Source organism: Manis pentadactyla, chromosome 15 (assembly GCF_030020395.1).
Source record: "Manis pentadactyla isolate mManPen7 chromosome 15, mManPen7.hap1, whole genome shotgun sequence".
Classification (NCBI taxonomy): Eukaryota; Metazoa; Chordata; class Mammalia; order Pholidota; family Manidae; genus Manis; species Manis pentadactyla.
This window is the reverse complement of record NC_080033.1, coordinates 79,795,231-79,922,699: the sequence shown is the minus strand read 5'-3', so window position 1 is coordinate 79,922,699 and position 127,469 is coordinate 79,795,231. Positions and strand designations below refer to the sequence as shown.

The 127,469-nt window shown below is 52.5% G+C and overlaps 3 protein-coding genes and 1 long non-coding RNA gene across 9 annotated transcripts; 3 read left to right on the top strand and 1 right to left on the bottom strand.

Moving 5' to 3' along the window:
* Window positions 1-15,125: 15,125 nt before the first annotated feature.
* On the top strand, window positions 15,126-21,622 carry LOC130681026 (uncharacterized). The gene is made up of 3 exons (XR_008994069.1): window positions 15,126-15,376; window positions 19,503-19,980; window positions 21,503-21,622. It is a non-coding gene; the product is annotated as an uncharacterized LOC130681026 (long non-coding RNA).
* A 542-nt stretch (window positions 21,623-22,164) lies between these two features.
* On the top strand, window positions 22,165-31,658 carry CIBAR2 (CBY1 interacting BAR domain containing 2). Its single transcript, XM_036924156.2, has 9 exons — window positions 22,165-22,336; window positions 23,331-23,565; window positions 25,211-25,279; window positions 25,378-25,479; window positions 25,606-25,611; window positions 26,436-26,540; window positions 29,096-29,209; window positions 30,417-30,518; window positions 31,330-31,658. Exons 1-9 carry the CDS (start codon window positions 22,317-22,319, stop codon window positions 31,441-31,443), a joined length of 867 nt encoding a protein of 288 aa, XP_036780051.2. The 5' UTR covers window positions 22,165-22,316; the 3' UTR covers window positions 31,444-31,658.
* Window positions 31,659-34,636: 2,978 nt separating this feature from the next.
* On the bottom strand, window positions 34,637-87,277 carry KIAA0513 (KIAA0513 ortholog). 2 transcript variants are annotated; one of them, XM_057493142.1, is made up of 13 exons: window positions 87,134-87,277; window positions 56,929-57,422; window positions 54,950-55,049; window positions 53,407-53,480; window positions 50,759-50,829; window positions 49,099-49,306; window positions 48,232-48,272; window positions 47,702-47,780; window positions 45,789-45,866; window positions 44,541-44,570; window positions 41,514-41,594; window positions 40,953-41,047; window positions 34,637-39,912 (listed from the first exon to the last, which is right to left on the bottom strand). In XM_057493142.1, exons 2-13 carry the CDS (start codon window positions 57,255-57,257, stop codon window positions 39,863-39,865), a joined length of 1,236 nt encoding a protein of 411 aa, XP_057349125.1. In that variant the 5' UTR covers window positions 57,258-57,422; window positions 87,134-87,277; the 3' UTR covers window positions 34,637-39,862. The 2 variants fall into 2 exon arrangements, with proteins under 2 accessions (XP_057349125.1, XP_057349126.1); XM_057493143.1 differs by lacking the exon at window positions 44,541-44,570.
* Window positions 87,278-87,391: 114 nt separating this feature from the next.
* Window positions 87,392-117,273, top strand: ZDHHC7 (zinc finger DHHC-type palmitoyltransferase 7). Of its 5 annotated transcripts, XM_036924155.2 has the most exons (10): window positions 87,392-88,075; window positions 88,169-88,280; window positions 88,394-88,490; window positions 102,384-102,469; window positions 106,019-106,350; window positions 112,808-112,932; window positions 113,031-113,127; window positions 113,595-113,676; window positions 114,432-114,562; window positions 115,236-117,273. In XM_036924155.2, the coding sequence occupies exons 5-10, from the start codon at window positions 106,036-106,038 to the stop codon at window positions 115,410-115,412; spliced, it is 927 nt and encodes a 308-aa protein (XP_036780050.1). In that variant the 5' UTR covers window positions 87,392-88,075; window positions 88,169-88,280; window positions 88,394-88,490; window positions 102,384-102,469; window positions 106,019-106,035; the 3' UTR covers window positions 115,413-117,273. The 5 variants fall into 5 exon arrangements, 4 of the variants coding, with proteins under 4 accessions (XP_036780050.1, XP_036780049.1, XP_057349127.1 ...); XM_036924154.2 differs by lacking the exon at window positions 88,394-88,490; XR_005032431.2 differs by lacking the exons at window positions 87,392-88,075; window positions 88,169-88,280; window positions 88,394-88,490 and adding an exon at window positions 90,772-91,467 and having other exon boundaries at window positions 115,236-115,625; window positions 116,850-117,273.
* Window positions 117,274-127,469: the final 10,196 nt, after the last annotated feature.

The window sequence follows — 127,469 nt, the reverse complement described above, 5'->3', positions numbered from 1 at the left end:
CAATGTGGTCTAGCCACACATTGGAATATTATTCACTCATAAAAAGGAATGAAGAACAGCATGGATGAACCTTGACAGCATCATGCTGAGTGAAAGCAGCCGGTCACAAGACCACATGATGCACGATTCCATCCATGTGAAATGCCCAGAACAGGTAAATCCCTAGAGACAGAAAGTAGACTCGTGGTAGCTCAGAGTGTGGATCTGGAGCAAAATGGGGCGTGCCTGTGGGAACGGAATACGGCCTTTTTCTCTAGTGGATGAAGATGTCCTGGGATTAGGTAGTGGAGATGGTTGCACAATCTGTGGATAAACTAAAAACATTGTATAAAAACATAAAAAACATTACAGGGATGAATTATATGGTACGTGAGTTATACCTCAATGACACTGTTACAAAGCAATGACACTGTTAAAAAGCAGACCAGCTTGTAGCCAAGTTCCCTACACTGCTTCCACGGCCACGCGCTGCTCCGTCACTGTGCCACGTCCTCTTTGCAGACATACGAAGCTCTGGGCCGGGCCTGACGCGCAGCAGGCGCTGAGAAAGACCTGGGGCTTTTCTTCCCCTGCCCTCCGCCGCAGAGCGCATGGCCCCTGCGGTCTGCCCAGCACACCAGACACACCCTCATCGTCCGCACGTGTGTTCTTTCATGCTGGTGACCCCTCAGTGGGGCGTGCTGCCAGCAGACAGCCCATGTGTCACCCCTCAGGGTCAGCCACACCCAAGGGTAGGCCCTTCTCAGGCAGCCTTTGACCCATCAGCTCAGGTGCATAAAGGCCCCACCATCTCAGCCCAGCTGGGGACAACACTGAGGTTCACCCCAGCTCTCCAGCTCCTGGGGGGCTGACTGAGGCTGCAGGGAAGCTCTCTGCCTCCTGCCCAGAGCCCCCCTCCACCCACAGTGCTGCTCACAGGGCACCCCAACAAACACCCATGATACTGGCCTCTCCCTGAGTCGGCTTCCCAGAGGGCTGGTGTCTAGCTCGTGGAAGGCAGGCTGCCGCTCCGTGTCCTCCAGGGCACAGGAGGGCCCCGCCACGAAGGACGGTGGGCCCTCAGAGACAGCCGTGTGGAGCTTGAGGAGATCTGACGTGGTGCAGTGGTTTCCAAACACATACACGGACGCACAGGAGTTACTTTAGGGACCAGGTTAGAAGAGACTCCCAGGACTGTGGGAATCTCTCCAAGACAGACAATCCTGTTTCTTCAATAAATACACCATAACGAAGCAGAGAGGGAGAGGGAGAGAGAGACAGACAGAGACAGACAGGGAGAGAGATGGAGGGAGAAGGAGGGAAATGGGGGAGAGAGACAGAGGGAAAGAGGGAGTTAGAAAGAAAAGGAGGAGATACCTAGATATTAAAGAGTCTGTATGTTACATGTATGTCGAATTAACCCTTCACAGGGTGGACCTCATTTGGATCCTGCTCCACACAAATCCTGGGGCTGGTGGAGGGATGGGGTTAAGGATGGAAACAAATGGTGCACATTTTTGTTTCCTAAATGGAGAGGCTGCGTAGAGCCTGCTCTCCCAGGAAAAGGCCCCCAGCGGATGACAGGTTGATGATGACTTAGATGGGCTCATTAACGCTTAAGTTATACTTACAGGGTGACCGCAAGGAGCCTCATAAATATCAGTGGGGCTAATTCCCGTAATCTGTGTTTCTCCTTCCATTTTGCCCGTTTCTCTAAACACTGCCTTTTATGACCAAGAGGCCGTGTCATCAGCCAGCCTCGACTGCAGCTCCCAGAGCACCTCACAGCCAGGTCTTTAATTGTTTTAAATATTTGGAAGGTTTTTTAAAAGCTAGATTATTCATGCAATAGCTTCAATGGTCAGTTATATCATACATTTTCCTCTTTTAATTAAAAACCCTTGTTCCTACTACACTCAAAGCAGGAAAAGATGCCAATGCCCCAGGTTTGGCAATGCTCCTTCAGGAGGTGGGCCAGGTGAGCTGGATGCAGGAAGGCCAGCCCCATGCCACCACAGAGCACTAGACCCAGGGACAGGTATGGAACAGCAGAGTCCCAGGACCCACAAGACAGGAATGTCCTCCCTGAAGCCAATTCTCACCTCTTAGCGTGACGTGTCACACAGACTGACCAGACCAGAGCTGGCATTTTGCTGACTGCACATGGGGTCTCTGACTTCTCCTGGTTTAGCCTGCTGTTCTTGTCCTCCAGGGCCACCAGCTGTCCAGGCCACCATCACCTCTGCTTGAACAATTACAACTGGCTCCTCCCTACCCCCTCTGTCTCCCCTTGTGCTCTCCTAAGACCTGGAGATTGTCTTCTAAAATGTGAGCCAAATCATGACACTTGCCTGCTTAAACCTGTGGGGTGATTTCCCCATTGCTCTCAGAACAAAGCCCAAAGTCCAGGCCATGTCCCATAGGACCCCAGCAGTCAGGCCCTGCAGACCTCCTTTCAGATCCTAGAACCCGCCAAGCTCTTCCTGCCACAGGGCCTTTGCACATGTTGCTCCTGCTACCCGGAACACTCTTTCCACTTCTCACAAGTCTGGACCCTGTCTTCCTGCCCAGTCCAGGTTGGAGGAGCCCCCACTCTAAAGCAGGCTGACTTGAGCTCAAGGGTTCCAGTGCCTGGTTTACTTACAGAGCCACCCTAATTCTAATTACTCCTGTTTACTTACTTGATATTGTTTTATTCCTAACACTCTGCTGAAATGAAGGAGGCAGGGACATTTTGTCTTGCACAGTGTTATAATCCAGACACCCAGCATGCACCAAAGGGTTCAGTCACTCTTTGTGAAATAAATGCATAAATGAATGAAGGGTGCAGAGGATGCTCCTGGCTGAGCCTCAGAGACTCTGAGAGCCTAGTGCCCCCTCCAGGCTTCTCTGCTGCTCTGGGCTTTGAGGAGACTAGGGACCAGCAGCCCCCGCCCCTGCCACCCTAAGGCCACACAGTCTGTCCTGGTGAGGTTTCTGATTTGCAGAAGAGTTGACACTTTTTAACAAAACAAACATGACATCAGGTGACATCAAGTGTTGGTTGGAAGCGCTCTGATAGCTACTGGAGGGAACCACAGACAGATGGATTGACAGACAGATGGCCAGGTGAGTGAGGGGCTGTCCAGCGTCCAGCCAGCAGGGCTGGAGGGTCTGTGTCTGCGGCTGGAAGGCTCCTAGGAAACACCACCTCGTTCGTGGCTCTGCAGAGGCCTGTGAAGTGCTCGGCACTGCGGTCCACCTTGGAAGCAAGTGTCTGTGTTCCTGGAGCATCAGGGCAGCTCTGGGCCAGGAGCTGAAGGCTGCAGGGTCATCTCTCTCTTTTTAAAGGGGAAGGGGATGCAGCGCCTGATGCAGGGGGTGGGGAAGGCCAGAGCCGCCCACCCGGGCATCCCTAGAAGCAGGAACACTAGGCTTGTTTAAATGCTCTTTGTTCGGGCCCTTGCCTCCTGCCGGGTTTCAGAGACGGGTCTTAAGGGTGTGCTCTCCAAATGGGAAAGTGGAGAGTGAGAAGGAGAGGGCAGAGGGGAGGGGAGAGAGGAGGAAGGAGGGAGGGCAGGGGAGGGGGAGGGGAGGGCAGGGGGAGGGGAGGGGAGAATAAAGGAAGGAAGAAGCAGGGAAGGAGAGAAGGAAGACAAGAGAGAGAGGAAGGCAGGCAGGCATTGCAGAGAAGTCCCCACTCTCGCTCCCTAATCAGAGAAGCCCTGCCACCCCCTGTCCCAAAACCACCCCAAAGGCCCCTCTCTGGATTTGGCAGGCCAGGCTTGCTGCTGGGACCCCACCCTGGGCCCAGGGCGTCCCCTCCCTCCTGGACAAGGCCGGTTACACAACCGCCCCCTGGACGCCAGCCAGGAGCCGCTGGTCACATGGGGCGGCTTCGCGGGAGGGGCGGGCGGGAGGCGCTTCCCAGACTCGGGCTGTCGCCACCGCTGCCCGCCCCCGCCCCCGTTAGCTTGGCCCGGAGTCAGCTCTCAGCGCGCTGGCTCGACCGGACGATCCGAGAGTGTTCCCAGATGTGCACTGCGTAATAGAAAGGCGAACTGGGTCCCGTCAGCCGCAGGAAACTCCAGGAGGGCGACCCCCAGCCGGGCAGATGTTTGCAACGTGTGCTCCAGCTGCAGGCAAGGGAGGCTGGGGCACCATGGCAGCCCGGCTGCCGCTCACGGGGTGTCACCGCACCCCCTTCTCCTTGGACACCTGGCAGAGGGACACATGGGGGTCCCGGTGCCAGCAGGTCCTGGAGCCCTACCCAGCGGGCTCATCTCACTCCGCCTCGGACTTGCCCGGAGTGTGGACATCTGGCATTGGGTTTGCCCCGCACCCCCCACGCCCTGCCCTGTGGAACAGCAGCCCTGAGCTTGGGGAATGGGCTTGGGGGCCCAGACCCTGAGGTTCTGGGAACAGGGGCCAATCACAGTATTTTGCCCTTGCTCCTAGGCAACAGAGGAGAGCAGTGACCCAGTCCTGGCCAATCACATTTTGCCATTCTCCCAGCCACTGTGATTGGTGTAAGGTTGGGCATGTGACCCAAACAGGACCAATCAAAGTCCTTCCCTGAGATTTCTCTGGGTGTACCGAGGTGGAGGGAAGTGCCACCCTGAATTCACACCCTGCAAGAAGCAAGGCTGGGAGGAGATTCGTGGTCGCCTGAACTGCTCCACACACAGGGAGGTTGGGTCCAGAGCTCAGACGGAGGGGGGAGCAGAGCGTGCTGACAGGGCAGGTGGGCTCCGAAGGGCTCTCAGCAGTGCTGTTTCCAGTTCTGGGGGCTGCTGGCGTCTGCTGGCTCCTGGGCCAGAGCTGCTGGTGCACACGGAGTAGAGGAGCCCTACCGGGTGATCCGCTGACCTTGAGCCTCGGAGCACTGTGACATCACAGCCACTGGAAGGGGGTACACAGCAGGCAGGGGGCGGAGAGGGACCACTTCCCTGGGGTCCCGTGGCAGAGGCGTGTTTTGACTTTAAAATGCGGGCTGAGGCCTGGCAGAGCGGCTTAGATGGCTGTGGACAGTGGAGAAGCTAAATGAGGGCAGGCCTGAGTGGCCAGTTTGGGTCGGGAAGTGGGGCCAAACCGAGGCCCAGCCCTGGAGGAGATGGAGGATTCTTTCCCTTAAGCCCCAAACGGACCTTCTGGGATGGCCTGAAACTGCTTCCTTTCTTTCTAATGTGCATGGGCACCAACAGGCACTTTGATCCCATCACAACAGCTTCTCTCCTCCTCACAGTCACCCCAAGAGGTAGGACTTATGTTTTGCTCACTTTCCAGAGGAGGACACAGTGGGTCAGAGTGGTGATGTAGCTGCCCAGGACCATGACAGCTGATGGCTGACGGGACTGAGGCCGAGACCCAGCTCTCCTGACCCCTGGGCCGGGGCTCTTTCCCCAGCAGCGCAGCTTCCACCGACAGGGCTCAGCGGGGCGGCTGGGGGCCAGCCACACCCCCAGGCCCTGGGGACCCTCTTCTCTCCCCCTCTCTTGGGTGACTCATGAAAGCCCCAGTCTCACGGCTTGATGGCAGTCCTTGCCTCCCTCCTCGTCCCTTCTTCCGCCGCCCCTCCTGCCCCCACCTTCTCCCTGACAACCAGGCTCCGAGAAGACATCTGTCCACCAGGCGGAGGAGGTAACACGTGCACGCGCGCGCGTACACACACACACACACACACACACACACACACACACACACACACCCCAAGATCTGTAGCAGAGAAAGTACAGAAGGGAAGAGTACAACCACCTCTAAGTCTCCCCTCTAAGAACCACAATTTGGGCAAAGTCGGCGTGACCCCCTGGGCGGCTCAGGGTGTCTGTTTGGATGCTCCTGGAGCCCAGAGGTGAGAGGGGTGGGGGTGGACTGCAGAACGTTCTGTCTGACTTCAGCCTGGTCCCGGGCATTCCCACCGGGCGTGAGAGGCACAGATGCAGCCCAAGCGAGAGGGCTGAGGCCTGCTGAGCCCTGGGGTTTGCGGAGCCCCTGCAAGGCAGGATGGCGCGGTGGTTAGTCACTTCCTGTTTGGAGGACGATATACCTGGGCTGGAACCTTGCCTGCCCCTGTAGACTTAGTGTGTGACCTGGTCCAGCCAGCCCCTGAGCCTCAGTTTCCCTACCAGTGAAGTGGGGATCATGATGCTTCCCTGTCCAAGGGCTGCTGAGCAAAGCCTGAGCGAGTGTGTGTGGAGGGCACCCCCAGCCAGCTCGGACACAGATGAGCACCCCTGCCCCAAAACCCAGCCCCGCTGAGGGTGGTAAGTGAGTCAGGTGCACAGAGCCATAGACGCCACCACCCCGCTCTCCCCTCATTGCTCTGTCTCCTCCTGGGGGGCTGAGGCCTCCAGGCCCATGTCCCAGGGGAACAGCCCTGAAAAGCTGGGGTGGTGGCAGGCAGAGAACAGAGCAGCCAACCAGCAGGGTGGGGGCCCAGAAGAGAAGGGGCGGCCACAGGAAAGGTGTGGCCGGAACCCCCGGAGCCGGCAGCTGGGAGGAAGGAGTCGCCAGGTGGGCCCCACCCTCAGCAGGCAGCGCCAGGCGGGCAGAAGGCCAGAGCGCTTGGCAGGACTGTTCCAGTCTCCGGAGACCCCGGGATGTCCTTCGGGTTTGAGGGCCAAGCATTGTCCCTGATTACAAGAGGTTCTGGCTGGTGACTTTCACACGGTTCATTGTGTCCTGGGGCCTGTGGGAACTGGCTCCTATTCCCATGGCTCAGTGGGGTTTCAGATTGTGGGGCCCCATCCCCAAGCTCAGCGCTTCTTTGCAATACAGATGAGGAGGGAGGGGAAGGGAGGGAGGGTGTAGCTTTCATTCCGACGATGGCTCATTCAGTCTGCGTTAGTGACTGCCCGCCGTGTGCCAGCCCTGTGCTAGCAGAGAGCGACGGGAACCGTACGGAACCCCCACGTCCTCTATTCCTGCCTTTCTGACTCATCAGTGCCCTTTATCTTTAGTGCTTAGAAGTTGTGGGGGGCCAGGGGTGGGGCAAATCACAAGCCAATTGGTCCATGGCCTGAGCGTAGCTGGTACCCAGGCTTAGAAAGGCAGCTCAGATTCCAAATCTGCTTATTCATCAGGGCTGCTGTGTTCAGCCGTTCAGGTTGTGCACTGCACAAGGTGCCACATCCAAGGGGATGCTGTGCATACTGTGAATAGCTTTAGTATTTAAAAAAAACAGTTTTGGATTTTTATTATAGCTTTACTGATGTGAAAGATGGGCTATCTGCATGTGGGTTATGGCAGTTTCCTGTCAGATGGCAATAAAGGGCCTTGATCTAACAAAATTGGTGTAATGCCAATTACTTTAATTTTTCCTGATGGTTGTTATGAAAATTCCCCGTGATTTTGCATTCAACAGTTTATACAGAATGTCTTCACATTTGGTCTACTGTTCTTACTGAGAAAAATAATAGTAAGACCTAAGAATATTTCCTGGGGAAAGAGGCAGCTCTTTCCGAAGAGCTTGGGCCTGACCGTCCACCTCTCTGAGCCCCAGTGTCCACATCTGTCTTATGGGCAAAGTGGACCATCCCTGGCAGGGTGTACTGAGGAGGCAGGGGCATTTTGGAGGCCTGTGGTACACAGTAGGTGCTCAGCAGGTAGTAATGTGCTCACTCTCCTCTGACATGCCACCCTCCTGGAAGTTTGCTCTGCAAAGTGGAGGCAACTTGCTGCCTCAGTTTACCTACCCAAGGGGCAGAGGCAGCTCTGCCCATGAGCATCAGTTGGGGAGGGACGCCCTGCCTCTATAGAGCCCTGTTTCCGCCTGACCTGACATTCTTGCTGCTGAGTTTCTCTAAATTTGGTCCTGCTCAGACTCCCGCCCCTGTTTCCTGCCCCCCACCCCTGCCGCCACCCCTCCATGCTGGCCGCCAAAGGGGCTGCCCTTGATGGGGGCCCTCCCCAGAGCACCCAGAAGCTACCCAAAGAGGAAATCCTCTTCCTCCTCTTGCAGGCTGGAAGCTGTAGAATGTTTCATTCGGAATTTTTTGGCTTCCACGTTGCAGAATGTTCTAGCCTTGACAGCCACTGGCCCCCCTTCACTCTTGGCTGGCAATTCTTTGGCCAAAGATGTGCTGGGACTTTACGTCCCTTCCTCCTCACTCCCGTTCTATGTTTGTTGCAAGCAAAACAAAATATGCCAGGGAACCCAGAAGAACTGACCAGAAATTACCCCAACAGCTGATCCTTGCCCAAACTAGAGCTCTGGACAGCAAGAACATGACAGTCTGTGGCCCCCAACACAACGAAGGGTAGGTGAATGGGGAAATCCAAAGGGCCAGATCTGAGCCTGCGTTGGCCTTTGAAAAGAAAAACCAGCTCTTATTCATTTAGCTCCCAACCCTCCCTTCTTGGCAGCAGAATAATTAAATATTCATGCATTTTCTCCTTCCCCTAAGAAAGTGATAAGTCAGATTTCTGCACACACATAGAAAAAGTGCCCCAAGGCGAGGGGTTGGAGCCAAATTTCAGTTGAAGACAAAGCCTCCACTTCAATTTACGAATGAAAACACCCTTCACCTTCACTGCTGTGAATTTCCTAGATACACACGGTCAAGACAATCTGAGAATTATGAGGCTCCGGGACCAATTAGGGCTGTTTGTGTTGACGTAAAGTCTGGGGGAATTTTTTTCTTCCCCTTGCAAGTATTTATGATACTGACAGATGCAACAGGAAAAAAAAAATCCCAGAACAGGAATAAGCCTTGTGGGGCCACGTGGGTAAAGGTTCAATATGAAAATCAGGGCCTGGTTTTGTTTAAGCCTCCAGATCTGTCTGTGCCCTGGTTCGGCCACTGCCAGTGTGAGGACAGGGAAGGAGAGCAATGATTACACACCTACTGTGTGCCTTCTCAGGCATGTTACAAAGAGTAGGCAGTTGAAGTCACCCAAAAAATCCTGAGGGCAAGGGTGAGGTCTTCATCCCATTTTACAGATAAGGAAACGGAGGTCTCAGGCAACAAAGTAATTTTCTCACTGTGGCAAGGCCAGGGAGCGGGATTTGAATGCTGACTTTTCTAGCTACAGAGATTAGCACACAGTTCAGAATTCCTTTCTATTTTGGTCCTACTGTGTGCAAAGCGCAGTGGGGTGAAGGGATGTCCCATGAGTGGCCATAAGCAGGAGGCAAAGTCTGGCACCCTTGGTGATCTTTCCCAGAAACAAGCCTCTGCAGGGCAGGAGGGAAGTTTAGGGGGGCAACGGAAGGGGTGAAAGGTTCTGATCAGGCTCAGTGTCTGGCCCTCGTAAGGATGAAGTCCCTGCCCCACTGCCCTCACAAAGCTGCCCGGAGAGGGTGTTTTTAATGTGTGTGCTTAATGTACCTGCAACCTCCCCCCAAACAGGCATTTATTCAGCACCTACTACGCACATGGGGACAGAAACATGGTGTCCACATGGCCTCCATGCTGGGCCTGGAGTGCTGGGCGAGCACATATCCCTCTGACCCTGGTGTCCCATCTGGAAAATGGGGACAATGAGAGGGACCCCTGGCAGGGTTGTTGTGAGGACTTCCTGAGCTGAGGCAGCAAGGATCCTGTGGGTTTATGCAGCCAGAGGCCTGGGTTCAAATCCTGCTTCTGTCACTTGTGTGATCTCAGGCCCATGACTTACCCGCTTTGCCTAATCTGGAAAATGGGCTGGTAATAGTGGCTACGTCGTGGGGCTGTTGTGAGGGTTAAAAGTGTTTATAATTTGTTATAATTTATAAATGGTACATACACATTTTATGCATTTTTCTGTATATGTTACATTTCATAATATAAAGACTGTGTGTGATGGCGGGGAGGGGCATTGCACCCAAAATCCCTCAGCGTAAGCCAGGCATGTAGTGAATGGTCGGGAAATCTGAGCATTGTTATTATCGTCATCCTGCAGGTCAGTGGGAACCATGGAGAGTGTCAGAGTGAGGGGGGCACACTTCTGTGTGCAAAGTTCTGTTTTAGGTATATTTGAAATGAAGAAACAGGAGCCCAGGGCACATGGCCTGGTGGCTGGAGCCTGGCATTCTCACAGTGAACAACCTGCCCAACGGTACCCAACAGGTCAGGAAGAAAGCATGGGCTGTGATGAGGGCCTCCAGCTTTGAGTTTCTGTGCCTGTGGCTCAGCCCCCTCTCCCGCCGCAGAGCGGGCAGCCTGGGCCTGGGAGCCCACACAGCAGATGGAAGGCTCCCCGGCTGGCATGTGTGTGGGGGTGGCTGCAGCGACTTCCTGTGCCCCAATCCCAGCTCGCGCGCTCCCTGACCACATTTTTCCACCTCACTTTTTTCCTTGTAACGTGCTCGCATGTCTTCAGATCTAGATTGTTTTGTGAATGGAATGTAATTTGAGAGCCAGGCGGGAAAGCCCCAGTGAGACGGAGCAGATGGAGAAGGTGCCCCTCTCCACGTGAAAGGCAAGCCGAGCGGCAGCCCGGTGGCCAAGGCAGCCGATGGGGTGGACGATGAGATGGACGGGGCCAGGTGGGGAAGGTCAAGGCGCCAGCGAGGCCAACACAGGAGAGGCCAGGACTCCCCCCTCCCAACTCCTGCTGCGCAGCGGCCCCTCCAGCCGCGTTTTCTGGGCTCTATGCTGACCAAACTCCAGAGCAGGGCCACCCACAGGGAATCCAGCCTCTGCCCAGGACGGGGCACCTGGGGGCTCTGGCCTCTTTTACAAAGGGTCTGGTGACCTCCAGAGGCCCACCCTGCAGTCTCAGCCCGGTCCCTGGCATTACGTAGCACTAACTCATTCATTCATTTGTTCAGAAAGTATTCATTTTGTGCTTACCATGTGCCAGAGAGTGCATACGGGCTTGGCTGTCAGCGGGCCCCAAACCCTGCTCGCATGGGCTGGTGGCGGAAAGCAGCCAGCACGTGATTCTGACTGTTAGCACTGGTGAGCAGTTCTCTGCATGCGCCAAACACTTTGCCTGTTACATTGTTCAGTCCTTGCAGCAGCTCTAGGAGAATATTATCACTGCTCATTTTACAGGTGAGAAAATTGAGGCCCAGAGAGATTCAACAACTTGCGCAAGAACAGAGCCAACAGGTTGGACAGGTCATGTTGACCCCGGTCCGTGCCTAACCACTGCACCAGCTACAGGCAGGGCTCAGGATCCCTGGGCTCCCTGGTGTGGGGAGACCTGGGGCAGGGGAGAACTCCTGGCCTCTCGTAGCAGGCAGGCAGGACCTGCTTTGAAAGAAGGCCAAGCTCCTGCTAGGGTTGCATCCTTCCCAACACAAATGTGAAAAGAGCATGAATTTGGGGGAAATCACAAAACTTCTCAAGGCTCCTGCCTTCACAAACTGAGGATAATAACTCTCACCTAGGGGTGAGTGAGAGGATTAAACAAAGTTCATTGTAGGTTAAGTGCTCAGTACGGTTTCTGGCATATAGTAAATGTTCAGTAACTGCTGCTTGTACAATGAACAACCTGCCCAACAGTACCTGCCCTCTGTTCCCTGTCACTAAAAGGCTATGTGTTTAAACTGAGAAGGACCAGCAAGGGCTGACTTTGAAGGGCAAAGGATTTAGATGGTGTTTAGGACCCCCCCCTCCATAAAGAAGCAAAGAGGGGGTGTCCCAGACCTGCTTGTTGCTTCTAACATGCCTGTCTTTGTTGAGCACTTACTGGGCTCAAAATGTACCAGCACCTTCCCTGGAGAGCCCAGGCCACAGAAATAACCCCCATCAAGAAGATATGAAAGAAGGAGCCACAGCTACTGGCTTTAAAAGCTTGGAAAGTTTAAAAGGAATGAATATTGTTTGTACTTTCCAGGCCCTTGAAAGACTGAAACCCCTATATCCCCACCCTTCATTCCTTTTTATGGCTAAATAATATCCCGTTGTATGGGTAGACCCAATTTTGTTTATTCACTCATCTGCCAATAGATATTTGGGTTGTTCCCATTTTTTGGTTCTTATGAATAGTACTGCTCTGAACACCTGAGCACAAGTTTCGGTGTGGATGCTTCCACTTGTCTCGGGCAGATACCCAGGGATGGAACGGCTGTGCCACATGGTGATTCTACGCTTCATCTTCTGAGGAACTGCCAGGCTGTTTGCCAGGGCAGCCGCCCCAGTTTCCATTCCCACCAGCAGGGCGCGTGGGTTCTGGTTCCTCTGCATCTTTGTCAGCACTTGTTATTGTCTGTCTTTTTGATTCTAGCCCTTCCAGAGGGGACGTGGCTTCTCTCTGCTCTTAACTTCCTCTTCCACCAGATCTTCTGAGCATAGATAGTCCTTACCACACACAGAACTGCTATACTCCTGTTTTGGGGCTCCCTCTGGACCAGAAGTCAGGGTGCACCTGTCTTATTCACTGTGGGTCCACGTCCCAGAGCACTTGCTCGATAAAAATTGCACCAAATGAATGAATGGCTTTCTGACAATCCTAAAGCATCGGTGTGTTAACACAAGTCCTGAGAGTATAGTGATTTGAGTCCTAAAGATTTTTTATCATTGAGAAGTCCAAAGAACCGTACCAGCATTGGTATTCTGCGGAAATTTCCCAGTTCTCATCGAGTTCTCTGACAACTGTCACTTCAGGCCCCACAGCGGTGCACATCATCCTCAAAGTGACCTCCCCAGGGGGGACTTGGTCTCGGGGGTGGGGGCAGGGGCAGGGAGCTTTGCAGGGCCCCGGGTGGCGGTTTCTCCTCCTGGATGGTGCCTGGCCTGGCTGGGGCCCAGCCCCCTGCCTTGGCCTCTGAGGTGACCATCTCCACCGAATGTGGTGGGCTGTCAATTCATCAGGGCGGATGTGCCGAGGCTTCCCTGAGAGAGAGGAAATCCGAGCGCTCAAGCACTTACTGTTTAAAGAAACAAGTTCTGCACAGCCCAGAGGACACTGCTGAGCTGTCCTTGTGGAATCAGGGGAGGTCACCCTTTGTTCCCCCTGACAGAGGCGGCTTGGATGGTGGCTGCGGGCTTCAGTGGAGCCCTGAAGTCAGCAGAGTTTATCTGGGGTGCCTTCCCACTTCCCTCACTCACGCTCCCCATCCTCCACTCCCTGCTGGGAAACTCCTAGTCCGAGCCCAGCGTCTCCAGGCTCCAGGACCAGGAATGAAAGGGGTCATCACACAGGGATCCCCTGCTCGGCACAGCCCCTGCCGGAGAGCCGTGCTACCGGTCTCCCTCCTGCAAGGAAGGAGGATGTCTCACTATTCCCATTTTAAAGATGAGGACACAGAGGCCTGCTATAGGTCACAACTCGTCCACAGTTGCACAGCTGGGACTTGCGCCATGCAGTTTGTGGTAATTCCCAAAACATGGGCTGGGGACAGTGAGCAATAGGCCAAACTTATCAGGAGCTCCAAACAGGAGCAAAGTGAAGACCTCAAGTGTTCAGAATATGTCTGTCGGGGTGGCTGTCCCCTCTGCTGGGGACACGTCTCTGTGTGTGTGTGTGTGTGTGTGTGTGTGTGTGTGTGTGTGTGTGTGTGTGTGTGTGTGTTACAGAATTCTTCCTTTGAATGAAATGCTATGAGAGGGAGACCTCTGTTTTGGGGGGCTTTTCAAAAATGTTTCTGACTTGACCAAATAAAAAGTTATCGAGTCTGCATTGGTTTCCCCCATATTACTATCGTTTAATCTTCCTGGTTGGTGAGATCACGATGCAGTGTGGAAGGAAAGCACAGACTCCGGCCCCAGCTCTGAGTAACTCGGGCACAGAGCACAAGCCATCCTGTACCTCAGTTTCCCTGTTTGGAGGCCTGGGGTAAAGGTGCGCACGTTGCCCATCCCAGGGAGCCGCATGCTGTTGGTGCTCCTCCTGCCTCCTTTGAAGCCTGCGGCCCAGGGACACTGGGCAGAATGGGTGGTGAGAACCATGAGCTCCAGGTCAGAAAGCAGGAGGGGGTCGCCGCGCCGTGACTTGCTCCTGGGCCATTTCTGTCCTGTGTGAGTGTGTGAGACGCAGCAGATGGCGGCTCCCAGCTTTTGGATGTCATAGGTTAGTAATTCTTCTTTTTCCTCATTTTTGGGGATGAACATAGGGTTGCCAACTTTTTGTTTTGCCAAGGACATTTTAAACATTATCACTTACAACCACTGCCACTTTGCACGAAACGAGAGACATGTGACCACCACAGGCCAAGGAAGCCAGCAGTCTTAGAATTTTTTAGAAAATGGGATCATCCCCACATTGTGAGTACATTGTTGCATTTCCCAAGTCTTTCCCTGTTTGTTTGGTTTGCATTGTAGAAATGCCAACCAGGCCTGCTTTAGTGTGTGGCCGGCATCTGGGGACCCCTGGGCTGGGCCTGCCTGCAGTGGCATCCAACCCACAGCCAGTGGGTTGTGCAGACGTGGCTGGAGAAAGCCTGGGACTACTGCTTGGTGCTGGTTTCCACGGGCTGGGGATGCCCTGGGGATTCCATTCTACTGAGGAAATGGGCCCCAAACTGCTGGGCCAAAAGTGCTCGTGGAGATGGTTCCCCACCCTAAAGGTGCCCCAAGCTTCCAGAAAGGCTGGCTGCGTGGCTGTTGCACTATTAGAAATTTCACTTCACCCCCTGGCTCTTGGTTCCTTACAACTCAATGTGTTCCACGCTAAAATACCTGCTGGTAAACACAGGGTTGCTTCTTCCCCAGATGTGACCCCAGTGCCTAGGAGATTGTTGGGAACAGAGTGCACTTAATAAATATTTGCTCAGTAATTGACCACATCCAAATCCATGTATGCTCACGGAATATTATACAGCCATTAAAAATGAGGTTGCTGTTGATAACAAACACAAATGGTAGTTGAATCTAGATGGTTAGGTGTACAGATTATATTGTCCTGTTTTCCCATTGTTCTCTATATTTGAAATATTTCTTAATAAAAAAGAAAAATAACAAAAATTATACCAATGCAAACTTTAGAGGAAATGATGTAGTGATGCCTGTAATACACAGAAATTATGAAATTGTACAAATTATTTACCAAAGAGATTGTAAAGACATGTCTCCAAATGTTAATGGAGATCTCTGGGTGTGGATTATGGACTTTTCCCCCTGCACTTCCTACCCGTGTTTCTGGAGTTTCTATAATTAGGAAAAAATGCTTTGTAAAAAATATGAGTAAGATGTGTCTGAGGGTTTTACTTTCCCCACCACCCCTCCCTTTATCTCTTTCCGGGGGAGCTAATCACTCCTAAATCATTTTCTCTTTGCCTGGGAGGGAACAGGGTTTTCCTGTTCCATGGAAATGTTTGTGCTGCTGAGAGTCCAACAGAAGAGAAAAGAGAGGCCCCTTCACCTTCATGTGGAACTGGGGCTGGGCTCCAGGCGTGGGGCTTCCAGGGCCAGCGCCGAGCTGTGAGTGGAGGCCTTTCTGCTCCTCTGGAAGTTGGACAGGCGTCAGAGTGCAGGACCCTCCGGGGTGTGGGAACGAGCCCCATGGCACCAGTGACAGGAGGACAGCGGACCTACCCTCTCATTATAAGGTAAGAACCTGAGGTTCAGAGAGGGGAAGTGACCTGGCCAAGGTCACACAGCAGTAGCAGCAGGCAGGACTTGCCCTGTTGCACCTGGGCCTCCCCGCCAGGCCCCTTCTCACCCTGTCCAGGGCCCCCCCCCACACAGCGCTGTGGGATTTCTCTCTGGCGGGCCTGGGGAGCAGCTCCTCCAACCCCTTCCCGACTTCCTGAATCACCCAGTTCTGAAATCATCCCTGAGCTTTCCAAGACAAACATATTTTGGTTTTTCTTTCTTTCCTTCTGCTCATTTGAAGAAATCTGAGAGCCCTTTCTAATTATTTGGTCAAGACTCCAGATAGGCAGTGAGGCATGCTGCAAACACCATCCTGAGCCCATGGGACCTGAGGCCACTGCTGGCCTCCTGAAAGATGGGACACTGTGCTTGTCACTGGTGCTTGGTCAGCACGTGGTCCCTGAGTTCTAGGGAACACAGGGTGTTTGCCAAGTTCCCAAGATCCCTGACCTTGAGCCTCTGTCAGAAAAGACAGAGGGAATCTACATCAAGCCCCCAAGGCTGAGGCATTAACGGCTGTGTCAGCTGACTCCATGGGGAGTTGGTAGACATGGCCCAGCCAGAAATAGGGCCCTGTAGCCTAGACTACATTTCCCAGCCTCCCTTGCAACTTGGTGTGGTCATGTGGCTAAGTTCTGGCCAGTGACATGAGAGCACAATGACATGTGGCATGCCCTTCTTTGCTCCTCCCTTCTTCTTACTGACTAGATGGTAGATATGATGGCTAGAGTTCCAGCAGCCATTTTGGACCATGAGGCAACCTAGGAGTAGAAGAAGATCAAGATAGGAGAAAGTGAGGTCCTACCAGCAAGGAACCACACACAAATAAGAAATAAATTTTCATTTTCTTAATGCCATGATTATTTGGGGTTTCCTTTTACTTGTGGCCAATACTATTCCTAAATGATGCACCACTTTTGGTAGGGGGATGGAGTTGCAGTCATTTGCAGAGGGGCTGTAGCTGACCTGCTTGTGTGTGAGTGGCTGGGGCAAGCTCTGAGATGAGCCCAATAATTATTATGCATAATAATAATTGTACCATGTCAAACAATTAGCCTAGTGTCTGGCACGGAATAAGAGCCCAATAAATGTTAGCAACTATATTGTCATTATAGGTGATCAAACCATATACCCTAGAACAGGAATACAAAAGACTGTCCAGGGTGAGAAGGAGGAGCCCAGGTAGATGAGGCATTTGAACATGTTCTTAAAGACGGGACTCAGAGCAAGACGGGAAAAGCAGTGACATCAGCAGGTGCTGTGACAAAGTGCTTCGTGGACATTCTTTCACACACTGGCTCTGGAACCCAGCGGAGCAGACACATTCCATTCTCTTTCTATGGGGAAGCGGGTAGCTGCTTCCCCGAGGAACCCAGCAGAGCCAGACTTGGACTTGGACATGGGCCCCACAGTCCTCCCCAAGGGTCTCTGGGCTGAGAATCGTGGCCCCGTTACCGGGTGGAGCAGGAGCTGGGCTGCCCGGGAAAGCGCCAGGGGTCTGGTCTGGAGCTTTAGGTCCCATGCCCAAGAGCGGGGAGCAAGGCCAGCGAGGGCATGTGGCCTCCACCACCAGCATCCCCCTGGGCGGTAGCCCCTGTGAGCCCTCTGGCCCTCCAGGCTCTGCATCACTTCACTGTCCTTGGCCAGCCCTGGGGAGGGGGTGAACGGCCAGGTCTTAAAGTAAAAAAGAGTTTCCTGTGGCCGCTATAGCAAATTAGGGGCTTGAAACAACACATGTTTGTTATCTCCTGTCCTGGAGGTCAGAGGTCAGAGCAGGAGGCCATGTCTGGGGGTGTGAAGGGTGGGCCCCCACCTCCCAGGGGCTGCCCCTCATGGGGACTTGGACTCCGCTTCGTTCTGCATTGCTATTTGCCGACTCAAGGTCTGGTGGTTAGGAAAGCACACCATGCTGTCTGCTTTCCAGCCATGCCCCTCCCTGGGCTGACCTGGTGCCCCAGCGCAGGCCCACCTAGGACGGGGCCGCTTCCCGGGGTCGGGACCACCCAAGCACCCTTACCAACCAGGACCCAGCTGGGGCTCTGCCTAACCGCAGGCCCCCCGGGGCCTCTCAGCATGTCCCCCAAGCCAGTCTCGTAATCGGGAAAGATGCCTTAGCCCAGCAGGGCTGCAAAGCCTTACCAGCTGGGGGGTCCACAGACCTGAATCCAGCCACCTTCCTGAGTCCACAAACTAGCCTGTGGCTTCAGGCAGAATGTGAAATGTCAGCCCAGTGTGATGTGGCTGCTAAAAAAAAATAAAGGTGATTGACTCTTCAGCTCCACTAAAAATGTCCTTGGATCTGAGCCCAGCAAGGTCAGACCCCATGGGGGGACTGGAGACCCTTTGGGTGCTGTGCCCAGTTGGCCCTTACAGCCCCGCCCCTCCCAGGACTACCATGGCCAGACACTGAGGATCCCTGCTCGGCACCGTGTCATTCCCCCCACCGCCAAGGTAACCCTGTGAGGGTGATGATTAATGTTCCCACTTCACAGATGAGGAAACCTAGGCTCAGAGTGGGTTCCTGGCCTGGCCTGTGGCCCAGCTAGGAGGAGGCATGCTGGCCAGAAGCCTGTGTAGGGATGCGTCCCCAGCAGCAGCCCGGGGCTGGGGGAGAGGGTTGATGCTTGCAAGCCCTAACCATGGACGGAGGAGGGACTGAATCCAGATCTCAGGTTCACCAGTGCTCTGCAGAGGGAGCTGGAAATGACATCATGTGGGAAAAAGTAAAGAAAACAGGGGGTTTAGCCCAGGAAGAAGCAGTGCAGGGAGGACAGCTCACCGAACAGAGGTAGGACCCAGGACACCTGAGTGCTCCTGCCCAGCTGGGAAGCACGGACCAAGGCCCCAGGAAACCCTGGCAGGCCGATGTGCGGAGACATTCCCCAGAGCAATTGTCCCGGAGTCCACAAAAATGTCAGACTCACGCCAGAAAAGACAGCAGGTGACCCTGGATTGGATCCTGGAGCAGCAGAAAATGATCGGTTTGCTTATTTACTAAGATGACATTACTGCGACAAGTGTGAAATCTGAATCAAGCCTGTAGATTAGATGATAGACTATAATATGCAACAGCATTAATTTTCTGACTTTGATATCTGTACAAGAGGCCAGCTCTGCCCTTAGGAAACATACCAGAAACTATTTGGGCAAAGGCACATCAGCCATGCAACTTGCTCTCCAGAGGTTTAGAAAATAAAATACATATATGGAAAGAGAGTAAGACAAATCCAGTAAAACGCTAACAACTGGGGATCTGGGGGAAGGAATGCTTGTATTATTTCTGTGGGACTAAAACTATGCCAAAAAACAAAGTTACAGCACAGAGAGGAAAATCGGTGGCCTGAAAGGAAAAAGCCAGAGGAATTCCCACTTCAAGGAGACTATTACTCGGCAGGAATCACAGTATGTTCCCAGTCGGCGGACAAGCCAGCTTCGGGGTCATGAGGGGGACCGCGGGGGACCCACGAGTTTCCAGAGAGGCTGTCGGATGCCCACACTTCACCTGGGATAGTTTCCCGGTGTGGCGTCACGTGAGGTCTCGCAGGGGTGTCCTTCCTCTCGGGAGGTGCACGCAGGATTTTGGGCAACACATCAGGATGTTTGCATCTCTCATGTGGTTTGCAGACACACGTTTATACGGGAGAGAGCGCCTGTGTGCTCCGCACGGGGCTGCACAGGGGCGCCTGCAGGTTTTCTCCAGGATACAGACCTGCTGGCCCCGCAGCCAAGGGCAGTGACGGGGCCGGGGCCGGGGCGGGGGCTCCCTCCGCATCCCCGACCCGGGTTCGCGGCTGTTCCCTCTCTGGCCACAAGATGTCTCTGTGGGGCCCGGCTCCAAGGCAGCTTGCATTCTTTAAAGCGCCTTAACGTTGCTAAGGTGTGAACCGAGCCTTTGTCCTTTCTGGCCGTCCGGGGCTCGGCCTCCCTCGGGGGTTCGGGCAGTCGTCCCGGGTGGGGCTTGCTCCCGTGGAGTCGCGCGGCCGGCCGGGCCCTCCCGCGGGGGCGGTCCCCATTACGGGGTCTCTGCTGCCCTCTGGTGGCCGTTGCCTGCAACGCAGACCCCACCTCCTTGCGTTGCAGGCAGCCCCTCCTTGTCCTGGCAGAGACGAGGTCTCCAGAGAAGCTGACCCAGCTGGCTAGATGGGGTCTGTTTGAAGGAATTGGCTCATGCGACTGTGGGGGCCAGCGAGCCTGCAACCCACGGCGGGCAGGGGCAGATGCAGTGGAAGGAGGCTCTTCATCTCCGGGAAACCTCACTTTTGCGCGGAGGTCTTCACCTGATCGGGTGAGGCCCACCGCATCTAGAGGGGCACGTCCTCCTGCACTTAGGGCCGACTGACTGTAGACGCTGCCTGCATGTGCCAGATGCTTTCCCAGCAACACCCAGACGCCTGTTTGAGGAAATGGCTGGATACTACTGGGCAAAGGAACAGACAGAAACCCACCCACAGGAGTTGGCTAACTGAAAAGACCACATTCTAAAGTGAAATTTCATGTCTCGAATTATGTTGTCCTGCCCACTTCCAACTCCTGCTCTTGAAAGAAAACCCACCCTTTGGTAAGAAAAAGAGTCTGTTATGGCTTCTATTATGGGAGCAGAGAGTGTGGTAAAGCCACTTAGAAGCCACAAGTTCTTCTAAGAAGGGGAGTGGAAGCAAACGGGGGCCAGGGCGCTGCTCCGTAAGGGGAGGCTTGCTTGTGTTGAAGCTGATGGGAAGGACATGGAGGGGCAGAGATGGGGTGCTTATTGGCCAAGGACCTGAGAAGGCGCCGAGTAGGGGACCCGGTGCGCCAGGGCCGCGGAGCCTCAGCGGGAGGGTGCCTCCACCCCACGGGCACCTCCCAGCACAGGAGCAACTCAGTGAGGCTTGTGCATGAGAACTAGCCTCCCAGTGGGGTGATCCAAAGTACACGGCGCAGTCCCTCCCCCCCGGGGCTGGCCTCTCAGCTGGGAGGCTGACCCACCACTTCAGGGAGAGACGAGAGGAAACAGCGCAGGGGGGTGGGGGGTGGGACTGCGACGTCCAGGAGGGGACAGGTGTGAACTCAGATGGCCCAGAGACCGTGCAGGCCAGCCAGCCCCTGCGGGGACAGAGGGGACCCAGGAGGCCAGCGGAGCTGCACAGGTCCCTCTTGGGCCCGGGGTGAGTGGGCTGGGCAGCCATACAAAATGACCAAAGCTTGTGTGAAGCGATGAGGTGAATTCCCTCAGCTCTGGAGCCAGAGGTACAAACTTGGGGTGTCCTTCCCGCCCCTCAGCTCCTGTGTTGGCCTCCCGCCCCTGCAGTCACACGGCTGCCATCCTTGGGCACAGCTGCTCCCTCTTCTTACGACACCAGAGCCCACCCTACTCCAGAGTGACTCACCTCCGCTAACTCTAGCTGCAGGGACCCGATTTCCAAATATGGTCACTTTCTGAGATGCTGGGGGGACATTCGGTGGGGACAATCCAACTCAGTGCGGCCCCTGGGAACACAGGGAGCCGAGAAGGGGAGAGGGATCTGACCCACAGCACCGCACGGGGCAGGGGTACAGGAGCCCCCCACCCTGCCCGGCATCAGACGGGAACAGCTGAGGCATGGCCAGCCAAGCCTCGGAGGACTGGTCGGAGCCGCGGCGCGGGGCGTCAGGGGAGGTGGTGCGCCCCCAGACGGATGGTGGCAGGAATAAGCTGAGTGAAGTCTGCATCGCTCAGGGCCCACAGAGAACAGAGGGCGCAGAGCAGTGTGTGGGCGGCAGGCAGCTGGCACAGGACAGAGGGGCACCCAGGGCCAGCCCTGGACGGCAGGGTGCTCACACCTGCCATAGTCACCTATCCCAAGGACTCGGGGTGGGTGTCTGGCCTGCCTCGTCTCTTTATCCTTACACCAGGGACGTAGTTCTCCTACAGATGAGGCAAGGAGATAGTGTCAGAATCCCTTCTGATAGGGGAGGAGACCCGCCCAGAGAGGTCAGGTGACTTGCCCAAGGTCACACTGCAGGGCTGGGGGCTGGGATTTGAACCTGTGTTTAACTGACTCTAAAGTCGCCGCTTTTATATACACTTTGTAGTAAAGGTTCTTCCTTACGCCAACCTCCAGGCTCATACAAAGGAACCAGCTGACTAGCGAGTCCCGCTGGGGCCGCGGTCACGACTTGCTGCCGCTCTTACCTCGCGCCCCCTGCCTGTCCCACCAAAGCTCGCATCACTGCTGCTGTTACTTTCGTATTTCTTTGCTTTCTGTGAGATACATGTGCATGGAGACGCACAGATCTTACAGTCAATGGTGTATGATGTCCTTTAGGACAGTTTTCTTTGTGCTGGTAGTTTCTTCTGTGTTATCTGCATTTTCTTACTTTTCTAACAATGAGCAGTTACTGTTTTTATAAGAAGAGGAAAAGAAAATGACAAACACATGAAGGATATGTTTTTGGGCTGGTGCCTGGTCCGCTCCATTCAGCCACAAGGCTTGAGGAGCCCCCAGATTTACTCTGGGCTTCTTCACACACCTGAGAAACCAGCCCCGGGGGGAAGGGCGCCAGCTGCCTCCCTGTGGGCAGGAAGGGGCAGGGCCCAGGCCAGCCGCCCAAAACTCAGGCCCTGCTGCCTCCTGCAGAACCCGGACACAGCCCGGTCCCACGGAGCCTCCCTCTTCAAAGGGCCTCTCTGAGATACCCCTAAGCAGGCTGGGTGAGGCCGCCTGACCCTCTGGGGAGAGGTTGCCAGGCAACCAGCCGAGGCTCCGCCTAGGGTGGCTGTGGATGGCCACGTTGCCTGGCAACCAGGTAGCTGTGTCCCTTGAGCTGGGTCCACACAGCTGCGCCCAGCCCTGCCTGGCTTCTCCCGGGCCTGCGGGACCCCTGGGGCCCTATTCTTATTCCCAGACACCAGGACAGCTGGTGCCTCTGGTCACAATGAATGCTGTTCTCTTCAGGTGAGTGGCCCTGCCCTGGCTCCAGCTGGGAGGGAGGGACTGCGGGGTTTGGGGGCAGCTGGGACTGCTGGGGCTGGGGTTGTGGTAAGGTGTGCCCCCCCTCCCAACCCACCTCACCTCAAGGTCAAGGGAAGACAGAGCTCCAGAACCTGACCTCTGTTTCTCCAGCATTTATTGCCCACAGCTCTGGGGTAGCCAAATTCACAGGGTCCATCCCCTCCTCCCGTCACTCACCTCCACCTGGCAAACCCCTCTTCCTGCTTCAAAGTCCCACCAGATATCACCCCTTCTGTAGAATCGTCCCCGTCCCCTCTGCTGATCCTGTCACTGTGTTCTCGCTGCTCGCCTGTCCTTTACCTGTTTATTCTGATGCCTGGTGATTTGTCCAGACCCACGGGGTGTACAACACAGAGCCAGCCCTCCCGCAGACCAGGGGCCTCAGTCAATGGTAACGCGTCCATCATGGCTCATCAGCTGTAACAGATGCCTGCACACTGCCGGGCGTGGAACTGTTTCAGGCACAGCGTCTGTGGGAACTCTGTACTTTCCACCAGTTTTTCTGTAAACCTAAGACTGGTCCCCAAAAACGTTCCTTAATGCTTTAAAAAGCTTCAGGATTTGGAGAAGGGAAAGAATTCAATGGCTTGGAGAAAACACTGAAGTGGGGATTTCAGAGGAAAGAGGTCACGGCAGCTAGGGGTGGCTGGAATACAGGTTAACCCTGCCAGGAAGATAAAAGCTCGGCTAACGGGCCCCAGGGAGGGGAGTTCAAACACTCGCTTGCTTTCCTGCCGGGCCACTGACAGCCATGTGTCCAGCTGGTCTGCCCAATGGGCTGACACTGGACAGTGGACATTATCCTGGGGACCAGGCGCCTGGCATGGTGCTCAGCACCCAGGAGGAGAGTGGGAGGGGGGTGCCCCCGCATCACTGGCTCTCCTGACCTGGTGGGCGTCCCTGCCCGGAACGGCCCCTCAGGTCCCCACCTCCCCAGGGACAGCCAGGTGAGGGTGATGGAAGACACCGTGACCAACGCTGAGAAGTACTTCGGCCAGTTCTGCTCGGTGCTGGCAGCCTACACCCGCAAGACGGCCCGGCTTCGGGACAAGGCCGACCAGCTGGTCAAACAGCTCATTGGCTTTGCCAACACCGAGAACCCTGAGATGCGGGCCACCATGAGGAGCTTCGCGGAGGACCTGGCCAAAGTGCAGGACTACCGGCAGGCCGAGGTGGGTAGGGCCGCCCAGGACCTGGGCCCCATTGCTGGGCTCCGGTCTGAGGGTTGGAGGCGCCCTATGGGTTCACAGCCAGTGGACGTGTCTCCTCCCCAAAAGGTGTCCTCAGCGGGCGGACACAACACCCCATTCCCTCCCAGGTCAGGCCTCCGTTTACAAGACTGAGAGCCTGGAGCCGTGCAGAGCTGGACAAGGGGCAAGCAGACCCAGGACGCTGGTCCCCAGGGCCACAGCTGCAGGCTCCCTGCGTCCTAGGCCGCAGGCAGTGCCCAGGGCCCAGAGAACAATGGTCGGGGGGTGAGGGCACAGAGACTGCAGGTGCTAGAATTCACAGTAAAATTCTGCCCCAGAAAAATCCCCTGTGACTTAGAGAACAGGGCAGCTTTCCTTCTGAGTACACGTGAGGCCAGCCGGGCTGCAGCGAGGTCGTGGTGCCCCAGTGAGAGACAGCAAGCCGGGCAGAAGCCCCGTACCCGTGCAGCCCGGCAGACACAGCGCAGCCCACACAGCGCGGGTTCCCAAGACAGGGGATACCTTGTCCTCGGGTAAGGGGGCTTGGCAGCACCGTTTGTCACCCAGGACTTCCCGATACCCTCGTGACTGGGCGGCTGCCTGTGTCAGCTCATCATCTTTACCCAAAGGCAAATGAAACTTGTATCTCCTGGTGAGCAGGTAGCTACAGCTTGGAGCCAGGCCCCCGGGGGGTGCTGTCTTCCCTGGCGTTAACATTCCGCATAGACGACTGCCATTGCCCGCTTGTAAACCCAGCAAGAAGCTTGTTTAGCTTTTAAAGAGATTTACATACATCCCAAAGGGACAGAGGAAGGACTTACAATCTCACGGTTTCTAAACGAAAATGCTGTAGGGAGAGGATGAGGAAGTCCCTTTTCCTTTTGGAACCTGGGAAAATTAATATTTTTTTAGCTTTGTGTTCACCCTAACAGGGTCCTAAGCCTTAATGAAGGGGAAGGAAGGGGCTCTGTGGGGATTCCAGCTGCCCTGGCCCATCTGGATTTTCAGGGGACCCCTAATGTCAAGGCACCAGCATCAACTGGAAACTTGTTAGAAATGCAGAATCTCAGGCCCACCCTGGACCACTGAACCTGAGCCTCTGAGAGGATGGCCGGTGGTCAGGGTGCTAAGGAGCCCCTGGGAGGACTCTTATGCCTGGCACTTAGGCATTGGCCAGGGTGTGAGGCGTGTCCACCCCCGCCGACCCTGCCGTGTCCTTGGGGGCTGCACGGTGCAGCTGGCTCTGAATCCCACGTTTTTCTGTGTCCTTCATGGGTCTACCTAGCCTCCCCAATGAGGCCCTAATGCGTTTTGGCAAAATGAAATAGCCATGGGTTGTAATGAACTGTCTCAAAACCCTGATGGGTAGGCCATTCTGCCCATCCTACAGATGAGAAGACGAGGTTTAGCAAGATGAGATGCAGTGCCTGAGCCTTGGGAGGTAGAGCCCTGAGCCCAGGTGGGCACTAAGGGAAGCGGGAGGGTGTCTCGTGCTTCCCCCTGGCCCTTGGCCCCACTGCACAGCTCTGGGTGTGCGGACCACACTCTGTAATGCGGGCTGGAGGCCGAGCAGCCTCCAAACACCTCCCTGGTGCCTGGTTCTCTGCACGTCTGTGACCCCCCCCAGGTGGAGAGGCTGGAGACCAAGGTCGTCAACCCCCTGAAACTCTACAGGGTGCAGATAAAGCAGACGCGGGTGAGCGAGGGGACTGTGCTGCAGGGGTGCACTAGAAAGGGGAGGCGGCGTTCGGGTCTGGCCACGTTGGGTCCCCAATACGCTTCTCTTTCCTTTAGGCTGAGATCAAGAAATTCAAGCATGTCCGGAAAAACGAAATCAAACAACTGGAAAAGCTGGAGAAACTGAGACAGAAGTCGCCTTCGGATAGGCGAATGATCGTATCCTTCCCTGGAAGTCAGGCCCGGGCTGCTGGGCCGGGGCGGCCCTTTGTTGAGGGTGCCCTCCGGGTAGGGGCGGCAGGGGCCCCCAAGGGGTTGCTGGATCCTTAACAGCACCTTTCTCAGTCCCAGGTGAGTGGCCCACGTCTGTCTGGGGGAGGTAGACTTGCACGCAGGTGAGGAATGACCGCACAAAATGTCAAGGTGAGCTTTGTCCTGGGCAGGTGTGAGCAGGCCCTGAGCTTAGGGTGGCCAGAGGTTCAGGGAAAGCAGTTGGTTGGGGGTCAGGAGACCTGGGCTCTTCCCATCATCAACACTCTTCAGCAAGCCAGCGAGTCACTGCCCTCCGAGGCCCCATTTCCTTATCAGGGTTACCTATTTAACGATCACATGAGCCGGACGCTTCTAACCCCATTGTCTAGATGAGGACACAGGCTGGGAAAGGTGACTTGCCCAAGGTCACACAGGTTAGGGGCAAACCTAACTCTGAGGGTGTCTGACTTTAAAATGCAGTGTCTTTGTGCGCCTGGGGTAGAGTCAGGTCACATAAATGTCGATCAAAGGAACCAGTGAATTAGTTAATTACCTAAGACATTCCGCACAGAAACTAATTATCATGAATGTAGAAGCCCTGTTAGAAGGACAGCTCAATGGATGCCCACTGTTTAAGTCTTACAACAACCCTGCATGGCAGGTCTTATTACCGTGCCATTTACAGACAAGGAAGTTGAGGCTCAGAGAGGCCAAGTGACTTGCCCAAGGTCACACAGCTAGTAAGCAGGCCTGTCTGAGCAGCACCGGCCCCTTCTACTCGGCTATTTCTTCAATGACCAAATTATCAAGAGATGCCATGAGGCAGGGAACTGGCCCAGAAGTACGAGAAGGAACTGAGAAGGATCCAGAATGGTGTCTAAAGGCCAGAACCACCCCACGACACCTTCCATCTCTGGGGCCAGGCGGAGACCAGTGTCCAGAGGGCCTCAGTGGATGCCAGCCGCACCACCCACCAGTTGGAGGAGACGGTGGATGCCTTCCAGAAGCAGAAGCTGAAGGACCTACAGGTGGGGGCGTTGGGCCCTGTGTTGGAAGTGTTCGTGCACACGTGTGTCTGTGTGTTTGCATGTGTGCGCATGTATACTGTGTGCATGTATGAGTGTGTGTGTGAGCTTGTGCCCTCGTGGCTCTGGGGCCCGGGCTCCCAGGACAGTTAATCCTGGCTAACCTTGGCCTGTCGGGTAAGAGGGCTGCTACTCAGCCGTCCACCCGGAAGCCAGCACTGGCAGACTTGCCCCTCAACAGCCTGGCCCAGCTGCCCACCAGGAGACCTTGGCAGACTTCGCCCCCACCCCCGCCCCTTCCCCTCCATGCCAGGATTTGCCCTGACTTCCTACTTCCCTCTGTGAAGCCCTAAACACCCTTCTCTGGGGCAGGCATGGGCAGCTTCGTCCTTCCACCTGGACCCCACCCAATGCACCCCAGAATCCTAGGCCCCGACCCCAGCCAATCATAGAGATCCTCCATACCCAGTCTTCCAAACTGCAGCCCCAGAAATCTCACAAAAGGCAGCTGCAATCTGTCACTCCTGGATTTAGTACCCTCCTGAGGCTTCCCCTGTTCTAAAGGTAAAGGTGCCAAGGCCCAGAGGTACCCCAGCCTTGGCTTGGATGCCCACCCCAAACTCAAGGGCTCCAACCCCTTCACACCTCAGGACCTTTGCACATACCGTGCCCTCTGTCCTTCCTCTTCGTGGAGTTAACACCTCATCCTTCATCAGGACTTGCCTGGGCCCCCAGCTCATCAGCCCCAGTGAACTTTCTGCTCAGCTCCCTCTGGGGGTGGAGTCAGTGTATCTTTAATTCACTCATTAATCTAAGAAATGCTGAATACACACCTACTGTGTGCCAGGCACTGGGCCTGGAGCTGGGACTCCACAGCCAGAAAAGCCAGACTCCTGCCCTCAGGGGGCTGACGCCTTGGGGGAGACTGTGAAGCGCACCATTCAGCAGGCATGGAAGGCTGTCCCGCCTCCCACACTGACATGGACACCTGGGCAGACCTGCCTGTGTCCCCTGCTGGGTGGCCAGGCCTGCCTCTAGCAGTTCTCAGTAAATATCTGGGGAGTGAATTAGTGCACAGGTGAGCGAAATAGCGGTGGTTACAGCTCAGGCATCCATGCTGCGGGCAGGACCCAAACCACCTGCGGCCTGTGATGAAGCACCTGATGTTTATGAGGGCGGAAAGCAGGTGGCGGGGTGGGGCGCCGGCCAGGAAAAGCCTAGGACCAGATCCTTGGCCTCCGCGGCCAGGGGCCAGCGGAAGGATGCAGTTTCAAACGGGCATCCTTTAAACCTCTGGGATTAAGTTTGTAAGAGATGCTTATTCAAACCATCCCCTAAAAAGCCCTTCAAATTTTGAAAGATAAAAACCAGAACTTGAAAACATGATTACCACCACATGGCGTTAGGTTGCATTTCTAACACAATGACCGTCTTTACAACGTCGCTCTCTGACTCCTGTAAACAAGGAAATGCCTTCCCACAGGGGCCACATACCTGAGCACGCCTCGGAAGTCACCTGCAGGGCCTTCCTCAGTGCAGACCACGGAGCCACAGGCCCACCCTGGAGCCCCATCCAGTGGGTCTGGGTGGGCTGGAGAACTCACACTGCGGACCAGCTTGGGGTGGGGCTGGTGCCGCACGGGGCGCATGGATGGGGGACAGCTGCGCCGGCTGAGTCTCGTAGGGCTCTGTGACCTGGGCCTACCCTTGTCCCTCTGTGCAGATGAAGAAACGGGCTCAGGATAAGTCATTTCCTTGGGGTCACTTGCCAGCAAATGGCAGGAGGCAGCCTGCCCCTGCCTGTGGACTGGCAGCTGGGAGCACCTCTGGCTCTCGGGTGCGGGGACAGGAGGCAGGTATTCCCAGCAGTCTGAGCCCTCTGCCCTTTTCTCTCCTGGGCTGACTTGGAGGCGGCCTCCCCCCAGCAGCCGCATCCCGTGACCTGTGACGTGCTGTTTCCAAACTGCAGGCTCCTCCCCCGTGCACTGAGCTTTCATCCTGCTGGGCCCACCGCAAAGCAGCGCTTAGTAGGGCCGGGCATGGCGTAGTAGGAAGTCTGCAAGAGCTTGCTGAGCTGAGCGGAGCCCTCTAATCAAGAGAAACCGGCCTCTCTTGTCTCATTCCACTTTGACAAGGTGGCTTGGGCTGTGGGCCCAGCGATGTCTACTGGCAGCCCCCACATCCCTCCTGGGAGACCCACTTGCAGCCCCTGGGTGGCAGGGGCTGAAGATTTTGTAGCCATCACCTGTAAACGCCTATCCTCGGGGTGAGGGGGCAAAGGCTGCACAGATGAGCCCAGGGGCAGCCGAGGGAAGGAGCCTCAGATTCCTCGCGGAGACGCAAGCCCTCCACATTTCTGCAACGATCCCTGTGGGAGGCAGCCTTTGAATGGGAATGTATTTATCTGCTCACACAAAAATAAACTAGAAGTAACACTGACCTAGACCTGTCCCCAGGAGGACAGAACACCCCCGCCCCCAGTTCGTCCATGTCGTGGGGACCCCAGGCCTCTCCCTCTGATAGTCTTAGTTATGTGATTTGCGCTTCTCTCCCCACAGAAAATTTTTTTGGACTTTGTAACCATTGAGATGATCTTCCATGCCAAAGCAGTGGAGGTGTATTCCAGTGCCTTCCAGGCCCTGGAGAACTACGACTTGGACAGAGACCTGGAGGTAGGTCCCAAACGCCTCCTTTTCTGTCAGTGGTGGTTTGTTGGCAACATTTTGCAATTTTTATAATTTTGAAGACTTTTAAATATCTGTCCCCAGGTGCCTAACCTAGAGGTGGGGAATTTCCCCAACGCTGTTATCTGGAACATCAATGGGTTTATGGTCACTTGGGCGTTTAAACCAACAATCAACAGGGACAAAAGGCATCTGCAGACAGACGCCCGCTGCAGGTTGGGCGTAGAGGGAGGGCTTGCTATCCGCCTCCGGCCTGATTAAAATCTAGCCTGAGCTGAGTCATCTGAGCTGGGTGGAACCTCAGCTGCTCCCACGATTGCCTCCTGTGGTTCTGGGGCCCCGCAGCTCACAGTGGGGTCTGACTTTGGTTTTCAGCTGCTCAGTAGCTGGGGCGGGCGGTGCTTCAAAGGTTTCCTCACTCACATCTGGTAGGTGGTGGCTGTCATCCTCGTACAGGACAGGCCACGGGATTTGCAGAGTCTGGTGCAAGATAAAACTGCGGACCCTTTGTTCAACATTACCAAGGATTTCCAGATGGCACTGGCAGAGTACCGCACCATGCATGGGGCCCTCCTGAGCTTGGGGGCCCTGGGTGACTTCAGGAGCCACACACTCACAAAGCCTGTCCTCGGTGGGGTCCGTAGCCCCAACACCTACCTGTGGCCTCTCCCTGTGGCATGGGCTTCCTCGTGGCGTGGTGGCTGGTCCAAGAGCAAGCATCTTGAGACAAAGCCAGGTGGAAATTGTGTCACCTTTTATGACCTACCCTTAAAAGTAGGTTAGTGTTATTCTGCAGCTGCCTATTCCTTAGGAGTGAGTTGGTAGGGCCGCATTCAAGGGGAGGAGAATTATATTCCAGCTCCGGAGGGGAGACCTGTGAGAGGGCACACCTTGGTGGGCGAGCGTTAAAATCGCCGTCTATGGTTAAATGCCGATCGGATGGGCAATATTCCATAATATCCTCTGGTGGGGGAGCGTGATCTCTGATTTCCCAGGGTGACTGTGGATGTGTTGCTTAGCCTCTCTGGGCCTCAGTTTCCCCATCTAAAAGACGGTATGGTAATGCCCGCCTACCTGGCTGCTGCAGATTACATGGAATCACAAGCAGATGCCCCCAGGCAGGACCTGGTGCGGGTGGGGTCCCCGTGGAGCTAGCTGGGCACCGGCCCCTCACCTCACCGTCTCTCCTTGGCAGGATTTCAGAGCGAAGATGCATGGGGTCTATGAGCACAGTGACGCTCGGCTGCTCACGGACAACTTCCTGTCTCAGGCGGCCCCGTGGTCCTTCGCTGGCCAGGTGAGCCCTGGGGGCAGGGCCATTCTGCCTGTGACAGAGTGAAGTGTCAGGGTGCGGGGCAGGCTGTTTGAGAACCGGGATGTAAAGGAAGCAGGGCCCGGGACGGGGAGAGCTGCCCTAGGGTCTGACCTGGACTTGCTGCAAGTGGAATCAGTAAAATGCTAAGGGCTTTGTGGCTGCCCCACGCGCTGAGCGCCCCCTAGAGGCCTCTGGACTGTGTCCACCTGAGGAGCAGAGGGCCCTGGACTGTCCACTCCTGCTGCCCAGGGCCCGGGCCTGTGGGGTTCAGAAGTCAGGGTTTCTCAGACTTCAGGGAACCGATATGGTGCCTACATTACCTGTTACCTTGGGCCTAGCAGGGCCTGTAATCAGGCACATTGCTGTTCTGCAGGGAAACCTTCGAGGGTGCAGCCAAGCAGGCCAAGTAAAGGCTGTATTCAGCCTCATGCCAACCAGGGTAAGGTTAGTCACCCGGTGAGTGGGCATGGGGGCTGTGCCCCAGTGTGTGGAGGGGCAGGGGGTGTCCCATAGCTTTCTGCATAAGTCTCTCTAAAGTCAGAGGAGGCAGTACTGCCCCTCAGCCAGACTGCAGGGGTCCAAACCCACATCTCCCAAGCTGTGTGCCCTTGGGAAAGTTCCTGAGCCTCTCTGTGCTGTACAGGCCTCACCTGCGAAAGTGGGCTATTAATAGTATCCCCTTGTGGGGCTGTGGTGAGTCCTGGGTGAACAAACCCACACAATGCACTTAGAGAACCCTCAGCACTTGTCACCACTGTTATTTTTCTTGGCGCTGCTGCGTGGCGATGCTTAGGGCGCTCAGAGCACCACCCGGAGCCAGGGGCAGGAGGAGGGGAGCGTGGACGACTCTGCCGGGGAGGACCCCGTGGAGGACCTCAGGGGCCAGGGGCCAGGGCTCCATCAGTAGGACAGGACCTCCCCCATCGGGAGACTGACACTGGGTGCTTGGGCTCTGTGTCCCCCCAGTCCCCAGTGAATCACATGTCCTCTGAGCTCCAGTTTCCTCATCTGTACAGATGCTCAATAAATGCAAAGTGCTCATACCCTGAGTTGTGCTGGGCCTCACCTTCCACCTTAGGACTTGCGGGCTCGGCCGTTCATGCTGAGAACTTGGTCAAGGGTGAGCCTCCCAGGGCTGCAGAAACCAAGGACCACAACCCGGGGGAGGCCGAAAACCACAGAAATGTCTGGGGTTCTGGAGGCCTGCAGTCTGAAATCGAGGTGCTGGCAGGGGGGCCCCTGCTGAGGCTTCTCCCGGCTTCTGGTGGTCGCTGCCATCTTTGGGGATCCTTGGCTTGTGGACCAGTCGCTGTTATCTCCATCCTCCCGGGGCGCTGTCCCTGTGTGCGTCCAAATCCCCTCGTGTTGTGAGGACACAGCCGACTTGGCGTGGGGCCCACCCTATCCAGCATGACCTCACGCTAACTAATCACAGCTGTACAGACTATTCCCAAATACAGCTGCACTCCAGAGCCCTGGGGGCTGGGGGGACATGAGTCACCCCAGAACACACGGACGAGATGTGCCAGCATGAGATCATTGCATGGTTTGTATCACCCACAGTGATTTGTACTACCCCAAATCCAGCTCTGTGGCACCTCCTCAGGGAAGCCCACCCTGATTCTACCATGAGGACACTCACTCCAAATGTAACTAAAACATTTTTCCTACATAATTGACAAAATAACATCAGATTATATTGTATATAGACATTACCTCTTACACACTTATGCTAGAAACACTTATATGCATATGTTCCTGTGCATGCACACACACAAGTGTACCAATCCGACAGTTTCTGAAAAATGACCTTGCTCATTCATCTTGTGGTGTCTGGCACACAGTAAGCTGATGGTGTGAGGGGCCTCCCACCTTCCCTCTGGCCCCTGTGCACGAGGAGACCACCTGTCCCAATTCCAGGGTGGACAGCGGGCTGAGCCTTCCACGTTACCATGTCTTGGGAAGCGGCCCCAAACTTCAGAGCTTCTCTCTCTTCAGGCCTCCAGGAGGTGGGGTGGGCAGGGGCCGAGGGCTGCTGGCTTTCTGGTCCCTCTGAGCCTTGGGTCAGACTTCGTTGCTCCCCACGTGTCCCTTGCTGTGTCTCTCCTGGTCGCCTGGGGCAACCCCCCTCATCACGTCCTGGGGCAGTCTGAGCAGGTTCTGTGCAGGAGGGAAGAGAATACTTCCTGGGGCATTAACAAGTGACTTCAGGAGTAGGAGCCTTGTCCCAAGCGTGGGAAGAGGGGTTTGGGAGTGGTTCTGGCGAGAGCCTGGGGTGCTGCGGCCGGACGAGGTCAGAGGGCAGTGAGGGGAAGAAGCCGCCACTCGCCGTGTTCCAGGAGCTTTGATACAACTTAAAAGGAAAATTAAAAAACTTAATGGTTTACATTACTTTTATATTTAGGGTTGTGAAATTCTTAAAATTATTTTTATTTATTTATTTATTTATTTATTATTTTGGTATCGTGAATCTACAATTACATGAAGAACATTACGTTTCCTAGGCTCCCCCCTTCACCAAGTCCCCCCCATGTACCCCTTCACAGTCACTGTCCATCAGCATAGTAAGATGCTGTAGAATCACTACTTCTCTGTGTTGCACAGCCTGCCCCGTACCCCCCCCAATATTATACATGCTAATCGTGATGTCCCCTTTCTTTTTCCTGCCCTTATCCCTCCCTTCCCTCCCCTCCTCCCCAGTCCCTTTCCCTTTGGTAACTATTAGTCCATTCTTGGGTTCCGTGATTCTGCTGCTGTTTTGTTGCTTCAGTTTTTCTTTGCTCTTATACTCCACAGATGAGTGAAATCATTTGGTACTTATTTTTCTCCGCCTGGCTTATTTCACTGAGCATAATATTAGGGTTATGAATTTGAATAATGCTTTTTAAATGTACTGCTCTAAAATTTAGACAAGTTTCATCCTTTTTCTTTTTCTCTTTACCGGGTAGGAACCTTCCTGCAGCTACACGTTCGCAGGCTGACTCCCTCTTTGGGAAAAGGAGGGACTAGCCTGGACTGGGATGCACGGGCCTGCCCTTTGCAAAGCACGTGTGCACCGCCCCTGACTTTTGTGGGAACTGTGTGGGTGGGACAGGTGACATTTCCCTTCCCATTTCACAGGTGAAGAAACCGAGGCTCAAAGAACGATGGGGCAGAAGACTTACTTAGTAGGTTAGTGGGGAGGTGGAACAGGGGTCCCTACTGCCTTCAGAGGGGTCCTCCCCCTCCTGGGAGCTGCCTGCATATCTACCTGTTGCTGGTCAAAAAGCACCAGAGGAAAAGTCCACTGTGACAGTCGGGCTGGCAGCATCCACCACCCAGGCCAGCCCCCGACATCTGGCTAAAAGGCGGTGGTGGTTTCCACACTGGGCGGGAGACCCAGGAACCTGGCCATCAGGCCCCCACCCACCAAGCCACAGGGAGCTGACCCCACCTATCTCAGGTGGCCAGTGGCTGGTGGGGCATCCTGGGAGCCTGTCCCGGGGACCCTTGGGCCAAGCCCACAGCTGTTTGGTGGCCCGTGGGTACAGAGAACTCTCCTCAGGCCCTGTACTGCTCCTCAGCCTTGCCTCCCCATCTGTCTAGGCGGAGAGTTAGGACGCACGCCCTGACTTACAATCAGAGACCAAACATGTCGCAAAATGCGTCTGCTGAGCCAGGTTGGCAAGGACTGATAAAGACGTCCCATTTGTGTCATAGAGGAGCTGGGACCAGCGTCCACTCACAGATCCCCCCAGGCTCCCAAACGCAAGAGACGAGGCAGCCTGGGCAAGAAGCAATGGTCAGGGTTCCAGCTGGAAGGCACTGGCCACGTCCTGGAGGCCTGGGCTCGGATCCAGGGCAGGGCGCGGCCGCTGCGTGCACTCACCTGCCCAGGGGCCTCGGCCACCCCGCGGCTCTGCAGCATTCGGGGGACAGCCCCCTTTCCAGCGTTTCCCATGAGCCACACTCACGTGTGGACAGAACTCACCCAGCCTAAATGGGGAGGGCAACGTGACACCAGAAAAAAACGCTGTTTCTTCAAAGTCACTGGTGTCACTGAGAACACTAGATTCCATCAGAGGCGCTCGTGGATATGTGAGAACAAAGATTAGGCAGACTGACTTTTAGAAGATAATTTATTTCAGTTCCCACCTTCTGACAATCTGAGGTGCAACACATAGGCATATTTTTTTTTTCTTCACAGGAAACAGCTTTGATTTTAGCACTGTTCTGAGATCTTCAACCTTGAAACTTTCTCAACCTTAAAATATAGTTGGTAGGACATCAAACACACAAAAAATGGGACGCAAATTGCATAACAGTAACACGTAAAATGCCTGCGTCACTGAGTTCTACTTTTGGGTGAAAAGGCGATGTTGGGATGTGGCAAGTTTAGAGACCAACGGGGTGAAAGAAGAGACGGGGATGCACATGCGTAAGCTGTCGCTGAGGCCCCGGGGGAAGCCACGGTTCTTAACAAAGGCGCAGACTGACCGTATTTAAACATGTTTCCGTCTTTTAAGAGGCTCTATGCCTGCTTGAGTTTCTAGCATTTCAAATGTCTTTCTCAAGGTGTCCACGGGAAGGAGCAGCCCCAGGCTCGCTCTGGACCTCATGGCAGGGGAACCAGGCCAAGCTGCCCCGAGCTCAGCAAGGAGGCTGGGACTCATCTGTCCAGAGCGCCCGTGGGAATGGCCCCTGCTGGGCACGTTCCCTTTTCATGCACGTCCTGGGAGACCAAGGACGAAGCAGGCACAGCCCCCACGTCTTGGGCTGGATCAGGGGGCCATCGGAAGGAGTCCTCTTCCTGGCTCAAGGGCAAGCCCACCACGGGGGGCTCTGGGAAGCTGTGGGAGGCAGGGGCTCTGGCCTGACCTGGCCTTGTCAAAGCCTGGCGTCTGCAGGAGAAGCCGGGACCTGAGCTCCCCTCCAGCTGCACAGACGTCCTGTGGGAGGCGTGTGCGTGGAGATGAAGGGAAGATGGTCAAAGTCAGACTGTCCTGACTCCCTCGGGGAGGTGATGAGTTTTCCCTTTCCCACGGTAACCAGGAACCTGCCCCACACGCATCTCAGGGACGCACGACTCCCCCAGACACAGTGAGGGGTGGGGATCTACTCCCAAGTTCTGGCCGGCCCGGGGAACGCAGGCCAGTGCCAGGTTACCCAGGGAACAGAGCAGGCCAGCCCCACGAGGCGTTTCAGTCCCTCCTGAGCAGCAGACCCAGAGGCCCAGGGACAGGGAGGGAGCTGGAGGTGCGGGAGGCCACGCCGAGCGCAGCCTTAGTACCGAGGGCGGTCACCGGAAGCGAACGATCGGGAAATGATGCATCCACTCGCTGTCTGGAGGACCAACGCGTTGCTGCTCTTGGCCCCATAGTGACAAGGCGGTACCGGGACAGACGCAGGGCCTGTGGGGCTTAGGTAAGCCCCTGCTCTGTCCAGGGTCTGAACACTGCACATCAGTCAATCAGGGGCACTTCTAGCCGACACAATTCCCCTTTACAGTGAAACTCAGCTGAAAGCTTTTCGATTGAAATTCATCCCCGAGAACCATAAAAAGGAGTAAGTGACTTACAGGCAACCTGGAGGGACAGCTGAAGACGTGAGAGCAACGCTTCAGGAGAACTAAGAGGCTGGGGGTGGGGCAGTGAGAACCACCCCCGGAGTTGAGGGGCGGGGGGACCCCCACCCAGCAGCCCCATCAGGGTTGAGGAACAGGAGAGAGCCCGGGACCCCGGTGGGGCAGGAGGAGGTGCTCCACTCCTCTCCCCGAGGCCGGGCTAGCCCCTGCCCCCTCCCTCTGGACGAGGGACCCTTTTCCCCAGGCGCCCCACTGTTCTGGGCGAAGGACCCTCCCCCGACTGCCCACTGGTCTAGAGTTTTGGACAATTTGGTAATTGAGCTGATCTGACCACACGAGTCTACCTGGACGCTCCCTAATGAAAGGGCTGCCTGAGGAGGCTCGATGGCCTGGCTCACAGCCCCGGGGTCTGGTTACACTCCCCCGGCAGGATGAAACCTCTCGCTCATGCCTGTGTGCAAGGGGCTCTGCTTCCTACACCTGGGGTCTGGACACCACGTGTGACAAGGTGACCCACGCACAACAGTCCATGGAACAGCAACCCTCAAGGCTGCCAGCTGCTCTCTGTGGGGACGGCTCCACAGTCTAGCTGGGCGTGGAGCAGCGGGGCCCACTGGTCGCCGCTCCCGGGAGGGGGGCTCTGTCCTGAGCTCCACTGGGGCTCCCCGGCCGGCCTGAGCATCCCGGGTCCTCACTGTGGGCAGAGCTCAGGGACTGCCCTTTTTCTCAGTCCACCTTTTGGTAACTTCAGAGTTTCTTAGCCTCCTTTTTTCTTTTGGCAATAGGAAAATCATCGTTCACTCCACTACACTGTACAACTCACTCAGAGCAGCAGCATTCAGTCCTCCTGCCTTTGGTTAGAGGCACACACACATGCGCGTGCAGCGGACGTGATCTGAATATTAACATGGCCCCTCTCAACATCTACTAATACTGCTAAAATTATAACAAAGCCTAAAACATACAAAGCTGCATCTCAACATCGCCCTGTTTTCGGAGGAAGCTTTTCAGAGAAGCCACTGTCTCTTGCTCATTGTGATTCACACGGTCCCCGGAGGCTGGCCAGCCAGAGCCTGCAGAGCCCCTACCTGCTAACAGCAGGCCTCCAAAGCCCACCTCTGGATACTCGGTGCTGGGACTGGAGGCTGTCCTCGGACCCCATCGCAGGCCTCGTGCCAGAGTCTAAGGGCCCTGTATTCTCAGATGGGCTCTCGGGGCTTCTGCAGCAAAGAGCCCCATTGTGTACACCGGACACCTCCCCGTGCGAGCACCTCTGAGCGCGTGTCCTGTGTCTGCTCACCACCGGAGGCCCCCACATGTCCGCTCTGCCCCAGCCCGGAGGGGAGAGGGGGTGCTACAGGGAGAGGAAACCTCAGGGAGGCAAACTACCAGCCTTCCTCCAGGGGCTCAGTGCCCCTCCAGGTGCCGCTGGCCGGGTCCCTCCAGCACGAACCACCAGATGCAGAGTGGCCTGGGCCACTGCGGCATCCAGCCACCACTCGGGGTGCGCGGGGGCAGCCTCTGGTGCCCCCCGTGCGGCTCTGCAGGACAGGCAGCCTGCCTGGGGTCAGTTTTCTCCCCTCCTGGGAGCCAGACGGATAAATGTGAGGAGCAGGCGGGCCAACCCAAAGCCACCTCTACTCCACCTTCACCTCTAATTCAAGTGGCCTATGGGAGAAAAATATTTCAAGATCACTTTTGAAGTTAAAGTGCTTGGAAAAGCCCAACGAAGTCAAAGCCGTTTCCTTCCAAAGGCTGGGTGGCCCTGCCTGTGCCCCCACCCCAGGGGACAGTGCTGCCTCCCCTTCCAGAGCCCTGGAGGGCCTCAGAATCCACTTCTCTTCCTCCAGGAAGCAGACCGAATCAAACTTCTATACAAACACCTTATATACACACAGGTAAGTCTTCTGGGCACCTCAGAATAAAGTCTTGATGCACTTCAACTAACCACTGGGGGCTGACTAGCCAAGCCACGGAGGACACAGAGGGGCCTGGACAATGCGAGCTGGGGTGCTGACCTCAGAGAGGGAAGCTGGTTTCAGGGGGGGAGGTGCTGTCCGAAGGAGGCACTAGGGAGGGGCCCCCACACCTGTTAACCCGAAACGCATTCTGCGGAGACATGCACGGTCGCTGGGCCCAGCGGCAGCCTCCAGGCCCCTGAGCTGCCCCCGCATGTGACAAACTGGCCACACGGCTGGGCTTTCTTTAGTGCCACCGCCAGCCAGGCTGGCATCACACGCCCGCACGCACACTCCGTGCTCCTGTGGGCGGGCCTTTCACCGCAGCAAGCTCAGGTCCCGCATCTCCTCTCATGAGCACCAAGACGAGCCTTCTGGAGCTTAGCCCATGGACTTCCCAGCGAAGTGCCCCACGAGGGGAGCCCCGCAAGCCCTGGCTGGATGCATGACTCTCAGGCACGTATTTGTAAGTGCTCAAGAGGAGACAGGAACCTGACGCGGCTAGAGCTGGCGGGGAGAGAGGGAAAGGGTGGGGGCGCGGGAGAAAGCAGAGGCCCCCGGGCCCACTCCAGGGTCAGCGCCCTAAAGCGACCTGCGGAGACGAGGGAAGGGGGCTGACGGGAAACAGCCACACAGTGGAGCTGGCATGCTGGAGGTTCCTGGTCTGCCCGCAGTCCTCTGGGCCTGGTAAGTGCCTGGTACCAAACCTGGGAGAAGAACCGCGGTTCCCAGGCCTGGACAAGACGAAGGGGTACCTGTGGTCTGCAGGGGGGAGGTCGATCACCTGGGCCCAGGAAGGTGTGGGCACCCACTGCTCCGAGGCCACTCTGCCAACGAGCCTCACCAACTGCCACCGGAAGCCGCCCCTGCCCGGCTGCCCATAAAACTGGCACTTTCTCATTTGAAGTATACGGCGGCCCTGTCTGCTTTCCAAAAGGGTGGCTGTCCTGCAGCTCCTGAGGGAACTCCTCTGTGCCTCCTTGCGGGGCAGACAGCCCCGAGGTCCTCCAGGGCCCCAAGTGGCAGAATGTTCTCTGCTCCAGAGGGAAGCTGTCAGCGGACCAGGAACATTCCGGACGCCTGACCCAGCCACCTGGGTGCTGGTGACGCCTGTACAAGGCTCAGACCCTGCGCCGCCTCCAGGATGCCCACAGCCCCCGGGGGCTGGGCCCCCTGCAGCCAGCAAGAGTGCAGTTCTCGCCCCCTCCCTAAAACAGGACATGTCTCTCACCTCAAGGTTCCTGTGGCCCCAGTTCCCAACACATGGAGGGGGACCCAGGGAAGGGCCGGCACCAGCCAGGGACTGACATGGAGGCCCACCGCCCTGCTGCAGGAGCCCCAGCTGCGAAAGCACCCATCCCCCACCTGAAGAGGAGGGCCCCCCAGACTGTCGGCCATGACAGCCCCATGTCACTGCCCTTACCAGAATCCCATGCCCACCCCCCGCTCCAGGAGGCTGCAGTGAGCACCGCCCTCGGCCTGGCCTTGCCCTGGTGTCCTCCTCTGCCCTCTCAGTCCATGTCACAGGCCGGACACTCAGGGGTGTGGACAGTCACCTCGGTCTTAGCCATGTAATCCCAGGGACACTTCGCCACATGGGTGGGGGAGCAGACACAGGCAGAGGGAGGCAGGGACGACAGGCAACCGGGTTCTTCTAACCGCTAGTTCTAGGGCAGTGTGGAGCGGCTCTGGGTGCTGCCGATGTCATGCAGGGTCATCAGGTGGGGTGACAGCCGGTTGCTGGCTCGGGAGAGCGGCGTGCACCCCAGTCCTCCTGGGGAGTGCCTTGGGTGACCTCCCACGGCCTACTCAATGGCCATCTGCTCAATGTGGTCGCTCAGCAGCTTGTATTGCTCTGGAAGAGGAAACAACATTATTTCTGGGGGGACATACTGTGACAAAGGCAGTCCTGCTCTTCTCGTTTGGGCACTGACAGAACAGGGCTCCCCAGGAGTGGTGAGTGGAGCCTTCTGAAGGCGGGCGGTGACAGAGCCCTGGTCCGCCGGTGGGCTGCATGTCAGGCACAAACATGCTTGGGCTCCTTGGAACCAGGTGCATCTTCTTGTGGAAATGGTGCTGCAGGGGCGGCCGTGGGTCCCCCAGGAAGCCTAGGGGAGGCACGGTGGGGGCAGATGAACCACGTCACAGGAGCCAGGCCTTGGTCCTGGAGATCACGCAGGGCCACATGGCAGGTGAAGGACAGTGTCCTTGCCTTTTGCTGGCATGTGGGGCGGGTGGCGACACTCTGAGATTGTCCAGGGAGCCACTAACCTTCTCCTGCCTCCTGAGGCCCCTCCTCTGGGCCCCCTTTAATTCTGTGCAGGATGGAGGTTTTTTTGTTTTTGTTTTTTTTAAGAATATTGGTCAATCCAAACATATGTCTAAGCCAAAGGCTTTTTAGGACCCAAGGAAGAGCTATTTTGGGGCAAACGGATGATATGTACGGGCTGGCTCTAGTAACACATCAGGGGAGCCGATGCCAGTTACAAGTTGACATTCTAGAAAAACCTCCAGATCGCTTCTCTAGCTCCCCTCCCGCCTGCCCCATGTACAGAAACAAAGGTGGGCCGGGTGGTGGCCATTGAGAAGCAGGGGCAACTTGCCATTAGAGGTTGACTAATTTCAAGGTCAAAGTCAGCACCAAGTTACAGCTTTAGGTCTGCCCTGTTTGTAAACACTGAGCTGCAAGCTGCCCCCAGCCCACGCCTGGCAGAAAGGGATTTCCGAATGGAATGAGAAGTGCCCGGGCATTCAAGTAGGTGGGAAGGGAGGAGGGGCGAGCGACCAGAGAGCTGTCACGTTTCTAATTAGAGTAGGGACAGTCCTTCCAGGGGGCGGGAAATTCTCGGACACAGAGCCCTCGTTCCTAAAGGCCCACCCCTGGGTGCTCCTCACCTTCGTCCAGGTTGCCGATCACCGCCTGCTTCTTCAGAAAGTCACTGCACAGCTTCTTGTTCAGTCCAAACGCCAGCATGTTGTGAGTGAAGGTGCTGGAAGGAAAGACAGCCATGAGCCACGCCTCCCCTGCACCCCTGGGGAAAGGGGCCCCACGCCTGTTCCTGCTGGAGGCTCAGCTCCTCACCTGCCTGTTAGAAAAGTAAAATAAACTGTGCCCTCAGCGGCCAGCCAGCACCTCAGTGTGAACCTGCCCGCTGCCAGGCATGGTGTTAGGAGGCGGGTTAATTAGGAACCGGAATGCAGGCCGGCTGTAGTCACGCGTATGCTCCCAGAGGCACAGACGAGGCCCTCGCCAAGCCCCCGCGGGAGGCTCTCCTCCAGCAGCCCCCTCTCTCCGAGTCCAGGCGTCTGTCTCGGGGCCTCCCCCTGCCCTGCTTTCCCATCCGCGGGTGACTCGGTATGGGGATCAGGGCCTTCTGGCCTGGCAGAGGCAGGGGCCTGGCATGTGCCCACCGCCTTCCAGCCCACGAGGGGCGGGGCAGGTGGACTGGCTCTCACCCCAGCTGCCCAAAGGTGATGTTCTCATTGAACCGCAGGCTGTCGCTCCGCTCCTCCGGAGTCATGTGGCACCACTTCTCCCTGCGGGCAGAGGAGGTGACAGAGAGGGCCTCAGAGTGCGGGCGCGGCCCCCGCCACGCACCCCTCGCCTGCTCTCATCTATAGGTGCTGCCTCGCGGGCACAGAGAGGGCAACTCCAGGGGAGAGCTGTTTGCTCTGCTTCACACAGCACCTGCCCAAGGGGCCCAACATACAAACTCATTTACCCACCCTTCCTGAAATGAAGTGATCCCAAGCTCAGAAGCTCTCTACTGACCCGGAGATGCTGTGTGCTTAGTGGTGACCCAGAACATTCTCTGGGAGACAAGAACGCCATGCCCCGTATCCTTCTCCGGGGTTCCAGGATGGGAGGTCATGGTCCTGTCTCACGGGCAGAGGGACCAGCAGACAGGGAAGGGTCCTGCCAGCATCCTGGGGGTGGTGGTTGTCCCGTAGGGGTGGGCGCCGTGAGCCCCACACCAAGGCTCCCAGACTGGTGCTGCATCTCCAGGCCTCACTGGCTTTGTGGGGGGTCTGCCCAGTTGGGCCAACCGCAGGGGGCAGTGTCTACAGGCCCTCAAGGCCAGGAGGCCCAGTGAACGGGGGAGGGTGGAAGTGCTCTGACAGCCATGCTGTCCTGCCAGGTGGCGTCTCGGCTCTGCTGAGTAATTTTCTTCCCCTTCCTCACAGCCAAGCTTACACTCCATGCGCCTCCCAAGAGCACATGGACAAGACTCGTGCTCACCCCGTGACCCCAAGCACAAAGCCTCTAACAATTCGCAGAAACCCAGTGAGAAAGCACTTTGGTCTATGTGTGGCTTCACGGTGAGACTGTGGAGAAGGAATCTGTCAGCCCCTGTGCAGAAACCCCGGGCAGCAGGGGGCCTGGGTGGGGGGGTAACTCCATCCCCGAGTGAAAGCTGTCCCCACCGGCTGTCTCCTCCTCACGGCAGGGCGCCCTCGTCCCACGGGGACCTGCGCGGACGCAGCCCCCGCCCTCTCCACGTCTGTCCAGGCAGAGGGCGGCCTGTGGAGCAGATGCACACGCTGAGGAGCTCCCTGTGCCTGTTCCCCGTGGGAACTAAACTCCGGGTGGCGAGTCTGACCAGGACAAGGTCAAGAGGAAGATCAAAGAGAAGGGAGAGAAGAGAGGCATGAGGGCGAGCAGTCAGGATGACGGAGAAGCTGAAGGAGGAGCAACACACCCAAGAACAGCAGCTCCCGCTCCCTCCGGGCCCGGGGCCCACGGCAGAGGTGACAGGACACCCACCAGGACACGCAGAACGTGCTTTCGGGTACCGTGCGAATCCTGTCCCGTTCTCTCCCACCTCCTGCCCCCGGGGGCCACCGCGGAGGTGGTCCAGGCACAGAAATCCCGACCCCCAGGCCCGCTGTGCACCGCTGTGTGGGTCGTGGGCTCCCGCAGAGGGATGCCATGTGCCACACAGCAGCCCAGACCCCCCCTGCTCCTGACCCGACAAGGGGGGGCCCCCCTGGGGGGCCCCCCCGATCCTTTGTGCTGCGGCAGGACTAAAATTGGGACATTTAACCTGACGTCTGAAGAAAGAGGTAGAAGGACATTAGCGATAAGTGCACCAGGTGACGCCTATGATCAGATCACTTCCTTAGGACTGCTTTCAACACCCAATCCCGGTCAGGTCTAAGAACACAGGGCAGAAAGTGTGTTTAAATCGCCACAGTGGGAATTTGGATGAAACCAACAGCTTGCAGAACAGGAAGCCTTCCGAAATGGGCACATTTCTGCCTCTGAGAACAGAGGCTGCTAATAGCATTGTCAGCAGTTTACTGGAGAGAATAATGTTGGGGTCACAGGTTGCCCAGGGACCTAGCCAGCCCTCCGGCCCTCAATCTCAAAGCTGCACCTGCCCTCTTCTGGGGGAGGCCGAGGGCATGAGGGGCTGTCCTGGGAGCAGGCTGGAGACATGCACGGTCAGACCACGGTCACGCTCCGGGTGAGGAGGCCCAGAGGCTGGCTTCCCCCGCTGGCTCAGCACTGACTGGCTTGGAGGAGGCCATGAGGCTCCAGCCCTCTCACGCCTTGGCTGCAGGGCTAAGAGGCCTCGCTCCAGGAAGACTGGTTCATCGCCCCCACCCAGACTGTGGGAGCTTGAGGGCTTTTTATTGAAGGAGGTGTCCGTTAGGCCTAGATGCTCCTTTTAAAGCCATAAACAACTGTGTAAGAAACAAGCTTTCTCATTAAACAATAAGTACTAAACATATATCCCTGATTAAAGGAAGTATGCTTGGGGAAACTTCCACTGGAAAAAATCATTGCATAGGAACTATATTTTGAAGAGGCAGCCCTTCAACTCTAAAAATACATCACAACAGGTATCTAACAAATACAGAGTTCAAGCAATTACAGTCAGACCCCAGGGTGGGCTCACAGCTAACAGCCCTGTCCTGGCCTGGGCCTTCCTCTCCAGAGGACCGTTGGCCACACACAGCTCCACATCCCACAGGGCCCGGCGGGCCTTTCTCCGGGACTGCCCCGACCTGTGCGGCCCGTGAGGTCGGCCAGACCCCGCCCACTCTGAGAGTGACCGCGGAGACCGATCCTCTGCACCCCCACAGCTTCTGAGCCCGGGGCTCCCTGCTGAGTGCGAAACACGCAACCTCGCTTGGTCTGCTCAGAAGGCACCCGCAGGCCAGAGGAGAGCTGGCCCGCTCCCATCAGAGCTGGCTTTCTGGGCCGCTGCTCTCTCCTCTCTGAACCTGCACTGGGCCTTCTGGGAGGTCTGGGTGCTGCCTGTGTCTCCTATTCCTGGGTGCCCTGTCCTTGGTCAGCTCCCCCATCACCAGCCTTCCCAGCGCTGGGCTGGCTTCCCGGGGACGCCCCCTCCACGGGCAGCCCCTGCTGGGCTCTGACCCCTGCGGCGGCAGCCAGAGCGTGCGACCCCCGCCCTGAGGGGGTCCTGGCCGGGACACCCGGCGCGGTAACATGAACAGAGTCACGTGGACACACACCTCTTCTTCTCCTCCTCTCCAGCATCCCCTCTGGAGCGGCAGCAGAAACAGGTAAACAGAGGAACATGTCAAAGTCATGCAAGATATGTGGATGGAAAAAAGAGAACAAGCACAGAAGGTGGGTTATTACGGCAGAAACGGAGGACAGAGAGAGACAGGGTGTTCCAGGCAATGACTGCCTGGAGCCAGGGGGCAGAGCAGCAAGAGGAAACCCCAGTGGCCTGCCAGCACCTCAGCACTGCGCTCCTTCCCGCTTCCTGGCAGTGCACAGACTCCTCTCTGAGAACCCCTGGGGACAGTTTCAGCGTCTCTATCCCCACATGCTCCCTCTGCCTCCCCAGGAAATGGAGCCACAGCAACTTTTGGGGGTTTGAGGCAGGGCTTCTTGCCCCCATTAGGGTCAGCAGCCTCCTGAGAAAGAAAGACTTGAGGCTTCTGCAGCACCAGTGGACCAAAGGCCTCAAGAGCAGGCGTCTGCTCCCTCCCCTGCGGCAGAAAGGTGAAGGCGTCTCCCCAGTATTAGGGAAGGGGGGGATTCACTTTACTAACAAGGAGACGGTCAGAGACTTCAAAGTCCCATGACTGGAGGGGCTGCTGAGGGGCCCAGGACTGGGATAGCTGTGGACCTTCCCACCCGGCCGCTGGACACAGTGAGGGACAACCTCAGCTCCTTGTGGCCCGAGGAGAACGGAGCTCAGCCCCCGGGCATCAGTGCCGACCCCCCCGGGTCATGGAGTGGTTTGCAAAGGGGTGCTCTGAAGGGCAAGACTACCCTCAGGGGGCTGGAGAGCTCTGTTCAGGCTGCGGGCCAGAGCAGGAAGCTGACAGCCGCAACTGCATTTCCCCAGCCGTTAGCTCTCGAGGGCAGAGTCTGGGGTGCAGCCAGCCCTATGCCCCAGGGCCCTGTTGCAATGGTTTGTGCTCAGGATTCTGGGTCCTTAGGCAACTGGCAGAGTGGGGCTGAGGGGTTCTGATGGCTTCATTCAGCGGGAATTGGCTTTGAGGAGGATCAGGCCAAGTCATGCCAGAGCCCCAGGGCAGAAAGCGCTCATGCAAGCTCAGTACCACCCGCCCAGAGCTGTGCGCACCCAGGACCCTCCAGGCAGCTTGTGGGGCACGGGGCGAAGGCGCTGACGAGGCACAGATGCTCTGCCTCAGCACTCTTCTGCTCCCCGCTTTAGAAACAGGAAGACAGAGCCATTCCCTGGTCCTCTTCCCAGGCAAAGTGGGTCCGGACTTAGCTCCTACCTAGTCGTGGGAGACCGCTTTCTCCTCTCACAGTGGACAGCATCAAAAAAGGCGGCGTTCCAGAACCTCAGTGTGTGCCTGTGAAACAGAGACGCGCATAAGCTCTCTCCAGAAGGCGGGGCAGACAGGCCCGGCAGATGAAGAGGGAGAGTCCCCGTTGCCACTCAATGCTTCTAAAAAGCCTCGGAGGGGCAGAGCTGAGAAGGAAAATGAGCATGTGCCTTTATTCTACATCAGGAGTCCCTGGGGCCCCCAGCAACACATCCCCCCGGGATGAAAGAGCAAAGCACGGTGAGGGCAGGCACGAGGACGAGGGGGGACTGGCTGCATCCTGCATTCACCAGGCCAAAGCTGAAGTCCCACCTGCAGGATGCGGACGAAGGCCGTTTTCTGCTTCTCTGACTCCCATTAAGGAAGCAGGCGGTTTGGGAGACTGGCTTTCTAGAACAGGGTCTAGTAACTTGAATGGGGACCTGGAAGGAACAGGCCTCAGCACAGCAAATACATTCAGATGGACACACATGTAAGAAACAGTCTTGAAGACCAGGAGCCAGCAAGCTGTGGTGTGCAGGCCAAGCCCAGCCCTGCCTGTTCATGTACACCAAGTTCTAGGGGCGCACAGCCATGCCCACTCACTCACGCACTGTCTATGGCGGCTTCTGCACCACAACACAGCTGAGCGGTCGCCTACAAAGCCTCAAGTATCCCATCGCCTGGCCCCTCATGAAGGTTTGCTGTGCCCTGCGGCAGACGGCGAGACAGCAGCCAAGTCAAGGCCCAGCGGGCTGAGCTAAGTCCCTGGGCAGGTGTGACCCGGCTGCCGGCCTCCCCTCCTCCCTGCTCTACGTGAACCTGGCTGGGCTCAGGTGGGGCCTCCTTGTGGAAACTTCTGGGCAGGTCTGGCCCAGTCCTCCCTGGCCTCGTTGCTCACACAGCCTTTGTTTCGCTGTGGCCAAGTCCTCCATGGCTGGAGCGGGATCCTCTATAGGAGAGCAGGTCTGATACCATCTGGGCTCCAGATGGAGCACGTGGCCTGCTTGTAAATAGACTATGGTGATGGAGAGGCTTGGGGGCATTACAAGCGGTCATCCAGAGATACTGGGCAGGGTGTCCCCAGACCGCTGGTTTCTCACTTCAACCATGACCTTCTTTCATATACTGTGTATGTAATAGCTTTACTGGCATATAATTCACATACCGTAAGATTCAGTTTTTTAAAGCATATAATTCAGGGTTTTTGGTGTAGATTCAGTGTTGTGCAACCATCACTACTATTTCCAGAACATTCCCACCTACATTAGGAGTGACTCCCCATCCCCTACTTCCCTCAGCCTCTGGCAGCCCTTTAATCTACTCTGTCTCTAGGGATTTTCTATGCTGACCCTTCATATGAATGGGATCCTACATTGTGTGGGCTTTTGTGTCAGCTCTTCCCCTCCGTGCAATGTTCTCAGGGTGCCCATGCCACAGTGTACCAGGGCTTCACCCTTTTATATGGCAGACTAACATGCCATGATGTGGAGAAACCCCTGCTGTGTGTCCACATGTCAAATGCCCACACAGATGGACATTCAGGCTGCTTCACCGCTAGGCTCTCATGAGTGAGACTGTCATGAGCATAAATGCACCAGTTTTTGCTTGGCTGGCACCTGCTTTTGTGTCTCTTGCATGTGTCCTAGCAGCGGGGTTGCTGGGCCCAAGGGTGAGCCTGTTTGACCTTTTGAGGATGTTTTCCCAAGTGGCTGCCCTCTCTGACAATCCCTGCAGCCACATATGAGGATTCCAGTTTCTCTGCATCTCCCCGACACTTGCTCTGTCTTACTTTGGCTATCCTAGTGGACATGAGTGACCTTCGTTTCTGATGGAGATGAAGGTGTGGCACCTGCCGCCCTGCGGACATGAGGTGGCCTTACCAGATTGGCTGCTGCTTCAGGTGCGTGTACAGGTAGATCTTCTCTCCTTTCCTCTCCTCCTCGGGGCTGCACACAGTCACTGCAGGAGGGGGAGAAAGGCTGAGCGTGGGTGGCTCTGGTGGCACCCACATGTTGGGAAATGCCACAGCGAGGGGCCTGGCTACCACTGCTTCTCCCGACAGGTCATGAACGTGCAGGTGAACCTCCGGGATAGCTGTTCTGCCACCCATGGCCAGTACTGAGGCTTCTCACACCTGGCGCCGAGGACTCCTTCTGAGGAGGGGTCCCTGGAATGGCTCCCTGCCCTGTGCTTCCTCACTTAACTGCCCGGGGGTAAGGAGTTTAGCTCCTGCCTCTTGTCCTGAGAGAAGTGGTTTTCCAGGGAAATTCAGTAACAATCACTGGCTGAGTTGAGAGCAACTTGGACGGCCCGAAGCAGCCTCCCGTGCTAGAGGGGAGTCCGGCCCCAGTGTGGCGGGCTGGCCTAAGGGTCGCGAAGCTGGGCCTGTGGGGTCTCTGGAGGCACTCACCTGTCTTCTGCGGCTTCTCCCTGGGCTTGTTCTCATCCTCCCTTGGGGGACAGAAACCACAGCAGTGAGAACACAACCCCCCACCAAAGAAACCGTTTCACCCGCTGACACGGGATGGGGTCGCAAACCAGTATGTATATTTAACTTGCTTTTCTCTGAAAAGATTGTGTTAAATCAATGCTCCATCTGCCAAATGAGGAGATGCGGTGTTTAGGCTTTCTTGCGCGTGTCCTGTGAATCCCAAACTGTCTGGGCCAGAAAAGGAATAAGGCCAAGTCACTGTTGTAACCAAGCCACAGGAGGCGAAGGTGAGGCCACAGGGTGGCCGGCACAGACACAGGGGCCCAGGGCTCTCTCTTGCTGATGTGTCCTGTCTTGGCGGAAGTCTTGGCTTTGAGACCCATTCTAAGACGTCCAGCCCCCGAGGCCCCATTTCCGTGGGAGAAGTGCTGTCCTGGGGCAGGGCTTCCCCTGCGCCTTCCTTCCCTCCATGAACACGGACTCTGACCAGTTAAGAGTGAGCCGGGGGAGGCTGTGTGAGTTCCCTCCTGCCCACTGAACATGTCCATACGCCCATCAGTCCAGGGGACACAGACCCACAGAAGATACCCCGCATATCAGCAAACAGAACAGCGTTTGAAACCATAGAAAACTCAGGGGCGGTGGGGACGGCAGGGAGTCAAGCTGGGCCGGTAGCTGTGCTCCTCGGGAGAGCTCCCGGCCCCAGAGATCGCCGCGGGCGGACAGATTCCTCCTCGGCAGGCCAGGCCTCCGCGTCACCCCCACGTGCAGGCTTACTGGACCCTCTGACGTTTGTCACCCCTGCCTCCCATCCCCACAGAGGGACGCACACCAGGCGACACTTACTCGTTTTTCCTGACCAGGGGTCCCTTCAGCTTGGTCTCCAGGCCTTCGAAGAAGCCCTTGACATTCTCTGTCTTGGCTGACGTGTTCTTCAGCAGCCGCTCCGCTATGTCCTTCTTCTCTGCTAACCAGCTGTTGGCGGACTTCAGGTAGGAGTCAATGCTCCCTGCAGGCTTCTCCTTGGACTCCGAGGGGAGCAGGTGCGGCTTACCTGGGAGGGGATGAGAGTGGGAACCAGGATTGGCTGGTGCAGCAGAACCAGAGGGCGGCTGAGTGCGGTGGTGGCTCTGGTGCAGGGCCACCTTGTCCCACAGTTGCCGGACACAGGCGTGGAGGCGAAGGGCTCAGTGATGCCCAGGAGACGAGGCCTGGGCTTTCCCTCCCAGGGCTGCTGCCAGGCACCTACTGTGTACAGGAGGTCAGCCCAGGGCCACAAGGGACTAAAGAGGGGGCAGCCGGGACCCAGCCCTGAGGAAGCACTGCGTCCAGAGGCAGACGAGCCCGCCCACACAGTGAGACCCCGAGGTCCAAAGCAGCGACTTTGGCGGTGGAGGCCACGGGCTAGATGGAGACAGAAGAGTCTTTCCTCACGGTGGGAGGAGGCGCAGATTCCACATGGGCCTCCTGGCCCCTGGACTGGGGAGACGAGGGCCTCCCAGGGCGAGGAGCAGAGTGGAGGCAGCAGGCATCCCCCTCCTGAGGGGAGGGGATGGGCCTTCAGGCCAGGGTGCTGAGTGTTCCCCACTAATCTCAGCTGCTCTGTGCACGGATCTGACTCAGACAAGCAGTGGCTAAATATTCTTTGAGGAAGAGCCACAGACTGAACGAGAGGTTCCCACCTGACCCAAAGGCAGTGGATGACAAGCTCCACATGAAGGTCCTGCCCAACGGTGGTCTGGTCATGAGCTACGGCAGTCGGATCAGCCGTTGCCAGTGGAAGTGAGGGGCAGGAGAGGACGGAGCAGAGTGTAGATGACCGGGATGCACCCCAAGAGCGAGCCCATGCGGCGGCACCAGGGAGGGCGTAAAGGGAGCCCGCTTAGCACCGCCCTGACCCAGCTCTAGTCCACGTCCCAGAACCTTCTTCTTACGGTGGCCTGAACAAAGGAACTTAACCCAAGGAGCCCCCCAGCTCCAGCATACCAGAGAGTTCCGGTGCAAGGGGACAGGAGAGCTGCGGGGATCTCAGGACGGGAGCGTCTGTGTCCCCCTGACAGCACCTGCAGCCCTCACCCGGGACGCCCGGCGGCCCAGGCCCAAGGCTGCTTCGCCCCCACGCTCTTGTCCATAGCCAGTCTGTGTCATATTTTGCTCAAATATGATGTCCTCAAAACTGATGTCCTCACATTGGCAATTCCTGTGTCTGCCAGGAAATGTCCCGACTAATGCACTTACTTCCTCATTTCCTAACAGCTGGGCAGTTTCCTTCGCCCTGTGGACAGCCGGCCTCCTGACCCACGGCGTGGACCACGTCATCCCCTCCTCCTGCTCGGAGGAGCTCACTCCCTGCTCACTCCTTCCCTACCATCGGCCCCCCTTGTTTTCTCTACACCTCACGACTTTGTCTTTCATCAGCAAGAAATCCTCATTTGATGCCATTTTATAAGGTGACACATCTTGAGTTTCCAAGTTTGCCCTCTACGCAGCCATGCCCGAGGCTCACCGATGTGGTAGTAGGTGAAGCACATGGTCATGAGGCTCTTGGCAGGCCCGAAGTCATCCATCTGATGGCACCTGTAACGAGAAGCAAGGTGAGCGCGCTGAACCGTCGTTCCACCCAGTGTTCTCCCTGCAAGTTCCTGAAACAAGACCAGAATACTCTGTAAACATGTCTAAATGAGCTCTTTCCTCCCCAGATGCTATGTAGGAGAAGCAACAAAAATAATCCCCATTGGTCCAATTAGGTAGGTCACCCACAGGCACTCAGCCAGGGACCAGGTCGGATCCTGGCAAGAAGGAGCACGTGGCCCATCAGCCTGGCCTCCTTCTCTTCCAAGGGGAAACAGCCAAGGCTTAGGAAACCAGTACTAGAGGCAGGAGCGGGGCCAGGACTGGAAGTCAGGCTGCTTGGCCCTCTTGCCCGTGCTTCTCAGGAATAAGCAGTTAGATGATACCCTATAGTCAGTGGTTTTCCAGACTTGAGCGACACTGGAATGACCCTGAGGATGTGTTAAGCTGTGGATTGCTGCCCCCCATGCCTAGGAGTCTCTGATTCAGTAGGCTTGGGGCAGGGCTTGAGGATGGGACTGCCTCGTGCAGTGATGTTCAGACGCTCCTGGCCTGGGGACAGCACGTTGAGGACCACTGGGACTATGAACATTTACCTGCCCCATTTCACTTGCTGAAAATCAAGTTAAATTAGTTTCACGCCAGAACTTTTTATATACTCAAAAATGTTCTACAAATGTACAGGGTTATGCTTACTACATTATATAAACTATATTAAAATTTTGAGATACACATAGAGCCAGTCAATTTAGCAAACAAAAAAAGGGGAAAAACATCAAAAAGAGGGCCCGTCTGACACTGGGGTCTGTTCTGTCACAGCTGCAGTGACGCCTCTGGCAGGGGCGTGCAAAGAAGACGACGAAGAAGAATCCCAGGGCCACCACGGGGCACGAGGCAGACCACTCGGGTGCATTTACACGGCAGGATGCCACACAGCCATTACAAATGCAGAAGTGTATGCAAATGTAGTGCCTTTTTCGGAAAAAACAGGTATTTGCTGGTCTATGCCTCATGCCCGCAGTTATCACAGGAGATGGGCAGAGGGAGAGAGTGGGGTCAGGAAGGGCACTTCCTTCCCTTCTAGGCTTCGTGCCTTTCTCTCCTGGTCCCTTATGTACTTTTCTTTGCTGTTTAGGTTTTAGCCTTGGACAAATATTACTTACAAAAAAAAAAAAAAAAGTCAACAGAAATTATTCAGACAGTGGGATTAGGGCTGTACTTATTTTTTAATTAAAAACAATCTAATAACTGTATTAAGCTAAAAACCCTAATAAACTACTTGCAAAGTTTTTTTCTAATAAATGCCTAAAAAATATTAGAAAGCTTTTTTTTGTTTGTTTTTTTACAAGCATACAAAAATATATACGCTCCCATTCAAAGTGATGGGAAGATTTTGCGTTCTGGCAGGGCTGGAACTTGAATTTAATTTTCCCCACCAGTTTCATTTATTTAAGGAAAAATTCAAAGAAAATGGAGAATTAGATGAGCCTGTTACCCTGTGGGATGGGTACAATCTATGCAAAACTCATGAAAATTCCTGCAGACGCAAACATCTGGAAGTTGAAGTGTTCACAATGCCTGGTCCGCCTGCTCCTGGCACCCCTGCTGCACCCCTGCTGCACCCCGGGATCCCGTGCCCTCCCCCAGGGACGGTTTTCCACCCCTCCACCCTTGCCAGCTCTGAGACCTGGATCCCACGGAGGCACGTCCTGGACTTGGGATATTCTGAGCAAATCAGGAAAAACAGGGATCCCTCGGGGGCTTTTCCTCTAGCACATGTGCATGTTCACAGGGGAACAGAGAAAAATGGGGGGACATCAAGACATGGGAGTGAAGGGTGAAGAGGGCAGCTGCACCTCTGAAAAGGAGGCGGAGGAGGAAAAGGAGAGGAGCAGTTCTCAGGCCTGGAAGGACAAAATGGACCGGGGATCTGGGGAAGTGGCCGTGCTACAGGCCACAGTGAGGTGACAGGGGTGCAGATCACTGCCAGACGGGCATCCCCAAGGCAGAGATGCTGCCTGTCCCAACACTTTGGAGGGCGTGCCGCCTGCTCTGATTCGAGTCCAAGATGTATGAGATGGCTGGCAGTCCCAGAGCCCTGCACGTCCACCGCCACATAGAGGCGGAGGGGCCCTTCCCACCACCCCACGCGGTCCACACGGCTCTCTGTGACGGAAGGCTCCGGCAGGGCCTCATTAGTACCCGGGGCAGGCTAGCGCTGCCCGACCGCATCATTAAGTGGGTGGTTACCTAGTACTTTACAATAGGAAATCAAGAAGACTCCAGCTCTGCTGCGGAAGGCGGGCAGGGTCAGCCGCATGTAATGACAGCCTGTCCCCACGAGCCGCGGAGAGGACTTACTCACACCCAGCTGCGGCCTCTCATCTCCGCTGCCGGGTAAGGACCACTACCTCCCTCCCGACACCTGCTGGTCACGACTTCCCCGTTTAGCAGGAGCTGCGGGTGTCTGAACAATTGCAGCTGGTGACTCGTGTGACTGTTACTCACAACTGGATTATTACAGGGAGGGAGAGGGCGGGCAGATAAGTCAGGACGAAGGCTCTGAGCAGCGGCGCTACTTACTCGAATAGGACCACCGCAAAAGACTGCACCAGGCGGTAGAAGGTCGGCTCTGAGACGCACTTGGAGTTGCAGCGCTGTCCAGGAAGAGGGCGGACATGTCATGGGGCAGCCAGGGGGGCAGAGGAGCCCTGCAGCTCAGAGAGGCTGTGGGCCTACCGCGCTGAGCGCCCCCAGATGCAGCTGAGGGACAAGCCCAGGTCGGTGCCAGCCTCCCCTGCTCTGCAGGAATCGGGACCCAGGGCACGGTGCTGGCAGCCGCACACAGCTGTCACTGAGTGGACAGCAAGCAGACATTTCCAGGTTTTAAAAACTAGGGACTTCACACATCGCCCACAGAGCACAGCAGTATGGAGGGCGACCCCCAAAGTAACAACACTGCCTATTTCTGAGTCATAGACTTATGGGGAGTTTTTCCACTTTTGTTTACCTGAATTTCCTAATTTTTTGTTGAAGCATACATCATTTGTGATAAAAAAAATACTTTTGAAACTAAGAACTTAAGCCACTTGACAGACAGAAAAAGAACCTCCTGGATATTTATTAAACTTTCTTTTTCTGAATTTACACAGCTGTCGCTGTCTTGAATATAATGTTTCTACAAAAACTGAGTATTGTGGATTTTTTAATAAAAATATGCATGGACATAGCCCACATGCTTGCTTTAAAAAAATTAACTTCTCTGATGCAGCAGTCCAGTTTGAAAAAGACAGATGCACCCCTATGTTTATCACAGCATTATTTACAATAGCCAAGAATTGGAAGCAACCTAAGTGTCCATCAGTAGATGAATGGATAAAGAAGAGGTGGTACATACACACTATGGAATATTATTCAGCCGTAAGAAGAAAACAAAGCCTACCACCATTTGTAACAACACAGATGGAGAAAGAGGGTGTTATGCTCAGTGAAAAAAGCCAGGTGGAGAAAGACAAGTATCCAATGATTTCACTCCTCTGTGAGGTATGTGAACAAAGGAAAAACGGGAAGGAACAAAATAGCAGCAGACTCACAGAACCCAAGAATGGACTAACAGTTACCAAAGGGAAAGGGACTGGGCAGGGTGGGTGGGAAGGGAGGGATAGGGCGGGGAAAAAGAAAGGGGGTATTCCGATTAGCATGTATAATGTGGGGGGCACGGGGAGGGCTGTGCAACACAGAGAAGACAAGTAGTGGTTCTACAGCATCTTACTACGCTGATGGACAGTGACTGAAATGGGGTGTGTGTGTGGGACTTGGTGAAGGGGGGAGTCTAGTAACCATAATGCTCTTCGTGTAATTGTAGATTAATGATAATAAAATGAATAAAAAAAAATTAACTTCTCTGGAATTTCATGTGGTTCGAAGGCCAGTCTGCCCCCTCACCTCTTTCTTGGGGGGCACCCAGATGAGCTGCTTCCCACTTCCTGCTATGCTAAAGAGGCCTTTTCAGAACATCTTTTGGTGAGTTCTACTTTTTTTTTTTCTGTTGGTCTATTTTGAGTCTTTTCTCCAGAGAGTGAGTGGGACCCGCCGCCAGTGCCTCCCCTGCCACCACCACGCTCACCTGGGCGCTCACGTACCGCGCGAACCACTCCCGGCCCTTCCCGTTGTCACTGCTGCAGTGCTCTCCAAACTTGGCTTTCTCCTCCTGGTCCAAGTCCTCCCTGGAGAAAGAGAACAGGCGCCATCCAGACCTCCTGGCCCCAAAGGCCGCGAGCCTTCCCCCTGGTCCTCCTGCCCCCACTGAGGTCCGGGCACGCACCAGGCCAGGCGGCCTCCGACCCTGCCTCCGGGGCCTGGTTCTCCGCTCGTCCAACTTCCCACTGGTCTTTGGTGCTGAAGTCAGCACGGACCGACCCGCCGAATCCAAGCATTCCCTATTTGCTCAGTGAAGTGGCCCGTTGGTCTGACCCACCTCTGACCTACCAGGAGGGTGTAGGCAGGGACTCTGCACTTCTGAGGGATGGAGACAAGGAGCCCAGGGCCACGGCCACCAAGGCAGACAAAATGCTCACCTGCTCTCAACCACTTCTGACCGCTCTTGTCAGGGCGGGGAGACAATACCCCAAATTTAAAGACAAAAAAAGTGAGGCAGAAGGCTTCAATTAGCTCGTGCCATTTCTTTCATTTACTTAAGGTTTTGGAGAAAACATCTTGGTCTCATTTATCCCAAAATACCAACACCAGATGAAACAGGAGAATTTGTCGGCTGTCTGCAGTGATTTTGGGAATGCTCTTAGAAACGCATCTGACTCAGCCGGCCGCGTTCCCCGGTGCTGCCCATCCACGCCGGCTCTCCTGGCACGTCAGCAGCTTCTGGGCTTCCTCCTCCTTCATTCACTGGGTGCGCTCAGAGGAGGCTGACTGATTTCAGCACCAGTCAAACAAACCCAGCAGGGAGCCACATCTCCCGCCCTCCCAGAACGCACTCAAAATCAAACACTCGTGCGTTTCGGGTGGTCAGATGCGTGGATTATCATGGAATGCTTCCCTTTCCCAACTGCACAGAAGACTGAGACACGCCTGAAAAGGTAAACACTGGCCCTGCCCGTATCACAAACAAGGGACCTAGGTCGTAGTAGAAAATAATGTCCTCTTTGTACAGTTGCCAATTGGCAGGAATTCTCAGGGCTTTCATGGAATGGGAAACGTAGCCCTTCTCAGAGCAACTCAGGTTGAAATGCGCGCAGTCGGGAGGCCTCATTAAAGTACAGTTTCAGACTCGGTGGGTCTGGAAGGGCCCAGAGTCATATTTTGCTTCAACATAAAACTGATGTCCTCACCCTGGCGGTTCCCGTGAGATGTCCTGTCTAACGCACTTATTTCCTCGTTTCCTAACGGGTGGACGGCTTCCTTTGTACCGTGGACTACGTCCCCTGCTCCTGCTTTGAGGAGCTCACTCCTGGCTCATTCCCTCCCTCCCATCGGCTCCCATTGTTCTCTGGAAGCCTCACAACTTCGCATGCCCCCCTTTTCCTGGTGGAGATTTTAACGAGTGAGGGGAGGGCGAGAGGCTCCTCTGCAGTCTCCCGGCCCCTCAGTCTGCATTCTAACCCAACTCTGCTTCCAGCTGCTATTTATCAATCCAGAAGGGCAAAGAAAGGCCAGACAGAGGTGAAGGGAAGGTCCCCAGCCCAGCAGCCGGTTAAGGGTTGAGCCGCTACGCGCATCACAAGGATACGGGTAAGGGAGACCTTGCTGCCTAAGCTGCCCCTACATTTAATGTCAGCTGATCACCGCAGCCCCTCGCCAGGTATGGCTGACATGCATTGCCGACGGGATGTCACCCTGAAAGTGTTCAGATGCTGGGTAGGCAGAGCTAGTGCCCGCCTGGGTTTAGTGGTGAGGTGAGCGTGACAGCGGAGCGGTCCAGGCAGTGGGGCTGAGGGAAGAAGTGGGGAAAATGCCCCAAGTGGTTCTACCTGCAGCGGGCGTGGGGCTGAGAACCACCGAGGCAGCCCATCACAGGCTGGCGAGGGTGCAGGCCCCGGCCCCGGTGATGCCGGACTAAAGAGACAGCGCAGAGAGCAGGCCCAGGCTTACCCCCCAGAGAAGACCTTCTCCACATAGCTGCGCATGAAGTCCCTGAGCTCCAGGGTCCCCTCGTCCTTGGCCGACTCTGTGCTCTGGTTGGAAGAGAAGGACTCGTTGGAGGAGGAGCGGTGGCACTGGTCCCACGAGGGGTGGGCTGGTGACTCGCCCAGGTCGTTCTCACTGTCCGCCGACTCCGTGGTCTCACTTTCCGACCCGCCATCGCCCTGGGAGCTGTCCCCGTCCTGCAGCTTGGCAGGCAGCGCCTCCAGGGGTGAAGAGGCGGGTGGCTCGGTCTCGAAGTCGATCAGGGAGCCCACGGGGACCTCCGGTGCCTCCATGGCTCGGGTGGGCTGCCAGGCGGGGAGGCAGGTGGGCTGGATTCCCAGTCGTGTCAGTGGAAGCCGGAGGCCAAGCGGGAGCCTGCCGACCACATGTGAGCTGCCTGGGAGCCGCTGGCCTCCAGGAAGGAGTCCTCTGGGGCGGCTCACGTGGCCCTAAGGCATCTGGAAGAAAGGCACATAAACATTATCAGCACAAGAGCTGCTCCTTGTGTAAGAACTTGGCACTGACGGTCAGACTTAAAAAAAGAACAGGGTCCAAGCTTCCAGAACATGGGACATCTCTACCCTCTTGTCATTTTCCTGGTACACGAGAGGCCCTCAGTAAGCCTTTGTTGAATAAATGAACAAATAAACCCCCACAATCAGGATTCCCCAGAGCAAACAGCCATCAAGGGCGCCGCATCTGCTGGCCTCTCCCGCTCTGGTCTACCAGATGGAGGCCCATAAATAAAAGGAGACCCTGGGCTGGAGTCAGAAAACCACCAGAGACACACACCCCTGTTGGCTCAGTGTCGCTGGGTCAGCGGCCACAGAACATGCACGTCCCCAAGTGCATTGGGAAAAGCCCCTCTGCTCGGCACTGACCTCACATCTCCTGCTCCCCAGGCTCCTTCCTGAGTGTTCTTCCACTCAGACCTGGAACCTTCCCAGGCTGCCAGGTGCATGCCTCTTCTCATCACCCCTTGCAAGCCTCCCAGGTCTCTCAGGGGCGTTCGCTGGTGGGGCCCAGACTCTCCTCCGGGCCCTGTCCCTGCAGGACAGCTCCCTGCATGGTGGCGCTCCCAGCGCTCTGTCTGCTCCGAAGCGCCTTTCTCCCCTCCTCACCCGGCCCAAAGGCTGCTCATGCTGCAGGCTTGGCCTGGCAGCCCCTCTTCTGAGAAGCTCTCCCACCCTTACTCAAGACCACTGACTCCTCTGGGCCCCTGCATTTTATTTACACTCATTTAGAACCCTGCTTGTTTGATGGTAGCTATGAACAATCCCCTAGAGGGTGGATCACACCTAAGCCACCTCTGCAGCGATCTGAGTGCCCCATGCAGAGTCTTTAACACGTAAGTAGCTGGTGTACACTTGTTGAATGGATGAACAGACCGAACGTGACCAGCTCTAGGAGTCGGGGGGTGCTGACAACATACACAGTGTGTCCCAACTGCCAGGGCAGCGGTCACTTACCAGTTCTGAGACCCACCCTCCCTCCCTGGTGACGAGGGGCAGACAGCTAAGCTGGAGGTGGGCCCTTAAGCCTCAGCAGCGTCCCTCTCCTTGGCCTCTAGAGACCCAGAAAACTAGGACAACACCCAGCGGACATACGGCTGTTGATACTGTGGGACGAATGCATCTTCTGAGGGTAATTCAATATCAAAACTGCATTTACTGCTTGTTAAGAGCTTAATGCTCACCAATCGACTACGGGTTCCCTCAAATTCCCCAGTGCAGGATATTTTTAAATGCCCTGAGTCAGAAAGGTGGAATGGCTGGCTCCTTGTCGTGGGAGTGGTGAGGGCACACCTTCAGGAGAGTCCTACAAGGCCTGTCCTGGGCCAGAAAAGAGGAGTATAAACCTCAGCTCAAAAGGACTCTCTGCACAGGGAGAGCTGCAGGGGCTCTTAGGCGCTCAGGAGGCAGCCGGCCACCGCACAGAGGCTGGAGATGGAGAAGTGGCGGCCTGCGCCGGGACAGCCCCGCCTCACCCCCAGCTGGCGTGGCCTTGAGCCTCCTCTCTCTGGGCCAGGTCTACCGTCAGAGCCCAGGCCAGATTTCTAGGGTCTTTCTGGGAACCACATTCTCAGACTCCCCCAAAAAGGGAAAATCGTACCTATATAACACACTGGGTATTAAACATGGAAAATCACACTAGGAAAATGTCTGCTTTCACTGTGAGAGGAAAATTGAGTCAATTAAATCTATATTATAAATGTACCCAAATCCAACTAAAAAAATCTATATTCTAATAGACATTCAAACTACTCAAATGAGAAAGCACACAGGAGGAAATACCGTTATTCAATGCTCAGACAGCTTTTCCACCCATGCTAATAACCACACATACAGAGAGGCAAATCAAAACAGCCAGGTTCCATCTCATACTGCTAAAGGAGCAAAGATTTCCCATTTATAATCCCAGGGCTGATGAAGTCATGGTAAAGCTAACATTCTTAAACAATCCTGGCAGTAAGCTTAAACACAACTTTAGAAAGTAATTTCTGTAATTTTTATTTCTCTCTTCTGATCCAGGATTTTAAATGCTTAGAATTTATCCTAAGAAAGTAATTCAAAACACACAAAAACAGTTTTGAGGAGAAAAATGCTCACTGCAACAGCATTTCTAATCCTGATAAAATTGGGAGGAGCTATCTAAATACGGTAAAATGGCAGATAAATTCTAACAATTTGATACAATGGCAATCAGTGAACAGTGCAATTAGAAAACAACCAGAACATCAGTGAATGATATCTGCTTTATAGTTAAGTGGACAAAATATTCTATAGTTGGCAAATATTTACTGAACCCTACTGCATGCCATCCTCTAATCTGGGCACTGGGAATACTGAAGTGAATTAATTTAATTTTATTACAATTCTAATTATGTACATGTGAAAAAGAAGACAGAAGTGTATTATAGCACTAAGGTAATTCCCCCTTTTTATTTTGTTCTCTATCATAACAATGCAGTTTGCAATAAATTAAAATTCAGAGGGAAAGGGCAACAAGTTATGTGTCTAGAAACATTCCCAGTGGTGGGAAGGGCTGCAGGGCTGCATCTATTTACTAAAGCGGAACATCACAGCTCAGGGGTTCAGATCAGACCAAATTACCACAGCTATTTCTGGTCCAGCCTGAGGCTGGCGAGCGGCCCTCCCAGCACCTTAGCAGTTGGAAAATTCTGGGAAGGCATGAGTCATCTTTTCCCAGAAGCCTCCTCTGTGGGCTCAGGAAGGCAGGGACAAAGCGACAGGGAGAGGCACGAAGTGAGAGGCCTGGCACTGAAGGCAAGGAAGCAGGTGCGGCAGGGGGCCTGTCCTGGGCAGAGCAGGGCGCTGTCACACCACTCTCGGATCTGAGAGGCAGTTGGTGGTGAGGTCCTGGGGAGTAACCCCACCCTCGTCCAGGAAGGAAACATAATTACAGGCCTCTGGGCAGGATAAGGTGACAGTCCCTCTGAACACACCAGGATCACATGCCTCATGTGACTACCTGTCTGGTCAGCCAGAGAAAACAGAGGAAGTGGGCCTGGAGGGGCCGCTCAGAGCCTGCGAGATGCCACCGCTCAGGAGCACGGGGCCAGTGGTATCAGAGAGAATGAGCTTTCTAAAGAATGCAGAAATCCACCTCATAAAATATCCCAATTCTCTGGAAACTAATTCAAACTTAATTCAAAACACACCATGGGCCAAAGAAAACACGTCTGTAGGTTGCGCCCCACCCCTTTGGTTTGCTCTACACACCTGGGGGCTCCCCAGAGCCCCTGCAGGTCCAGACGCTGAGAGTCAGGGTTTTAAATCACCACGGAGCTCCACAGGTTCAGAGCACAGATATTAAAAATGCTTTTCTACAGACTTGAAGCAGAACAAACCTGTTTGTTTATTACACACAATTGCACTGTTACAATTCGTTTCCTAGGCCCTGTAGCAGAAGTTTGTACCAAGTTAGGCTACGATTCTAAGTCAACCTGTAACTTCCCATGGCCTTAACCACCCACTCATTCAACAAATGTTTAGTGAGCCACTGCTATGCATCAGCTGCCTGCCAGGGGCTGCAAACAGAGTCATGAGTGAGACCACCCAGAGCATCTGGTCATGTATGTGTGTGCAGGCATGTGTGCAGGGGGTGGGTAAGAGACAGTTAATAGAATAAAAACCCAAAGGAGACCTTCTATGGCACAGGGGATGACAGAGCTGGCCTTCAGCCAATGCCCCTGGGAGGACCGAGAGGGCCCTCTCTGGACTAGGGGGCAGAGAGGTGGATATCTGAGCTGAGACGGAGGAAGGACCAGACAAGAAGACTGGAGGGTGGTCCGGGCAGAGACCAGTCTGCACAGGGACCCAGGCAGCAATGACCTGGGACAGCTCAGGAAGTCGGGGGCTGATGGGGCACAGAAGGGGTTGGCCAGGTGGGCCAGGCAGTGCAGGGAGGCCTTGGGGCCATGGTAGGAGCCTGGATGTGTCCTAAGGGCCAGTATGTATGGAGAACAGGCAAGAGCAAAGGCCAGCCGCTGGGGCCACATTCCGGGGCAGGTCACACTTCTGGACCCCTGCAGCCGCCTCCCCTGCCCTTGCAGAAGAACTCGGAAGGAGGTTGCCTTCCTGTGGCTGCTCGGCCACACCCCGCAGGGCTTTGCTCAAACTCTGATTTTCCCAACACCCCAGAGCAACCAGAGCCAGAACTTCTGCAGCAGGTCAACCTTGAGCAATGAGAAGAGGCTCCCTGGGGGAGAATCCGGAACTTCCTGTAACTGGGCACTGTGCCACCTACCTCAGGCGGCTCCTCTGTCAGGCGTGCTGCTCCTCTCACAGAAGGAAAGGGGACTGCAAATCCTCGCTCCACCCGAGTCCACAACACCCCGGCTCACACTCACATCTATCCAGCCCACCCCGCCTCCCCTCAGTAACCCAGGCTCGGAGGAGCCCACCTGCAAGGCTAGGACGCAATGGAGCACAGGTAGGCCTGGCTCCCTACAGCTGCCTCTCGGATGCCCTCCTGGGGATACATTCCTAGAAGTGGGGCTTCTGGGTCACACATCTGCCCATGATGAAGGCTCACGATGGGCACTGGCTGCTGCATTACCTTCCCCAAAGTCTGCACTGTGGCAATTTATACTTGGCAGCTTTTACATCTGCACCTTTGTTCCAACTGCAAGGTCAAAATCCAGAGCTCTGATCCACTGTGTCACTCCTGGTTTAAGAGAGGGCACTGCACATGGCAGGGCAGGTTCATTCTGCAGACGAGGGACCTGGGACCCATGAGGCCAGCGGGGTCTCAGGGCCAGGGGTCTCTTCCCGCAAAGCCCTGGCCTCTGACTAGGGCGTCAGGTCTGACTGCTCTGCCTGACGACCATCCCAAAGAAAGCCCGCCGCCCTCCTCGGGTCCCAGGCCCACTCGGACTGGGAAAGCTAAATCTGGACGGTTTCCTCTTTTTGGGAATGTGGATCTGAACCCCCGTTTTCCCTAATCATTTGGATTACCAGCAAGACAAACGAGGTGACCCACAACAGGTCTTAGGCGATGTGTCCTGCCCCCAAGGTTCATGGGAAGCTGAGCCCAACCCCCACCTTGGCAACATCAAGAAGCTGCATAAGGAAATCGAGGTCGATGTTAGCAGAGCAGTAGGAGCTTCTAAGCACAAAAGGAGGTAAAAACATTTTGTTCCCGATCATTCCGTCAAGCTGCTGGGCAGGATCTGTGCTCACTTCCACTTTGGAGATGAGAGGTCTGGGGCCAGGAGAGGCAGGTGTGTGGCTGTGTGAGTCACTTGGCAGGTGGGTGGGAGAAGGACCACCTACTGCTCAGGACCAGAGGTCAAAGATGCTACCTGAGATTTTGCCACACTTTGACCTCTTTCCCTACTTGAAGGTCTCCGCTGGAGCCTTGTACAAAGCAGTGAGCCAACCTCCCCACAGAAAATCTGCCTTGCTTGGCCTAACTGAGGCAGGGGGCCAGCGCTGCACCGCCTGCCAAATGCTGATTACCAAGAGACCCGCGTCCCTGAGAGCCTAATTCACAAGACTTTCGACCCTCCAGCCCCCACGCACTGTCCAAATAGAAGGCGAGGGTCTTGGTGGGAAGCAGAGTATTAACAATGACACCCCACCCTGCCACACTCCGTTCGTGCAGCCTGCTTTGACTAATGAATACAGTCACCGGTCAGTTGAATGCCCTCTATGGCATTTCAGCAAGTGTCACATAGAAAATATGCCCAAGGAACCCAGGAAAAGTCAGTCTTTTCTTCCTTTGTGTTGTGGACACAGGGTGCTCGGACGGGCCTGACCTGTGACAGAGGGAAGGATCAGCATGACCCGCCAAGGGGTCTGGTGACACTGACCCCCTCCCTACCTGGGCGGGAAGGAGGCAGGCTCGGGGTTTGAGGGCATTGTGACTTGGGCACCACATCCTTCCCTGGGGCCACCTCTCAGCTGGACGCTGCCCATGACCGGGGGGACAGCCTGGCTGGGGGCACCCCCGATCCTCACCGCAGGAGGCACAGCCTGAGCAGCTGAGCGAGGGTGCTTTTAACCTAAAGCTGGATCCCTGAGAAAACTCACCCTGGGGACTGTAGGATATTTTGATATTCTGAAGGAAATGCAGTAATACTTGACACTTTTCAGACACGGAGCCAAGCTGGGTTTTCAGCAATTCACCAGGATAAAAAGTATTGCACAAAAGTGAATGTGGAACAAGAAAAGAGAGCGGGCATGTCCAATCAGATTCCAGGGATGACAAGGGGCATTGAACCCAACAGGTGCCCTGTCCCATTAGTTAAGTATTGTGGTTGTTTAAGAATGAAATAAAAAGGTGTATGCTGAATAGTGGTTCCCCAAAGATGTCCACTTCTGAGTCCCCAGAACCTGTGAATATATTACCTTACATGGAAAAGGGACCTCGCAGATATGATTTAGTTGAGGGACTTGAGATGGGGACATGACCCTGGATGATCTGGGGGGACCCACAGAATCCCAAGGGTCTTGTAAGAGGGAGGCAGGAGGTCAGAGTCAGAGAAGGGGATGGGTGGATGCTAGGCTGCGGGCTCTGTAGATGGAGGAGGGGCCTCCAGCCTAGGAAGGGAGGCGCCTCTAGAAGCTGGAAACGGCAAGGGGGATAAGGCTCTCTCTGCAGCCTCCAGAAGCCTGCACTCGGCCACCCTGACATCAGCCCACTCAGGCAGACTGTGAATTTGATTCCAGAGCTGAAAGGTAGTAAATCTGTGTTGTTTTAAGCCACAGAGTCTGTAGTCATTTGTTACAACAGCCACAGGGAACTCACACAAGCAGCCAGTACGATGTTAGGACATATGTACTTACTTGTTGTTTGCACTGTTAGGTATTTGTTCTAGCCTAGGAGTGCCAGGAAGAAGTCACTGACACTAGCTAAGGTCTGTGAACATTTCAGAACCTCTGGCCCAGAAAGAAGGCCCCAGGACTCCGCCCAAGCCAAATCCCTTCTCTGCTGCCGAATGAGCTGTGAGCCTGACCTAGGACCTCCCCCCGACCCGCTCACCCATCCCTCCAGCGCTCAGGTGAGCTGTGGGTCATTTCCCTTTACGTTAACACATCATGAGAGAAAAGTTTGGAGCAGACAGGGTCCCCGCATGTCTGCCAGCCTCGTCAGTAGGTCACCATTTCCTTTCGCCATGGCCTCGCCTGGAGAAGCCAGATGTTTGTTTTGCTCCGAGCTAGTGGCTAGCCCTCTAGCGATGTCCCACTGAGTAGTCTTGTCCAGTCTGCTCAAAAGCGTTGCATGTCAGGCTAACTCAGCAGAAGGTCAGGAGATGGTCTGGGATTTGCCCTGGGGGTCAGGGGAGACTGGTTCCTGGCTTAGATTCCTGGTCTCTGGGGCTGTCTTGAGATAGGTGAACTTGACCAATTATTAGATGACTGTTACCTCGTTTTGTTCAGCTATTAAGTGATATAATAATGGACAGTTTCCAGGAAAACTGTGCCTCACTGGAACAGATGGAGGAGAAGGCAGAGAACCTTAACTGTGCTGCTGAGAGCAATCGCCCTGTAAGGGAAGGGCCTCTGGGAGCACGAAGGACAGCAAAGCCGATTACCGAGGTTCCACAGGAACCCCCCGCCTTTCAGGTGTGCGGACTACTTCCACATGCCACTCCCCACCTCCAAGGCTGCCACAGGTCATTAGGAGAGTGCACACCCCGGCGTGCGGGCCATGCTCTAGTTGGCCGGGTCATGGCCGTGGGACCGTGCTCGCCCGGCAGAAGCTCCCTGTGCAGTAGGAGCCCTGCTGTTTTCTTCGCTGTGGGATTCTCAGAGCCGGGACAGTGCAGGGTGAGGTAGCCGCTTGGTGAATAGTTGTTGCTGTCGAACGCTCACAGGTCAGGTTCAAAGGTGATTGCAGGTCACAGGCTGCATTTGTAGGCTGCTTCCCCGCCCCAACATCCCGTTTGCAAAGTCAGCTAGCCTGCCATCTGGCCCAAGTCCTAATCCCCCCCCCACACTTCCTCCAGCTGCCCTTGGAGCTCCCAAAGGGAGAAAGCTGCCGAAGCCTACCAGGAAAGCACCCGCTGGAGAGGCTTTTACCATGGGAAGGAGGAGAAGCTATAGATCACTCTCTGATCTTTCCATCGACAAAGTCTCTAAGCTCTGCACCTAAATCATTCTGCTAGGCCGCATCAGGAGATTGCAGAATTCCTGACCTCACTGGGCTTCCAACACAACCCAGGAGGCAAAGAAAATTAATTCCACAATTCAACTAAAACACAAACAAACCCGTTTTCTGTGTAGGCGATGCAAGCGCAAAGCATTAGGCAAAGGAGAGTAATTTACAGACCCTGTACTGTGGGCATACTGGCCAGAAGAAGGGGTAGGCATCTAAGGGATCCACCACTGGGCGAGGGCACACGCCACTGGCACAGGGCTGGGGGAGGGTGGCTCAGGAGCAGCAAGACCATACCTGGTGGCGAGCAGACTCTCAGGGAAGATGCTTGCCTACGTCTTGGAAGGTGGGGTCAATTTTTATAAGCAGAGGAGGGAAGAGAAGCATATCAGAGAGTGGGGAGCAGTGGGCAAGCCACAAGAGGGAAGTCCCGACATTTCCCACGGGTGGCCTGGGAGACAGCATCCACCTCCCTTCAGTTTGCAGAACACAATGAGCTACCACTGCAGGGTGGCCCCCAGAGTAACAGTTACCTGCCCAAATCTGAGGCCAGAGGCCAGAGGCCGGCCTCCGAGACTCAGATGGGCAAAGCACGGAGAGCTGGTCTCTGGAGGCGGGCTGATGGGAGGAGCACAGGGTGGCAGGTTGGGGAGGGGCAGGCTGCCTCTGGCTGTTTGCGGTCCTGTATCCCAAGCACAGACCCTCGTGCCATCCATCACAACACAACCCCGGCTCCCCTGGGCCGGGACACACCTGGCACGCAGACCGGAGAAGCCAGGAGACTGCAGCTCCTGAGAGAGTCCGAGCTAGAAACAGGTTTGGGGATCATGACTCAGAAGCACAGGCTAAGCACAGAACCACCCAGCGAGGAGACGAGAGGAGACCTAAGCCGCAGGGCTGAGCACAGCCTGGAGAGACACAGGAGAGGCCCCAGGGAGAAGGGCGAGCTTGGGATGGCCCCCCAGGCCCACACAAAAGCACTTTTTACACCAGCTTAGGGGCTTTAATAAGGCTGCGCGCCACGGAGGGAAAGGGCTGAGGCTGCGTGTGGCTGCCACAGACAGGAACCACAGCCTCTACGGGAAGCCTCCCCATCTCTCATCTCTGAGGATGACACCAGGACAGGTGGGAGGGTGAGGGAGGGAAACGTGTGACCTCATTTCAAGAGGGAAGACAGCAGCCTCTGAACCTCAGTGGGATGGCCGCGTGGAGAACATCTAGAGGTCACCAACAGGACGGCTCTGTGCATCGGAGCGGGAAGCGCTGAGGACTGAGGCCACAGCCTGATGCCGAACGACGCCGAACGACGCCCCGGCACGGCATGTGTGCCCCAAGGACTCGCAGACCAAGGCAGTCCTGTGGACACAGCGCACTGCTGCTTATGTTTATCAAGATACTTGACAAATGCATTACAACTCTGAGGACAAGACAGAAAAATGTGGCCCGAACATTGTGGAATTGGGTAAACTTATAAATACTGTATTTCATTACCCTCAAAAGCACTTTTTACACTTTGAGATCTCTGAAATTGACATGTCTTAACCCTGCTCCTAGCCAGGCTTATTGTGACACAGGTGTCATTGTCCAGAGACAAGAGTGGACCCTCTTTTATTTTTTAAAGTAATTTAAAAATAAATTCAAAAAGTAAAATAATCATATTGCTCAATGAATTCCCATAAAGTGACTACTCCCAGGTGACCATACCACATCGGGGTAGAATGACCAGTCCCCTGATGTCCTTCCCCCGCCACGCCTTGTCCTCCCTAAGGGGCATGGATGGGCACTCTGCAAAGAGAGCGTAGACAGCAGACAGGACGGTGCTTTACAGGAACCCACGACTTGCACAGCTCTGACACTTCAGAAGAATGGGCCTCTGAATGTGAAGAAGTTTTAAAAGTACTTGAACCAATTTACTTTGCTTATATCTTCCTCTGTATTATGGACAAGAGGGATATTTGATAACAAACTATGTGTAAGTAATTCTAAAGGAACTGTTTCAGTAACTATAGGATAAATATTGCAAATGATAAGAATTGTGTGATACTCTAAATGGCGCTGTTTAATCTTTCTTCATTGTGTATAAAAGAATGGCAAATCTTACAATTGATAAGGTCTTAAATTTGATAAAATACGGTGGCTGAGCTGCCTGACCCAGACAGTCAACATGGGAAGATGTCTGTCGCGGAGGAGGAAAGGACTCCATCTAGCCCAGGCTCTAACCTACATCCTCAGTAATTACAGGCTTGAATGTAAATAACATGCTAAGAAAGAACACAGGATACTTAAAGCCAGAGGAACAGTTAATTCAGAGAATGACACAATTTGGACCCAGAAGGGTATCGGTGGTGGGCTGAGTCTAAAAAAAGATGCCCCTTACAGTAAACGTACTCATTCACTGGGCACCTGCTAGGTGCCTTCCACGTGCCAGGCATGATGTGGAGCAAAGAGGTGATGACAATGTTGTTCTGCTCTTAAACAGCTCACAAGTTATTAGTGAGGGAGTCTGACATTTTGACCCAAAGTTACTAAGTCCAATGCCGACAGGAAGCCCGTAAGTTCCCTATGCATCAATGTGTCAAAAAACTCAAAACTGACCTTCAGTTGCATTGACAAAAATATCTGATCCAAAAGAGATGTGAGGGTTCCTCTCAACTCTGCTTGTGCTGGTCAGGCTGCTCCTCGGACACTCGACCCGTCCCACAGCTTGGAAGGGACACTCAACGCCTCTTACGGTGGCAGTGCTGCCAGCACGTCCGAGAGCCACGCACGCTGCTCTCAATTGTCAAGTCCAGGCAGCCCGTTCGGACTCATTGTTTCAGAAGAAATAATAAACTTGCAGAGGTATTTAACAAATGCTTGTAAGGCTTTTTTTTTTTTAAAGAAAAGGAACAAGGAGAGAGCTGAGAATCTGGAAAGCTCCCCCAATTTAAAAAAAAAAAACCCACAGGATAATTATGTCACATGAGCAATGGTGAGAAAGTTGGGGAAATTCCCAAGGGGAAGAAACAGTCTTCCACCTGGGAGGAGCGGCCACGTGCCTGAGGGGTGAGACTGCCCCACGTGGCTCCAGAGGACGGCAGTCCCACGGTGGAGTCCACACGGCTCAGCCTCCCCAGCCCGCACGGGCCCTCCCGAGGCTCCGTGCTGGGGAGGTGAGAGGCGGAAGGTGGCACCTGCTGCTTAGCAGGCTATTAGCAGGAGAGGCCATTGGGCCTCTAGGGTTTCATACCATTTGCGTTCTGAGATGACATTTTATGACGCTTAATGCAAGTTTTTCTCCACTGCAGCTGTCACGAGGGTTATATCTGACAATAACTCCTATTTTATGACCTCCAGGAAGAAAGAAACATCTAAACTGTTCACAGTTCCCAGGAAAGAGATAAGGGACCATCTGTTGGCTCCCTGACTCTGAGAGAACAAGGCGGTGTGTGTTCTCCACAAGGCTTCCCAACATCTCTGGGGCTTTGCTGGGCCAACCTGAGAACCACTGTGAAGGGCCAGGCGCCGCACCGTGCTGGGAGCGGCCGTGGAGAAGACAGCCCTGCCTCACTGAGGAGGCAGTCTCCTGATTCTGCCTCCCCTGGTGCAGCAACAGGGCCGAAGGCTCCTGAACAAATCCCATTTCACCATGTTACCAAAAAACAAGAGGGCCCAGGAGTTCAATGAGCCCCAAGTGGATTAGGGAGGAAGGAAGGGGTAAACTAGCATCACCAATCAACAGCTTCTGCAGGGCGAAGCCTCAGCAACTAGTTAGTCTTTTGTAAGTTGTCCTAAGTCTCCACTCAAGAGTCACCTTACACAAGCATCTGGAAGTACAGTTCACACTTTACTCGTGTGTAATTCATCTGAGGCAATTCCTCAAGGAATCAGTTAAGCTCTCTCGTTTAAGGCAACAAGGAGGAATTTGGTGACAGGTGTTTTCCATTAATTTTCACTATGAACTGAGCTGGTTTCACTATAACCAAATGTTAGAATTTATTGCTGGGTACATCCCTCCATTGGTGAGCAGCTGGACTTCTTTAATAAAAGAAGGATGAGCTGGCAATTCAGTGACAGCTGGATTCAATCTGGATGTAGATTGACTTGGCCTTCTATCCTTTTGGGTAATCTGGCAAAATAAATGCATATTGCCACAACCCCTGGAGTACAGAGAGCCACACATAACGGCTGGCTTGGGACAGGCTCCCTGAAGGATCTGGGACTCAGTCCCTCCCCAAAGCACCCAAGGGAAGGGCTGATGGAACTGCATGAAGGCCCACTCTCTTCCTGAGGTGCTTTGCTCTCTCTGGCCCAATGAAAGGCCAAAACAACTGTGCAACTGGCCATCTGCGTCCATGGGGAGGCTCTGGACAAACCTGCCTGGGCCTGGGCATCTCCTGGCAGGCCAGTCAACCCTCTGCCAGGAGCTGCTAGTGTCCGTCACCACTCAGTCGTGACATCGTCATCTCTGGCTGGTGGTCCAGGTGCCCTGCAACCCGGAGCTGGTCAAGGCTGCCCACACAGAGGGCCACGCGCTGCCACTATTCCAGAACAACCTGCCATGAGCACTTGGGTGCTGGTTTCTTCAAGACAGAGCTTCGGCTTTAATCAGGCTAGTTTCCCTTCTCTGCCTGTGTGTGTCTCTCCCACACACCACACCTTTGCTAATGCTTCCTTCCTTTCCCCATACACACCACCCACTCTGGTCAAACCTCTTGGTACACCCAAAACCCGCTCTTCAACGTGGAGAAATCTGAAAATTGTTACTGGGGCTCTTCTCTGGGTCATCTGTGGTCTTTCAAAATCCTCCCTAATGTTGAAACATGTTTAACAATATTTTTTAAGTCTAACTGTTTAATTTATCCTAAGAAAAAAACCCACAATATGGCCAAAAAAACACATATGCAGCATTACGTGTAACAGCAAAAAAGTGAAAATAACCTAAAAGCTCAATAAGAAGAAAAGTATGTCGATTCTGCTACATAAATTTTGGCACTTTGACTGAAATGTCACTGAGAGCAAAAATGACAACATGGTGTCATGAAAATGTTTACGTTAAATGAAAAACCAAGATGTAAAATTATACTCCACCTGTGATTACAAATTACGTAACCATCATACAGGACGACGCCACAGCTGTCTGGCCTGTTGCTACAGACACTTGCTCTAAGGATCCGGTGTGCTAATAAAGAAAAACATTTGCCAAACGGCTAAGGTACTATACAAACTTTCAATGGTGTTGATATCAGGCATCATATGAGGAATGTTTGGTACGTGAGCCAGCAGGGTGATGGGGACTTTGACGACCGCTTCAGTGTCAGAGACCTGGAGAAAGCGGCCACTCACAGGTTCTGCTTTAGTTTTCACATGGTCTCTGCATCCACGTCAACATGTCTAGATGGAAATGCTGTGATAGTTACCGGTATCGACAATCCACTCATTTGGGAAGTCTTTGAACTAAGCTTGCATTCTTCTTATAATAAAGGCTTTGCTGTTTTTGAGTGAGAGAGAAAAAGAGAGATCTACTTGAGGAGATGACCTCTGTTAGCCCAGATTCTGTACACATCGGTGACCAAATGCTGGATACAAACCCTCCATATCCCGTGTGAAAGGCCCTTTGCTGTCAGGAGACCATCTCTTTCCACTTCACCGTGTTTCCTAATATTCGTGGTGGAGAAGAATAAAGCTCATCTGTTTACAGTCCAGACATCACTTCAACCTGGCAGCCTGTAGTTGCCAAGGGACTCCCTTCTGACATGCGCGCAGGATACATAAAGATGGGAGGGAGGGAATGTCGAGGGGCAGAGCTCCACAAGTCCTTTCTGTGACCCTGCACACCAAGCATTCCTGTTACTATCTACCTAGCTTTTCAACGTTTAACCTCCTCCTTCCCACACAAGCCACAGTTTTCCTGCACCAGATACACCCTGATCTCCTCATTTCTTGTTTAATCCAGATGTCTGTGTCAAATGATCTAAAACAGACGTCCACTAGCTTCCCTACAGTTCTGAGTACGACGGAGGATGCACACTCCACCCTGTCCTGCCCACTGAATATGGCTGTGAAACCTGGATAGAAGGAACAGCAGCTATGCGAGGTCTCGGAAAAGCAAACAGTAACAGGAAGATGAGGAGAGGCAAGCTGAACCTGAAGCACCACTAGAGTGGTGGTGAGTCTGCCATCTCCCCACTCCAGGACCCCAGCCTGGACTCAATACAACCTGACAGGCAGTAATGGCAGCCCCAGGAGAAGCCAGCTCGCCTGGGCTCGCGGGACAGGAGCGGGGTGGTCTGATTCTCAGCGCCGGAGCGCCGGATCCCGGATCCCGAGGTGTCTGCTTCTGTGTGGTCTCTGTCTTCGTGGCTCTCTCTTGCCCCAGCCTCCCGGGGTTTTGTGGCAGCAGTGAGGAGAGCAGCAGAGGATCCCCAGATGCCTTATCTGGAGGGAGGGACCTTCCTTTCCAGCCGGAGGAGCTGTGGCCTGAGGGAGTGCAACACCCACTGGATTTCTGTCTCTCAGTCCTCCTCTTGCTTGGTGACAGATATGAGCTGAGGCACAGGACGAGTGTGGCAGGAGGAACGACGTCCCTGCTTTCTGACTGAAGGTCAGGGAGCAGATGTCCCTGGAACTGGACAGTAATGGGGAGACTGGAAAGGGGGAGGCACTCAGAAAAACCCATAAAGCTGTTTATGCGGTCCAGCCCTCACTGTGAGCTGCGCACGCACAGCACAGCTATAATCCGAAACAGTACACTGCAGACGCTGAGTGCTGGAGCCCAGGGAGGCCACTGCAAGGTCCCGCACTGGCCACGAGTGGCACGCGGGGCGGATCTGAAGAGCGCTGCGAAGGCTTTGAAAACTCAACTGACGCTGAGACCCACAGACAGCTGTAGGGACCTAGACTCTCACATTGGTTGAGCGCCTGCTTCAACAAAAGCAGCAACATTCTCCAGAGGATCCAAACAAGACCCAGAGCCCCAGAACCTTCAAATATTCAGGATCAATCCAAAATCACTCACTCGTTAACTTGCATGGGCACTAAGGTAAGGGAAAGACACTAAAAGGCACTGGAAAAAGATATTGGAAAGAAAACAAACTGCCTCTATTCACAGATGACATATTGTCTAAATAGAAAACACAAAGGAATTTCAAAAAAATCCCTAGGATGACTTTAGTAAAGTTGCAAGATCCAAGGTTAACACAAAATTCAATCACATTTCTGTATAGGAGCAATGAACATTTGGAAACCAAAGTTAAAAACTGAACAGCATTTACAATAACTCGAAAAAGTGAGTATTTTGGCGTGAACCTAACAAAACCATGTACGGTGTCTGTAAGCTGAAGCCCGCGCAACACTGAGGAAGGAAACCAAAGATGAGGAGAAACACGCTGCATCCAAGGACTGCGAGGCTCAACAGTGAGGGTGCCGATTCTCCCCAAACTGACCTGTAGCTGTCATGCGGTTCCTATTCCAACAGGACTTCTTTTAGTAGGTATGAACAAGCTTGTTCTAAAATTTATATGGAAAGACAAAGGAGCTCAAATAGCTAAGACTGTTTGGAAAGAGAATAACAGAGCTGGAAGATGGTATTTTCTCATTTTCAGACTTCCTATAATCGCTGTGGTAATCAAGGCAGAGTGGTGCTGGTGGGTGACAGACACGCAGATCAATGAGACAGGCTGAAGTCCAGAAATAGTCCCACACAAGGACAGCCAGCTGATTGCTGACAAAGACCTAAAGCAATTCAATGGAGCAATGATAGTCATTGCAACAACAAATGATTTTGAAACAACTAGACATCCCTGGGGAAATACAGATAAAAAGAACCTTACCTACACCTCACACCTTATAAAAAACTAGCTCAAGGGGATCACAGACCAAATGTAAAACATACAGCTGTAATATTTTTAGAATAAAACAAGGCAAAGAGCTCTTACACACAATATCCAGAGCCCTATGCATAAAAGAAAAAGTTGATATACTGGAATTCACAAAAACAAAAACTTCTGCTCAGTGAAAATATTGTTAAGAGGCTAAAAAGACAAGTTACAGACTGGGCAGAAAATATTTACAAATCACATATCCAACAGCGGACTTGTATCCAGAATATAGAAAGAACTCTCAAAACATAAGCAAGAAAACAAAGTTGACTTAACAATGAGAAGGACAGACACCTCACCAAAGATGATACAGATGGTAAGCACATGAACTGTTCACCATTATTAGCCATCAAGGAAAAGCAAATTAAAACCATGATGAGCTGTAATTACACATCTGTTAAAATGGCTAAATCAAAAATATTGATAATATTAAGTGTTGATGAGGATGCTGAGCTACTAGAACTCTAAATCATGGCTGATGGGAATGCAAAACAGTTCAGAAGTTTTGATTTTGTTTTTTTAATAAACTTCTTTATTTTGGAATAGTTTTAGATTTATAGAAAATGTACAAAGATAGTGCAGAATTCCCATATACCCCACATCCAGTGTTTCCGACTGTTATCATATACTAACGGTCTACTGGTCACTATTCATGAACCAATATCGATCCCTTCTCATTAAGTCTTACTTTATTCGTATTTCCTCGGTTTTTCCCTAACGTCCTGTCTCTGTCCCAGGATCTCACTTTAGTCATTATGTCTTCTTAGACTCCTCTGGGCTGTCACAGTTTCTCAGACTTTGTTTTTGATGACCTTGATAGTTCTGAGGAGTATTTGTCAGGTATTTTGTAGAATGTGCCTCAATTGAGATCTGATACTTTTTTCACAGTTAGACCAGGGTTATGGGTTTTGGTAGAGTGCCCTACTCCTCACATCATATCAAAGGCTTGCATGTCAACAGGACTTCCCCGTGTTGACATTGATCACCTGGCTGGGTTGTGGTTACCTGGCTGTGAAGCACTTTTCTGTTAATCTCTCCTTCCACTCTTTGCTCTTTAGAAGACGGCAATATGGGCAGCCTCCTTAGGGAGTTGGGACTAGACCGCCTCCTTCAGGATGCAGTACCTATAGACTTTATTGGGAATCCTTCTGCATGGGAGGTTAGGGGAAGTTTCTTCTGAAGGTAAACATACTTATCACGCAACTCAGAAACCCCCTCCTACATCCATAGACAAGAGAAATGAAAACAGGTTCACGTAAAAATCTGTACAAAAATGTTCCTATCAACTCTTCAACAGATGAATGAATGAACAACTATGGTGTACTCATGCTACAGTCTACATCTCAGCAATAAAACCCTATTCTACATAATGTAGAAGGGGAGTCTAAAACACATTATGTTGAGAAAAAGAAACCATTCTCTGAAGTTCACCGATGGCATGATTCCATGTGTAAGACATGCTCCACAGGGGGACGGGTGGTGGCCAGCTGTTAGGAGTGGGCAGGGCGTGGCCACAAGGGAGATTTGCAGGGATGGAGAACATGCTTTCTTTCTTAAGAGAATGCAGCAGTGGTTACACAAATCTATGTATGTTTTAAAATTCATAGACTTCTACTCCAAGAAAAGGTCAATTTTACTGTTACATTAATTAAAAAAAAAAAAAAAAAGAGGTGAAAGCAGCCACCCAAGTCCCCAGAACACAGTAGATGGAAGTTTCCTTCAATACAAAAAGCAGGGCCCTGGGCCCCATACTCCTCAGCTGCATGGCTGACATTCACCTGTCACCCAGCCTCGTGTGTGCCCTACAGGTTTTGATTTGGCAATAAGTGTGTTCACATTTCGCCCATTTGGAGCTACACACCCTTTCTGAGAGCAAGCTCTGAATGTGGGTCCTTCGGGAAAATGGGGTGACCACACCGTCCCCTCAATCTCTGCCACCAGCTGGCCTTAATGGACAGCAAGCGCCTGCCAGGGGGCAGCCGGTCTCTGCAGTGTCCTCACCAACACTTTCCCGGGGAAAGGAATTATTTGTGCATAAGGACAATGGAAACAGTCAAGGACTGGGTAGGTGGAGTGGCTAGAAATGATCACGGCGGAGCAGGGGCTCCACGGGGTAAGTGCTCCCGTTCCTGGCACCAGGGCCGAGCCTCAGGTGTGGGGACAGCAGGCAAGCCAGGCTCTCCGGTACCGGAGCCCCTGGTGTTCCGAGGGATGTTGATCCTCTGCCTGCATGGAGGAAGCATTCTGCATCAGGTCGGATGTGTTTAAAACCAAACGGGTAAGAACCTGCTAGGAGAACGGCCACGTCTTACAGGCGAGGCCACACGGTGGAGAGACACAACACCCGGGAAGATTTAACAAGAAAAGCTCCGAGAAACGACCCCTGCCAGATTCTCTACGTTGAGTCAGAAGCAGCCACAGCCCAGAGTAAGTGCAGGACAGCTGAAAGCAGCCCCGCGCCTGAGCAGCTGGAGCAGAGCGGCGGCAGGTCCAGGGGCCCAGCCTGCCCCCGCGGGCATGGGGAGCTGGCTCCTGCCCACGGCATGTCCTCCCGGACCCCTCCGCAGGCGCCTCGCCCCAAGGAGCTCGGCCATGGGCCCGAGGCATGTGCTTACCTTTGTAACAGCACTAAGGTCCACATAAGGCATCTCGGGCAATTAAACGTCGCCTCAGTGGGCTCAGGGCAGAACCCAAGCAAAGAAAAGAATACTGAACGGCCCACAGGTTGCTCGGTGCAGCTCTCTGGTCCCTGCGGCTGTGGGGAAGGGGCCGCCCAGCCGCAGCCTGACCCAAACCTCTGCCGGTCGTTGGCCCATCTCTGCACCAAGGGCCTGGGGCTGAAGAAAACGGGGCACCAGGGCTCAGGAAGACCACAGGGTGATGGCCCCGATCCCTCCGCCAGGACTGCAAATGAGGATGCCCACCTCTGGGCTGCCACTTCCACGGTTTGTTCTGAGAGTTTTTTCCTAGACTGACTGACCTCCAGCTTCCCCACTGCTGCCCCGTTATTGAAAAAAATGTGAGTATCTTCCTAAAACCCCATTCCAGAGCCTCAATCTTAACATAAAAAAATAAAAAATGCCTTTTGGACTCAGAATTCCCCGAAACATGACATGGAGGAAAGAAAGTGTGACCTCACCGAGTGCTTGGCTCTGGTGACAGGGCTTCATAAATCCTATAAAGCGGTCCACGTGTGCAGTGAGGTCTTCTTATCAAGCATTTAAAGGAGTTTATAGCACCCATTACAGAAGCTATATAAAATCAATTTCTAAAATTTTTCTCCCCTTGCAAATTCATATTTGAATAAAAGGATGGCATTTTGGGGCATCTCAAAATACTCACTGCTCCCACCTGTCACGTACCTGCGAGATGCTCTGTCCCACCTGAGTGCTGCATGCTTCCTGGTGTCACCAAAGCCACTGCCGCCTGCTGCCGCTTCAGCTAATGACACTGGTGTGAGAAGGCCAGGTGTGCATAGGCTTCTCTTTTCATAATGCTGGCTGTTACTGTTATTTGATACTTATTAATAATTCAATGATAATTACAGCTAACATTCAACGTATGCTTACGACACACAGGACACTGAGCTGATGGTCTATACCGATAACCTGATTCAATTCTCCCGCAGCCTAGGAGCTAGGTCTAGTACTATCCCCATTTTATGGCTGAAGTAACTTTAAGGCTTAGAAAGGTGAAACGGCTGTCCGGAGCCAGAGAGCTAACATGGGAGAGTCTAGATAAGTCCAGGAAGAGTCTCCACAGCCTTGTTGTAAGGCAAACAGCAACCGTGTCGATTTGGGGTTTGGATAGGAACACTCCATCCGGCCGTGGAGGACTGGTGTGGATGGGCGCTCCCTTGGCAATCTCTAGCGAGAAGACTCAGCCATAGGGCTTCCCGCTTGGAAGGGGCGCGGGCATTGTCTGATTTAGCAACTTGAAGTTTATTCCGAAGCAGTCAAAGGTTTCTAATTCCTGCGTCAGTAGAGATTGTCAAACAAGGAAGACTTGGTACTTTTCACCTACAAATGCTAGGTTTTCACAGAAGTTACTCAGTGCCTAAAGGAAAAACCTGAATACTTTAAAAACAATAAAATAATAAAGAAGATGCTTGCAAAGAGTAGGAACAAAACAGTTATGCACTAAGTAATTCTCAACTCTGTTTTACTCAAATAAAATCCCAAGATGTTAGGGTTAGGTGAGACTTGAGGTTTCTGGAAATGGCGGGGGACTGGCAGACAGGGCCGGGGGAGGGAAGTTCAAGGGAAGGGCACAGGCTCCTGGAAGCAGTTTTAGGATGGAAAATTGAGACCCAGAGCCAACCAGTGACAGGGTGGCGTCAAGTCAGCAAAGCAGCACAGTGGTTCGTGAGCTGCATCTAGAACCCACTCCCTGCCCACGTCAACAACTGGGTAAAACAGAGCCCAGGGCCACTGCAGGGCCACCCCTGCCCCCGGACTGGTTTGCTCAGTGCAGAGTGCTGGAACTCTAGCACCCTGAGGCCACAGAGCACAGCACCTGCTTCTCTGCTTCTCTGATGGGGGCAGGGCCGTGTGGCTGGAGAAGCTCAGTTACTCTGCAGAGCTCAGGGCATCTGTTTGACAAGCACTTCTGAAGCCCCTACCCACTACTGAGAACTGCGGTAAGTCCTGGGGAGCCAAAGGTGAAAGGGCATGTGCCTTCCTTTCCCGAGCACAACCTGGGGAGAGGTACATGTAAGTAAATGACGACAGTAACATGACAGGTGTCACAATTCCAAGATCCAGATGTTAACAGGAGGTCAGGAGGAAGAACACTCAATGCTGCCAGGGGGTACTTTAAAAACTGCATTCTTCGGGTCACATCTGGTAGGAGCCTGGCGGTCAGACAAGAGAAGGAAGTCCAGAGACAATGGTGAAAAGCAGCAGGCGAGAGGCCGCAGACACCCCCAGCCCACAGCCAGGGCAGAATTGCTCAGACCTAGCTGGACAGTCAGGAAAGATAAAAAACATTGCCAAGGTACGCACAGCTGCAGCTTATATTTGCAACATAGGCCCCAAACCTTAAAATCGAAAAATATATGCTCAATCACTTTCTTACCCATAATAATATGGGAACTGAATTCTCTAATTTTGGGGGGCCTTATGATATACAATAAGAATTAAAACACATGTCATCCTGCACTCCATTCCTGCATGCAAGGGGAAAGAAATAGGCTTCTGCTGTTGCTTTGCTTAGAGGGTATCTAAATAGCTATCAAGGGCTGCTGAAAGTGTATTGATCCAGGCGCTCCAGGTACAGGCTTCTCCAGATGTCTTCTCCACAGAATTCTAATTCATTGTGTAAAAGCGAAGCCAATTTTCTTTCATCCCAAATGCTTTAGCTGGAGGCAGCTCCCTTTCCATCTATCCTTTTAGAAAAATAAATGATAAGTAGGGGTGGGTTTAATCTGAAAGGGAAGGGAATGAAAACTGGAGCCTGCACAGAACCTGTCAAGTTGCCAGAGACAAAGAACCTTCCTGCCCTTACCAGAAGCAATTCAGAAATGCAACAAACGGGGAGTCACGTGGATCTAAGATCTAAGGATCTTCAAAGCTGCGCTATCCACATCCAGACTGGATCATTCTTCGAAGTGACAGCCATCCTGTGTGCACACGGCAGGATGTTTATTTTAGCACATCACTGGCCTCTACCCCGGATGGCGGTTGCTCCCCCAAGTCCTAACAACCAAGAATGTCTCCAAGCTTTGCCCCAGTTGAAAACCCCTGATCTATATTAACTCCAGCTACAATGCCAAAAACATCTCAACCTCCTTAACAGCTTCATTGAAAACTCTTCTCTCTTTAGTATCACTGTATCCCAAAAATAAATTTAAAAAAAAGTGATCATGATGGACTTTTGATAATGCTTATGTCCCCATATGACACAGTTAACATGTTTGGCCACTTGTGCAACTGAAGTCTCTGATTCAAACAGGTCTCCTGCAGTGACCCTCAACTGCCTTTAGAGCAGTAAGAGGACGGTTGTGTGTTCCATTTATTTGGTCATATGTTAATTTGATCATTTGACAAATATTATCAAGCATTTACGGCATGACAGGCGTTTTCCAGATAAATAAAACAAGCAAAAGCCCAGCCCTCAGGGAGCCTATGTTCTGGTCAGAGAACAAAGAGGTGAACAAAGAAATCATAGTTCATCATAAATGCTGTGAATAGAAGTAGAAATGAGTTAGAGCTGCACTGTCCAATATGGTAGCCACTTGCCACACGTGGCTACTAAGCCCACGAAACGTGGCTCGTTCAAATTGAGAAGTTCCAACTGCATTGTATTTCAGACATGGTGCAAAACGTGAATGTAAAATGTCTTATTAATGATTTTTCTACTGATCAGATGTGGAAATAACAGTATCTTGGAGATACAGGGTTAAATAAAATCTGCTATCAAAATCGTTTTTGCCTGATGCCTTTACTTGTTTGGTGGGGCTGGTAGAAACTTAAGATTACGTATGTGGCTCACCCTGTATTTCTACTGGGCAGCGTGGGGCTGGAAAAACCAGAGGGAGGCGGGAGCCTGAGAGACCAGGGAAGGTCACTCCACAGTCTGGAGGGCAAGCACCCCAGCCTGGGGGAACAGCAAATTCACAGGGGGCAATAATGAGGCAGGGTTGCTCAGTGGGGGAGGCAAAGGGAGGGACGGAAGATGCCAAGGACCACAGGGCTACAGGCTGAGCACTAGGTAGGGGCCTGGGGGCCAAACCAAGGAGATGGGATGTCACCCCGAGGGCAATGGGAGGGCACGGGAGGGTTTGCATCAGGGGGCTGCTGTGCCCGATTTAGGTTTTGCGAAGATGCTGCATCGGATGGCTGTGTGAGGAGAGGCCTGGCACACAAGCAAGAGCGCGAGCAGGGCCACCAGGCAGGAGGCGCCCACCCCGTGAGCCCTCAGCGTGTTGGCTACTCCGGGGCACCTGGTGGGGTTACTACAAGAGGCGGAGAGATGAAGCCGGAGATGCTACTTCTTTCCCGGCACAGAGGAGTTGTGGTAATTCCCCTGCCATTACCACGTTGATTTTGCACACTACCTCTTTCCTCCACAAGAGCAGATAAACGGAGTGTTGTTTCACGATCCAGATGGAGCCTTGGGATCTAGGAGCGGTCCTGTGGCTTAGAGCAGTTCAGCGGCCTGCCTCCTCCCGGAGGGCGTGTGACTGCTTCCCTCTGCCGGCTGGTTTCCTGGTTCCCACCCCCCACCACACTAAAAACCAGGGCAGGGGCCTGAGGTCTGTCCTTTTGATTTCATTTAATTCTATTCTATGAACTCAAATGATTTGGTTTTCTTCTCTCATGAGGACTTCACCCCTTTTCATCTGGCCCTATTTTATATTTGGGGAACCCCCCCACCCAAATCCCCGATCTCAGGGATGTCAGCTGAACAGCAGCCTTCCAAACTCATTTCCTCTGGCATTTTCCCCCTGCTCCACTGCTTCCAGATTCTCATTTCCCCCCAGCTCATCCGTCATTATCACCACTGGTGAGTCACTGGCTCTGAGTCATGCCTGGCTGAGACGCAAAGGCCAGGAAAATGCCTCAACACACCTAGCTAGCAAAAGATGTCCCCGAGGAATGTGGTCTGCACCTAGGCCCCTGCCTTCCTAAGTGGATTCAGTAGTTAACAGGAAAAAGAATTGCCTTTTCTCTCTCATTTCCCTCCAATTTTGCCATTGCTCTCTGCATTTGATCGAGATTATTCCTGTGGTGGAATGAGTCTTGGTCATTCATTTTGGCCTTTCAGATGCAGAGAAATGGTTCTGGGATGAGCCCAGAAACCCCGCGAGGATGGAAGCAGGTGTTCCTCAGGGGAGATGCCTCCTCTACTGTGCAGCACAGGCCTCCCCCGCATATGCTGCACGTGGATCACCCTTCCTTTGGAGAGCCACGAAGGCGCCCTTTCACACAGGGACCACCAAACTGAACATCCGAGGAAGGACGAGAGGTGGCCCAGACCAGGGGGGACTGGGGAGACAGCAAATGAATGTCACATGGCACCTGGACTGGATCCTGGAACAGACCAGATAAGCTGCCTGGATCTGTGTGCCAATCCTGTCCTCAGAAGCTGTGTGCCAGGAGGCAGATCACTCTGCCTCGCAAGCCTCGGAGTTCTCATCCGTGAAATGGGCATGGTGATGACGGCCGCCTCTGCACTGAAGTAACAGTCCCCACAGAGCGCTCGGCACAGTGGTGGGTGTGCCAGCGCAAACCCAATAAAGGTGAATGGAACACTTTATGGCCAGGGGCAACCTGAGCAGCCCCTCCCGGCTGTCTCCGGGGCGCTCTGCGCTTGCCTCTGTGTCAGGACTTAACCCTGCAGTTAGAGCAACTGGGCTCTGAAGACCACCCCAGAAATAAAGGCACTTGCCCCACACTCTTGTCTCAAAGCCCCAGGTATTACCATTACAGACCCACGTTTTTCTAAGCACCTTCTTTCCAAATATAAAACTCTTGGCAGAGGTACTGTCGTCAGCTCTGAACACATGGAAACAAGTAGCTTATCGGGTCCCCACAGAAAGGGGTTCTGAAAGGCAGGAGGAAGAGTGGAAAGTGGGGATGGAAGCACAGCCCTCGGGGACATTAAGGGACATCAGAGCTCTGGAAGGACATACAAGCGACTGGCAGTGATGGGTGCCAAGCAGGGGATTGGGAAGCCGGAGGGGGACAGGGAAGGCAGAGGCAGAAACTATTTTTCACTGGACAGCCCTTTGTATCATTTGAATTTTGTACCATCTGCATGTATTACCTAGTAAAAAAAACTGCTTAAATTAAGTAAGGGATAAAATATTGGGTATCCAGGTAAGACAAAATCAGAAATAATAAAGTCTCTGAAGGCAGAGGTGCATTTCAGATATTTTGCTGGCAGTCTGCCCTTCTCTAGCCCCCTTTTGCCCCCAAAACCTCCCAAATGAGAGCAGTTTCTCTGTGACTCCTGGGCGACTCGTTCTCGGAACATTAGCCATCCTGTTTCAGGGTCAAAATCTGAGACACTGCAAACCAGAGCTCTCAAAATCCAGTGAAAAATCCCTTCTGGATCACTGGATGAACTCAAGGGAAAATGCAATTTCTCCTAATGTGACAGCCTCCCTCAAAGCTGGCCATGAGGTCAGATCCTGGAGGGTCATGTTCAGCTGCACACTCATCTCACTGTTGGACATCAGTGGGCTCCTCCTCCAGTACTAGGATGCGGTGAAGCAGAACGTCAAGGAAGGAAATAATCCCTCCAGGGCTCTGCAGAGCCACCAAGAAATCCTGCATCCTATCCTGGCTTGAGCCACTAGTAGCACCTGCCATCAGCAGGCAGGGAAGAGGCATGGAGGCCACAAGCTTTGCAATCAAGTCAGGAGATTCATCCAGACCTGCACAACCTTGGACAAGTCACTCAATTGCTAGGATCCTCACCTGTGACACAGATCACCCCTTACCTTGCAAGTTGTAAAGATCATGGAGGCTTTATTGTCCCTAAAAAGAATCCAGCATGGAGATTGTCCCTAAAAAGAATCTCCATTGTCCCTAAAAAGAATCCAGCACCTTCTGCCAGTTTTCCATTTAAAATGTCATTGGATCTTGAGGTTAGAAGGTCATTATGCATTAAATTGTCCCCCTAAAAAGATGCATTGAAGCCCTAAACCCTGGAACTGGAATGTGATCTTATTTGGAAATAGGGTCTTTGCAGATGTAATCGGTTCAATTAAGATAAAGTCACAATGGAATAAGGAGAGCCCTAAATCCAATTTGCCTGGTGTCCTTATGAGAAGAGAAGAAGCAGTAAAACACACAGAGAAGATAATGTGAAAACAGGGTGAAGGTGGCCAGGTGACCACAAAGACAGAGATGGGGGTGACACAGCTGCAAGCTAAGGTCAAGGGCTGCTGGAAACCACCAGAGGCTGGGAGAGGCATGAACAGATCCTCACCGAGAACCCTTAGGAACAAACCAACCTGCCAACGCCTTGAACTGAGACTTTGGGTCATCAGGACTATGAGAGAATAAATACCTGTTTTAAGCTCCCCACTTTGTGGTACTTTGTTATAGTAGCCACAGAAACTCATACAGGTTTTATTATCTAGTGTTTGAATTCTCTCACCCAACAGTCAGCTAGCCAGCCTATGTTTATCTCTTGTAAAAGAAAACTAATTTAGTATGTACCAAGGCAACAATCCTCCCATCTTTAAAAAGATCTGCATAAAAGCCATTCATTCAACAAACATTTATTGAGCACCTACGATAAGCCAGGCACTCTTTGGGGCACTATTGATTCAGTGGTAAATGGGTGGCAGACAATAAAAGCATTCACAAATAAGGTCACTTCTGATACCGTTATGAAGAAAATGAAACGTTGTAATATGATGGAGTGGGTTGGGGACCAGGAAGAAACTATTTTGATTGTTAGGGAAGATCTTACTAAGGATGTGGTGTCAGGGCAGTGACTTTAATGACTGGGAGCCAGCCACCCTTAAGTCTAGCAGGAGAAACAACCAGTGCAAAGGCCCTGAGGCAGACGGAGTTAGACATGCTCAAGGCGTGGAAAGGAAGGTGGGACTTTTGTAAGTAAGAGGTGGTAACTGATGAAGCTGGAGAAACCTACAAGGTCAGTTGGAACTTATGGCCACCATGGGATGGCTACAGACTAAGGCAAGAAAAAGAAGTCTGAATTTGATCCCAAGAGCATGGGGAAGCCAATAGGGAGATACATGATTTGACTCTAGTTTTAAAAAGATTATTCTGGGATAATAAAGTCCTTAAAACTGAAGTCTTTCTAACCATATCTTTTGCCCTTTTGTTCTTGGGCCTCTACAGAACAAGGCTAATAAATGACAGCCCTGCACCTTCTGTGACCATGGCTCCCAAGACTCAGGCTTCCCCCGCTCTCAGTCATTCACCACTGCAGCAGTTTCCCCGTGGATATGCTTGATTTTTTTCTGTCCTTCATTACACATGATGTCCAGTAAAGAACGAACATTCTTGGCATGGAGTAGACTGCAACTGTCACTTTTTCCTTTCAGATCTATATACCTGATGTACCCCAAGATTGCCTGGCTTTTAGTTATGTTTTGTCCCATTGACCTGCTGAAACAAATCTCAAATAACATCCCCCAGCAGTCCTTTCCTCAGATCTAGATGGTTAGATCTAGAAAATTAGATTAAAGCTTGTTCTTCCCTAATGAGGACAACTGTGCCCATTTAAAAATAAAAACACCACTATCAACTGAACAATGCCACATATAAAATACTGGATAAAATAAACAAAAAGACTGGGTCAGCAGCTGAAGTTTCACCACCACTACGTTTCTCTCCCAGGTGGAGGGCAAGGAAGACTATCACGGCACGTTTCCCTAGAATTGCCTTGTTCTCTTGCATCACACAGCTGAAGACACCTAGACTATTTGGAAACACTGAGCACTTGGGCAAGACACTCCTTTGCAGTCAGACTTCCTACTAGATTTCTCAGTTACAAACAAATCTGAGCAGACGCAGACTCTCTCAAGCTCTGGGCAGGGGAAGTGGTGAAGGTGCAGTGAGCCTGCGAGCTAGGCTGACTTACTGAGCAGGGCGAGTGGTGGGAGAGCAGGATCCTCTGCCAGGGGAGGCGGGAAGCCCTGCTGCCCTCCAATGTGCTGCACCCGGCCCCAGTCCTTCTACACCCCAGTGCTCAGGGCAGGGGAGGGCTACTGCACTTGGCGTCTGGTGGCCGGGTTTAACGCTTTGCTTTGCCCCCTAGTAGCTAAGGGACCTCGGGCAAGTCACCTGGCCTCAGTTTCCTCATCTGTGATGTGAGAATGGTAACACCGCCACCTACCATTCCAAGTTGACTGGGAAGATGCATTAGGACTTGGCGAGTGAAAGCCCTCCCTAACTCCACTCCGCCCAGTAAAGCAGGGGTTATTCTTGGCAACGGGATTGTACTCCTCCCTTTGCATTATCTTCCCTGCAGCTGCTGCCTTCTCATGACTTTGTGCGTTTTTATCTTCCCAGGCTGCTCTTGATGTTTCTTTTAAACTGGTTTTCTTTTCTGAGGGAGGGGGCAGAGAGGGACATGTAGCATGACTTATCCCATCCTAAACTTTTATTTCCTAGAGATTGTCCTAAAAGAGGTCCCTTCTGAGTCATTTGGGGGTCACAATTTACCTCTGAAGAACCCAACTGTCATAAAAAGAGAACCGGTGGTGTCCACTTTCTGGAATGCTGTCCAAATTATTTAAGGTTTGTGACTTAGGTCAGTGAGCAGCTTTTCCTCTTCTTTAGCTGTTACATTCACAAATGATACAAACTACCTTCATACTGACACATGCCATACACAAGACAAACATGTGAAAAACATGGGAATGTATTCCAGAACCATGAGAGACTAGAGATGATGGCTGATCACTAAGAGAGCCTATCTGTGAGTCCTCAGCCATCTTCGTTTCTTTAATAGAAAAAGAGAACCTCAGGAGTCAACTTTTTCATTGTGAGCCGGTCTCTCAATAGACTATGGCCCTGTGCTTCAAATGCGCAAGCAGTCCTATTTCTGAACAAAGTGTTAATAAAAACGAGTGGAGCGGAAGGGAGAGACTGAACGATGGGAGAACATACACTCCCAGACAATGGAGTAAAGACTTGGTAGGTGCACTCCGTTGAAACACAACTGAAATCTTTTTTTCCCCTTTGTTTAATTCAATGACAAACACCTTGGCTGCTCTAATTTAGGCTTAGGGAGAGGGTGCCTCTAATCAAATGAATCTGAAACATTAGTGTTAAGTGGCAATGGTCTGGCTAAAGCAGCCTGGTCCCTGACAGCTGTCAGCCTGCCTCTAACACTGACTCACTACAAGACAACCTCCACGTCAGGGCGCCTCACCTGTGCCAGCTCAGAGGCCAGTTCCTGCTCAGCCTGCAGGTCGACACCCTGGCCTCACACTTAACCAGAGTTAAAGGAGTTAGCCAGAGCCCAATGCAAAGTCCTTCTCCCAAATCTAGTCAACGTGCAACTTGGGGAGCACAAACCCCGTGCAAGGGGGAAAACGCACTCAGCTCCAAGACTGCATCCTGTCCTTTCAAAGCCCCTGCTCACTGGTTCAGTCCACCCTGACCCAGGGCTTCGAACTGCGTCTGTGCCTCTGTGCCCTCTGCAAACCTCCTCTTTGCTCCGTGAGCTGTCGGGAGGGGGGACCCGGGAAGGCGCAGGCAGGCTGACGGGGCGGGCACCCCGTACAGAGCCCCTTCTCCTTGTCCCCACATCTCACCGGTCGGCCACCCCAAGAGCAGAAGCAGACTTAAAACTGAACACACACAGGCGACTTGGCCGATGTCTTTTCATCCTGGTCCGAAGCACCCCTCCCCAGCATCCCTTCCAGGAATCGGGTTCTTCTTCCCCCCAGGATTGAGCCCCAGTGCCATCCCAAAGCCACCTGGGGACACCATCTGCCACCGGGGAGCGGAGCCACCTTGTCCACGTCCCCCCAGGTACTGCACCGCTCCCCACGCCGCGGGCTCTGGGCTCCCTCACCGCCAGCGCGCGGCCCCTGCAGACGCCACCCAGGTCCCCAGCCCTGGTCCCGCGCCCTCCCGCGACCCCTTCCTCCACCCCCGTGGCCCACCCCGCCCGCTCTCCGAGACCCCCGCGCCGCCGGAGAGCCCGGGGCGCGCCCTCCTCTCGGACGCCGGCGGGGCCCCGCTCACCACGTCGGGCGCCCAGGCAGCCGGCGGGCGGGCGGGCGCCGTCCAGTTCCGACCTGCTGCCACTGCGCCGGCCCCAGAGCCGGGTCCTTCCGAGGCGCCCCGGGCGAGCTGTCAGTCAGCTGGCCGTGCCCGCCCCCGCCCCGCGCCCGTCTGCGCAGGCGCGGGGAGGGGCAGGAGGCGGGTGTCACGTGACGGCGCCGGCGCTCCGCTTCGGCGAGTCGGCGGCGTCTCGGCCAGCACCCCGGGCACCGGACCCCTACGCTCGGGGCCGCCCGGGGGGCCGCTTTACGGAAGGTGTTGCTCAAAATGAGGGTGTCTTGCCGACTGGGAAGGGCTGGGTGGGACGGGCCGCTCTGCGGGCGAAGGAGTGGGTTACCGCGCCGCGGGGGCCGGCGGGGGGCTGGGTGTCGTCCCTGCGTGGTGCCCACACCTGTCAACAGCGACGCCGTCTCCCGCCCGCCAGAGACGGGCGAGGCCAGCTTTAGCGAGCACGCTTTAAAGTAGGTCAGGCAAGGATGCCTGGCACGGAAGGATGCCTGGCACGGAAGGGCAATTTGGGGCCGACTTATTTTTTGGAATGGCCACTTAAAAACTGACAGACATCACCTCAGCTGTTCAGAAGTTCCGGGCCAGTCTGCATCTTTAAAGCAAATACAATAAACGCAACTTGCAGGCCCTTCAGTGTCAGTTTTTTCCACATCTATTCAATTAAAAAGTAGAAGGTAAACAATAGAAGTGTCTCTTATGGAAATTTTTTAAGTTCCCCAGGAAGTAACTATAGAAGCATAAATTGACACTCCTTTCCAATAATTATGTCAAGCTTGGTTCCCAAACCTAGTGAAATAGAGAATCTGACTCCAGAGTGTGGGCTCTTGAAACCTCGGATTCTTCAAAGACATTACCCAGGCTACATTGCAGAGCTGTAGCGTGCCTTCTGTGGCGGTATGTATGAAATAATGAAACCCTATCTTTAAATAAATTCAATAGTATCTGAAACAGGGCTGAATGTCAATTTTAGAAAAGTGTTCTCTGAAGTCCTAGTTCTGACACTTAAGGAGAAAAGACCACATGGATTGATGACCGAGGGTATTTCCTGTGCCCCACGTGTGGAACTGATGGTCCCCGACAAGAGGACCTGCTGAACTTGGTAAGACCTGCTTGGAAAAGCTGGAGGGAACAACACGCAGCAAAAAAGCTGGGAGCTGCAGCCCCACAAGGGTTGGGGCCTTCGGTGCCATAGATGCTTCTGGTCCATTCCAGGTCCGTTTGACCAGCTCGGTTTGGCCATCGCTGACGAGAAGCTGGATCTCTGGGGGTTCCAAGCTTGGTGTGAATTCAGGAAGGAAAAGAATATAAGGTAGTTTTCATTCCTGTTGGGGACACAGGTGGGCATGTCATTGGTCCCTGTGAGGTTCTGCCTTGTGTCCGGCAGAATAGAAGCTTGTCTTACTAACTTTGTGGGAACAGAGGAAGATCAGATATGAGGCTGGAGGAAGTCCTCTCCTGGGTGAGTGAGTGGACCTGGCATAAGGTATGGACTTGTGCAGTCCTGCCCTGACTCTGGCAATACCCACTGTGCAGGAAAATTGGAAAATGTGATCTCATTCAGGGTCAGATTCCATTTGGGGGAAATATCATTTCTTCTCAAGAGGTTCATATGGATCCTCTCTCCATACCTCATAAAACTGATGACCTTATCAGAAGGTTGGAGAGAGGCAGATGACATGACCATTTAAAAAAGGAGAAAGTTCTGCAAACCATAGACCAGTGAACTTGACATTGGGCCTGGGAAATATTCAGGATACATTACTCAAAAAATATTTGTGACGCCTCAGAAGCATCCATGACGAAGACCCAGTCATGTTAGGTTAGCTGTGCATCTTCTGTGAAATGTACAGACTGGTAACTCAAGGAGATACAGTTGAAATGGTGTATTTGAACCTGGAGGGTATATTTACCAGGATTCTTTCAGATCTCATTTTAAGTAACAATTCAAATGGGTTTTTGTGAAAAGGGAATATATTGGTTCACCTAACTGCAATTCTAGGGTTGGTCAAGCAGGATCCAGGGGTGCAAATGATGTCATCAGAACTTGGTCTCTCTCTCTCTCTCTCTCTCTCTCCTACTTGACTGTTTCCCTCTCAGCTGGCTTCAATTCTCAGATTAGGTGCTTTTTATAGAGTGGTATCTCCCCCCAACAGGTTTATATTCTCTCAGTGTAGCAACCCTAATGGAAAAAAGGATTCTCTTCCTCAGTATTTCCAGCAAAAGTCCCAGGATTTGGTCTGAATGGACCAATATCACTTGTGTGCTCATCCCCTGAACCAACCTGAGGCCAGGCTGTTGGCATAACTGGATTGGCCACATCTGGACAGGAATGAAAAGCAGCCTCACCCAGCTACTTGGGTGGAGAGCAAGGGAAGGGTGGGTCCCCACAGGAAACTGAAGGGCTCTTGCCAGGAGAATGGGGGATAGATTCTGGGAAGGCAAGAGAACACAACAAATATCCAGGACAAAGAATTTGCTAAGCTATCATGTGAAGCTGTGTAAAGGGCATGAAGAAAACATGGGAGAAATAGGAAATTTATTCAATGGCTGAATCAATATGCAAAAATACTTTGATTGGAGGATGATTCCAAAAAACAATTATAGTATACATGAGAAGCCAGGTGATGTGACTCAGCACCAGTTCTGTTTCTGGTTGACCACCATGCCCCCCTCCCTCTATGAAACATGTTGCCACAGATGCAGTGGCTTAAAACAACACAAATTTTTGATCTTACAGTTCTGGAGCTCAAGTCCAAAAATCAAGGTGTCGGCAGGGCTGCATTCCTTCTGGAGGTTACGGTTTTCCTTGCCTTTTCCTGCTTTTTTTTTAAGCTGCCTGCATTCTTTGGCCTGGCGCCCCTTTGGGCATCTTTCAAGGCAGTCTCCTTTACTCTGGAATAGTTCTCACCTTTTCTCTGTCCTGCAAGACACTGATACATATTTAGAGTACAGGCTGGTTGTTTACCATTTTAAAATTGAAATATAGTTTATATACAATACTATAATATCCTATTTCCCAGTGAACTTTCACCCAGGGGTTTAGCATCCATTAAAGATAATGCTCTGGTGGTTGCAAAATGTTGAGTGTTCTAATTTGATCACTCCATCAACATTTATTAGTTGACACCAGTAGCCCTGGTGGAAACAAATTCGGAAACAAAGCTACCAGAAGACGGGAAGCTCAAAGAGGGTTGGCTGGATGCATAGCACTATTTTAAATACTGAGCTACAAGATAACGGTAACAAAATTTTAAACTTTTAAAGCTCGGATTTTGATGCACCCCAGACTTCCAAAATTTTAGCTGGAATAAGTTTCTGGGAGCAAGAACGGTAAATAGCGAGAAGGTGGCTTGCACTAAGATTCCGATGGATCCCTTAGCTGTAATTACTTAATGCTTTCATTAATCTTACAATTTACTGAGTACTTAGCAGTTTACCAACAAACACTAGCTGAACACCTACTTCCCAGTCCTGCTGAAATTGTCCCAAATGTTATAGGAAAACCGAAGAAATAAAAAGCAGGTGTCTATCTTCAAAAAACTTAGGACTTATCTGCAGGCGGACGCTGGGATGCGGAGAAGGAACCAGAGGCTTCGCGGACCCCAGTCCAGTGCGCTTCACGTGCTTTCTAGCCCTGTCTTTCCACTCGTTCTCCTCTATGTCCCCATTTTCTGAGCTCTCATTCCGCACACCGTCAAGCCACCTGAGTTTTGGCTCTGAGACGCCGCCGCAGGCTCCGGAACATACCGGCAAGAATTCCCCACCGAGTTTGACAGCCTAACGGCGTGTCTTGGACCTTGCGGCCGCCCGTAGCAGCATCCTGTCTCTTCCGGGCTTCAGTTTGTATGTATCCCTTTATTTTAGCAAGAAAAACTTTCGACCAAGAGCTTGCGTTCTCAAGGAACTGATAGCTTTTAAGACTCTCCGCCCTAAGCAGGCTCTGATTTCCAAGCCTCCACAGACCCCCCACGAGGGCCCCGCTCCGCGGCTGGGAGCGGTGCGGCCAGAACTGCGCAAGCGCGGCGCCGCCGACCTTTCCCGGGTTAACTTCCGGGTTCGCGGCACTCAGTTCTCGGATCCGGTCCCTGGGCTCCGGTGCCTGCCCAGCGGCCGCCTCTCTCAGAACGGCCGAGCTGGACCTACCCGAGCCGAGCCGCGGGGCCCGCTCCGGCCCGATCATGATCGTGGGCGCATGATGCGTCCCTGCCTCAGCCGCTGCAGTCGCCGCCGCCGCCGCCGCAGGCCGGGAGGCGCCGCAGAGCCGGGCGACCCCGCCCGGGCCTCGGGTGAGTGCGGCGGGCCGGACCGGGCCGGGCGGCTGGTTGCTCTCGCCCCGATCTCCCGGCCACTCCCGGCCCCCAGCCGCCCTTTATCGGCCCTTTGCGCCCGCCCCTCCTCCTGCATCTGCGACCTTCCCGAGTTCCTGGGGGGCACCTCTGTGCCACCCCTGGCCTGCGCTGGACTCGCCTCCAGATGTCTCCTTGTTACTCCTTGGTCGATCTCGGGGTAGGGCCCTAAGTGCAAGACCAGCTTTTTGCCTGACCTTGGGCGGGACAGTCAGCTCTCCGAGCCACAGTTTTCTCATCTAATAACTAATAACTGGTTGTTAGGGCCAGAGGAGAAGTGGCTATAAACCTTTCTGTGAGCTGTAAGGAAGGAGTGATTTATAGGCATGCATTACAGTGGGTTTTCTCGAACGTTGCCCGTGGCTTCTTGAAGGCTCCTGTTCTTCCCTCCCTTTTTAGTTTTTCTCTTCTAACTCGAATCTTTACTTACCCCTACCGTGATCTTTGAGAGGAGTTGCCTGACAGGACACATGGGACAATCAAGTCAACCTTCAGGGTAACATCTGCATCTTTTCTTGCTGCAGCCAAGGAGCATCTCACCCGAGGAGTCATGACTGCTGGAACTAAGTCCCTTTTCGTTGTTGGGTGGACACACGTTATCAGCTTATCAGTCACCAGTTTATTTTTGTGATAAATTGGAGTGTGAGAAGAACTGTTGATGTAGCTTGTTTACACAGTCTTCTTACACAGGTTGTAACACAGTACTGTCCAAATGGATGCTACCATGTTACATCTGTGGTCTGCTTCGTATATGTTCTTATTGCGCATATATTTATCTGTTTCGCTCTTACTGTCTCAGATGGTTTAGAAATTTAGATCAATTTTATTTCTTCATAAACTCTTCACCGCACAGATGATGAGTTTAATTTTTTTGTTATTGTTTTATAACTTTAACTTACCTAAAGCCACCTTTTAAAAAGTCCCCTTGTTAACTGCTGCGTAGGAAGTCAGAACTTGGTTAAAGTGAAAGACTCTTGGGGTATGTGAAAAGTGGGATGGAACAGACACATTAAATGGCATTTCTTGAACATTCTGAGAAATAAAAGCGTTATCAAAAATACTTGGATTGTGTACTTTTGGGAGTTAGACTGGTAGGTTCACATTGACTTTTGAGGTGAGAGATGAGTAAGACTATCTGAAAGGTAATTTCTTAAGGAATTCATTAAACAACACTGTGCACTCTATGCAAATGACTCATCTCAAGGTCAAGTGGATAAATGTGTATACAAAAGTAGTCTATTACCCATGGCTCCGAGCATGCTTTGGATTACAGTGAATGAATTCGAATGTTACAGTCATGCTAGTCAATCCACTAATAAAAGCAGAAATCCTCCTCTAGAAAGGACAAGTATTAGCATGAATAGAATGGCCCTCAGAGAGAAGGCACTAATAGGAACTTTACATACTAATTGTCTTCACTTAGTCAAAAGAATGGACATACTTTTACATTCTCACAGCATTACCTGTAGTCTTGGACTCTTTGGTGATATAAATAATCCTTATTAGTTTGAGGAAACAGGACTAGAAAAAAGCTTACATACAAACTTAATGCTTGGGATGAATTAAGAAGTGGTTTTCCTGGTGATTTCAGAATGTACCTGCTCTAATCCATGTCGAACAACTGTACAGTGTAATTTTCCTAAAGCATTTTTTGGGGGTTGGATACCTAGAAATAATACTTAAATTGTAAAAGTAATACATGTTTAAAAAAAAATTCGGACACTAGAGCAGAGTATAAAGTGTGTAAAGTCTGAACACTATCTCACTCTCTCTTGTCCCTAAGGCCAGTGTCCAGTGTTAACGCGCTGTGACCCGTCACCTGTAGCAAGTGAGAAGAGTGCAGGCTGGCTGGGAGTCATCTCTGGAGCTGAGAGAGAACAGCCCACACAAGACCTCTCTCCCTCTGACACCAGCTGCAAGTTTGGGGGCTCCCAGGACCATCCTTAGGTTTGATTATTACTTGGAAAGATTGACAACTCACTGAAGGCTGTTGTGCTCAAAGTTACAGTTTATTACAGGGGAAGGATACAGACGAAGATCAGCCCAAGGGAAGAGGCTGACAGGACAATCTGGGGAAGCAGCAGAGGTGGAACTTCACTGTCCTGCCCGCATGAAGCCAGAATGCATTACTCTGCTAGCATTGATGTGAAACACTGTACAGAGTGTTGCCAGCCAGGGAAGCCCGCCTGAGCCTTGGTGTTCACAGTCTTTACAGGGGCTCCATCACATGAGAATGATTGATTGGGTCATTGATTGCCCATGTGTTCTGTCTCAGCATCCAGGATAGCTGATCCTGCCGCACCAGAGCCCCACCCTGAACCACACTGTTGGGTCTTTCTGGTGTGGCCAGCTCCCACCCTAAATCAGATTGTCAGCCAAGGACAAAGGCCGACTTCCTTTTGGCAAGGTTAAATTCTTTCCTCCACAGCATCCTTCCTTATTTCATGGTCCCTTCCTACTTAAAATTAGACCTTCTTGCTTTACTGTTGACACATGACTATCCTTCCTAGATCATGGAGGGCACAGGCCACGAGGAGAGTTCTCAACTTTGATTCCTCTCTAGGTAAAACATCTCTGAGTACCCAGTCTTTGCCTTCCCCTTGCCTCTGAGGAAGAGAGACTCCTGCATCCCAACGCTGACTCTTGTGTCTGTACTTTGGTCTGCCTGTTACAGGACAGGCAGTTAGGCATCTACTGTCACTTGCCTCTTTGATTTTTTTCTCTTCCACTGACTTCTTTGCTACTGATGACAAACATGTTCTTGTCTTGCTAATCCTAACCCTGCTTACTACCAAGTTTTACTCCATTCTTGACAAACCTTCAGTAGAATCTTACTGTCTTCTGATAAAATCCAGACTTCTTATGGGGCCAAGATAATGCCTTTATATGGGTACAGCACCTTATGGTTTTGAAAACACTTAATGTTATCCTATGGTGCCTTCGTATGTAGTTGCTGCTTGGTAAACGTTTGATCAATGAATAACTTGGATGGGCAAAGAGTGAGAATCTAACTGGAGACACAGCAGGTGCAGAAGAAGATGGGAAAGGGCCTGGCAAGGGAAACAAGCATGAGCGCTGTGTAGGAGAGAGGTGAGCATGGCCTGGATAGTAGGGGAGCCAGATTCAGCGGAGCTTCGAATGTCATGGGCAAGGCTAAAAGGTTTTGGACTGATTTCGTGACCCATAGTGTGATTTTGATGCTAAGTCTTGCAGCCACATGGGAGGGTTGTTGGAACCTGGTGATCCTGGAGATTAGGATTCAGGAGAGGCACAGGCAGAGCGTGCCTGAACTTGGGCTGTGGGGTTGGGGAGTAGGGCAGTGCCATCAAGCACGTAGGAATGGGGGAGGACTGGGAGGTGTGTGTCCAGGGGTTAAAAGGTGAGCAAGAAATGCTGGTTGTGTGAGGATTGGTCTCGGTACATTGAAGGGGAGGCCAGCTCTGTGTTAAGCTGCTGGTTTGGTTCATTCTGGGAAAGGGTGTAGAGTTCATGGGCAACACCCAGTGAGCAGGAGAAAGTCAGGGTGGAGAAGCTTCCAGTTTCTCTTGAGACAAGCTTTTGTCGTTGCATTGCTTTGTTGAAATGTTTTGAATTCTTAGTGTTTCATATTTTCCAAATTCAACTTACTCATCACCGAATGCATTTTCTAAAACCAAGTGTTGTGGGAGGCATTGTGTTTTTGTGGAAGGACATGGGCTTTGGAGTCAAAAGAGTCCAGACTCCCCCTTGACTGGCTGTGAACTTGGGCAAGTTACTTCAGCTCTAGGGCTTCATTTTCTCATCCCTAAAATGAGCTAATAATAGTGCCTGGCTTTTAGGGCGATGACAGGATTCGATGTACTAATGTACATAAAGCTCCTGACAGTATATGGGCAGTAACTGGCCTTCCCTTTCATCTTCTAATATTTTACATTGTCATCAACTTGCATCTGAGAGCTCAGTATATTATGTCCACCGTTCACAGTATTTCGGATTTGGGAGGGTCTCATGTTACGGAAGTTTATTTCGTATTAAACAAGTCCTGTTTAGGAATATAGGGGAAGCAGCTAGGATGCACCAGCCTGTTCCCTGGAACCAGGACCCTTAAAGAGGTTTGGAACTCAGGTTTTCTGAATTTAGAATTCTGAGGGTTTAGTTATATTGTTGGGATTTTTAAAAAATAGCTGCTCTATTTAACTTTTGGAGTCAGGCTGTGGTTCTGGAATAGGGGTAACAGTGAAACCTTTGGTCTGTGTGTAAATGTGCCTTGGGGCCCCCCCATCTGCCCTGCACACTCTGGGTGGCACCTGAGATTCCCCGGAAACACCCTTACTCGGGTGGGCTTTTCTCTCTTCACCCCCTTAGGCCTCCCACATATCTTATTCTTTTTCTCTGAGGCTCCCAGACCTCTGAGCCCACCCCTGTGTCCTCTTGGACCCTTCCCTGCCCCCGGGGGCTGTATGTCCCCCCTTCCCATCTTCCTCAGGCAGCTCCTGGTTCTGTCCCTCAGCCACTGGGCAGACCTTTGCAGAGTGGGTGGTGTGCCGTGGTGTGTGGGGACAGCGAGCTCGGCAGGCCAGGTCAGGGAGGGCTTTGCAGACCACAGCGAGGTTTGTGGGTTTGTTCCAACCGCGGAGGCAGTCATGTGGTTGTGAGTAAGGGAGCATCGTGATGTGATTGATAATGGTAAAAACTTTCTCTGGGTGCTGGATGGGGAGTGGACGGTCGCGTGTGGAGGCAGGGAGTGTAGAGACAGCGCCAGTTGGGAGGCCTTCCGAGTACTGCCCAGGGCAGGGCTCAGGGGCCTGGACTTGGCTGGCTGGGGAGGTGGAAGAGGGTCAGATTTGGGTCAGTTTTGGACACGTGCCCCACAGGACTTGCTGATGGGTTAGATGTGGAGAGGTGGGGGACAGAGTTAAATGAAGGGTAAATCCTGTTTTTGACCTTGGCAGCTAGATGGTGGGCCCATCTGTTGAGATAGGGGGAGGCACATAACTGCCGGGTTGGGGGTGTTTCTGCCTTGACCCTCCTACAGGGGAGTTGCGGAGCAGCCCGGTGGCTGGACTCTGGTGCGTGGTTAGTTTGGGAGTTTCCCAAATACAAATATATTTTTACATGGGACTGAGATCATATGGGCTTATTTAGGGAGAGCATGTAGGTAAGGGGGAAAAGCCAGGCCTGGGCGCCCCCAACATTTACAGGCCCCGTGAGAGACTGAGGTGCGGCTGGGGGGCAGAGAGGGAAGCTCAGCCGTCTCCCCCCCACCCCTCTCTCAGGACAGTAGCACGGCTCCCTGTGGGCCTGTTTCTCAGTTTGCCGGGTTTTTATCTGCAGTGTCAAGTGCTATTTTAGGTGGGTCAGAACGGAATAAAAGACATTTCTAGAAAGGCTGAAGAAGTTCACAGCAGGGATAACGTGCCAGCATATTATTGGGACTTGGCGTAGGGAGCTTAAATTCTGTTGTTTTTTTTCTTAAAGGTTAATATTCTGTTCTTCAGATTCAGTAATTTGAGAAGGAGATAGTGGTTCCAAATGACATACATTACTGGTAGTGTTTGAAAGCACAAACTAAGTCTTTCAAGATTACAAATGGAGGGAAGGAACATTTAAGAATATAATTGCACTAAATACACGGTCGTAGATCATCTGAATGCTCCACTCTGCATTTACCAAGTTCAGTGAGCATTCTGGCCCTCTGCAGTCTTCCCTGCCCGACCACAGGCCCCGTCCTGGTTCACTTAGCAGCCAGCTGCAGGACACCCCCTCGCAAAAGTGCTGGACCCTCCGCCTTCACTCCCGGTCCAGGTAGCAATCTGTGTGCACAGCCACACACAAGATCTTCTCGTTCTCCTGATGGTACCACCTCAATTCTTAACCTAGGCCCTGCTCTCCCAGACAGTCTGCCCTGGCTGCCTGCGCACCTCCCCCAGATCTGGCCCTCAGGGTCAGGACCTCCTGTCCCTTGAAATTTCCGTCTCCTGGCTTATCGGTCTTCCACCCTTCGTCCTGTGCTTGGTGGCTGATCATTTCAGCTCAAGTTCTTGCCTTGGGTGCCCTGGTTTTCCATCATACCATCTTTGCTAATCCCCGACCCTGTGTAAGCCTTTGGGGTGCCAGGTGGGCTTTTGTAGGAAAGGCTAGCCTTCCCATCACTTGAGGAGAAACGGGGGTTCTTGCCCAGCCCGGGCCTGCAGTGCGGTGTCTCGGTCCTTTCTTAGCTGCCTCTCTTTTCCAATCTCAGCAGCTCTTCTTAAGCTTCCCTGAGCCCCCAGCCTCCTCCCTAAACTGCTCAGAAAAGTTATGGGCATGAATTGCATTAGCCGGGTTCTCTGTAGCCCGGCCCAGCCCCGCAGTTTCCTGGTCTCCCGTGAGGAGGAAGGGTCATCCTCTGAGGCTGCACACTGGGACCCTCATTCTTTGAAGGCAGAAAGCTTCAGTGAGCCGGCAGTAGTTACAGTAAACATTCAATAAAGAAAATGAGAAGAAAAATGAGAGCAAGCATGGCAGGACCTCTCAGCTCCTATTTTGGTCTGAAGCTAATTGGCATAACAAGGCATATACTCATTCTGTTTCCATTGAATCACTTTTGGGGCTGTCGTGGCCTCTGTGCGAGTGTGGCATGGCCAAACCAAGACATGGCGCGCGGGACGGACATGGTGTTGCAGGGACCCGCAGTGACGTGGGGTGGGTTCCTGAATCCTGTGGGTCCAAGGCGGCTCATCTGTAAACCGGGGCGCCCATGTACATTTTTAGGGGTGTTATAGCATTAAATGAGGTAATACACGAGAGGGGAAACCGAAAAACACCACCTCCACTCTTCCTGCTGCTGCATTCGCTTGGCTGCATTTACAAAAATTTGTTACCTTAATTTTCTCACCACCCAGCCTTTCAAGCTCTTGGCACTTCACTGCAACTGCTAGGAAAGGGTCAGCGATGGTCGTGACCTGCCCTGGCACCTCCACTGGCACGGCGGACGGCACCAGCCTTCCTGCTTTTCACTGCCTGCCTGTCCCTTCTCGCCTTCCTTCCTGGCTCTTTCTTCCTTTTCCAGGGTTCCCGACTGGCCTGTCCCCGGCCTCATGGCAGCCAAACCCATTCCCTCTCCCCGGTGACCTCTGGGCTGGGGCTGGAGGAGGCCAGGTAACCAGCTGCGGCTGAACTGCCTGTTTATTCCCCAGCTGCATCCCAGCGCGCCGATGCTCAGCAGCCCCGAGGTCTGTGACGGGGCCGCTGGGCAGGAGTGCTCCCCGCCCCTCTCCGTCCCGTGCTGTGCTCGCCATTGCGGCCTGTTGGTCACTGTTCGCTCTCCTTTAGGCCCCTGAGCCCCTCCAGCCCCGGCTCCATCATCTCCGCCCCCGTGGTGGCGGCAGCCCCCTGGTTGCCCATCCAACTCCTTGTTTCTAGTTGCCCTTTGTTACCAGTTATTTTTTTTGAAACATCTGTTTTTGCCAAAGTTGTGGTGCCTTCCACTCCAGCCACTTGAGCCCAGAATCCTTAGCTTGGTGGTCAGAGCACTTTGCGTCGGTCCCCAGTCTATCCCTTTGGGGACATTTCCCTTGCCGCCAGGCCCTGCCTGCCTCTGCGCCTCTCACACCGCCCTCCTGGTCAGCAGGACCTGCCGTGCTGCCGTCCTTACTGACCCTTCTCTGGTTCCTCCAGACACAGCGGGCTTTGGCTTTTCTCTCCCTCTGACACTGTGCTCCTAATTTGGGGGTGACGTTAGCACATTACTTACAACGCTGATTCCCGCCTCTGCTGGTTTGTGAGCAACTGTGGCTGTGCATCCCGGGGCCCCCTCTCCATGCTTGATGAATAGATCTCCCATGGCTTGCTGCATGTACTTCTGTACCTGAAGCAGAGATTTGCTTATTTCTGCTTTTAAAAGCTCTTCGGTGGGTATATACATAACAATGCATGATGAATTTCAACAGCCTTTGAATATAAACATGTAGCACAGACAGTCTTGTTATTGCCCTAATGAAAAACCGTTGCATCTAGGTTTTGTGTGTGTGTGTGTGTGTGTGGTAGCTGATCACCAAAAAACACTGTTTCCTTATTTTAACAACTTTTTAAAATAAAACAATTGTTTTATTTTGAAACACCGGTTTTGTTTCCTATTCGTTTTCCATTTGTTTTTGAAAAATACGTTTTCTGTTAAACCTAAGAAAGCGAGCAAGGTGCAAGACACATGCCTGCAGCTGCTGACGAAAGCCAAGCTGAGGCGGGCTGGGCTCTGGGCGGGCCCCCAGGGGAGCTGCTGCCCAGGCCTCGGCCTTTCTTTACCTTTTACGTACCTGGCACACAGTTGCACCGGTTATGTTTTCTCCTGCCCATTGTTTTGTTGAGACATAACTAATATATATAATGAAATGCACCATTTTACGTGTATGTTTCATTATTTCGTTCTTCTCAACAGCTCGTCTGAGTTTTGTTTTGAAGGTGCATCTGCCTGTGGAACCACTTTCCTGTCAGGAAGGAGGCATTTCCATCCCCTGGGAAGTTACTGGAGGGCCCTTCTCAGTCGTGCCCTGTGCTCAGGCCCGTTCTCATTTCTTTCAAAACATATCAGTGTTGCCTGGTGGAGATGCCGTGTAGGTGGACTCGTACTGTACGCACTCTTCCGTGTCTGGTTTCTTAGCATAACATTTGTGAGGTTCGTCCGGGTTGTCGCATGTATCTGTAATTGTTGCCCCCATTTTTGCTGAGAAGCGTGCCTGTTTGTGAATATACCATAGTTTGTTTAACAGTCTCCCAGTGATGGGTATTTGGGTTCTTTCTGGTTCGGGGCCTGTGATGAATAAAGCTGCTGTGGACAGTCTTCAACATGTTGATTCATTTTTCGTGGGCAAATACCTAGAAGTGAAATTGTGGAGTCACAGGGTACGTGTTTAACTTTTAGAAAGTGCCAGATGGCTTTCTGAAATGGTTGCTGTGCGTGTTCCTTTTTAAAATTTATAAAAAGTAACTGGGGCTTTGGTCTCATTGTTGAAATTCTACTGTAAACCTGATGTCTGTGATTGGCAGTCTTATATTTTGCAAAGCTGGTTTTATTTTAAAACACTGTTAATTTATGCTCCTTTGAAAACTCTTCAAAATATTATCAGGCATTTAAAGTTGTTGGCTGTGGCATAGACGTTTGAATAAAGTTACTTTGTGTAAATACCATATTGAAAAGCCATCTCCTTTAGTTTAAGCAGCATGGGATTCAGAGCCACACTCGCTCCTGAGAAGTCCTGGAGGGACTCAGAGCTGGAAATGCGCTAGGGAGCCGTTGGCCGGTGGGTGGGGGTGAGAGAGTGCTGAGAGCCCCCCGCTGAGGAGCCCCGTGGGCGCTGGTGGCCCTGGCCTGGCAGACTTGAGACAGGAGCAGTGAGCTGCTTGCGGGTCCTGGAGGAACACTGGAATATGTTGGCAGCAACTAGGAAGCTTACCTGGCCCCCTCATGATCCCCCCCAGGCCCCTGCCCTTCACCCTCTTCCTTGGCCAGCCTCCTGGTGTTCTGGTTTCAAAAACATACCAACTGGGGGTTCACTTAAGCAGAAAAACAATCTATTGGAAGGATATCAGATAAAAACAGCAGTGTTATTCAGGGGTGGGGCGCTTTGCAGGCCTCCTGGTGTTTGGAAGACAAACCTCCTGGGCCACTCCTCTAATTCTATTTTATTTTCTCTTCTGAGGTCTTTCTCTTTGCCATTTAGTTCTGCTTTCAGGGAAATTTCCTCACTCATCCAGTCTTACTTAAAAAATTTTTTCTAATTCTACCATCATTCTTATTTTCTAATCACTAGGAAGTTCTCAAAATGTTCCTCTTTTGTTCCACAGATACTATCTCTCGTTGCTTCTGTTTTCTCCTCCGTGCATTTTGCCTGTTCTCAGTTCCCTTTTCCCTGTTTGTGGGACTCCGCCTTTCATGAGACCTGCCCTGGGCTTTCTTCAGAACATCTGACTTACATGTTAGTCAAAGCATGATGTTGTTCACCTTAAACTTATACATGATGTCTGTCAACTGTATTTCAATAAGACTGGAAAAAATAGACAGCTTAAAAAAATCGTATGGACAGGTTTATGCTAGAAATAAAGACTGTGAGGATGGCTTTGAAACAAACATCTGGCCATTGGCTGCCTGCCCATGTTTAAGGATGAGCAGTGCCAAGCCGCTCTGTCCCTGGCAGGATGTCCTCCGGCAGCTTGTCGTCAGCAGGCCTGGCAGTGACTGTGACCTCGTTGTTGGGGATCCCCCGCATCTTGGTAGCTTTAGGCCTTTCCTCTCGGGCCACACAGGTGCTTCTGGAGAGGCCGCATCTGCTCGCCCACTTACCAGTGACCTGGGCGCCCAATGGGAGATGCAGACGGGGAGGTTCATCCGCCAGTAGGTGGACCTCACTGGGTTCCAGGCTCTTCCTGCACCTTGCTTCCTCCTGTTCTCCGTCCAGCATCTCTCACCTCCTGGTGTGTGCCTGTGTCTCTCTCTCCCTGTCCCCCATCTTCCCTGTAATGGCTCTGCTGTGGCCAGTAAAACAGCTGTTGGCTTTTAAAATGCAGGCTGACTAGATTTGGCCTGGATTAGCCCTAGAAATCTTTCCCAAGGGGTTTGGTTTACAGATTTTTATTTAACACTAGGGCTCCAATTAGCAGGAGGATAAAAAGGACACATTTAAAATACATTACCTACTTTTCATGATTGTCAGTTAGTTTACTAGTAATGAAAAACCCAGAGGAGCAACGATTTCCTAGTGAAGGATCATTCCAAGTAACGGAACTTATGTGTAAAATGTCACGTTGGTTATATACCTTAAAGTAATCATATCCTAAGAAATATTACACACCTTTGTCATAAAAATAAATAACTTTTCTAATCAGATTTTATTTTCTTTCAGATCCTGTCACACAGGCCAGTATGCACATTAAGATCCTGAAGAAAAGGCGCAAAATGTCCAAGTAATGTTTGGAAGTAATCTGTGAGGTGAGAGTGGGATGCCCTAGGTGTGTGCTCACTGCTGCCCGCTGACAGCGGGCACTGACTTGTGCTCACTGTGCCCAGGCGGCGGCAGCTGCACCTTGCTTTGCACCTGTTGTCTTTGGTTTGCTTGCTGCCCACCCTGAATGCAGAGTGACCTCTGGGGGAGGAGTTTCTGAGGGAATAAGAAGTCGTTAGCAAGTATCTCAGGGCGAGGAGAGCGCTCAAGTGCAAATAATGGAGAGATTTTGCTCATATGGTTGTCCCTTAAGTAAATAATGGGGATCTTGTCGCTTGTAGCGTTTGGGGAAAGGGGACCTTCTTTAACATGAGCAGAAACAACTTAGGTTCAGGAGTGTAGACAAAGTCCCATTAAGTCGGCCATTAAAGTAGAAGAATGATGCCAGGACGTGTGCAACCGTCAGCCGATGCCAAGGGCGTCCGGGTCCCCTCAGAATGGCCTTCCAGGTGTGAAATCTATAGCAGTGTGTATTTGGCATAAAACGAGACTGCCCCTTATGCCCATGAGCCTGTCCATTTTGGCATTGCCCTGCAAATTGCCATGCCACGTGCCCTGGCTCCCAGAGGGGGTCGGTGCAGTGGGAAGGGTATGTTTCCCCACTTGCTCCCCACCCTTCCTCTGGCATCTGCGACGTGTAAGTATGGTGATGCAGAGGATGCTCAGCAGCCTGTCACAGACACCTGCATTTGTCCACCTAACTGCCCTGTGCACCAGTTGCTTTCTTGATAAAATGCCCTTCGATGTCAGATTATTCTCCCATTGCCTTCTAGGGGGTTTTCTAAATTTGGCTCTAAAGCACATAAGATGACGCATCAGCGGGCTAACACGCATGTCTGGGCACGTCCCCCCACACCCAGGGTGTGGTGTCCAGGTGGCTAGGCTTCCTGCATGAGCACAGGTGCACCTCCACAGGGCCGCAGCCTGCTCGCTGGCATCTCTCACCAGTACCTCCACCTGGAAGGTGAAGCCGAACTGGCCGAGGTGTTCAGCATGTGTGCCTTTAGAAGACTTGCGGGGTCCCGCCTTCCAGAAGGAACTCGGCTGCCCCCATGCGCTCTGACGAGAAGCTAGCCTGGCCCAGACACGTGGCTGTGTAATTTACCGTCTTAAGGCTGGCCGGCGAACGCCTGCGTCACACAGAAAGTGTCCTGCCTGAGGGGTAACCATAAAACCAGAAAGGGATTCTGGGGGGAGTTCTTCAGCTTAAGGCCTGATGTACAGTTATGATTCACTAAGACATTTCTGGGGAAATGACTAGGAAAGTATTTGGACCGGAGAGCAGAACCAGCTTCTAGATGTTGCGTTTGCCTGTGAACAAACATGCGCTTGCTGTGGGCACAGCAGCCTGCAGGCCTGGGAGGGGAACGTGGAGGGAAGACTGGACCCTGCCCATGAGGGACTGCAGTCTCTCAGGGAGGGGAGACTGCGGGTGCTCCTCAGGGTGGAGCAGTGAGTGTGCTGCAGGGACCTACACACGGCCCTGAGGGCCCAGGGGAGGCAGAGAAACTGCCAGTTACCGTCTCGGCCCCCTGACAACAGACCCAGGCCCTTCCGGCGTTACAGGCGGCAGCAGTGTCCACCACCCCCTCCAGAGACTCACATCTTATGTTCAGAAACCCTTTTCAGAGTGGTGTTCAGGGGAAGGAGAACTGTCTCTTCAGGATGGCTTGCTTGGAAGAGAGAAACTGAAGCCCCATAGGGCGAGTGGGGTTTACACAGGAATACTCAGCCGAGGCGTTTGCAGGGGGAGGTGGGCAGGCAGGTCTGGGTGACGTAGGGTGCGGCACGTGCTCACTGACAGAGTGCCTGTTAGATCTGCCCAAATTCTTTTTATCTTTAGTTTCACCTATTTCACTTTTTAAAAATGTAAAGTTTTTCTTATCTAATCTAAGAACAGGGTTATTTCACTGACTGTAGAAACAATTTCATTTCTCTCATGTACCAGTCATTATTTTTATGTTGAGGGGGATTTCTGAAAAATATTTTGACCTCTCATCAACAAGTTCATTCATTCCTTAAATGTTTTCATGACTCTGTTCCAGCTGCATTTAAGAAAAAATGAAAGGTCGCTCCCAGAGTGGAAGGCTGCTGTTAGCAGCTGCAGCAGGCCCAGCCGCAGGGCCACTGTCCCCCCACTGCCCCTCCACGCTGGGGAGCCTTGGGGAGGCCACCATCTCCCCCAGTACTTGTCTGGGCTCCTGCACTGAGAAGGCACTTGGGTCATTTGATAAAATGCTCCTAGCATTTTTCTATCCCTCATGAATGCTGAGGCCAAGTGACTCTGACTCTCTTGGGTCAAATAAGGACTCTCTTGTCCTTATTTATCATGGAATTACTGTTACGGTGAAGAGAGGGGCATACATTTAAGGAAACAGTCAAGGCGGTTACAGGGAAAAAAGTGCAAGTTTCTTTAGTTTCTTCAGACTCTGTACATTCTCAGATAATAGGAATTTTAGGAAATATGGGAAAGGTGTTAAGAAAATGGCTGAACAAAGTGTGAATTAAAGAGGAAGCTTGAAAGATTAAAATAGCAAGGAAGGGCATTCCAGAAACAGTACAGTCGGAGAAGGCAAAGATGAGAATGAGAGCCTGCCACAAAAACGTGGTCACAGGTTATCAGGGTTAAAATGTGAGAGAAATGAGAGTGAGCTGAGAATCAAATGGAGGAAAGTAGGTAGGAACCCTAAGCCCGATGTCTGGGGCCAGCGTAGAACCGAGTAGGGCAAAATAGGCGCACCTTGGAGTTACGCAGGTTCAGCGTCAGACCAGCACAGTAAATCAGTTATGTAAAAGTTACATGCTTACACTACACTGTAGTCTGTTAAGTGTGCAATGGCGTTATGTCTAAAAAAGCAATGCCTGTACTGTAATTAAAAAATACTTTATTACTAAAAATGCTAACTATTATCTGAGCTTTCAGGAAGTCATAATCTCTGACTATAGATCACTGCAACAAGTGCAATAATGAAAAAGTTTGAAATACTGTGTGGATTACCAAAATGTAACACAGACTCGAAGTGAGCAAATTCTGTTGGAAAAATGGTGCCAAAAAAAATTTAGGCTGGACGCAGGGTCGCTACAAGCCTTCCTTTTGTGAAAAATGCAGTACCCGCCTAGTCCAGTAAAGCGAGGTCTGCTGGTGTTCGTTGATCCCTCACTCTCGTCGCGCCAGTGGGGCCGTGCTGAGCGGTCTGCTCTAGAGCGCTTGGTGAGCCGTGGGCCTCGGCAGACAGCGTGCCAGGGCTTGGCGTGGATAGCTGCCGTGCTGCAGTTTCCACCCAGCTTGTTCTCACTGTCTTTGCCCCTTTGCCCCTCTGGCTATGGCCAGCCGTGGTGAAGGTTTGCATATATCTAGGCATGGCCTATACTCTGGGGTTTATTGTGCCATAGACAGTAAGGGTGAAAGACACAGAACTTCAGATCTTAACTAAATTTTGTGTTCTTTTCTACTATCGTTATGAGACAGCCAGGGGCAAACTAACAGGCGCATGCAAGGTGGCAGTTGAGCGAGCCTGTGTTGAATCTCCCTCTAGGGTGCGTCAGGGAAATCATGCCGTCATCAGGACACCGGCTCCGAGACGTCGAACATCATCCTCTCCTGACTGAAAATGACAGTTATGACTCTTCGTCCTCCTCCTCGTCTGAGGCTGGCGTGGCAGACGGGGTCTGGTTCATCCGCGACGGCTGTGGGATGGTCTGCGCCGTCATGACCTGGCTTCTCGTCGTCTATGCGGACTTCGTGGTGACGTTTGTCATGCTGCTGCCTTCCAAAGACTTCTGGTACGCCGTGGCCAACGGCGTTGTCTTCAACTGCTTAGCGGTGCTGGCCCTGTCGTCCCACCTGAGAACCATGCTCACCGACCCTGTGAGTACGCCCTGGCGCCAGGGTTTCCATTGCGCTTGCTCTCATGTGGCCCACAGACCATGTGGTGAAGGGCCATTCGCTCCTGGAGCCTCAGGAATTTATTGATTCCTGAGTACGGACTTGTAACATTTTTCAAGTCTTAACTGGGAATAAATGTCAGTCACATAGAAGTTATACCACAGCATGTTAATGGAAGATATCCTCCCGGGCTGTTTATTCAAATGAAGAGATTGTACTGAATAATTTCTAAAACCCCCCCTAAATGTTTTTTCTCGAAAGAATAGACTGCAGGCTGAGAGTTCAAGGTTGTAGATTTCACCACTTTAATCTTTTCAGTTGTCTTTTGACCATAAGCAACTGACCTAATTTCTTTGGGCTCAAGGTTAGATATGATTTCCAAGTTCTTTCTAGCTTTGTAATTCCCTAGTCTTTCTGTCTCAGCTCAAGTCTGAGGCCAACATCTCATTCTGGCGGGCAGATGGGCAGGGACCAGTCTCTCTGTGAAGTGAGAGGGAGAACCCCCAGTTGGTGCCACCAGGGGTGAGTTGTGACTTTGGAGGATGCGATTGCAAAGCAGAGGTCAGGTACAGTGCACAGCAGGAGACTGACACTGGTGCGTGTGAATGAGGGCAGTGCATTGGGCTCATCTTCGGATGGGAATGAAGCCCCTGAGAATAAAGGTGGCCAGATCTAACATGGTGAACTGCCCTTGGTTCCTGAGGTCTCAGAGGCCCCTGGATTCAGAACCTCTGCGTTGGGTGTAAGGCTGCTTCTCTGAGGTTTTGAGACTTCCTCTGTGTGGTTCGGTGAAGCAGCACAGATCCTCTGGGCTCAGTCAGAAGTTCCCTCAGACCATGGATTCGACTCGCCCCTGAGCCTGGAGAAGGTGCTGGGGCAGCTTGCAGGCCCTGGGAAGAGGTCCCACCTGCACTGTAGGGGTCAGAGCCCATGGGGAGCGTCACTTAGAAAGGTTCCTGCCACAGCCACAGGTACAGGCTCCTGATTTGAGCAGTAGAATCTGCCAGGCCCACAGTGGTTGGTAAGCTGCCTCCAAAGAAGTTAAAGTTCTGTAGTACAGTGGCCCTTGGACGACATGGGGGTCGGGGCACAGGCCCACATGCAGCTGGGAATCTACATACGACCTGACTGCCCCAAAGCTTAACTGCTCATAGTCTCCTGTTGATTTTATTGTAGTCAATAATAAAGTAGATTAGTATGTATACATTGTATACATTCATGATGTACCTTTATCTAAATTTTTTTTTGGTATTTTATTAGGCTATGCGATTTGTCATCAAGGTTTTTCAAATTGTTGCAAATCTTCAAAAAGTTCTCCATTATATTTATTGGAAAAAGATCCACGTATAAGTGGACCTGTGCAGTTCAGACCGGTGTTGTTGAAGGATCCACTGTACAACCCTTTTATAAATAAGATTAGGACTCTGAGAATAAACTGATGCTGATGGTCCCGAGAATGGGGCTCTGAGTCCACATCACAGGGGTTCGCCCTCCCCCGTTCCCTCTGTTGCCCTGTCTGCCTAGGAGTGTTCTCAGGCGTGGGACAGTATGACGGGCCAGGCAGCCAGGCAGCGGGGACAGCACCTTGGGGACAAACTCAGAAGTGGGGTCTGCTGGTGGTTTGTAGCATCCCCTGCTGTGCAGTCTGTGACCGAAACCCACTCTGATGTCCCCTTAGGCTTCTAAAGGGCCTTCTTCTCGTTTCCTGCTACGCACAAAGCCTCCCTCCGGAAACCAAACCCTGTTGCTGACCTCTGCAGTCCAACTCCTGGCACCGCCCCCTGCCTCCACGAAAAGGCCTCAAAACTTCCAGGAAGTGCCGAGAGCTGGGGAGGCAACGTGTGGGGTGAATGTGTGCGGGACGCCCCTCGCTCCAGGGATCGCTGGGAGGGCGGGGGCGTTGGCTGTCAGCGGCTGCGACTGAGATTTGATTCATGGGCCGCAAAGCTCGTGCTCCTAGAGTACAGCCCAGCGGGTTTTAGTATACTCAGAGCTGTGCAGCCAACACCACAGTCCGTTTGGAGACATTTCGTCGACCTGGAAAGGACTCGTGTCCCCTTAGCCATTGCTGCCCAGCCCTGCCCTCCCCAGCCCTGGGCACCCTGCAGCCTGCTCTCTATGGATCTGCCTGTTCTGGACGTTTAATGAGGGGAACCCTACCACGTGCGGCCTTGTGTGTCTGGCGTCTTTCACGCAGCGTGTTTTCCAGGCTCATCCACGCTGCACTGTGGGTCAGGACTCTGTTCCTTCTGTGGCTGAGTGATATTCCACTGTGTGGACGGACATGTTCTTTACGGTCACTATCAGTCAATGGACCTTTGGGTGGTTTCCTCTTTCTGGCTCTTGAGGATGATGCTGCCGTGAACATCCATTTACAAGGTTTTATGTGTATGTGTGGTTCATTTCTTTTGTCTGTATACCTAGCAGTGGACCTGCTGGGCCACATGGTAAGTCTAGAATTAACTTGTTAAGGAACTTCCGCAGTGGCTGCGCCATTTTACATTCCCACCAGCAGTGTGAAGGCTCCATGTTCCCCACATCCCCATGCTCCTGTCTGCCTCTTAGATCATGGCCATCCTAATGGCAGCGGAGGGGTGTCTCACCGTGGCTTTGATCTGCATCTCCCCAGTGACCCATAATGTCGAGCCCCTTTTTGTGTGCTCATTGGCCATCTGTCTGTGGAGGTATGTCCACTCAAGTCCTTCGTCCATTGTGTGTCACTGTTTGGCCAGGCCAGATGTTAGGACTTGGCTGGCAAGTCACAGAAGCCACTGGAAGTCGGTGTCGATGGAACCGAGGAGCCTCAGGGCCAGGAAGCGCCCGGCCCCCGGCAGGCTGTGGGGCTCGGCTGGGGCTCCGTTAGCAGGGGAGGCCAGTGGCAGAGAGCGGTGGCTCTTCGGCGTCCGCTGTGCCCTGGGCAGCCTGTCCTTCCCACAGCATCCTGGCTCCCCCTGCCACCTTGTGAGACACAGCAGCCCCACAGGCGGGATGGAATTCAATGCGTTAAGTCAACAACCACATCCCTGAAGACTCTGTGCCAGGCAGGGTTGGGTGTCCGGTTTGTCCCCTCAGCAGGAGTTTGCTCTTTTCTCACCACAGATCACAACCTGGCTTTCCAGCTCCAGTCCAGAGCCATGATGCCCCCAGAGCAGGGCAGAGACCCCTCTGGGACGTCATGTGCTCTCACTGAACCAGTGGGACCAGTCGGCCTTTGCCAGGATTGGCTCTGGTTGGTGTTTTTGTGGAGGAAAGTCATGGGTACTTTGAGGAGCAGGAAGGCGGAAGGGCCGCAGCGCTGGGCGGGTCAGAGCTCTGGCAGGAAGGCAGCGAGCCCCAGTGTTGGGAGAGGGGACGCCACCAAGCTGAACTCTGGGCAACAGTGAGGAAGGACAAGTGCCTGAGAAAGGCTGCCCACCCCAGGGCCCACAGACCCTCACCCAAAGCCTGCCCTGGACCCCCAGCCTTGTTTTAGGAGCATCAGCCTTCTCAGCAGACACATGGCGTGCGCTGAGGAAGGGAGCCTGTTGTGGGGCCCTGGGTTCTGCCCCGGCGTCTTTCCTTCCCCCAAGCCAGAAGAACCAGAGCTGGGATTTGCACAAGATTTGTCTGCTACCAGAGCCTATTTGTTACTTTCTTAGAGCCCATTTCAAGTGTACACAGAAGTAGAGAGAGAACTGTTAGGAACCCAGCGACTGTCTCCTGGGCAGCCTTGCGTCAGACACCCCACCTGCTCCGCCTGCTCCCCCTCCAGAGCGCTTGGAAGTGTACTGCAGACACAGTAACTCTTTGCAAACGCCTGTGTGCATCTTTAAAGGGCTCTGTCTGAATAAAGCACAGCCGCGATCCCAGTGGCTGGCGTGCAGTGACTGAGTGGTAGCCCCTCGCTGCCTGTCCGGGTAGAGCTCAGGGCTCCTGGCTGTCATGGGCCTTTACATTCTTCTGTTTTGGAATCAGGATCCAAGTGAGGTCTGTGCTCTGGTTGTCTGACATGTCTCAACCTCTGTGGTCTCTTTTTCTCTTGAGATTTTGGTATTTGGAGAAACACAGTTCCTTGTTGTAGCTTCAGTGTTCAGCTTGCACTCCTGTGTGTCCTGACACTCCTTGTACCGTGTTCCCATAAATTAGTAGGTAGATCTAGGGGAGGTCTCCTTAGCCAGCCCTTGGTCAGGTCCCGGGGACCCAGAAGATGTGACATTCTGGATGTGAGTCGGGGGACAAGATGGGAAGACACGGGGGAAGAGATGAAAGAAAAGTGTGCTCTGCAAGGCATGACCTCCCTGGCCGCGTGGAGGGGTTGAGAGCACTTTCCTCCTCCGAGGCATGTGAGAGGTGGGTGTGGGGGGCACGAGAGATCAGGCTCCAGGAGAGGCAGCAGGAAATCAGAAGGCCGCCAGAACACGCTTCAGGAGGGGAGCGCTGTGCACCATTTGCAGGTAGGAAGGAGCTCGAGGGCATGGCTGTGGCCTTGGGCTGGGGACCACGTCCTGGGGACATGGGTATGAGACACACAAGGCACATTTTGAGAAGAACAGTCCCTGAAAATGGTTAAAGTAGGAATGTGAGCATGAGGAATGTGCCTGAGCTCTGCAGCGTCTTCTGCGGGAATGGAGAGGCGCCACTGGTACCGAGGGAGCGGCCCCCAACTCTGCTCCAGGTGTGGCCGGGCAGGGTCTGTGGTGCCAACAAGGTGGCTGTGGTGCCAGCCCTCCTGCTTGGTGTCTGCTGGGTGACACACCAAGGCAGACTCTGGATCAGAGCAGGTCACCACTGCTGTGACCCCACGCAGGCCCCTTAAGTATCACCTGATGTTTGATTGGCTACCCCTTTGAGAGATGCTTCTTTCCTCCGTAAACAGTCCTAAGAGAGCTCTTAAAAAATGGCTAGTGTAGGGTGTTCTGCTTTCAAGAAGTCTATTTTATCTATGTACTGTGGAAAAGCACATGTGTCTCATAAAAAATTAAAGTTTCAAAATCTGGCTCATTTCCTCTTGTGGAAATGTGTAGCGTTAAACTGTCATCAGGAGTGTGTATACATGACAGGACTTAAAAAACTGTTCCAGCACTGAGACTCCTGGATTGGTAGAGGAGACTTGATTAAAGACTGCAAATTGTGGTATGTAAATTAAGTAAAATGTTTTACCTAACAATCTGATTTAAGTTTTCAAAAACGAAATATTTTAAACCCTTAACTTTTTTACCTTTTTAAAGCAGACAGTTTGAGTGTTAGGAAATGCTAGGATCTTGAGCAGAAAACGTCCCCGTGTTGGGACAGTGAGGGAGCTTGGTCCTGGCTCGGAGGGAAGGGAGCTGCAGGGGAGGTGGGCGTGGACATTCACGTTCCGCCCACGGCGCCTCCTGTCCCCACTTCTGGGGAGCCCCCTGTGGGCCCGGAGCAGCGTACTCAGTCTCCAGCCTGGGCACTCGCCTCCTGGGCTCGTTCAAAGTTGGATTCTGCCCTCATTACACAGAGGTTCAGACCTCTGGCTCTGGCCCCCAGCAGTCTCCTGCCCCCCATCCCCTTGCATCTCCTGGGGTTGTTGGCTCCTACCTGCCACCTGCTGGTGCTCTGTTACCCCTGCACCTGAGCACCGCTCAAGTGCGCGGTGGGCTCCTTCTACACAAAGGGCCTCCAGCTAGGAGATGGACGGAGGCCTTGTTCGCGACGGGGAGACCGTAGAACGCCTTCCCAGGCCACTCTAGTCGCAGCCACAACTCCCAGAACGACCTTCCAAAGCGTGGCTGTCATTGCCTGGGTCCACTGCTGCAGCCAGCTCAGCCTCACTTTCCTACTGGCCTCCAAGGGTGCAGCCCTCAGAGGCAGCCCACCGGTGCCCTGGGCTGTCCTCTCTTAACTGGCACTGCCTGGCAGCGCCTGCCAGACACCCGGCTCAGGTGCGAGGGCCACACTTCCCAGGTCTGGATGGGGGTGCTCTTGATTGGGTTGGCAGAGACTGATGTGCCCAGCTCTAACAACCTGCATGAAAGAACTTTCTGAGATTGTTTAGCATTGCCCCGCTGCAGTGATAGGAAATGGTGCAGCACCTGGCAGACATGCCCATCAGTGGGGGGAAAGGGAGAGAGGGCGGTGGCAGGATGGACTGGCACCTTTGGGGACGGTCAGCTGCCCTGGAGTTGGAACGCTTAAAAAACGGGCCTTGCCTTGCGGGTGACCTGCGTTAAGGTGGAGAAACTCAGGTGATTTACCAGTTTATGAATAAGGTATTTATTTTGAGTTCATTTTAAGGCATGTGGTATTTGCCATGGAAAATAAACCTTCTGGTCCTGCCTGAGTAACACAGGCATGTATCATATAAAATATTTGTGGCAATCACAGCGTTACAAATTATGTTATGATACCTAAAATCTAAGGCGAATTCCCACATTTATTGGCTTTTTTTCACCTTTGTACTCAACCCAAATGCATTGTTATCAAACTGTAGGGCGCAGTACCAAAAGGAAACGCCACTAAAGAGTACATGGAGAGCTTGCAGCTGAAGCCGGGAGAGGTGGTCTACAAGTGCCCCAAGTGCTGCTGCATCAAGCCGGAGCGCGCCCACCACTGCAGGTAGCGCCCTTCCCAGCCGGAGGCCCGGCACAGGCCCCCCGGGCAGGGGGTGCTTTCCTTCGCACGTGGAGTACCGACATCAAACCCCTCCTTTTCAGTATTTGCAAGAGATGTATTCGGAAAATGGACCATCACTGCCCATGGGTGAACAACTGTGTGGGAGAGAGGAACCAGAGGTTTTTTGTGCTCTTCACTGTGAGTAAAACCCTCGTATGGTCCCATCTGCTGAGCTCTGAGGCCTTTAGCTAGAGTCTTGCCTGGGGCAGGTAACTTTATTCTGGTGCCAGAACAGGTTCTCCCACCTCTCCTGGGCTCCCATTATAAACCAGTGCTGTCATTCCTAGGAAGGGTCCAGCAGAGGAGTGTATGTAGCTCCTGTTACTTTCAGTGTTTCTCTGAGGTTTACTTCTCTCTGATGCCTTGAACCACAGCGGCTGATAGGATCTTGCTGAAGGGTGTGGGAATTTATTTTCCTCCTGCATGTTTTCCTGTAAATTTTTTCACCTGGCCCAGTGTGATCTTGGGTAAGCAGGTATCAACTGTATGACTGAATCCTTTCCTCACTGATTTTCACTGGCAAACGAAGTGGAGGAGCAGACATAAATTTCAGTGGCTTAGGTCCTGGAAATGCGTGTCCGCTCACCGCCTTCTCCCTGTTCCAGATGTACATAGCCCTGTCTTCAGTCCACGCCCTGATTCTCTGTGGACTCCAGTTCATTTCCTGTGTCCGAGGGCAGTGGACCGGTAAGCTTGGGTGGTGTGTCTTTCCTAGAAGTGCTTGCTGTCAGGTGAAAAAGGGAAAGCTGTAAAGGAAGAATTGATTTTCTAATTTTGAAGGAAATCCTCAATTTTAGGAATTAATTGGATGTTTTCAGAAAAGATTATGGATGAGCTTTAACACTGCCACTTTGCTAGTGTAACAAAGTCATATATAATTGTTCTTCCTTAATCAATACTTTCTACTAGTTGTAAGACTTTGGAGGCTTGGTGGGAATTAATATTGCTCCTGCCAAGCCTTGCATTTGTTTTCTGGTTGGGCAGCCAGGCACCACACAAAGCGGTCCTCACAATACTAAATACGCATAAACGCTAGCAGGTGTATCTCAAGTAGGCATTAATTTCCAGCCCTGATAAGCAGACAGGGCAGACTGATTCGACCCAGCCCTGGAACGTGGAGGTACATGTTCCTCTCTTCTTTCCTGGCTCTAGTTGCATTTTAATCAACAGTTTGATACACAGCTGCAGACTTAATAGAAACATTAGGTGATACAGACTCTTTTGGAAGTGCAGGCTAGGAGATGGTGGTGTGGAGTTTTGCTTGGAGGTGCTGACCACCTCCACCCTTGAGTGGTGAATGAATGTGCCTATTCACAAAATCAAAGCTGGCCCAGGGCTGCCCCGGGAGGGTTCCTCTGTGAGCTACGCACTGTGACATCTACACCTTGGGATATTTGTTACGCTCTGACGTCCAGTCACAACCAACTTTCTCTTGTTCACAGAATGCAGTGACTTTTCACCTCCAATAACTGTAATCTTGTTGATCTTCCTGTGCCTTGAGGGTCTTCTGTTTTTCACTTTCACTGCAGTTATGTTTGGCACCCAAATCCACTCAATATGCAATGACGAAACGGTATGTTTTCTTGTCTGCTGTGTCTGCTTAGTATTTGGCCAAAGCTAGAGTAAATGGGAAATGCTAGTGTCAACAACGGGTGCTTGTGTATTAACTTAGGAGATTAATTAGGCCCTTAAGCTCTGGCAGGTTCACTGTATGTCATTCCTGTCATTATGCGCAATGCGTACTTCAAGTACGCATTTGAGTCAATAGCTTGATTTGAGTCAACAGAGCCAGACAGATAGAGCCTGGCAGATAAGAGCCCGGCAAACTCCCAGTTTCTAGGAGACCAAGCCCCCCGGAGCAGCTTAGTGAGTTGCAGGGAATCGATCACCTTCATGCCTTTGAACTAGGTCTAAGTAAGCGCTCCATAAGTGTTTGTAGTAAATGACAAAAAGGTTGGAGCCCTGGCCCAGAAGACCAGCTCCCCCTGCCCGCCTGCTGCCCACTGTTCCAGATGTTGGTCTGGCCAGACAGCTGTGCTCGGGGAGGCTGGAGGGCAGGGGGGGGAAGGAGCGTTTACTCTGCCGACCACCAGCGGCCCGCACTTCCCCTGAACCCCCGCTTCTCAAATGATCCAGATTCTCAAGCTCGGTCTTCTCCTGTTTTTAACTGGGCCTGACCTGTATCTGTCTGGCATTTTCTGTCTGACATGTGTCTGTCTGCCATCCACTTTTCTCTCTGCTTCCAGGAGATCGAGAGACTGAAAAGTGAGAAACCAACATGGGAGCGGAGGCTGCGGTGGGAAGGAATGAAGTCTGTCTTCGGGGGCCCCCCCTCGCTCCTCTGGATGAACCCCTTTGTCGGCTTCCGATTTAGGCGGCTGCAAACAAGACCTAGGAAAGGAGGCCCGGAGCTCTCTGTCTGAGGCCTCTCGTCATGCTGGAACCTATCAACAGACTTAAATTATTTATCTGGGGTCTGAAAGGGCACCACCAGCTCATCTGTGACCAGTAGGGCAAATGGAACCTACACAGAGCAGCCGTGGCAGCAGGCACGGTTCGTAGTCACAGTTGCACATCCTCCATGTTGGCAGCTGGACGATGCTCTGCCCAGTTTTCATCTGTACAACTAACAAGAGGTATGTGGCCACATGAAGAAGCCAAATGTCACTATCTTCCTGCACAGTTAGGAGCTTGTTAGGAATACTGTGCATTTTCTAAGAAGTTGTGTGGGAGTCACACGGGCTATTCAACTCCTGTGTGCTGAGCTGCTTTTCAGTCATGAAGAAAAAAGCTAAGCCAGGGAGCAGGAATTCCTGGACTGGTGGTTTCTGGGCGTCTGTTGACCCTGGTTCTTAGTGCCTCCTGATGAGGGAGGGGTGTTTGCATACACATGATTCTGCTCTGGGTGGCTCTGACACGTTGCATGAATTTGCAGGGGACCCGTGCACCGGGCAGAAGGCAGTGTTGGGGGCACCCTCAGCACACAGGGGGCTTCATCCACCCTCACGGCAATTCTGTGCGTGCGTGCATGTGTGTGTGCACAGTGTTAAAATCGGCAGTGTGTCTAGGCGCTGTAATGTGGGGTGGCTGTGTGCAGCCAACTAGCTCTTTCCAGAAGCCAACATTTCAGGGACAAGGAGGGCTGCGGCAGCCCCCATGCGGGGTGACCATGAATGAATGTATTGCATGTGGGAGAGGGTCTTCGTCCAAAGAACAGTCATTCCCCTGTGGTCCTCTATTGCCTCCTGTTTTGAGTTTATTTTTAAAATCAGGAGTGCATGAGGTCCTTGGAAGTGACTTTTTGTTCCAGCCAAATTAGCAGCGTATAAACAGCACCTCAGTAAGAGAGGAGCAAAGTCTGGTGATGGCCTGCCGCTCTGTGCAGCCTGGTGCGTGGGTGTGCCAGGAAGGGCGGGCACAGCAGCAGTGTAACGTCAGGAGCGATAGGTGTTGGCCTCTGGTGGCACTGAGGTGAGGACTCCCAGGCAGCAAGCCCCGGGCTCCATGCCTCACTTGCAGAGAATATTCAGGGTGGCAATGGCTTGATTTTTGTTGTTCTTATCATTTATGTTTGTTTCTCTACCATGTCACAAATGAGAAATAGGGCCCTTGGTACAGAGCTTAAAATTATGCCAGAACACAAACAGCTCCCTCCTCGGGGACTCGCCTTAACTTGCCTGGTCTGCACACGCTTTGTGGGACTCACGAGGAAGCAGCCTGCGACGGTCTGGGGGTCTCCTTTACGCCTGCCTCCCATGCCGAGCAGAGCCGGCGTTTCCCTCCTGGTCTTTACGCCTTTCCATTCATCTGTGAGCCATTTTGTTTCTGTGTTTAATTAACCTGCGCCCTGTCCTAATCAGGGCTTCTACTGCTGCTGATCAGAACCACAAAGGGACCTGCTGGGACACACTCAGAGCCAAGTGGACAAAGCCGCAGGATGCTTTTGAGACGGACTGAGTCCCTGCAGAAATGCGTGCGCTGTCCGGCAATGGGATGTGTCACAGCCAGAGGGAAGAGGAGTGGGGGGTCAGGAGGCGGGGAATTCCCAGAGATTGTTTTGCATATTCATTTGCACATCTTGTCTGGGTTGGACATGTGTATTGGGCTTCTATATGAGGCTTTTAATATGTATATCCTGTTTATCAATTTAGAAAATTACTGAAGTGGTTGAACCCTGTGAGACTTGGCGAGTGTGTGCGAATCCACCTCTTGACTTCAACCTCCTCTCTCAATGTAATTTTTATATGAAATAAAGTCGCCAGTTGACAGTTCTCAATTTATAAAGTGGCCTAGTGCTTAATGAATCGTGTGTGTTTTCAGAGCTGACCGGCCCCTCTTGGCTGTGGTTCGGGCTCGCCTGTGACAGTCTGTCCTGTACCAGGCTCTCACCAGTTGTGCCCTCTGTCCCCATTTAACATTTCACTGTGTTGATGCACATTGTTTTCCTTAGCTTTATCTTAAACATGCCTCTGACTTTTTAGTGCACTTGGAAATAAAAACAATTTAAGAAAAAATCTGTCTTCAATTCAGAATCTCAGGTCAGGCACCTAAAAAGTGCATTCAACAAATTTGTCTAATATTTGTGCTGGAGGGACCCAGCAATGCTCGAAGAGGGTGGCCGTGCTACACTCTTACCACAGTGTAGAGGGGATGGGCAGCTACGTGAGTGACCAAGCGGACAGCCCTGCAGCAATGCCAGATGCCTGCTGTCCCACAGGGCGTTCCATGGCGCTTCAGACATGAATGAGGGGACACGGCCTGGAGCCTGGGCCCCAGGCTAGCAGCAGCTCTCATGCTTGTGTTTGTGGCTCTGCGGGATTTTGCTGTGATGGTTGCATTCCATAGGATGTTATGTAGATTCTGCATATAGAAGTATGACATCTGTGTTCAAATGGAAAAATGAAAACGTTCCCCAAAAAGGAAGATGGTCAGATCCTACCTTCTGTTGCACGTGAACGTGGTCTGACTGTGTAAGCCGGGAACGTCCTGAAGGAGGGCCTGGAGAAAGCAGGGACCAGAAAGGCACCCATAAAGTCCATGTTGATTCCAAAGTAGTGTTCACATGCTTTCGATGGAAGAGTCAGCTACCTACAATACTGAGGATCAAATTGGAATCCAGGTTGCTCCTTAGCCAACCAATAATTTAAGCAAAGACAGCCTGAAGACACAAAGGGAAGATAAGGGGGGTAACACAGCTCTGTGGCTGGCCCAGCCGAAAGCGGCGACACCTGAGGATCTGTAACGGAGTGAACGGCTCGCCTGCCGGGCCTGCCGGAAGGTCAGGGATGGCACTGCAGACGGCTCTGTGCCCTGCGCCACTGCATCTCAGTCCAGAGGACAGTGGTTTCCCGCAGTGCGTGTTACCCGGGGCCTCCCTGCCTGCCCTGCCACTCCCCCAGGGCCCTCATCCCACAGCGGCCCACCGTGGGGTGTGTCTGATGCAGACTAAGCCACGTGGGGTCCTGTGACGCAGTTTTTCACTTTCCCCAGAGGAAAACTTGTCTTGTGTGCCCAAGTCTTCCTCCACCTGGCGGGCCTCTTGGGTTGTGGGTGGTCCTGCCAGCCTCCCACGGCCCCCACACCTGCTCCAGCTGCCTTGGCTTCTCCGCGTGTGCTGCACAGCTGTCTTCCTGCAGCTGCTGGGCTCAGCTTCCTGCTTCCTGGGTTCTACATCTGGATTCTTCAGTTGCTGCAATACGTTTTCTGGGAGTTCCTCAAGGAGGGCTGTCAGTCAAGTTTGTCAAGATTTTAGCCTGTTTAAAAATGGCCCTTTTCTACTCTCACTGTGGTTTCCAGGTTCGGTACTTTGCACTGGCATGTTGGAGGCACTGGCCCCGTTGTCCTCCACTGCCCAACACTGCCATTGAGAGGACTATGCCCTTTGGTCCTATTTTGTGTGACTTAGCTTTTTAAAAACAACCTCAGGAAGGCTTTATATTCTTTTTCAGTCCTTAATTCCTCCGGTATGGCCGTGCCCTGCCTTGGTGCCCGGTACCAGCGTGTGGAGGCCCATCTCACACACGTGCTTTTGGTTCTGGTAAATGTGCTATGTTACATCTTTGGGAATTTCATCCTCTCCATTTTCTTATTTTTCTAACTTTTACAAATTGAATGTTGTTTTACCTGGACAATCCTCTAATTTTTGTTCTTACTGTCTACTCTGTTTTCTGGACCATATATTCATAACTTTGTCTTCTGGCTCTTCTACTAGATACTCAGGCTATGATGCTTTTAATTCCAAGAGCTTCTTATGGTTCCTTTGTCCTTTTCTTTAAAAAAAAAATTTTTTTTTAAAGAAGTTTTAGATTCACAGCAAAATTGAGGGGCAGGTCCAGAGAATGCCCACGTGCCCCTATCCCTGCTCGTACACAGCCTTCCCCACCGCAACCTCCTGCACCCGACGGGACAGTGGTCACAACCGAGGAACCTGCCCTGAACATCGTGGCCACCCAGAGCCTCTGGTGTGTGAGGGTTCACTCTCGGTGGTGTGCTTTCTGTGGGACAAATGTGTAAGGCATGTATCCATCATTATAGTAGCTTACAGGGTATTTTTACTGCCCTGAACATCTTCTGTGTACCATCTACTCATCCCTCCCGTTCACCCCGCCTGGCAACCACTGATCTTTCCATGGCATCCGCGGTGTTGCCTTGTCTAGACTGTCATCTCGCTGGACTCATACAGTGTGTAGCCCTTCAGATTGGCCCCTTTGACTTAGTAATGTGCGTGAGGTTCCTCCATGTCTTTTCATGGCTTGATACCTGATTTCTTTTTAGTGCCAAATAGCATTCCGTTGTCTGGATGTGCCGGTTTACTTATCCAGTCACCTACCAAAGGGCATCTTGGTTGCTTCCAAGTTCTGGCTGTTATGAATAAAGCTGATAGGTATATAACATCCCTGTGCAGGTTTCTGTGTGACCGTAAGCTTTCAACCCTTAAGTGTTCTGCTAGGATTTTACAGTTTCAGGTCCTATGTTTAATCCATTTTGCATTGATTTTTTTATATTCTGTAAAGTAAGGGTCCAAATGTCATTATTTTATACGTGGATATCAATTTTTCCCAACACCACCTGTTGAAAAAACTCTCCTTTCCTTACTGTGTATTCTTGGCACCCCTGTTGAAGATCACTTGACCATATATGCATGGGTTTATTTCTGGGCTGTCTATTCTTCTCCATGGGCCTATAAGTTGGTCTTTATGCCAGTATTATACTGTTTTGATTACTGTCACTTGTAATATATTTTGAAATCAGGAAGTGTTGATGCCTGCAGCTTTGTTCTTCATTCCCATGATTGATTTGGCTATTTGTGGTCTTTTGTGGTTCCATGTGAGTTTTAGAATTGTTCTTTTTCTGTGAAAAATACTATTGGGATTTCGATAGGGATTGCATTGAATCTTTAGATGACTTTGGGTAGTGTGGACATTTTAACAATACTGTCTTCTGGTCCATGAACATGGGATGTCTTTCCATTTGTGTCTTAATTTCTTTGACCAATGTTTTTGTAGTTTTCAACATAACAAGTCTTTCACCTTAGTTACGTTTATTCCTAAGTATTTTATTCTTTTGGGTACTATTGTAAATGGGATTGTTTTCCTATTTTCCTTTTCAGGTAGTTTGGTGCTAGTGTATAGAAATGCTGATTTTTGCGTGGTTCTTTTGTATCCTGCAACTTTACTGAATTTGTTAGTTTTAATAGTTTTTTTGGTGGAGTCTTTAGAATTTTCAATAAGATCATGTCTGAAGACAGGGATGATTTTATTACTTCCTTTCCAATTTGGATGCCTTTTGCTAATTGCTCTGGTTAGGACTTCCAGTACTATGTTGAATAATAGTGGCAAATGGGGCATCCTTGTCTTGTTTCTGACTTTAGAAGAAAAGCTTTCAACTTTTTATTGTTGAATATGATGTTATTTTGGGGCTTTTCTCATATGGCCTTTATTATGTTGAGGTATTTCCCTTCTATTTCTAGTTTGTTGAGAGTTTTTTTTTTAATCATGAAAGGGTGTTGACTTTTGCCAAACACTTTTTCTGCATCTATTGAGATGATTGTGTGATTTTATCCTTTATTCTGTTCATGTGGTGAATCACATTACAGTTGACCCTTGAAGAACATTGGTTTGGGCTGTGTGGATCCACTTATATGCAGACTTTTTTCCATAAGTATATTAGAAATTTTTTTGGAGATTCATGACATTTTGGAATAACATTTTCTTTTCTGTAACCTACTTTATTATAAGAAAGCATATGTAACATGTAACACACAAAATACATGTTAATTACATGTTATTGGTAAGGCTTCTGGTCAACAGCAGGCCATTAGTTACATTTCTGGGGAGTCAAGTTATGTGTAGATTTTTTACTGCACTTACAGGGTCAGTGCCCCTAACCCCCATGTTATTCAGAGGTCAGCTGTAATTGATTTTCATTTGTTCAACCATCTTTGCATTCCAGGGAGTAAATACCACTCAGTCATGTTGTATGATTTTTTTAGTGTGCTGCTGAATTTAGTTTGCTAGTATTTTGTTCAGGATTTTTGCATCTATGTTCATAACAGATACTGGTTTGTAGTTTTCTTGTAGAGGCTTTGTCTGGCTTTGGTATCAGAGTACTGAGGGCCTCACAGAATGAGTTTGGAAGTATTTCCTCTTCAATTTTTTTGGGAAGATTTTGAGAAGGTTGACATTAATGCTTCTTTAAATGTTTGGTAGACTCACCAGTGAAGCCATCTGGTCCTGGATTTTTCTTTATTGGGGGGTTTTAATTACTGATTCAATCTCAAAATTAGCTGTAGATCTATGAAGACTTCATAAAATCAGAAATGAAAAAGGAGACATTCCAATTGATGCCACAGAAATTAAAACAATCTAAGAGACCACTATGAATAATTATATGCCAACAACTGAATAACCTAGAAGAAAAGGATACATTCCTAGAAATGTATAACCTGCCAAGACTGAATCATGAAGAAACAGCATTCCACTTAAGAAGAAAAACCCCAGTGAGGTGAGTGCTGTGGAAGCCTTTTGTGAACAGTAGATGCTCCAGGGACGCAGCTGTGCATGTGGGCAGTACGTGCTTTGTTTTGAGGAAGAAGTTTGGGGGGAGGAGGGATTTGAGATCTCAAAAGGATCAAGAAGCAACATCTAAACCAAAGTATTTTGGGTTTCAGTATGCTCCCTCTGTTGTATCTCCTCGCTTTGATTGTCATCCCTGAGAACACTGTGGATTGAGTTAAGAAGGAACAAATGAGGGCCCACACCCAGCCCAAGATCAAAGCAGCCATTCGGTGACAAGTTCCCCAGAGCAGACATGTTCACAGCCTGCCACAGGACACATGAACCTCTAAGAGCTTTTTTTTTTAGAGGAAGGGACCGCAGGACACATTTGCATGGTTACAGGTCTGAAGTGAATGTGGTCACTGCCCATTGTCCAAATAACAGCCAGAGCACCAGGTAACTCAACAACTGCAAAAATCAATACCATCATCTTAATTCCACGTAATGAAATATAATACTGCCATTGTCACATGCCATCTCCCTTCTCGTGTCTGGCAACCTGTAGTTCTGAAAATAACCCAGCCCATTTTGCAGCCATCTCTGTCTTGATCAAGTTGAGCAACAGAAGCTTTGCTGTATGGATGTGGTTTTTTCCAGTGCTGGGCCACTCCAAAAAAACGTGACTTTGAAGGCTGACAAGGTGAGATGGAAGCAAGCACTGCAGTTTACCTGGGACCCTAAAGTCCCTCAGGTTCTTAACAGACGGAAATCCACAAAGTTGGCTGCCTGTGAGGCCTCGTTCTGTACGAATATCACCATGCTGTCTAAATACTTTCTACTCAAATACCTCCAACATTTTACAAGCTGAACTAGAGTGTCTCGATATAATGTACAGGCATTATATCCCTGGCATCTCGATAAGATTGTGATTCTGCAGGCCTGGGTGCGGCCTGAAGTTCTGCATTTCTAACCAGCTCCTGGCAATGTTCATGCCGACTCACCGCCCACACTTTGAGTAGCAAAGTCTAAACACCAGCCGGCGAGGGAGGAGTTACCCTGTGGTAGCTGCTCAGTGAAAGGACTAACCATTTGCAACACTTGAAATACACACTCCTCACTGACACCTCTATGTCCAGTTTATAGCGGCTGTAACGGGAAAGAGAAAGAGGAAAGCGTTTGCACTTATTGAGGTGATGAGCCTTTTGAAGAATTTCAACTTCAAAGTTACATGTTTGTGGAATAAGCAATTAAAAGGGAAGAAAGTACATGATACAGAAAGTAGACTAGTGAGCTGTTTACAGTCCTTGAAAAAGCCGTTTCAGAACTTATTTTGCAAATGGCTTACGACTGAATGCAAAAAGTGTGGATGTTGATCCGGGTCATGAAGAAAGTGTGATGGAGGGAAAAGCAGCCCTTCCACTTGTTTAAGCAGGAAAGGAATTCCATCAGTGGAGGGCATCCCCCTCAGGGTGCCGTTTGGGAGGTGAGGACTGCTTTCCCCCAGAGCCAGCAGCCCGCCGCTCGGGTTGGGGGCATCACCTCACACAGTGCGGTCCCCCTGGCATTCCCTCCCAGAATGACAGACATGTGGCCCTCACCCCGAGCCTGGCCTTCCTGAATAGGGGAGTCACCGGCTGTGACTGTGATTCACAGGCCTGTTTTAAGCCCTGGAGTTGTCACCAGATCAGCAGGGAGGTTCCCAGGAGACCACCTTGCAGGGGACTCAGTCCGTAGGTGCTGGAGCTCTAGCTTAGTAGACTCAGCATTGCCCTGGCCTTCTAGCCAGGCTTTGCTGAATTGTGGACAGACCTGCAAGCTGGTACCCCAGCTCTGAGATCCTCTCCTGACAGGCACCTGACATGGGACAGCCGTGCTCGACGTGCAGTCGGGCCACGGGCAGGCACGTGTGCACAAGTAAACTGAGGCCCGAGGGCAACAACTAGCCCTCTGACGAGCCGGCTGCATCGCCTTCACCTGACTGGTAGAATTTGCTGGAGTTCCAAGAAAAGCTGCAAGTGCCACGTTAAACAATGACCACCAGGACACCCTTTTGACATTTCGAGTTCCCAAATGGCCTTCTCATATGTGATCCGCTTGCGTCTTCACTACAGCCCTTTAAGGCAGCCAACAGTAAGCCCATTTGACAGACCAAAAGACCGCAGCTTGTTGAAGTTACATGAAGTGCCCAGGTTCCCCCAGGCAGGCAAAGAGGAGGGATTCCACATAAGCATACTGGCTAGAACGAAACACTTTTTCTAACCAAATGTCTATTTTTATTTTGTTAGTTACTGACAGTAAAAATAATAATAAAAACTCTTTGAATAAACAAGTCAAAAACAGTAAAATAAAACTTTCACTGAGGTTACTGCAGTATTTTCAGTTGAGGGCTTTGAACTGCCAAGTGTATTCTAAATTAACTTCATTGTTTCCAAGCCAAATGGCGCCTCCCTTGGAACTTGAGCAATACCCACTTCACCCTTCAGGGCAGCCTGTGTTGCATTTAGCCCATGTGCAGCTGCCGGGCCCAGCTGGGAGTTCTGGGCTCTGCCCTGATAGTCAAACCCTGACTTTTGAGTGTCTGGGGCGTGTGTGTCCACAGCATAACATTCCCTGGCTGTAAGCCTGCTGGATCTTTTCTCCTTGTACTTTGATGCAAATTCCAGGGCAGTGGGCCTGGGTTAGTGACAGGGGCATGCCTCCCACGGTCTCCATCAAAAGCCTGGAAGAACCAGCCGCCAAGGGCACCCAGGGGTGAGGGGAGGCGCTTGGGGCCCGAGACCCAGGCAGTGACTTGGAGAGGTTACTCAGGATCACGTCGGTGGCACACAATAAACATTTTATGTCTACCATTATTGATGTCAGGTATTTAATAATGCCAATAATAATGTGAGCAGCTGGCTGCCCTCCAACTCACCTGGCCATCCAGAAGCTGCTCACAGGACTCCAGAAGGACTGATTTCTGTCACCTCCGTGAATTGCAAACGTCAGTGATGGTAGCCACACCCTGGTGGCCAGGTCCCAGGCTGCCCAGGGCTGGGGACGACACTGAAAGGGAAGGAGAAAGGTGAACCGTCAGCCCGGCCCTTGCAGGATGCCCACCAGAGGGCGCCACGAGACAGCAAATGCCCACATGCCACTCAAGCCCAGGAAATCCTCCACCAGTCCACAAATACTTTGCCTAAACGCCTACCATGTGCCGGTGAGGCCTCTGCTCTCAGCAGACATAAATACAAGAAATTGTTTATGTACATATTGCACCCAAGAATCACACAGCACCCCCCTTGGCAGGGTGGGCCTCAAACCCAGCCCATGTTTCCCCCTCGGGCCTTGTGCCCTCCTGTATGGGGTCTTGCTGGCCCTCTGCGACTGTGGGCCACTCAGATGAGCAGCAAACGTCCTCCCCAGGAGCACAGTCTCAGGCGGGCGGCCGCCTAGCGGTGTCGGCCAGTCCCTGCCCTGGAAATCACCCACATGGACTCACACAGATGTGTATGCGCCTGTGTGTGTTTATCACAGACAGCATATCACTGTTTACATTTTGCTGTTTCTCACTTAACAGTCTCTTGATGATTTCACATCCACACACAGAGTTCCGTCTTTGTTTCCCAATCTGCATACCATCTGTGCCATGCCCATGGGGCGAGGCCTCTAGCTGCCCTGGACTCTGTGACCCTCGGGTGTGCCTGGCATGGTCAGGCTGTGGGCCCGTGCCAGTCTGGAAGGCAGGTCAGACATGGCTGCCCGGGTCCTGGCCTCCCACCTACAGGGCCAATGCCTCACGCCCCTTCGTTGTCCAACCCCAAACGGCACTTGTAGCATCAGTACTTTGCAGACACCAGGTAGATGCTTGATAATGGAATGAATGAAAAAGCGAATGGCTACTTTTCACTCATTGCTTAAGGCCTAGCTCAGACCTCACTTCCTCCAGGGAGCCTGCCTGGGCGGAGTTAGGCCCTTCCTCAGAGCCCACAGGCCCGGTGCCCTCAGCACAGCACCCCACCCCACCAGCCTCTGATCCTCCTCGTGTCTCCAGCAGCTGCAGGACGCCTAGCAGAGGGTGGTGAGCAGCCAGCCTAGTGAGGCACACGAGGGAGGGAGCAGAGGCCCAGGGCATCACTGTGGGCCACCCTGCATCCCCCCAACAGCTACAGGCTCCCCACGCCCCGTGAGGGGGGCCAGATGTGACCGCGTCCATTTTACAGATGAGGAATTCAGCACCTCACACGAGGCCACGTGGCTCCTAAGTAAAGGAGCTGTCTGGCTCCAGGGTCACCCCACTTCTCCAGCTCTTCCCCACCCCGGGCCTCGCTCCCACCCTCCCATCAGGGCAGCAGGGCCGGCTGGGTCTCGCAGGAGGATGCATCCAGGGGAAGGAGAGGGTGGGGCTGGGAAGGTGGGAACAGCTGGTGGCCTGGCATGCCTAGGGATGCCAGTCTGGAGGGTGAGGACTGGCAGGGGAGAAAGGTGACCCTCCAGTGGGGCTGTACTTGAACACACACACTGTAAGCACCAAGGTGGGGACCCACCGAGGCTCTCTTGTCAGTTGGAGGAAGAGGCTGGAAAAAGAGCCAGCCCCTGAAGACCACCCCCACTGGACCCTCCCCAAGCAGAGGGCCAGCCCCCGCCCCGCCCCTTCCCAAGGCTGGGGGCTGCCATGTTGGTCTGGCCCAAAATTTCAGATTATAATTTGGCCTCTCTCACCTCTTTTCGGGGGAAGAAGGAAAGATCATGTTCACTAAGGGCAAAGCTCTAAAGATGTTAAAAGGGGTTCAGTTAGAAGAGAAGCAGCCAATGGAAGCTGAGGGGAGCAAGCAGCCAGACAGCAGCACGCACACACGCACACGTTTATATAACATACTTCTCACCAATTGGGGAATGTTTTGTTTTGTTTTTTTTTTTTTGAGAGGGCATCTCTCATATTTATTGATCAAATGGTTGTTAACAACAATAAAATTCTGTACAGGGGACTCAATGCACAATCATTAATCCACCCCAAGCCTAATTCTCATCAGTCTCCAATCTTCTGAAGCACAACGAACAAGTTCTTACATGGTGAACAAATTTTATGTAGTGAGTAAGTTCTTACATGGTGAACAGTACAAGGGCAGTCATCACAGAAACTTTCGGTTTCGATCACGCATTATGAGCTACAAAACAATCAGGTCAGATATGAATATTTGTTTGATTTTTATACTTGATTTATATATGAATCCCACATTTCTCCCTAATATTATTATTATTTTTTTTTTTTAATAAAATGCTGAAGTGGTAGGTAGATGCAAGATAAAGGTAGAAAACATAGTTTAGTGCTGTAAGAGGGCAAATGTAGATGATCAGGTGTGTGCCTGTAGACTAAGTATTAATCCAAGCTAGACAAGGGCAACAAAACATCCACGGATGCAGATTTCTCTCAAAACAGGGGGGGTGAGGTTCTAAGTCTCACCTCTGCTGATCCCCATTTTCTCACCTGATGGCCCCCCTGCG

Bases quoted from the DNA above. Each gene is read 5' to 3' on its own strand.
- ZDHHC7 (XM_036924154.2), top strand. From the start codon at position 106,036: ATGCCGTCATCAGGACACCGGCTCCGAGACGTCGAACATCATCCTCTC. The intron at 106,351-112,807 runs GTGAGTACGCCC...ATCAAACTGTAG, and splicing joins GAACCATGCTCACCGACCCT to GGCGCAGTACCAAAAGGAAA. The intron at 114,563-115,235 runs GTATGTTTTCTT...CTCTGCTTCCAG, and splicing joins CAATATGCAATGACGAAACG to GAGATCGAGAGACTGAAAAG.
- CIBAR2 (XM_036924156.2), top strand. From the start codon at position 22,317: ATGAATGCTGTTCTCTTCAG. The intron at 25,280-25,377 runs GTGAGCGAGGGG...TCTTTCCTTTAG, and splicing joins TGCAGATAAAGCAGACGCGG to GCTGAGATCAAGAAATTCAA. The intron at 30,519-31,329 runs GTGAGCCCTGGG...GGCGATGCTTAG, and splicing joins CGTGGTCCTTCGCTGGCCAG to GGCGCTCAGAGCACCACCCG.
- KIAA0513 (XM_057493142.1), bottom strand. From the start codon at position 57,257: ATGGAGGCACCGGAGGTCCCCGTGGGCTCCCTGATCGACTTCGAGACC. The intron at 49,307-50,758 runs GTGAGCCTCGGG...ATCCCCTCCCAG, and splicing joins CTTCACCTACTACCACATCG to GTAAGCCGCACCTGCTCCCC. The intron at 48,273-49,098 runs GTAAGTGTCGCC...CTGTCCCCCAAG, and splicing joins CCCCTGGTCAGGAAAAACGA to GGAGGATGAGAACAAGCCCA.